This window comes from Anabas testudineus, chromosome 13, assembly GCF_900324465.2.
Source record: "Anabas testudineus chromosome 13, fAnaTes1.2, whole genome shotgun sequence".
Taxonomy (NCBI): domain Eukaryota; kingdom Metazoa; phylum Chordata; class Actinopteri; order Anabantiformes; family Anabantidae; genus Anabas; species Anabas testudineus.
Window position 1 is genome coordinate 23,118,264 of NC_046622.1, and position 144,179 is coordinate 23,262,442.

The following is a 144,179-nucleotide window of genomic DNA, read 5'->3' on the forward strand; positions in this document are numbered from 1 at the left end:
AGTGTGTTCATTTTACTAGAAAACAAGTGCTTTTGTACCTTCCTCTGTTAGTAATCTGTTAGTGATGTGGTGCAACTGACTACACAGCCTCAGTTTATTCATAGCCATTTATTTGTATTGGTATTTGCCTGATTGCCTCTGTTGAAGTACAGCGTCTGCCTTACGGACAAAAAGTCAAGGTACATAAGTTTTATTCACATAGCACAATGCAGGGGGACTGTGGAGATACTGATTTCCAGGTGGATGGATGATCAATATACAAATCAACTGTGGTTCATTAGCAGACGGTTGATTTCAGAAGTTGACAGGCTGAAGTCTTGCTGAGTCACTGGATAATGATAATGGTTGCGCTGGTTTGCCATGAGCTTTACCACTGTGTGATTCAGACTCAGTAAAATACCACTGTAAAGATCAGACAGGCTAAGTGGCGGGTGCAGTACATTTATTACTACAGAAACTATTAAATAAAATAAAATGTGTGATTGTGAGCTGTCTTTTGAATGCTTGATTGCTGACATATGTAGGGGAACATGACTTTAGTTCATTTTCAACAACCTGTGGAAGCCTTTAATTCTACCAAAGAAATAATTAACAAGTTAGACCCTCTGTTATATGGTTAAATTATTTTAATGCTCCGTACCTACAACAGAGTAGTTAGGAAAAGGACTTCAATGGCCACGTAATTGAGGAATTCACAGATAACTGTAATTTGGTAATAATAAATGACAGCAGAGGGTATACATTTAAAGTCAGTACATACATACATAGACTTGTTGAAAGATCCTCAATCTGATGAGTTAAAGGATTTGATGGTAACTATACAGTGAGATGGAGCTCTGTAAATGTGTGTGTGTGTGTGTGTTCTGATTTTTCAGCTGTTCAGCATCTGTCACTATTCCTGCTTTGTCTCTGCTGTTAAGTCCAGACCTTTTCTCTGTAAGTACCTCACTTCTGCCACCAGGTGCCCTTGTTTTACTTCCTGGTTCTCCTTGATCACCTGCACACCTGCCCCTTCCTTCCTGTCCTGCATCTCTTCAGTTCTCCTGTCAGTTTTCTCACTTACCGGCTAACACCTGATTCCATATTGAGATTCTGCAATTTTACTTTTATTTCAAATCCTGAAACAGCAAAGCAGTCTGATGTAATAAGAACATATCTTTCTCTTCATCCCCATCGGGAGCCTGTATGAATGATGACTCTGTCTTTTCAGTGGGCTTTTGACAGGTTTAGCTCTGAATAAGTGAGGTTAACCTAATTAGAAGCAGATTAGCTTTGTATCATAAGTCACCATTGTGACTCAGCCTGTTTAAAAGTCAGCTTCATAAATGGGACAGCTGCGTCTGGGTTTCCTGAAACTATTAAAGGTAAGAACAAGTAAGTAAATACACAGAAACATACCATGGTCCTGTAGAAAGAATGCCTAATCAGCCTGTTAATTCAACAGTATTCACTCACAAAAATGGAGACATATTCAGGCTGTGTTTCTGCAGAAACAAACTCCTGACAAACGTTAAAAAAAATGTGGTTGCAGTCAGGAAAGACCACCACTGATCATGCAGTAATGCACCTACAAGCTGTTTGTCAACCACAAATAGCATCAGAAGGAGAAGCAGCATAATGAGAAGTGTGCTGCCTGGTAACTAAACGTCTGTCATATCCGTCATACTGGAGTAGAACAGTAAGTCTGTAGTCATCCTGCGTCCTGTCCAGTGAGAAGTAGCCTAAAGGTCCTGTGTTCAAAAAGAGTTTGTTCGCTTCAGGGTGTTTGGCTCAGTTGATCCTGAACGGGACTGGTTTGCAAACAAAATAAAAAGTTGTCTGTCAGTCGAAAAGCACTAAGTGGTGCTTGCGTGCAGCCGGGTTGATCATAGGCCAGACTCTTAATAGTCAAACCTAAAGATGCACAGGACTGAGTCAATTTCTCAAATGAGTAATACTGTGCTGCTGTGTTGAGCTAAAACCAAAGAAAGAAAAACGATCCACAACATTCTCTATAACATTGGAACAGGAAGACACGTACCCATCACAGATCTCTGATCCTTACTAAAATGTCAATCACTGCATCCAAAGAATTAATAAAAGTTTATTAATTAAAACAGGGCACAGCAGCCTCACGCTACTAGACCAGTCAAGGTCGGTAAGGTAGGTAACGCTTCACTCGTCCATAACAAGGACCAGGTCGACATCCTCTGTAATATGAGCAATCTGATGACATTATCAGTTTTGCAGGTAGAAGCAAAAAGATATTTTATAGTAAATAAGCTGAAATTCTGTGAAGTGGTCCTTTAAAAGAATGACATTTTGGTCTTGGAGGATGTTTATGGATGCATAAAATGACACAGGCGGGTGTCAACTATCAGACAGAATAGTGTATATATTAAGATAATATCCCTTTAACATCTCATCAGTCATTGTAGGAAACATTGCAAATGAGCAGGAAGAGCTGCTTTATAGTCACGTGTGTTCCTAAAACATGAGAAAGTGCTTTGATTCAATTAGATTAGAACTTTAAAACACATTCCTTTATCAGATTCTGTTTTGATGACGTGAAGCCCGATATTGTGATGATTTTAATAATAATGTTCGTGAGTAGCACTTGTAATTATATGTAAAATACACAAATTGAATGCATACAATTTCCCGTTTTGTTAGCTTTCGAATGCTAATTAGGACTTTCACCTTTTTGCGCATGGTGCATTTCTAATAATAATTTCTATCTGACATACACGATGTGGTCCGGGCATATTTGTTGATGTGTTTTTTGTTTTTTTTTTTAACATTGACTTGCTTGTCTTTTGATGTCCCTGCGTGTCTGTCTCTTCATAAAGCTCACAGCAGCGGTTAGCTCTTAGCTAACAGCTCTTAGCTAACAGCTCTTAGCTAACAGCTCTTAGCTAACAGCTTCAGTGTGGAGCGCGAAGCCCCCAGCGCGAGCGTATGGGAAGCGAGTGTTTCCCGGCATTCCCGTGGCTGGGTGCACGCGGGGCAGCACCACCAGTAGAAGGAGCTCTCCGCTGTTAGCGAACGTACACAAACATGGCGATGTCACCGACAACCAGGATGCTGTCCTCTCTTCGCTGGTCCTTATATTTATTAGTCCTCGGAGTTGCTGGGATCAATTCGTCGACCCTTCGCGTCCACCCCGCGCAGCGCTACATGCTCACTCAAAACAGAGGGTTTTTTATTATAGACGCAAATGAGGATTTACCAGACCGAGGTGGAGCGGGCGCCGAGGCTCCGAGGCTGCCTCTGGCCGCTCGGAGTAACGCTGAAGGCGGGTCGGACTCCGGCGCTTACCCGCAGCACCGAAGCCGACGGAGCACGGCAGAATCGACCATGCCAAAGGTGTACGGCAAGGTAATGTAATGCGACACGGTGATACAGTTCACTCCAAAGCGGAACACTGCGCTTCACCCCCTGACTGATCCTAGCTGCCAAGGATGTCTTTAAGAAATTGCGCAAGCGTCACTGTTTTCTAATTCACACCATTTCTCGCTTCTTGCACCTTCCAGTGAAGTAGCGTTAGTCCTGACTGCGGTCACTGTTGCGTGGGGAGAAAGGCTGCAGAGCGCCCCGTCTAACCCGAGAGCAGCACGGCCAAAGAGCCGAGCACAGTCCGTCCACCTGGCTGCACTTCACCAAACATATGTTGACATAATGTCAGCTCCCAAAGCTGGTTTCTCTTTCAGTCTGATACTTTCAGTCTTTCTGGCACTTTCCAAAGTCGGTCTGCAAACTGATAGACTGTTTCTACTACAATTACAACTTCTCCGTGTTTCAAATCATGTCAAGTGCAAAACTTCATTCAAAAAACACTGAAATAAAGTAAATGCTTACTTAATTCCCTGCGCACGTATGGCAAACAGCCATGATGCTGATTACACTATACCCTGCCATACTTCATCTATATTCATCTTTATATATATGTTAATACTGAGTGATTGACGTAAGCCCTGTAATGAATGCTCAGCACTGTTTATGTGGGGAAATTTGCATTAAAAAGCAGCAAGGCGGAAACAGGTTCAAATGAAAAGAGGGGGGGGGGAAGTCATATGAAACTGGTTTCAGGATCCACGCAGCAACAATAAAAGTAGTGTGGGTGTTGGTGTCTGTTTGTGCCTGTAGTTGAGACACCTAGGATTGGCTTTGTAGACGAGAAGAAGTGAATGGAAACCAGCAAAGTGTTTCCCTCCATTACCTGGCGTAACCCTGCTGCTGCCTCACGCTTACTGCAGCTGACACCCACTGTCCAAACACAGCGAACAGGACAAATGGTCTCCAGAGAGTCAGATCGGGATCAGGTGTCATCACTTGTAAAAAGATGCAGGCCGGCAGAAAGGACGTTATTAAATGCTTAGCAAGTGTTTGTTCCACTGCTGTTGTCCCCGTTGGCTTGTACAGTATGGCTGGACTTGTTAGGAGGCTTGAGCAGGCGTTGTAATTACAGATAATGGCTCAGGCTGAGTGGGGGTACAGTCTGCATGCTTAATCATGCTTTTGTTGTCCGTATTTGTCAGTATCTGACCTGGAATGAGCCTTGGTTGTGGCTCACTTTGAAGTCCAAGTCGTATTTGCAGCTTTGAGGGGCTCTTACGCTGGATGGGATGTAACATCACATTTTGGTGGACCCTGGAATAGCCATCGCCAGGGCAACCAGTGGATGGCTTCATTAGCCAACTCTTGTTATCAGCTGCAGTCTTAGTCAGTGGATGTACTGTACTTTTTGTCCATGTTTGGGTGCTTTTTGAAAAGTCTCATGCTTTTAAGGCAACGGCTGCCCTCAATACACACAAACAGAGCTAGATATCAGCAGTGAAAACTTAAGTCTATGTTCATTTTTAATTCACACAGTTACAGGACCAGTTGATTTTGCATGAAGAGTTACTCTGAAACCTGTACATTTAAATTATTTTAAAATAATATTGTGGTTTTAACTGTGAACCAAGGATTTTTTTTTTGGCAAATGCAACATGATAGATTTACTTTATGTTTATATTACTACAGTACATGTTTAAAAACAGTTGAAAAAGAAAAATAAGCATGCATATTAATAAAAAACTAAATACACACAGCTACACGTGGACTTCCTGCAAATAATTCAGGACCTAAGTTAAGCACATTTATTTTATTTCATTTTGAATTTTTTAAAGAAAGAATTAAAACTCTTGCAGAGTGTGCAGAAAACTCTTTATCTGCTACAAGATAACCATATTCATCCAACCAGCCTGATTCATGACTGTATATAAACTGCCTATCACAATCGGTCTTAAAACGAGTTAGCATTTTGCATATTTATGGTTTTTATGAATGTTTTTTTTTTTTTATTTACCTGAAAACCGGTCTGTGGTTAACACCAGGTCAAAAGACTTTCATGTTTTATTGTGTGACTAGTTTGTCAGTAAATGTCCTACTCAGGATTTTTAAAAAACTTTTATGTGCCTAAAAAAGTGGCTAAAGTGGCTTAACGAGTCATCATGCCCGCTATCTATACCTTTTATATCATCTTTGAGAAAATGCCATGAACACTGCTAGATTAGGTCACGTTAGGACAAAAGGCTTCATAAAAAAGACATGCCTTTTATTTACGCAGGACAAAATGAGCCAAGGTGTAACCCACCTTTCCACTTTCAACAAGTAGAAAATGCCTGCCCATAACAATTAGGGGTTCTGAAATTGAGAAATGTCTATTCTCGTGTCGTGGTACTAGAAGACATAATTGTGACAAAAAACAAGGTATGAACAGAACCGTCAATTTGGAGAATGTTAAACCTTTTTCTTTTTCTGTTACCAATTTATTGGACCTATCAGAAATCCTCCTAAACTGTGAAATTTTTGCTATATTTACTTGATACAATAATTAAAGGTAGTACTGGGTGATCTAAAACAATATTTAATTGATCTAACGACTCAGTTTTTGTTAAAAATGATTCAGAATATGGGAACCTATCTCAAATGGAATCAACTTTAAACTGACAAATGATTTAAATGAACCAAGCACACTAAAAGGTTAAATTGTGTCAAGACACTAGAAAACCACAACAGTGTGGTTTGTTGCTAGGGTTGATCGCTGGTTCACTTGCTGCTTATTCCAGGGGCCAGGTTTGACTTTGCCAGTGCTGTACTGTGTAGTGCACTGTATACCAGTGCTTCAAAAAATGAGTTGCTCGTATTTTGACTTTTAGCTGGCTTGGGTTTTCCGCACAGTGTGCAATGCACAGCACCAGTCTGCTGAGTGTTGGGCCTCAAACAGACGCACATCTTTTTATCTCATTTATCTCCTGTCTTCTAGGAGTTGTGGCTGCAGAGCAGCTGCTTACTTTACAGGCACTTCCTATGATTGAGCACTTATTTTTCTTACAATTCTTTTTTAGAAACTTAAATACAAATAACAAAGCAACAAAATTTATACAAAATGTAAATCCTGAGCACATAAAAGGGAGACTAAAATAGCAATAACTGAAATCAACAAAGAGATTTAGTGCTCCTCAAAAGATCCAGGTCCTTTGTCAATTGCATATTTTTGGAGTAGTTCTTTCTTGAAGATGAAAAAGTTTGGAGATGTTTTCAAGAATCTTTTTTATGAATAAAGACTTTTCCCAATAATATAAAACAAACATTTTATCACCAAGCACAACACCAACGATTATGTCATTACATTAAGGTAAAATTTATTTCAAGAATTTCTTACTTAATCAATCTTGCAAGTCTTCCGAAAACATTTTGGAGTGGTAACTAGATAATAACAAATGGTCTGTTGTTTCTATTTTATTATTACAAGGAGTGCAAGTGTTATTATTGAATACTTTAGGAGGTATTAGATAATGAATATATTTTGTGCAAATGTTTTTAATAGTTGCTCTGTCAAACTTAGAAAAGACTGTATTTTATTAGAATGGTCAGGAAATAGTTCATAAGTAAAACGTCTAATAATTTTATTTGTGAATTTACCCTCCCTAAATGTAATATCATTGTACTGGAGAGGAGGCAGGGGGGGCATGAATGAGGGCAGGAGGTGAATTAATGAAGAGATTCCTGACCAACATAAAATGTGCTGTTGTAATAACTTTTAGAACTGTATCAAATTCTTTTTTAATAAACTGAGTATTATATTTTAAACAAAGGTTTAAACAAAGACAGAACATTTCCTGTGTTGTACAATAAGTGTAACCAGACGTTCTTCTCTACCCAACCTTCATAATTCAGGGATTGTTTTTTTGCGGGTAATATATCTAATATTCCAAATAGGCACCAAATGTGGCAAAAAGTGACAGTTTATCCGGGGTTTTGACATTACAAAATCACAATGTAACAAGAATTCTATACCACCCAGCTTTTGAAAAATTGCATTGGGTACACGGAACCAAAAGCTGTTGCTCTTAGACAGGAATATTTTTAGCCATGGCTTTTCTATGGCCAGACGCATTTGAGAAAACTTACACAATCTTAAACTTCTGGAATTGTGGTCTCATCAGCCAGTTGTGTGATGATGATTTGCTGGTCAAAAAACTTTAATTTGGCTAATCACAGTGTTTTATAAAATTACCAATAAATCTAACTAACTGAAAATGAGAGAAGAAATGGGGCGACCCTATTTAATGCCTCTTTTAATTTCAAATCTCGGCAGGGTGCAAACATGGAGGGCAATAAAGCTTTTAGTGTTGTATTAAAAGGATTTAACTATATTCCTAAAGTGTACTCCAAAAACAAAGCTATTAAGAGAAAGAAAAATAAATCCAAGTTCCAACATTTAAAAATCTTTATAAAAGTCCAAGAAAAGGATGAAACCATCATCTTCAATAAGGTTTTTGTATTCAAGGAGATCAAGAATGAGACTGATATTATGAATTGAGTAGCCTTTGATAAAGCCTGATTGTGTATCGCTAATAATTTGCCTAATACCAGTTTTAAGGGAATTTGCGAAAAATATGAGTTAATAAACTTCACTATCATTATTAAGTAAGGCTATAAGCCTGTGATTATCAAGATGTTTCGCCTTGGGAGTGTATGTAATTTGGTTGATTCTGCAAACGTATGGAATAAAAGAACCAAGGTGATCCAAGGTAAGGTGTGATAAAGCTTTATTGATTTCATCTATACTAATATCTTTCTCACAAATATTTTTAAAGTCTTGGCTTATTTAAGGACAGATTATTCATTACAAAATTAGTCATTGCAGAAGGAAGATGATTATAGTTTTTTATAAAACTGGTGAATTTCTTTGGGAATTAGTGAGTGGTTTGTACATTCATCACCATTAACTATTTCCTATTAAAAATAAGCAATACTCCTCCCCCTTTCTTCAATCCACTTGGCTTTAGATCTTATGTAGGCACCTTTGGCTTTCTTTATATACATTTCTTCCAGCTTTGGTTGTGAAGGTAAAAAACATTTAGTTTGTCATTATCTGACATGAGGGTTTATTGGCCAAATGCTTACTAAATGATATTGAAAATTTAGAATTTTTTATTTCAAAAACTCCCATTTTAAAGAGTAAGAAGATTTGTTCTGGCAGTTAGTACCCTTTGCAATAATTCTCTCAATTCATTTACAAAAGAATTGTAAGTAAAGCGTGTAAAGAGTATCTAATAGGTTTTAACTTGAGGTTTTTATGGTGGGTTGAAGCAGGTGATTTCAGATCAAGGCTGATTGAGCAATGATCTGTTAACGGTGCAGCAGAAATTAGGGAACTATGAAGATAATGGTGGATGTGCGAAGATATCAACCAAAAGTCTAATATTAATTCACAAGAGAGATCAGATTTAAAACCAGAACATTGCTGTTATTGTTAAGTTTAAACATCTCTATCAATTTATAAAATTCTCAGAACCGCAAAGGTCAACTAGAATACGGTTCTAATGATGTGAAGTAGATTTTGAAGGGTGCCTTCCTAACCATTCATCATAGCACTTAGTGGAAAATAATGTTTAAAAAAAATGTATTTCTTCAGTGATAATATAAATTCTGAATTATTTTTGGATATATTATTAAATCATTATATATTACCAATTGATCTATGCTCTGAAAAGAAAGGCCATACCTGCCATGTGAGATGTGCCATGGGAGAAAATCATATTGTCTGTGATCTCCAAATCTTCTCATCCTCTATCTCAAAGTGTGTTTTTTGCAGTACAATGTAGTGTGCTTTTCTATTCTTAGTATAAAAATGTGTCTTTTAGCTTTGTAACAACTCTTAGACCCCTAACATTAAGTGAAACAAAAGATACATCAATACTTAAGGTGAAACATATTTTATTATATAGAGTGCAATAAAGTTCGAATGAAGTGGATTATAACAAATATCTAAGGAAGTCCCATTTTTCAACCAACCTCCCTCCACAGTAGAACATAGTAGGAATAACTGTGACCATGCAAGCAGAATAAACCAGTTGTACAAAGTTTAACAGTGTCATTGCCTTCACACCACTATTGGACGATCGTTGGACCTTGGCAATAAGCCTGGTCACCGTTTGCATTCCTGGCATCTCTGTCAGCTTGGGGAAGATCTCCCAAAAAGCAGATCCCAAGGTCTTTACAAAGTGCTGAAATTTTGGAGAGTTTCCACGCAGCATCCCGGTGAATGCGCATGGTGAACTGGATGATGAAAACTTGATGGGTCCTGGGTTTTTGGTTTTTTTTTGTTTGTTTGTTTTTTTCGGGGCCCAGGAAGTTGACAGTGTTGATGATTTCCTCTATCCTCCATTGCCCCATTACTATATTGTAGCAATGTGGCATACGTATTGAGAAAATCTTAAAGGCTATTTGCAACTTCCTGTGGATCCTCTTTATCATTTTCTTTGACACCTTTAATATGCAGATTCCAACGGTGCCTATAGCGCATGACTTCCAGGGTGCACTGTTGAAGATCAGCATTGCTGATAATAAGAGAGGGCACCTATTTCTCTGAAGATGAGATTCTAGCCTTGCAAGTTAAACCACTGACCACTGACTTGGCAATGGCAGTGATCAACTCAGAGTTTTTGTAGTGAGATTGTTAACTGCAGCGATGCCATCCAAGGAGGTGTGTGGGTGCTTTTGGGGGGACTCGTGTCTTGTTTACCCTCTTCGTGGGGTTAGGGGTTATCATTGGTGTGAGTACTCATCTCTGTCATTTGCTTGGATTGCTAAAATAGTAACATGTGGTGTATACTGCCTCCGCTAACTTTGCCCTGTGTTTGTAGGGCTTAGGTTTAGAATATTACGACATGGACTATTTGTTCTTGTGATGTGATTGGCTGATTGCCCTCGTGACAGTTTAGCAAAGCTCTTTATTATCTAGATGCTTCCTGGAATTTTTTTGTTTGTGCTAGTATGGCTCCTATCACTTAGTCCTGTGTGCTTAATAACTATGTGCTTTCACTAGTGTAAATAAGTAACAAGAAACCTCACAGTGACAATGCAAAAATATGTAGTGCAAGTAATGTTTCTAATCTAAAACTGACACTGAAACTTCAACACAAACATCCACTGTCTAGCAGTGAGATTCTGGAAGACGGAGCTGTGATGTGCTTGCACCCACAGCATTAATAGTTATGTAACAAAACACATTTCATGATTAACATTATAACACATGTACATCACAAAACTATTATTATTTTTAAAGTTATGGTGAACTGTATATTCTCTAAATTATATTTAAAATTTAAAATTGTACACCTTTTTTATTGTGTCATGTATGTATCAAGACTGAGCAATCATGCTGTGGTAAAAGAGGAAGAGTTTTTAGAGGAAGTGATGAGTTTTCTGTTTCAATGTTTTGGAAAGTATAAAGGAACAGGGTCAGTGTAGTGTTCCAATAAACTCTACTCAGATCAGACTGCAGCACAATTTATGCCCAGTTTTTGCTGCTAATCCCAGAAGGGCTATTATTGCAGTTTGGAGAGCAATAAGAGTCAGGTTGATAAGTTTAGCGTGTAGCATTATTTATCCCTGAATCTTTCTTAGTTTATGATACAGGTGCTGTAAATTCAGTTGATTCAGAAAGTTTACCACCCTTCACTTTCTGCACATATCATTGCTTTAAATTAAAGAAAAATGCTAATTTTGCCTGTTGACAAAGTGAAAATGCATTAAAAGTAAACTGTAATCCCTTTTCAAAGGCCCCTTGTGGCAAACTCAACTGATAGGATTAAACGTGTGCCAAAATGAATGTAGATGCAATTTTCCTTTTAGCTCTGGTTTGTTCACCACCAGCTCCTCAGAGAGGTAAGCCAGAGTGCTGTTGTAAATTTGGCATTGGTTTTAATATATAGCTATGCCTCAGATTCATCGAATTCATAACAGCCTTGCAGTGCTAGATTCATGTAGTGTATGTATCAGATCTTTTCATACTGGGGTAATAGGAGCTAGGCTAAACAGAAACAGTTGCAAGCTACAAAAGCGCAACACTGAGCTGAAAGATGCTAAAAACACCATAAAGCTCAGGGCAACTGCAGAGTATGGTGGTTTGTGTCAGTGGATACAACACAGATCTTCCCAGACAACACTCTGTGTGAGTGATTTACATGTGTGCATTTGAGTGAATGCATACTGCATTTGAGCCAGTGTAAAGAACAACTGAATGACACTAAATAACCTGGAGAAGCAGCAGTGTTTACAGCAGCATCAATCTCGCACATGCTGCATCCTGCTTACACATTCCCTCTGACACACTCAGCCACACCTTTAAAATACAAACACCAACACAAAACATTATTATTCATTAAAAGCACCTACTGTGGGGTAACGCAACAGCACTCACAGCTACACTATGGAAGCTTCTTCAGTAGTATTTGTCTCTGAGTTTGTGCACCTGCTGTCGGGGTGTGTCAAACAGAGCTTTCTCGGCATGGAACAACTTTAGTCCCCTTCTCTTTCAGCCTCAACTTGAATAAAATATTTAACATTGTTTGTTGAGTGCCATCATTCTACACAGTAACAAGCATCACATTAAAGCTTTGTAAACATTCAGTTTGATCCACATCTTTTTAAGGTCTATTTTGCGGCAATTTTGTCTATTTCTTGTAAAGGCTTATCTACAGTTTCTTGATTATGAATCTATCCTGTAGCCAGAAATACTTTGGTTGCTAACAGCTCATTTTAACCTGCACATGCAAACTGGTGAGTGCTCGGCAAATGGTGAGAGTGCAGCCAGCTTTCATTGCCTGCCAGTGCTGCAGAGATGATGTCATTGTTTGCGACCGGCACCGTTGCTCTCCAAGCCTCAAAGTATTGTAATAGCATTGTCCAGAATTGACTTGATTGTGTTGGTGTTGCTTAAGCTGTTGATGATCCTCTGACATGACACATCTGACCTCCACTTGAGTGATTTGGATGACTAATGCAGATTGAAGTTTGCAGTATTACATCTAGCCCTGTGTCGTTAATAAGTATTTTATATGCTTTGTGAATACTAAACACCCCAAAAAGGTTTGGTGGGACTTGGCAATAGTCCCATACTCAATAATCAATACTCATTAATGAGACTTTTATAATGCATGGTGAATAATCTTTTTAAGTGTTGTCACAAAGGCAGCTGAAGCTCCTGCAGCTATACATGGCCAGGGGCTTTTTAATTCAGATCCAAGCAGACATAAGAAATGCAGCCAGTTTCTCAGTTGCATGTTGCATGCGTGCTTGTTACTGAAAAGACACTAAAGCCTACTTTAAAAGTAGAACATCTTGAATCAGACTATGAAGGAAGATTCTCTGCATAACTAGTTTGGCATTGTCAGGACCATTATTTGGAATGTCCTAAAAAAAGAATAAACCACTGGTGTACTAAGCAACATACACATAGTGGGTCGTCCAAGGAAAACAACAACAACAGCTGGTGACAGATGCATTAAGCTGTGAAGAAAACCCCCAAAACAACAATCAGTGACATTATCACAAGCCTTCTCAGAGCAGTGGTGACGGTATCACAATTTACCTTTAGAGACTTTCTGAGTATACAGTAAGTACAGTCTACAACATTTAAACCAGCAAAACCAGAAAGCATGGTTAACATTTCCCATACATTCTGCTGTTTGTTGCGTTGTGCTTTGTGGATTAACTGGCTTGTTGGGTTGCTTGTTGTGAATTTTCAGTTACCTGCTGTATTTTCACATGGGGCTCAATCTAACATTGCTCACTTTGTACTAGGGAACTGATAGGGTAATGTCTGTTAATGTCCAGAACGATGGACTGGGACATTTGCATATTCACACATTACAGCTCCCCTGGGTAATGTTTAGAGAAGTTCAGGGTTCCAGTGTATGTCTGAACACAGCTCAACAGGCAAAATTGTGGAAGAAAAAAGGATCTGCTTATGATCCTTATCTGTGAAGCATGTTACAGGCAGATTATATTTTTCACTGATCTTTATTGATGATAAAACTCATGATGACACTGGCAGCATTAATTCAGAAGTTTGCAGAAACATTTGGTCTGCTAATTTATTTAAACATGTTTGGGAGGAACTTCATCATGTAGCAATGATCTTAAAATTGTGAAGTCAACATAGGGCTTCATCAGAGACAAATAGTGGAAGGTTTTAGATTGACCAAGTGCATGACTAAACCTTAACCCAACTGAACATGCTCTTCACCTGCTGAGGAGCACATTTAAGTGAGAACCCAATAAAAGCTCTTTATTTGCTCTTCCTTTCATATTCATCTTTTGATGTTAAACCCAAATGTCTTCAGTGTACAGCGCATGAATCAGCCTTGTCATTAACAATACTTTTGAAGGGAACTGTACGTTGAAAAAAAAGCGTGTAAAGCTTTTTGTGGCTTTATACAGCTGGAGATGTGCAAAAATGTCCTCAAGTGTGTCCACTGGGACTGAAGACTACAAGTTTAAAAGAAGTGACAGTAGCAGGCTTAAGTAGCCTCCTCATCTGCTTGAGGCTATAGCCTTCAGACTAACATTACATACCCTCTGACCAGACTGTCAGAGGATATATTGAATTGTGTTTTTGATGGTATAGGTTTTTACACATAAAATTCTAGAACCTAGGTCAGCCACAGCTGCTATTTATTGTTAATGGAGAGCCAGCCTCGCAGCTTAGTACTCCCTACAGAGCAGTCCCAGCTATACTGGGGAATGGTAAGAAAGGCTCATCTTGATGGAAATATGGTCTGATGCAGTTTAGCTACAGCCAGGTGAAAACTAGTCAGGATCGCCTTGATTCCAGCGGAAACCAAGTTTACTAGCATGAAGGAGTTTTGAATTAAATACATGAAAAGCTGATCATTGTGTTTAACCCTTTGTCTAAGTTACCAGGAGAGAAAAAAACACTTCTCCACCATTGCTGGTGTGGCAGCTGGTGGCAGATACATCACAAAACAACTGAGGATGTACATAAAGCTCTGAACACAACATCCGTCCAGAACTATAGATTGACAACTGCTTTCTATCTTTATGTGTAAATGCCGTGGGTTTTAACAAAACCCAAGGTAGTTCTACTGCAAAATGTTCCTTGTCCAAAATGTCGTGAGAGTTTTCTAGAAAAGAGATTCATAGTAAGACTATTTATTAACTTTAATTTAATAAAAAAAAATATATAAAGAACACAGAATAACTCAATCATGGTGATCTATTCGTAAAAGAATTACTGTGTTATTGACTGTTTTTAGGATTTTTGTATTGTGTTAAATATTTGAGGAGGATGTTGCAGTGCAGATATAAACCTTACACCCCCCACACCACAGATGGTGATAAACTCATTGTTCCAGTCTGTCGACCGATCCATAGTAAAAAGGGACAAATACTTTCACTCTGAACATTGCAGCTGGTTTGCTGTTGGATATAAAAGGTTTGCACATGATGCTTCTTGGAGAGATAGAATGCCTGATGCATTTGCATATCAAAACTGTCTGTTTTCATCTGTCACTAGACTGCAGTTTGTCCTTCTTTGTGATGTGTTAACAAGTGTAGCATTAACAAAAGTGGACAAAGATAGTGTTTCTACATGCAAACAATGTTACTCACTGTATGAATACATAGTGCTTACAGGATTTCAGTCCTGTTTGATGTGGCGACATCTGTGGTTACCGTGGTAACAGCAAGTGCAGTTTCATGCTACAGCAGATGCATCCTTGAGCGGCTGCTTTGTCAGGACATGACCCCCTGCTAACGTAGGCAGTCTGAATCCCGAGCTGGAATGGCAGACATGGCTTGAGATGCAACTTGTGGACCCAGTGGACACATACGTACAAGCTGCAGAAGAGTTAAATCAAAGTCAAATCAAGCAACGTAAAGTAAATGTTATTTTAATATGTCCTTTCTACAGAGGTTATAACAAAGATGCTTTGTTGGATAAGATGAAAACACCAGCACCAAATATGGTGGCGATAACGTTTGCCATTTGATTCTCAAACATTGCCTGTGAACACAGCACTTTTCAGCAATGGATGGACTGCAGTTTGCTGCAACCTACCAACTAATTTTGTTTTTTGTTTTTAATCTCGACATCATTCTTTAGATTCTGCTGTGTTGGTCCTCAGAGCCGTTGGCACCTTTCTTGCCTGCTTGCATTGTGGCCAGTGAGGCCTAAAAGGCAGAGATTTACTTCTGCAACACCTTGGGCTGAGAGACAGCCCTGGCTTTTACTGAAGCGGCCCTGAGGGGGGAGGAGCAGTGAGAGGGGCTGATTACTAAACCAAGAGATGGGAAAGCATGTTGTGTATCAGTGAAGTTGGCTTCATTACAGTGCCTCATAGTCTTCCCTTTGTTGGCAGTTACACGAGGAAAAGGTTAAATTTGTGTCTTGCTGGCGACTCGCAGTCTGGTCTTGCAGGATGTTGGCTTTGCCGTTTTTGGGGGATGACACCAGAATTATGTTAAAGGAAAAATCTGTCCTTTAATAAATTTGATATTCAGTCTAGCCCCTAGTAATTTCCCCATTGTCACTCAGTCCTTAGCTAATCAATCCGTGTTGTTGCTGCTCTGGTTTAAGAATTTTTGAATCCTTTGTGGGTGGAGATATTATTTTTTCTTCCTCTTCAATATATGTGTCCTTGTGGGACGATTATTGGATTTTGGTGCAGGTAAATCTAAATGTTAACAAATCCTTGATGTTAACAACACAACAGACCCAGCTCTTCGTGCTGCCCTGCTGGCAGCTGTTAAATGTGGAAGTGTTTCACGATAAATATTTTATTAAACTCCAGTTCTATCAAAATGCCGGGGTTTTGGCTCTGGCATTGTTGTCAGTGTTGTGGTGGTAGAAGTTGCAAAGCAGAAATAGGTCGAGTGCCGTGTCTGATCATAGCCGACAATGGCAGCAAAGATATTTGTTTGCTCCGCTGTGTGAGGAGCCAATGCCAAAGTGCAGAAAGGAGGCCGTTCAGAGGCCTGCCCCTTGCGGAATCATCAATAAATCATAAGGCAGGAAAGCAGTGCAGAGATAACATGGTGAGGTAGTGACATTTTTTCATCAATATATGGACCCAATGGGACCTCAGTCTCCCACCCCCTCTCAGCCAGGCCACCTTTACTTACTACTTACTACTACCACTTAGGTAGTTTATTTTTGAAATATTTAATGTTAAGACCATGTAGTGTGATGATTAGGTTCTTTATGTAAAAGATACTTCTACTTGAGAAATCATGTTCTTTATGCATCACTATTATCTTTGTTACTGTCTACTTTCTTTTTTACATTAGCATTTACAGGTTTTTTTTCCCCCTCAGACCAACATTGACTACCACGACTGAAACCACTACACAGCTACGTCCACCTTTGAGATCTGTCTTTCCAAACCACAGCCTCCCCTATAACTTGCTGCCTGAATGTTTCTAGAGTCTCTTTTGTTTCTAGGGTCTCTTTTGACACCTGCAAATTATATCTCATATTTCTAAAGACTTCAATTTTGTGTAGGCTTTAGGAAAGTAACGCTGTGCCTATGTGGAAGATTGAGTGAACTGTCTTTCAGCTACTGCTCTGGTCCCTTTCTTCAGGGACAGTACAGGTCATCTGTTGTAAGGCAGGGACAGGGACAGGATGGAGTGTAGGTCAATCACGTGCCTAAGAGATCGAGCCACTGAACTGAACCATGTATCTGGAATAAATGACACCCCTACGAAAAATGACTAAACTGTAACACTATTTATCATTAGTAAATATCAGTGTACAAAACAAGCAGCCAGCTGCTTCTCAGTTTTAGCTAATTCCGATCGCTGCACTTACTTGTTAAAGTGACAAATGTTGTGGTGGCACGCTGTGTCAGCTGGCACTAATGAATATTAATTCTGTGAGTGAACTTGGTGATTGGATCATCAAATACCAAAAACTAAAGGACTCAACTGTAATAGTGAAATGCTGCACATGATACTGTATTTTAAGGTACTTGTGCTGACATTTTCAGTTCACATTGTTTATAACAAAAGTGTCCTGTTTGCACTAAACAATGTATATATGTATGTATGTATGTATGTATGTGTAATCAGAAAGACTGATTACAAGTAGTCTGTAACATATGCCCAATGGTGATATGTGTTGTACCTGAATATAGACCATATGCATACATACCATTGCATTACATATATTTGAGCAATTGTTCATATAAGCATACACATACTATATAAAATACATAATACATAAACAATGTGATGAGTCTGGTTTTATGAACAGGCTCTTTAGAATGAACTGATCTCAGGTCACAGCCTTGTGTGTTTGCATACTTGGCTGTCATGAAGCCTTGAAGGCTGTTACAGCAGTTTAGAGCGCTGCTGATCTTTATCTTTCTACAAAGTTTTAGTTTGACAGCAGGACCACTAAAGAAAGAAACTTTGTGTGTCTTGACATTCAAAAGTGAAAGAAGAAGCATGTCTGTCTTGGTCTGAATCATTGCACATTTCCAGGGCTTATGGCAGAGGTTTTACTGTAAAGGCACACGTCAGTGATGTTTTGTTAGGTTTTGTTAGGTTTTTCGCTCTCTATTACTTTGCAAAACTTAAAAGAGGTTATATGCAGTGTTTCCTGATTCTGCTTGCTTTTCCCTCTGACATTCAACCTTTCTTGTCCTGCAGGCCAGCCTTAATGACTCCCATAACCAGATGGTGGTCCACTGGGCTGGAGTGAAGAGCAATGTCATTGTAGCCTTAGCGCGAGACAGCGCCGGAGCCACCGGGCCCAAATCCAGCTCTGTAAGTACAGCTGAATAAATAAAGAAGAGATACAGGAAACCTATGTAGCTGCAAACTCACATATTCTTGATGGTATCTCAGGAGTCTTAATCTCACCCCTTCAATTTTAAGCGTTGTCACACAGTTGCCTCAATAAATAAGCAGTACAGTGGGAGGTGCATGTGTTTCCACTTGCTTAACATGTTTGTCCTGTTTGTGTTGATGCGATTGTTGAGTCACACATCAAGACATCTGCCAACCGAACACACATACAAACAAGCCCCAAGTTGTCATTGCACAAATCATGTCTCTTATATCTGTCTTCACTTCTCCATTAGGGCTGCATATGAAATAACAAAAGTCCTCAATGGTTTACTAAACTTTTCAGTACTGGTAGACAAATGTTCAGTTATCTGATAAACACATTTGTAATTTAGCCTGTTAATATTCTAATATTATTGTAATATCTAGAGTAAGTAGTCTGGTGGCATTTGTCATTACTAGCTGCTGCTTTGACATACTGTCTAAGTCACTGTAAATCATGTAATGAGAAAGATGTATGGGTTTTTAAATGATCATGGGCTACACAATAGGGGTTTATTACTTCTTTCTCTCTTCTTTGCGTACAGGTATATGTCTCCTATGATTACGGAACCTCTTTCATCCTCATCTCAGACAAGTTCCAGTTTTCAGAGGCCAAGTGGAAGAATGGCAGCAAGCAAATCATCTCCCAGTTCTACCACAGCCCTGCAGACAACAAGAGGGTAAGTCACAGTTTACTTCTTAGAGACAGAGGTGTGCAAGATGGTCCCCTGCCCTGGAGTGCAAAGTAAGTTTACTGTTCTCATGTAAAGATATCACTGAAGGTGAGGTTGTGAAAAGGTGTAGAGAAAAGACTAAACTGGAATAATCAGACCAGCTTAAGGATTATTACCTAATAACAGTGTCTATAGTATTATTCTTGTTCTGTGATCTCTCCCTCAAACAAACCAAACTTTAAAGTGCTCCAGGATGTACTGTTTCTGTGTCATGAGGTATAAGTGCAAGATTTTTTGTTAACATTTAAGTGCAGAGAAAGCCTTGGATAGTTCTGTTTTCAGCAGGTTTTTCAAAATTGGGAGTGAGGCTCCTGAGTGTGCAGAGGTGGGTAGGTCGTTCCACCATTGTGGAACTGCTGAGCTGAAAAGTTTAGCCTGAGATCTTTTGAGGTGAGGTGAGGGGACCACAAGACGCTAAACCCTGCATAGGTTTTAGAGAAGAACAAAGAGCAGGGCTATGCTGTGTCTCTGTAAAAAGTAAGAAAGTACCAGGAATGTGACTGTCAACAGTCTCACTGTGTGCATAGATACAAAATCTGAGGTTATTACACCTTTCAGAGTTGCAGAAAAACATAAACTCTGTTACTTTATAATTTTAATCTTTTAAAGTGTACTTCTGTATGTGTTTCTAAATGTATATGAAGCTAAATGTTGTAGGTTTTAGCACTAGTCTCAACCTACTAGTTCTTTTGGTCAGAGTCTTAAGTCAGAGCCAAGACTGACTTAAAATGCATCCAGTTACACGATAGCTTCATATGCATTTGTGTATACAACATTGTCACCAGCATGATGTAGATATACAACTCTGTCTTGATCATTAATCATTTATGTATGGATTAAATAACAGGAAGCCTAGCAATGATCAATTGCTGAACACCTCCCAGTGCTGGACAGTGCATCATTAACCTTAACTCTCTATTGTATTAGACAAATATGAAAACATCCATGCTCATGTTCCATATTTAAAATGTAAAAATATTAATATATATTAATAAGGCAACTGGGAATTGAAAGAAGAATATTGATAACATGTTCATTTTTGTATCTCCAAGTGAAGAGGAATTCCTGTTGCCACATAGCCTAATTTGTAGTGGGATGTTCCATCAGATTTATTATTTTCAGGCATTTCATTTAATGTCACTTTCAACTTTCATGTTGTTTTTGTACTACTTTCTATTAATTATGGGTTTTAAGTGATTTGCAAATAATTGACTTCCATTTTATTTACATTTTACACTGCATCCTGTCTTGTGTGGTCTGGTCCCTTTGAGTTGTGCATCAGCTGTAATGTAGTATGGTTGTGCACTGGCATGTAGGCATCGCTGGTACACATGGTGTGGAGATGTCGCCAACAATTGGCAATGCAGGCAGCTTATCTTTAAGACATAGACTTAAGGTCAGTCTTACCCTCAAAAAGAAAGTAGAATTGAAATTGCATCTCCAAACAGTTTCTATTACTGTTTTCTATAATTGGCTGTAAGTTTGTAGAAATAAATTTTATCCAGCAATCAAGTTCCAGTTCCAGCAAAAAGTAAATTAACAGAGGCCATCTTCAGTAAGTGATGTAGTCCCTCAGCATTGTACTGCAACACTGCCCTCAGAAATCACTGAAGTAAAAGGTGTTTTTAGCAAAAATATATTTGACTTGCTTTATGGCAAATTAAGTATTTTTGCATAAACCGATACCAGACTCTAAATGCATTTTTGGATTACGCTGTAATTGTGTCACATTGTGCAGCTGGCAAATGCAGCAACAAGAGGTACAACAGGTGCATCTTCATGACCACGCCTCTCCTAAGATGCTTTGCACGCCAGTGCTGTTGTAGACCACACAAGTTTATGGCTGCTGAGACATCAACTTTTGCTGCTGCTACATTTATAGGAATGTAGTAATACATTGCAGAAGGACACAATGACAGATTGAATGAAATCAAAGCAATGAAAGCAAAAGGGTTTAATGTCAGTAATATTCTCTCGATAACAGGCTAAAGGATATTATCCTTTGTCATTTCTTCTTTAGTATCATGTTACCATAATTCGGGAATACATGTTTTAAAAAATTACTGAAAAATCTACACTCTAAATTTCTCTATTCCCACTCCAAGAAATATGCTTAGTTATTACACTTAAATGTGTTTATTCTTCTTCAGTACCTTTTTGTAGACTCCACCAACAACTACCTTTGGAACACTTTTGACTTCTGTAAGACCGTCCAGGGCTTCTCCCTCCCCTTCAAACCAACAGACCTGCTGCTCCACAGCAAAAGATCCAACCTGGTACTCGGCTATGACAGCTCTCACCCATTCAAACAGGTAAAAACTACTATGCGTCTAATTTAAATCCATATAGTCTAGTCACTTTTTGTAAACAGAGGGCAATCAGTTCCATTAACTATAGCGTTAGACTAAATAAAAATGTATGTTAGAATAAGTTAATTCCCATCATATTCTTGTTTGCATTAACTTTATTTCCTTATGATATTTATTAATGATAAATGTGTCAATATAAAATCTGGTCTGGTCTTCTTGTGCTGCTGTGAGCATTTTCAGCCCTTGTCTGATTTAGTACTTGATGCGCAGTGCAAAGTAAACCAAGAGAAGAAACTGTTGGTTTTTGCATGTAAGCTTTTTTTTTTAGCTTCCTTTTCTTGATGTTAAGCACAATAGCATCAAATGGCTCTACAGTGTTGCATGTGCAAGAGCCAAAGTAAAGGAATGAGCTTGACCTACATTTTTACTGTGCACCACCCCCATGTTCTTCTTCTTCTTCTCTCCCCCTCCTCCTCCTCACTCCCTCTCTCCCCTACTGCCTCTGTAGCTGTGGAAATCAGATGACTTTGGGGAGACGTGGGTGTTGATCCAAGAGCATGTGAAGACCTACTTTTGGTAAGACAGCCACTGTCTTGGCTTCCGACAAGTACACTGTGCACTGAAGGGTGTATATACTGTAAGTGATAAATGTTTAAGCTCTGAGCTGCATTAAAGGGCAACTCACAGTTCAGGACTGTCTGGGAAATACCAGTCAAACCAGTGTGACCAGAAACACTGTTGAGCCTGGTGGTTCAAACAACAAGGGCAATATTGTTTACATAAGCATTAAAAATTAATACCGTGAGAAACTATTGTTGCACAGTCACTACAGTTTATTTACAAACTAAAAGTAAAAGTTTTATTACTGCAGTGTAAAAATACTCTATTCCAACAGTCTTACATTGCAAACTTTACTAAAGTGAAAGTACATAATTATTTGCATCATAATATATTTAAAGTACCAAAAGACAAAAAGACTCATTATGCAAAATGATGATGTACTGTGTAAAAAGCAGACTCTCTCCAGCTTCAGACTGTGAGAAGGCTCTTACAGCTGGATTCACATTAGGCAAACTGTCTCCTGGATAGTTTGCCTCCACCTTTGTACTTTACGCTCAGTAGCAGAATGTGGTATAGATGCAAAGTTTCGAGACAACGCAACAGCTGCTTACTCATGGTACAAGTTGTCCAGTTAGATGTAGAGGATGTAAATTAGTGCTTAACACAAAACACCCACAGAACTACATATTAGTGAGAGGCCTGATACTGCCCGCTAGTTTTTATCCTTATATGAGTGTGTGTGTTTATGATGTTTAACTACATCTAACAGAGGGCAAAGATATAAGGCAATGACATGAGGCAACATATCAGTCAGTCTTAATCAGCACTAGTTCTTTGTAGGCAGCTTGGTTATCATCACCCTTAGGGTGTTTATTAAATGTTTATTGGCCTGTGTCCTGCTCTGGCTGCTCGATGCTACATCTTGTCAGGCAGAAAGCACATTGACAGGCAGAGGATGAATGAACACTGTGACTGTGACATGACTTATGAATTCTACTCTAGTCTTTCCAGAGTACTGTAAATTATTTGGATCTATTTCTTATCAGATTTAGTCTCCAGATATGGTGTGAGACACCCAGTTACAGGCTCTGTGTCACGTTCTCACACTGTCCCAAAAGAATCTCATACCAAATAAGAGAAAGCCTTGAAGCAACTCCTTCATGAAAAAATGTAGTCATATAAGAAAAACAAGTCTTATGCATGTAGGACCAAGTCTAAACATTAGACTTAATTTCAAATCTCAGCACCAATATTTTTTTTACCATGTCCTGAGATTATATAAAGATTAAATGAAGGTTGTGGATGCAGTAATTCTCTCTTAATTTCTTTTTGCTTGCCTGACAAGAATTGCTCACTGGACCAGCTATTCCTTTGCTGTACTGGCTGTTTTATGTTGTGTTAGGAAAGTGCTGTTTTTCAAACTTGGCTATATTCCTTTTGCTTCTTTCTCCTTTCAATTCCCACTGGCGTTATTCTGTTTCTTCTTTTATTGTGCTGCTCAGACTCTTGGCATGTTACATAGTCCGAAGTTTGAACACCAGCACAAGCAAATGTGTTTACATTCATGCACCCACAGTGGTATGTCTAGTAACTGAATAGGTCTTTAATCAACCATACCCCCACCCCTATGTGCCAAGGGGTAGGTGATTAAATAGGTGATTTGAGTCAATTCTGTCAGTACAATAGGTTGTATGCAGTATGTATTTCAGTAACAAAGTAATTTGGTAATTTGCGTGCCCCAGATAATTGCCTGCCTTGCCTAATGTTTCAACGATGATGAAATTGCTTTCACACAGATTGCACAGAGCTGAAGGTTGTCCTTTCTGTGACTTTTTGATAAATCTAATCTAAATCTAAAAGTTAAGTTTTGCTTTTTGATGTCACTGATAATTAACTAAGATGATACATGCTTCACCTACCCACACTCACCTACACACGTCATATAATACAGTGAAATCTATCAACAGGAAGCAGTTCTGAGACTATCTGTCTTGATATCTGATAGCCAGGACATCCTTCTTCAAAAACAAAGCACAACAAAACATATTTAGGGCAAACTTTTTGGACTGAAACTCATGTTCAGATACTGTATCTCCTGTGTATGTGTAAGTGGTATAAAAAAAGACAAACTCATTTCAAAGGTGCAGGTGCAAAGACTGTAAACAGATTAAAATGTCCTAAGTGTTATTGTTTGCATATTAAATGTGGGAATTGCTGTAGGTTTAAATAATGTCAGTTGAAATTAAAAAAACTGAAGGCATTCCAGGGTCAGATGTAGCAAAATTGACTTAGATATAATTGTCATAAGTCAAGCGTAAAATAGATAAAATTAGCTAGTAAGCAGGCACAATTTCAGTCCCTGTAGGACACTGGAAGTGGTCAAAGGCAAACAGCTGTACATTCCTAAGTAAGTAAAGCAGTAAAGTTTAATTTGCTGCTAAGAACTGAAAGCAGTTTAACTATGTACTTTTAAGGCAAAAGGAGAAAAAGTGTCAATTGAAGAGTAAAGCTGATTAATATGCTACATTAAGAAGCTATGGAGTACTGTACCTGTGTTTTCTGCCTTTGTTTACCTGCAAATGTACCTGATGCTGATGTGATGAAATGTGTTGAAACTGAAACCAAAATTGCTACAGTCAAAGAACCGGCTCTTAAACAGGGACACTGGCTCCAGAACATAGATGCAGCAATAATCTCCTATTCATTAATGGGACATTGTAAATAACTCCAATCTATGTATGAAACAAAAGAAACTTAAAAAATGCAAACACAGCCTGATAACGTTGATAACGAAATGATAGGTAAACATCAACACTTTACTATAAATCCAATCTTATGATGCTCGTGCTCTCATGACTGAGACAGACTGAAAGGTAAAATCCTCTTTGTATACAGTAAGAAGTACAATTTGCTTTGTCATATGAATTACTGACAATGATACAAATCCCTGACAATTACTGACAATGATACAATTAACGTCATAAAATGGTATCTGATCTTCATCTAAATCAAGAGTATTAACAAATATAATATGTTTAAAATAATAGCACAAAGAATTATGTTCTCTTATGTCTTTACTAAGAACAACCATTAAAAACCTCATAGTGCTAAAAAGTATGTAAACCGTTGGAATAATGACGTCCAGAAAGCTCATTGGAGTCTTGTTGTTTAAATTTAGTTAGGATGTGTGGACTAGAGCTGTTTTGACTGACAAAAACACTGAAACGTTTTCAGTTTGCTTAGCACAAGTAGCACAAGATGCTTATGTTAGCTATGCCTTGCCAAAAGGAGATTTCAGACGATCTAAAATCAAGAATTGTTGATATACATAACCCTGAAAAGGGTTAGAAAGTGATTTTAAAGACTTAAGAAATTCACCAGTCTACAGTTAGGCAAACAATTTACAAATGGAGGCACTGTAACTGTGGATACTCTACTAAGAAGTGGGCGGCCAGTCGAAATCACTTCAAGAGCACGACAAACACTCTTTAATGAGGTAAAGAAGCAACTCTAAGTGACAACCAAAGATTTGAAGGCATCATTGGAACTGGCTAACATCTGTGTTAAGCAGGCATACTGAAAGCATTTTATTTGTAAAATGTAACGGGATTATTTTAAGAGGTCATGTTTGCTTACAATTTTAGATTTTCATGACTTTTTCAGGTCTGTTGCATATAGGATAAGTGTTTTTACTTTCAGATATTTCTCTCTATAATTTCTGTCATCGAATATCTGAACTCATGTGTTTGTTCTGTCAATGTAATAAAAGCTGAGCTGTTGGCAGCTCAGAAAATTGTGAAGTGGAATTATTCTGCAAAAGCATTCTAATTGAATCACAAACAGGACTGGCAGAAAATCAGAAACTGTCACAACAGTGCACAAATAGTGTTTAAAGAGCATTTAGAAGGGCCAGAGATTAATTCAAGGGATGGGACAGAGACAGATCGCGAATAGCCCTCCATGCACTCTCAGCCCAGACAGTGTCAATCAGTTGAACACAGACGTTTTGAAAGAATGCCACAGAGGCAGAGCCAAGCCAAGACACTGGTCTCTCTGTTTAGCTCTTGAGACTCTGGAGGAAAACACACTGATTTGGAAGGCAGACGATAAGACGCGGTGAACCTTCTTAATTCATTCTGTCTGACTCGCCTGTGCCATGGTTTCTGAACACCCTTGCTGTACACTTGTGGCCACAAATAGTTTGGCCATGCTATTTTTTAAGGTTGACACATAGATATTCTTGGTGTGAAAATGCTTCTCTCTGTCAGGCAGTGCTTGTACTGAAGTAACCAGGTTACAGTCGACTTTCTCGAGTAATCCGATTTCTTGTCATGTAAATAGGAAACCTGGTTACCATAATCGGGCTAGGGATTAGAGAAGCCTGATATCCCGAGGTAGATTTCTCCTAACTACAATTACTCTGCCATGTAAATGCGTAACTGGGTTTTTAATCAGGCTTTTTACAAGAGCATATGTGCAGGAAAAAGGATTCTGACACCTCTCAATCAACTGAGAAGTGTGTCTTATAAAAGGAGAGATTGTTACACGGAGTGAGCAACCTCTTTTTTTAAATTAAAGTCCATGACGAAGCCAAATAAAACCGAAACCAACAAAAAATGCCCCTTAGACATCTAAATAAGTAATATATTTCATGATGAATGTTTTTATGCAGACAGTTTGTGCTGTAAATATAATCACTGTGACTGTCTGTGTGTCTCTCTCACAGTACTGTCTGTCATCTCCGACACGTAAAAAGAAAAGTCAGTAAGCGTATTTTCTGTCTCTATAAAGCTGAAATCTGTGGACCAGACTTCCAAAATCCGCCCAGGGCAAAGGAGAAATCAGGTTACTCTTTTTCTGCATGTATACTCGGATTTCCAGTATTCAGGCTTTTGAGTGCATATAAACTTGAAACGTGGTTTCTCTCAGTAACCTGGTTACTTGAGTGAAACTTGAAAATGTTGAGTAAAGTTCTCCAGCTGGTGTGATTTTTTTATATGTAAAATCTAAAGGGAAACACACTGGATAGCAGGATATGCTCGATACCATTCCATGGCAAACTAGATATCGTTGCAGGGCAAAAGAAGGACACAACACTGTGATGTGATTGGCTGTAAGATGTGTATTGTATTTGTTGTAGTTTCTATGAATGTACATGACGTAGGGTTGGTACAACTACAACAATTGTTATTTCTCATGCATCCCAGTGCAACATAGAGCAGAACATGGTGAGAATGGGTAGCGGCATTACTGTGCAGTTTTTTTTTTTGTCACACATGAGATCTTTGAGAGGTCTTCTATGTTTTACAATCTCAGGAACTTTGTGCTGTTAACCATCTGTATGGTGGTGTCATTGGAGAATTGTCAGTGTGCCTCCCTCTGATTTTGGGTGGGGGATGGTCTTCAAGCTCCTGCACATTATTTAGCCTGTCAGGTCATGGGCAGACACTGTTTATTGCAAATCGGAGGGAGACTTCCGCAAATAATCATAGAAAGGCCAGACTATGATTTGTTTCTTGAATTGTTTGGATAGTTTGCAGACCTCAGGAAATAGGTCTACACTCTAGGATAAATGTCACTTATAAATATTTTTATCTGGGCATAATTAAAAGGCACAGTGTTGGCTAAAATGAACATGATGAGAATCTAGTCCTACTGAACTCTAATGTGATTGGTCTCAGCCTGCTGGTGCTGCAGCCCTGCTCTCTTCCACAGCTGGTTTCAACAGTACAGCATTGTGCTGCATAGGAGAGTGTGGACAGTGTGTCAATGTGAAAAAAATAATTTGGCCACACCTGTGAGTGACTCTAAATTCAGAATCTGTGGTTCAAATACTGAGGTTAACAAAATGTGCTCATCTCCAACCACGTATATTGGCAAATAACAAATTACTGTTTGTACCAGTACACACATTATAATGACAAACATTGTGAACAGCAGCATTTCAGCTATCATGAACATCAATTCTTTAGGTTGATTGATAATCCACAATCAGTGCCTGTAGATAGCCAAAGATTGTTTATGAGAGAAGACTCACCACGATGTAACACTGCTGCTCAGGCTCGTGAACTGGCTTAACTGTAGAGCAGTGGTCACTAATAGGTGGACTGCGGTCCAGGTCCAGACCCAGACTCTATCCCTTCTGGACCTAGAGCTGGAACTGACATATCATTGAGTTTTTAGTCAGTTTTGGTGAGATTACATTTTCTGACATTTTTCTACACTGCTACTAAGCAACAGTCAGGGAGATTCTACCTGTCTCTGATTGGCCAATACTTATTGCCTGCAGTTTAGGCATGAGGACCGAGATTGGCCAAGGTGAGAATGTCAGGCAATCACAGGCAGACTAGGGCAGGCCTTCACGGACAACGTGGAAAACCTGCATTCCGAGTAATGGGTGGAGGGGTTGTTTATATTCGTGCCTACTGGTGTTAGTTACTCATACTAGGATTTTGATATGCAGGAAAAAAAACTTGTTTGTATAAAATACATACAATCTATAAAAAGATCTATAAGTTGTGTTTATGTTAATTGTAATTTCAGGAAGAACTGACTGAATTTGATCTTTTGTCTCACTTCTGACACTTTCATCTTGCTCTCTTATCTCCCATCCTAGGGGTGTAGAACCCTATGACCCACCTACCACAGTGCTGGTCCAGAGACATGAGCCCCAGGGAGTCTCTACCATTATCAGCAGTACTGACTTCTTCCAGACTGAACAGAACCGCAAAGTAATCCTGGAGCAGGTGGACAGTTTTCAGGTCCAAGAAAAATACATGTTCGCCACCACGTCACGGGTAAGAAATGAACTTATTCTGTACTCAAACCCACTTTTTTTTTCTAGTGTATAAAATATTTGACCAAAAAAAGTGGTCAGACATTGTACAAAGAGGAGATAAAAAGATGTGATATATTGCTTAACAGTTTGGATTTCTAAGTCTTGTATCATTGTTGGGAGTCAGTAAGAACAGATAGACATTCAGTCAATATAGTCAGTATATTTATACTATACGCACTACCCCTAATCCATTGTCTAGATTAGGTAAAGAAATTCTAATTCTTATTGTAAATTGGTGAATTATGGCTCCAGGTCAGATGGTTGTACAGTAAATGTTATTGCCTTAAAGTTGAGGGTGAACATTTTGGGATAGATGATTATTTGTTTTCTGACTGAGACTGAGTTATGAAGATGAACACATCATTGTCCATGCACTCAATAGAGAGCTGGATCAACATGAATTATATACCTGCTAGAAATGTTTGGTAAAGAATGATGATTCCTCTTCATGTCCATATAAAGTAAATATGGCAATACAAATGTAAAATAATAAAGCTTGAAAGTAATTGTTGTAGCATTAGGAAGAGGTGTGTGGTTTGTCATTTACTCATTTACTTGGTTTGCTGTTCTCCTTGGTAGGTTCATGTGGTTAGTTTCCAAATCAAATGCCCAATAAGCAAGATTTGGTACTTACCAAATACACAACTAAAAATACACACTGGAAGAAAATCGTGTGTACTCACAGTAACTTCAAGACATGATGTTTGTGGTTCATATGTATTGTTAGAGTTTCAGTGGACAGAACTTTGGGATGGGATTATATAGAGCACTAACTAATTGCAGGCATGCCATTCACATTACCAAGTCAGTGATTCTAAATCTTTTATATTAAATTAAATATGTTAAATCAGGTAAAGGTTAAAAGTGTATTTAAACTGGACCTAGTATATAGAAATGTGATGTAGTATCTGAAACCATCCTTGTAGAAAAGTCTACATTGTAATACAACAAAGTTAGGCGATGGAGTGCGCAGCCGTTTACCTCTTAGTATGAAAGTAGAGCAGATCAGTCTTTGGCAGACAGTAATGTGAAGTGTTGTATGTGTATCATTGTTAGTTTTCTGTCTTTGTGTAGTAGAAGGCTCAGTTAGGCAGCAAACAGACAGACTGCAGAGCAGATGGTGAAAACGGTTTGGATCTCACTTCCTCCCTTGTTTCTCAGGCTGCCTCTGACAGATTTGCTTTCTTCGGCAACGCATGCTGGCTTTGGCTTGGATTGACGGCAGCCTGTAGCTGCAGTGATTTACAAACAGCTGACTGTAAAGAGCAGTTGGCTCAGAACTGATATGATAATTGATATCAGATGATTCTTCATCATAAGTTATTGTACCTACATCAAATCAGGAAGTTACCTGTTCCTGTGTCATACTGCCTGGACTCAAATAAAATGATCTGTATTGTTTGCAAATGTGTTGCCATCTGTTAATGTGGATGCATTATGCATTCAGTGCATTTTACAGTCAGACAGTAGTTGGTAATTGCTAGTAGCTCACATGGTGAAAACGTAAGAGTAAGGCTCATTCCTAGTAGGGGTATGTGGTCCAAAACTAATGTGATCCATATAGATAAAAGTAAACCTTAAAGAAGCTTGTCTGTGCTTTTAATTACTGTGCAGAATGTGAAGCAAGATGTTGCAAAAGAAGTATGTAGGTTTTGCCAGATACAGGACCACCTTGAAACACAAAATGTCTTGTTACTGCAACCTCCCTGTACCCAGTTATACCCTATTTATGAAATACATAAGCCTGGAGCTTTATGAGCAGTCTGGAGGTTTGGTGGATGGCCATCTGCCTCAACTGTTGGGAAAGTTAAGTGAGAAAAGAATAGCAAACAGACAAACGACTAACTTCGTGTTTTCTCTCACTACATCCATAAATCTCCTCCTCCCCTCTAGACCTCCTACCTGGCAGTTCCAACCTCAGAATCAGTTTACCGATATGTTCACAATCTCTCCTCTTCTGGCTGTCTTGAACACCGTTCCTTTTATTCTCCCACCACTGTCCCTGGGCCTTTTGGGAGAGGAATGGAACAGATATAGACTGACATGTCGCAAAGCATCAGCTCTATTAGTCATTTTCTTGCTAGCAAGAAGCTACTAACCCGCTACTGCTACTCATAGACCTATCTATAGCACAGTCACAGTCTAGAATTGCTGCTACCACCTTATATTAGAAATGGAGAGAGAAATGGAGATTCCCTCCTGACAAATTGTATGATCATACACTGGATCAGAGGAGCTCTACACTAGGACTGTCACAATATCGACTTTTGTTGGACCATATCTTGTCCCAGGAATTGACACTTGACTATTTTATGTCATTAGCTGGGGAGAATCAGGAAAGCAATCCAATGCCACCAAACCACACGCTGAAACACTGCTTACACTACGTCTTCACTTTCCTTTTTTATGTAAGGTCCCAGACAAACACTTACACTGCCCTCCAAAAGTAGCTTTACACTAAAAACATTTGGGTTTGACATTAAAAGATTAATATGAGCCTAAAGACAACATCTTAGTTTTTTCAAGTATTTACATCTGGATCCGATACACAACTTAGAAGATAACAACTTTAGTTTGAACCCACCCATTTTTCATATGAGCATAGGTATTGGAACATGTAGACTTAAAATAGATTAGAGTGAATAAGACAGTCAGTTTGGTGTCATCTTTCTTTTAAGTAGCAGACAAAATGTTTCCATAGGCTTCTTCCTTTATTTTGCTGCTGCCATCATGTGTTACATCATCAATTAATTTTACTGAACCTGTCCCAGAAGAAGCCATGCAGTCCAAGCCATGACATTACCTCCAATGTGTTTTACAGATGAGTTTCTATGTTTGGGAACACAAGCAGATGCTTTTTATCTCCAAACTTCAGTCAATCTTTCTCTAAAACCTTGAGGCTCTTTCTCTACATTTTGGCGAATTCCAGCCTGGCCTTCCTGTTCTTCTTGCTAATGAGTGGTTTGCATCTTCTGGTGTAGCTTCTGTACCGTTGTTCATAAAGTCTTCCATGAACAGTAGATTGTGATAGTGGTTTCTTTCTTCTCCGTCACATTCCAAATGTGTATGTTTTACTGGCTATGGCCAGTGTTTTTGAAATGGTTCTGATTCATTTTCCATCTTATCTCACAATTGCTTGTATTTCACCTATAGACAGCTCTCTGGTTTTCATGTTGGTTACAACTCTTAAATATAAATCTAGTCTGAACAGACAAAACCCAAATCTGGAACTGAGCGTAGACATTCAGTGCTATTTATTGTTTAAATAATCAATTTAATAGGGCAACAAAACTCACCTGCCAGTCACATGTTCCAATACTTCTGCTCACATGAAAATTGGGTTGGTTCAAACAAAAGGTGCTATCTTCTAAGTTGTTTATTGGATCCGTATGTAAATATTTGTAAGTGAAAGCTGAAATGTTGATCTTTTATTTCATATTCATATTTTTAAGTCGAACCCAAATGTTTTCAGTCTACAGCAAAATAAATACTTTTGAAGGGGAGTGTATTACAGGTATCAAACTCACTCAGTTCATTCAAATAGGTGTTTTTTGAGTCTTCTGTCAAAGTTACAGTGAATTGCATCATTGTTTGACTGTTGTCCGCACCCATTAATTATTTTTGTCACGTTTTAATAAGCTGTGGCATAAGCAACATATTTGAAGGACCACATACTGTATAATGTTACTCTGAAGGAGAAATGGGGAGATTCTCTATGGTTCAAGCTTTTTGATGAAAGCAGCTGATAAAGATGGTCAGCTACTCTTTGGACGCTCAAGCAGTCGTGTATTATGATTCTTGGACTGGCTTCAATCTTACAAGAAACTGAATCCATGACCATAATCATTAATAGTCATGTAATCACCAGTATGTGTTATATGTTACGACGCTCGACACTTTTAGTGTCATACAGTGTGAAAGCAGTGCCATTTCAATGACCTGTCAGGGTTTAGTGTAAATAACAAAAGAAGGGTAAAAATGCCATGATCTCTGTCTGAAAAAGAGTCTCAACTGAAACCCTAAGTGCACTTTATTCATTAAACCTACTTAAACACATACTATGACCTATCTGTTTACTTTCAGGGAACAACCAGTCACGGCCTTTATACAATCCCCACTTCTGACCAGATGGTTGGAGCTAACGGCAAACATTCACCATCAAGTTTCCCTCTATTGATAATAAACATTTACCACTCACCACTCATTACTTTATTAATTTAAACAGTTTTTGGCACCAAAGTAACTTTTTATGTTGCTCTCCTCTTAGACTTTCACTGGTTTTTGGTCATTATCCACCTAATACCTGTGTGTGCATCTCACTGTCCTGTTTATATGTTCTGCTCTGTCTATTAAGTGGAAAAAGGTTGATTCTTCTACTCTGATCTCTGTTGATTTTTACTCTCTTCTTTCTTTGGCTTGTAGTAATAGGATTAAAATAATGGAATATCACGTGCCTTTGGCAGTGCCAAGCTGCTTAAGCTAAGTAAAAGAGCCAGTAATTGAGACTTTTATCTAACAAATGGGATCATGAGGACTAGAGTGCAAATCAGACCTTAAAGACCCCATCCTCTGGTCCTATCGAGGAGACCCAGGGAAGATAACTGGCTTAGTAGATGTAGTGGGGATGTCGTCAAGGCCCATCCATTCTCTTCTCCCTTCTATCCCAATTATCTGATAGTCATTTTCCTTCTCATTTAGATCACAGATTTCCTGCAAACAAAGTTTGTGACTGACAAAGAGAAAACAGGAAGTGGAGATTGAAGAAGGAGCAATTCATCCCTATCAAAGGGCAGCATACTTTTTAGTGGCTTCTGAAGCTTTTGGTTATATGCGGTTCCTTAGAACAATTCAGTTTAGAAAATCCTGTTTGAGTAAATCGCTAAAGTCAGTAAACAGTACTGTGATTGAGATGAAAGAGAGTTGATCAAATTGCAGATGTGCACATTCTGGGTAATTTTAGTAATTATGTGCATTATGCATAATTCATTGTATTATTAAAAACTTTATCATTATTATAATAAATATGCATCACAAAATCTTATTTGCTGTACATAATTGAAGGAAATTGCTTTTACATACCTTTATAAAAATTTCTGCTTGTTTGAAGATGCCCTGACTTGATGCCTACTCCCAATTCTCACACCAAACCTTTGCCCCTGGGAAGTACAGAAATATCAGAGACAGAAGATGAAGTGTTCCAGTTGCCACAAGCACATTTTTAGATTCTCAGTCATTACGCAGTGCTGGAATTACTTCACTTCAGTGTTTTACTTTGAAACACTGGACGACTCATCTCATATCTAAGTATGGCTGTCCTGAATCTAATTGTCTAATTGTAGTTCTTCTTAAATTTACAATCATTGCATGTCAAACCTCAGGATGCATGAAAACATCTTTGTACCTATTTAGAACCCACTGGTCTGGTGTTTTGCTGCACAGCACAAATCTGCTATCATGCATTTGTGTTTTTTAAAGAATCCCACTTAAATGAAAAAGAACAGAAATACTTAACGTAAAACCATCCACATAAGTACCTGAGCTCCTCTTGAACAGAGAGATTGCAGGTATAAAAGAAATGGCATATTGGCTTTTTGCTTTATTATATGCCCATCTGACTAACAGCATTGCCTGAGGTGCGCTGGGCCAATGAGTCATAAATATGTATAGGCTGGGATAGAGCACAGAGGGAGCCTCATTGCCAAAACTGTAAAGCACGTAAAGGTCTGATAGAATTCAACCTACAGTAGCAGAGTGAAACAGGCAGAAGGCACTTTGGCTCTGAGGTCTGGCCTGTGACATTTTCAGCTTGTTTCAGAGTCACTTCAGGTTCCTTTTGTTATAATAAAATGGCAAAAGAGAGGCAACAGGGAACATGCAGTCTTCCTCTGGGCTAGTCATTAAGAAATGTCACCTTGTAGCTGTTTCCTGTGCAGCAGTGGAGGTCTCTCTTTTTGTCTATTTGGGTTAGAATAGAAGATTAAGAATGCACCTGAATGTTAGTATATGGTGACTTATGTAAATTTAGAAGAAAAAAAAAAAAAAGTGATTCAGCACAAATGCCAAACTATGTAGCTTGTTGTAGAAATTAGCCTTATTCATGCTATGGTCTTTTGACAGGCTGCTATGACATGTCATCATGTTACAGATAATATAGACAGAAGTAATTTTAATTTAGTTTGATTTAATCAAAGTAAACTGGAAATGTTTATAGACAATGGCACTGAGCTGTGGCACGGCACATCTGGCTGTAGATTAATCAACACTATGTACTGCTTTCAAACGCTTTCCCCCTTTTTACAGGGTCACTGAAAAAACATGAAACTGACAAAAGTAATAAATATACTAAAAATGAACTCATTCTAGAATTTGCGCCTGACCAGTTGGCAGCAAAGTCTTGTAGCTACTGAAAATTCACGCTTTTTTCTTCTGTTATATTTTGCTTAATCACTTATGAATATTGCTGTGGGAAGAAGAATCTATACTAGAGATGACCTCCTTTTATTACTACGAAGCAAACAGGAAGTATATTTTTCAGTTCAGTTCAATTTTAATTGTATAGCACCAAATCACAACAGAAGTTATCTCAATGCACCTTGCAGTGTGACATAATTCTTTTTATGTAAGCTGCAGAGGAGATGTCCTGGTCAAAGATAACTCAAGAGATTCATTACAGTATTACTTAAGGCCTGTAGTAACACAGTATGTAACAATATGATTAGCCATCATGTCTCTGAGATTTTTACAACCAAACATTATAACTTCTGTCTAGCCTGAATTTAGGAGTAGAAAATTAAAGGAAATCTAGGTCTTCTTCTATGAAGTTTGATTAATTGATTAGTTTCTTCTGGTTTCACAGCTATAGATAAATATAGCTGCATATCATAGCATAGCAATGGAAATGTCAAGTGTTTCCTAATAATATTGCCCAAGGGGGACATATATAGAGTGAAAACAATTGGCCCAAGCACAACACCCTGTGTAACTCCCTAACTAACGTTTGTGTGCATAGAGGACCCATCATTAACTTGCACATACTGGAATCTATCTGACAGCTAAGATTTAAACCAGCCTAAGAACCTGCACGTTATGTTGGGATTATGTTCTTGGATTTTCCAAGTGAATTCAATACTATCCAACCAATTATCTTTGAGAAAAACGGAGAGAAATGGGGTTGACACCCCACTTGTTTCCTGGACCACTGATTACCTGACAGAAAGGCCACAGTTGGTCAGGCTGGGGAAGTGCATCTCTAGTGAAGTCCTCAGCAGCACTGGGGCTCCACAGGGAACTGTTTTGGCTCCATTCCTGTACACACTGTACACAGCAAATAAAAAAAAAAAGGACAATTCTGAGTTTTGCTACATTCAGAAGTATTCTAATGAAACTGCAATTGTTGCAAGTATTAGGAATGAAAAGAAAATCCTTCATTGACTGGAGTCACAAAAGCCTCCTGCTGAACACTTCTAAAATGGACTTTAGTAGTAGTAGTAGTAGTAGTAGTAGTAGGAGTAGGAGTAGTAGTAGCAGCAAGGCAGTGGATTTTTAAAGGTCTAAATCCCCTCCTCATCCACTCAGCAGTTTTGCTGCAGACATTGAAGTGGTGCCAGCCTACAAATATTTAGGTGTGCACACACAATAAGTTGGACTGGTCACTTCACACAGATGTGCAGTCCCATAACCCTTAAACTTCTGATTATGTGCAACTGTGGTCACAGGAACATCAAGCTACTTGGAGATAGTCTTACAGCCTTTACCTTTAACATGTTTGTCTTGTTTTTCACCCTTTAAATAGATTATATTATTTAATATTTAAAGGTTTGATAGCTGATGCTGGAGTTGCACTAGTTCAGGTAATAAAATGTTGAAAGAATGCGGCAGAAAACCTTTTTTAATGTTTATTTTTCTGCAGCCTGAGTCACTTATCCAATCGTGACTTAGATGTGGAGTATACCCTCAGAAATATTTCTCCAGGGTTGGGATCGGATGACAGATCTCTCCTCCAATTCTGTCACACAGCAGTAGATCAGAGTAAATGTTCAGGCATCCACACACCAAACTGAGATATCCTCAAGTCTTTCACTCTGTCTGCTCTGCATGCTTGCCATTCATAAAAGATCAGAGCCGTTCTTCCTCCAGCAGCCATCCCTCTAATATATTTGTAATGACAGTGAGACTCTCTCTCTCTTTTACAGACACTCTCACACTTCTGTACCCCACTAGGAGTCTTTTCAAGTCTGAACGTTGAACATTTCCTGCCTAAGTCTGTCGCCCATCATGATACTGATACTTAGACAAAGAATCATCATCAGGGCACTCGAGATAACCCCATCTTTTCTCTACATGTCATGTACAACCTCACAGTTCTGTGGAGAGCTCCCTACAGCTTTAATACATATGTGACCGAAGTTCCATCTATGTAGGAGGAACAACTTTTAGAGAGTCTTAAGACGCTTAATCAAAAACTTTAGATCTCTGAAAATTTTTGATCATTGAGACTTGTGCTAGTCTTTTAAGTTTTCGTCCTTCTAAGTTTAAATTTGAATGTGGATTCCAACTTGGAACCTTGAAACAAAAATCACATTCATTGCAGATCGTCTTCTTATCCAAATGGTTTGATGTAAACCATTAATTGTTAAATGAACTGAGCTATCTCTTTGTCCTTTGCCTCTTCAGAAACTGTTTGGCAGCCATGAACCATCATCTGTTCAGCTCTGGGTCTCCTACAACCGCCAGCCAATGAAAGCTGCCCAGTTTAGGACCCGCCATCCGATCACAGTGAGTCCACATTTTATATGTTGAGTAATGATTTGGAAATCATAAATGTATATAAGCTGCTGTAATTGATGCTGGAGATGCCCTGCATAATTAACACTAGCAGCAGCAAAGGTATCCAGGTGGAGGCTGGAGTATTTTATGGTACCACCCTGTACGAGCCAGCCAGACAGTTACCAGATGATTTAAGAAAACTCAAGGCAAAACAGCTTACAAAGTCTTTTTAAACTGTGTTCATTGTGTCCTCAGGTTTATCAGATAGTAGATCAGTGACCTAAAGACAACTTACTCTCTTTTTCTCAACAGGACTTCTACATAGCTGATGCATCTGAGGACCAAGTGTTTGTGTGTGTGAACCACCTGAACAACATCACACACCTCTACATCTCAGACACACAGGGCCTGTCCTTCTCTCTGTCACTGGAGAACGTGCTATATTACAATCCTGAGGGCTCTGGCAGCAATACACTCATCAGGTACTGTACTACACACACATATGGACAAAAATTACTTGACATTTCTCAGAAACCTGTTAGGCTTATTGGTGGCAAAGGTTTAGCGAGAACAATATCACTAGAAGTGAGTAACCCAAATCTATGCCTGGGACAAAATCAATTCAATTCAATTCAGTTTATTTGTATAACGCCAATTCACAACAGAAGTTATCTCAAGGCACTTTACAGTGCAAGGTTTAAGACCTTATAGAGTATAATTGTAGAAAAAATTACATAGAAAATCCAACAATCCCATTTGAGCAAGCTTTAGGCAACAGTGGAGAGGAAAAACTCTCTTTAGAGGAAGAAACCTCCAGCAGAACCAGGCTCATAGTAGGTGGCCATCTGTCTCGACCGGTTAGGGTGAGTAGAAAGAGGAGAGAGAAAAGAACAGCAGGCAACAAAAACAACAACAAGCAGCAAGAACATTGGCAAGGTCAACTGGATTCTGGAGATACCAGCTCCAGGCTGAGGATACCTGCAGAAATTATGTGCAGGACAAAGGCTGCAAACACTTGCTAATCTACTACTATAAGGTCTGAAGTGCGGCTGGATGAAAGGAGAGAGCAATACATGGACCAATGCTGCCTTCTGCCAAAATCCAACAAAAACTGAAAACCTGAAACTGAACTGAAACACAAAATGATATGTAGATGTCTAAATCAGTTACAGCGTTTATTTTATTTATTAACAGTCTTTTCTGTCCCTGTACAGCTAAAATCTGTGAACCAGACATCCTAAATAACCCAAAGGTTGAGGAGAAATCACATTATTAATCTGCTGCACGTAAATTGTAAATTGTGGAAGATTCACTAGGCAGGTCGATTATCGTATTCTGATTTATTTGTTCAATAATAGCCTTATTATCAAAGTAGTAACATGACTCTTTTCAATACAAAGGAGTAGGATTCCAACACAGAGTGTTAGATGTCTGAGCTTCACACACTGCCTCAACATACAGTATATAGACCCTACACTGCTCTGGCTTTAAATCAAGATGTCAGGTGTCATGATTTTCCCACATCTAGCTATTACAAATGTTAAAATTGAAATAATGGTAAACACTGAGCCAGGAGGAAAGACAGCTGCATGTAATTTCTTGTGGGTGGAGAAAGGCAACCTCACAGTAGGCTAGAGAAAAAAGGTATTTTGAGGCAGCACAACACATTAGTCAGGTAAAATCCAGACTTGATATATGGTCTCCAGGATATATATCTCTACTGCTGAGGAAGAAGCACAAGGCTGCACTGAGGTAGGGCCAGGAGATTGGTGAGAATAGGAAGCCAATGGAAGCGAAGAGCATCTGACAAAAACCAAGTGAATATGAGAACGAGTTTGGAAAAACAGGCAAAGTGGGGAAAAAGGCAGCAGCAATGAAAGTAGAGTCAAGAAAGCAGCAGGAGATAGATAGGCCTGTCTTAGCAGTGGAAGAATGCTACAGAGAGTGAGAAAGAGGGTATACTGCAATGTAAATCTTAGTATAGTAGTAATATCCAACAGGGAACTAGAAGCTCCAAACTCAACAGGTAGATACAACATGTAGACATGCATACAGATATGTAGAACTAATTTCAACTTAACAATATTAGTGACTATTTTTACAATCACTTGCTGACAACACTTGACAAACCTAGACTGAAATGAACAAATCACCCACCATTTCAGCAAGTTATTTAATTAGTATTTGCCTGAAGCCTAAAACCCAGTAATGTAAGCTGACACCACTTTACCACAAAGAGCACACGCCTCACCTCATCTCATCTTGTCTGGTCAGTACACCTGGCACCTTACCGATATCCTATAATATGCACGTCACACATGGCACGATGGACGCCAAGCGATAATTGGTTAGGTTTGAGGTAAGCAGCAAACAAGTTGTTTCACAGTGATCACCTAATGTGACTCAGTCACTAAACATTGTACAGTCTGGCAGAAGTTGCTCTGTTGTCAGCAAATATGTTTCCACAACAAATTAGCAGACTCTGCCTACTTATGAAGGCCAATGCATGTGATGTAGTTTGAAGGTTGAGGGAAAAAAAGCCTGTGTTGGAATTGTTTTACTAAGCTGGATTTTGAAGGTCAAGAATCATCTTTGATTCTTAATTGTTCTGGTTATTTTGCATCTTGTGCCTCTACTGAGGCACAGGATGCTACTGAGCATCCAGCATCCGGTGTGGACCTACCTACAGTACAAGTGAAGCACTACCTGCAGCCTTGCCTGTAATTTAGTTGTTCACATAGCAACTAACAGTTTCAACACTGATGATACAAAGGCAAACACAGATGAGCACACAAAAGACAACAAATCTGTAAGGGATACTCCCTGATCATGTAGGGCATCTGTTTTTCAGGTACTTTGCCAATGAGCCTTTTGCAGACCTGCACCGCGTGGAAGGCCTGCGAGGCGTCTACATCGCCACACTCGTCAATGGCTCATTCAGCGAGGAAAACATGCGATCTGTCATCACCTTCGACAAAGGAGGGACATGGGAGCTGCTTCAGCCACCTGCTGCAGACAGCCTGGGAGGAACTGTGGACTGCCAGGTATGCAGTCAAAGCAGTGGTGTCTTCAAGGAAGCTAGTTGTGAATGTAACACTAGAGATTATTTCACAAATTCTTTCAGACATCACTAAGTCTTTAAACCACTATACTTTGTTATTTGTTAAATTGGACACCTCACCATCTATAGCTCACAATAATGTGAAACGTTTCAGGGACTATAGGAACAGGAATAAACAATACTTTTGCAATCATCCAGAATAGTGTTTCGACTTCTGAGTAGGTTGCAGCATCAACTCTTACATATTTTAAATACAACTACGTGGGCAATAAAAATAATGAAATACAGGTTCAAGCAAATGAACAAATCACAGATGTCAGTTTTTTGAACTGTTATGGAAATGGGATTGATATTTATACTGCCAAACAGCCTCTGTACTCTAGGACTGGTACAATGGTGATTCTCTTTTCCTCACCTTCAGCTCAATAAGGGTTGCTCTCTCCACCTGGCCCAGCGGTGGAGTCAACTGTTTAACATCCAGCTGAGGAGGATGACCATTTTATCCAAAGACTCTGCGCCCGGAGTCATCATGGCCACAGGTAACACAATACACAGCAATGTCACTAATAAGAGAATCAAGAAATCCCTCCAGATTAATGTGATGGTGTCAGATTAGTTCAGATCTTCAGTTCAGGATCAAGGACAGCTCAGCATCAGCACTGAATACTATCATATCAGAACTATTCTATTCTATATATTTGAAATAATAATCTAAAGGCCCAAGCTGTATTTTTTTCACTCTATGTATTGACAAGAAAAAAAAGCTAACACCTTTCATTAAAGGAGTTATTATGAGCATCTAAAAGTCAAGCTAGACGGGTGTCATCTATTGGAGGATGGTCTCACTGACAGAGCTGAAGTCAGGCAAGCTTGTGTTATTTTCTTCCTCTAAATTTGTTCTAAACAGGAAACAAGCTTTCAAGTCTACTTCTGTTCAATCAGCATTTCTGTCTTTATGCATTCTGCTTCCTGTATAGTGCAAAAAACAGGAAATGCTCTCACCTTGTGATATAACCGCAAGGAACTTTAAATTGAATGTGTCACTGTTTGGAAGAAGGTGTACTTCAACGAGAAAATGTTGCATGTTCTGTTTTTCTGTTCTGCTGCTAAAGCAGAGGTTCCAACTGTGGTCTGAAATTATACTATTACTATTTGCAGTTCACAGCTGGTGGAAAGCATTGATTTGTCCATACTCTTCAGTGTCTAAGAGACTGCTTCACATGCACTCAGCCAATCCCTCGAATTAAATTCTTATTAGATAATGGCCATGGAGAGAGAGAGGAGAGGACTGGCACACACCATTGCAATTCTCTTCGTTATCACTCTCAGACAGATGGGCTAATTATTGCTGTAGCACCCAGCAGGCACTCAACTGGTCAAACACCATCATAAGTACATGCAGGCTTATGCATACTCACACTACACTGACATGTTTACATACACACCAAGATGAATAGACTGTATTGCTCCATACATTTGACTTGTGAATCAGTTACAGATGGTTATTGAGAGAAGGAGTAAGAGACAGGAAACCACATGAATGTCGAGATAAAACATATGAGAACGTCAAAGTATGAGAACATCAAACAAACAGTTGATGTATAAATATGTAAACAGAAGACATCAGACAGAATATATAGTAATAGTTGGTATTGTTTCAAAAAATATTTGAATACTCATAGGGCAACCGTGGATCATTTCACCCGATTCCAGACCACATGTCGGAGTGTCCCTGGACAAGACATTGAACCCTGGAAACTTGGCGCATCAAGGGGGTAGCCTGTCCACAAAGAATTTCCCCAAGGGGATTAATAAAATAAAATAAAAAATAATAATAACTAGCCTTACTCCTTACATGTTGAGCCAAGATGAAAAAATTAGATTAGATTATTTTCTGAATGCCCTAACTGTTCCAAACTGTCTATACAGTACGATGTTGAAGTGCTACTGTAAAACTTAAATTTAATCTTATTACACTTGCTGCCATACACAAAAACAGTACATAATTTTTTTCATTTTAGATTTCTTTTTACTATTATTACCCTAATGGTCATCTGATTTCCAATAACAATGCTCCTCCACTCATCCATCCTCCACTCATAAAATTCTGGAAGCGACACTTCCTCCTACTGAGACACTTTGGCATGAGATTCCACAGAATTGTGTTTAAAGACACTGAATTTTGGAAGAACATATTTGCTGTCAGCACATACACAGTAACAGCAGGTTTGTGCCAGTTTCTTGTCTAAACAATGGTAGATGTGTCTATTGTCTCCCAACTGAGGCTGGTTGTGTGATGATAGTTAATGAAAGTCATTAGCCCATTTGTCTCAGAAACGCAGCGTAATTTATTTTAGAAGTGTTATTACAACCCTTTACAGAGACACAACAACCGTGTTACAGTCATTTTAATCTACGCGTCTTAAGTAATTTACCTTGAAATGAGATTTGATAAACAGGCTAAATGTCTGCAGATGTAAGCAGGTGTGTGTCCACTCTGAAGTGTCAAAGGCAGACACAGCAGACACACTCCATATTTATTGGTTACATATTAACCTTCCACGTGGTTACTGTCTTTTTCCTAAAGAATTTGAAATTTGGGTTTGTTCAAGCTGATACAGCTTTACATTGTCACTGTCATTTGATGTTTCTTTGTGAAGTGCCTGAACAGCTAACTCCTGGTGATCTACCTTTTAAAATATCTATGTACAGTACTGTCAAGGCAAAGTATTTTCTAATAGATACAAAGGCCACATGCATAAATAGATAATATGGTTTGAGTTCTTGAGTTACTCAATTTCCACGTATTTGTATCTGTCAAATCATGAAATCCCTCTTTGTCTGTCTGATGCAGGATCTGTAGGCAGGAACTTGGCCAACAAACCCAATGTGTATGTATCCAGCAGTGCTGGAGCGCGGTGGAGAGAGGTCAGTGCAAAAACTGAAATCTCACTAACAGTTTCTCTATAAAATGTTGCAATCAATTCCATTTCAGTGCAGACAAATTAAATCAAGCATGACAGAGGTATCTGCTCTCCAGTGACTAGATTGACTTATTTTCATATACATTTTAATTTTAGGACTCATCAGGTCATATTTTTTGTTTAGATTGTACGCACTATATGTGAGAGTTCTGGCAGCCTCGCCCAAATCACTATTAACAAATGACCAGTCCTATAATTTCTTGAAAAATGATCTGCCCCCAAATGAAAGATGTAATTGTCTAATACTTTAACACAATACAATTTCTTAGTAAAAGTTGAAACTGGAAGGTTGAAACATAAATGTATCTCTTCAGTCTAATTGTGTCCTTCAGGCCTTTCTATATAATCAAACCCACTTTTCTGCCTTTGCTGACTCAGGTCAGGTCACAGATAAAAATGTTTTCATCTGTTATCCTCATCCTCAGTATATTGTGATTATTTACTATCCATTTTTCCTGTAATCCAGGCCCTAGCAGGCCCTTATTTCTACACATGGGGTGACCATGGTGGTATCCTGATGGCTATAGCACAAGGAGGCCCCACCACACACCTCAAGTAAGTCTGAATGACCTGTAAATATTCTCACAATGAAGAAGTTTAGGAGCAAAATTTAAACACAGTCGTATGTCAAAGCATCCCGATAAAAAAACTCCACAAATTCAGTTATTATGAACTTAGGAGGATCTTCTTTCTAGCCTGGTTTTCAACTTGAGGAAGTCTGGGAAGTGAAACACAAAACCGGCACCCGCCCTAGTGTATGTGTTCATTAGCCAGCAGGAGCAGACTGTATGAATGTAAAGCAACTTGTTACACAAAGCTGTGCATCTCTGTGCCAACAGCAGCACTGTAAGCTAATTATATTTATGTTCAGGTGATACATTTATGTGAAAACAGCTGACCATGGCAAGTTCTTTCACCCTGGTTACTCAGTAACCCTGTTTTGCTTTGATGCACACAAATCTCATTAGAACTGTTAAATAGTTTCTTTTATTGGTCCTAAATTAAAGAAAAGATAAAGATTTGCTACATCTATGCAACATGAAAACAAGTGACATCTCAAAAAACTGCTCATTGTTGATCATATCTCTGTCAGGTTCAGCACCAATGAAGGTGAGACTTGGAACGACTTTACATTCTCAGACAGAGAAGTGTACGTCTACCAGCTGCTGACGGAGCCTGGAGAGAAGAGCACTGTTTTCACCATCTTCGGCTCCTACGCCGACCAGAAACACAGCTGGCTCATCCTGCAGGTCAACACCTCTGATGTTCTAGGTAGGTTGGAGAGTATGATCTTATGTTAGAGATCCACTCTTAACAACAACAGCTATGATCAGTAGCAAAATAAGAAGAAAAGATGCAGTGTTAGGTTAAAGAGAGTAACATGAACTAGTGTTCCTAGTTGCTACGTAACCTGCTAATCACGCAGCAGCTCGACCTAACAGAGCCTCAAACTAGCTATTTGTTCAGATTCGCTGGGATAACCATTCAGAGTTAGATGTCTTTACAACAATAAAGAAAGTAAATTGTGAAATGTAAAATATCCTTTAAGAAGGCATCGTTAGCATAAGTCCTGTACCAGTTTAGTAGAGTAAAAAAGGAGTGAAATCATTACTGTGCAGAAATCCGTTACTTTGTTAAAATTGGGAAAGCATCAGACAATAGTTTTTCTCTCGTTCTTTCCTCAGGTGTGCCGTGTTCTGAGGCTGACTATAAGCGCTGGTCTCCATCAGATGAGCATGGCAACGAGTGTCTGTTGGGCAGAGAGATAACGTTTAAGAGAAGAGCTCCTCACGCTACATGCTTTAACGGAGAAGACTTTGACCGGCCCATCACTGTCTCCAACTGCTCCTGCACACGCCAGGACTATGAATGGTTAGGGAGCCTCACATGCACAAAGCATTGAGATTCGTCATATCACTCCCCATTTCATCTGTGTTATTGTTGTGTGTTCGTACATACAATTAAAGAAAGGTTCGGCTCAGGTTAGATTCTATGGATTTCACAAAGAAACACTGCATTTTTGCAAACAAAGGCCTCCGGACATTGCCAAAATGAGGCAAATTCTCTCACCACCATAGTAGCTAAGAAGAAATAAGAGCTTCTGGAGTGCGCATCACAAATCATAATGGCCTGTTTTGAAAAGTCTCGCCTTTTATCAGAATGCATTAACTGGCTCTGTTTTCCTTTTTTTCTTGGCCTTCCTCCTTCCAGTGACTATGGCTTCAAACTGAGTGAGGACCTGTCTCTGCAGGTGTGTGTGCCTGACCCTGAGTTTTTAGGTGACCTCTATGCTCCTCCAGTTCCCTGTCCTGTCGGTACCAGCTACCGCCGCAGCAAAGGGTAAGCTGCTATCATCTGACTTACTTACTGAACAGTAACAAGGTGCAAACCTGGATTTGTTTTAGTGGTTTATTAACACAATATCTGCTAAACTGTCACAATGAGACTGGTTGGTTTACTTTGGGGATTTTAATTTTCTGATTTTTAATAAATCATCCCAAAAAATTCTGAAAACATTTCCACTCTGTCATTACACTAATGTGCAAGTTGCACATAATTTTGTCTAAAAAGTGAAGCAGTCTAAATACTTACTATACAGTACTGTGGTACAGTGGTGACTACACTGTCACTTCATGTATTTGGTGAGAGCACCACCAAGTGTCCAACATAGAAAAAAAAAATCTGTTTGTCCTACAGCTACAGGAAGGTACCGGGGGACAGCTGTAATGGAGGAGATGTGGAGTCCAGGCTAAATGGAGAGATGTTGCCGTGTCCTGTCGGAGGTAACTGGTATTAATTGGAATTATGCCAGTACCTTTCACACAAACAGTATCTTGGTATGCAATTTGAAAGTGTCTCATCAGTCATGTCTTCTTTATTTTTGCAGAGAGTAATGAGTTCATCCTGTATGCGGTGAGAAATGCCATCCATCGGTACGACCTGGCCACAGGCACAGACCAGGCCCTTCCTCTGGCCGGCCTCAGGGAGGCTGTGGCTCTGGACTTTGACTACGACAGGAACTGCCTGTACTGGGCTGATATCTCACTGGACACCATACAGGTTCGGAGATCAGAACAGATCTTTGGCTCAGATTTTGATTATAGTCCAAGCACAATGTGAACTCAGGAGGAGCTTTTTTATTACACACAGTTTGGCTAGAATTTCGTCCTCCTTAACTGGATCTTTTGCTCACTTGAGAAACAAACAAAGCTGTTAGACATTATGCACCATACTCCTCTTATTTGTGTTTTCGTATTTCTCCCAGTATTCCACGTGTTGACTGTCTCCCTCTTTCCTTGCAGCGTCTCTGTCTGAACGGCAGTACAGGTCAGGAGGTTGTAGTGAGAAAAGACCTCCAGAATGTGGAGGCCCTGACCTTTGACCCTATCAGTAAACTGCTCTACTGGGTTGATGCTGGAGCACAGAAGATTGAGGTATAGTGTAGTGTATGTGTGTGGTTCATGAATGTGCATGACACTGTTCAAAGATGGGAAGAACATAGGCCTCAGGACACAACCAGCCTAGTGACATTTACTGCTGAAGCCACATCTGAGTTGTTTATTATAAACATGACTTAATTAAGGCAGACTTTACATGCTGTTAAAATGATCCGGTACATTGTCATCTAAATATTGTAGTTGTTTTGAACACATAAAAACTGTTAAAATCTGGCTGTCCACTCTAAAATATCTTAACTCTCATCCAGCTAACTCTATAAAAGCCTGAAGTTTTTTCTTTCATTTTTTTCGGTTTTAAATAAGAAATAAGATTTTTGATCTGCAGTTTATTACACGAACCTAGAATTGGGGGATTTTGTGCTGCTGCCCAAATGTTATCAGAATTCTAAAACTTACCATGACCAGACGGGTAAAAAGTATAACAAAGTTTCATTGTTGTTATGTTTGAAGGTTTCTAATCCTGATGGAGACTTGCGCCACACCCTGCTTAACTCTTCTATCTTGGAACATCCCAGAGCTCTGGTTTTACTTCCTGGAGAGAGGTAAATCACACGCGCGCGCACACACACACACACACACACACAAACACAGATTTATAATTCTATTGTTTGTGCCAATATGTCATTTATTTAAGAAGGTGACATAAAAATAATAGTTCATAATAATTAGGTCATAAATTTTATCGATCCTTCATCAATTTTACCTTCCTACATTTGGTTGTTATTGGGTGAGTACATACAGTAGATATGAATGTTATTAAACTTCCCTGCTTTCACTTGGTCCATACATTGCGATGACAAGATATTTCAAGCTATTCAAATTAGAATTTTATAACAGAAAGAATAAAAACGGACCCTTTTTATAGTCCAATCAACAAATTTAGATATATAATCAAACATGTCCTCACTCACGTGTGCACTAAGACATAAACATAACAACGATAGACAGGCTAATAGCATTTATTAGACAGAATTTAGTGAAAGTTCCAGTTAAATCTTCCCACAGTCTCATGTTCTGGACTGACTGGGGGGATCGAGCAGCTGGTGTTTATCGGAGTTACATGGATGGAACCAATGTGTCTTGCATCGTGTCGGAGGGTGTCCGCTGGCCCAACGGGATCACAGCTGATGACAACTGGCTTTATTGGACAGAGGCCTACAGCGACCGCATAGAGAGGGCTGACTTTAATGGGGCCCGAAGGAGCGTGCTCATGGAGGGGCTGCCCCACCCATATGCCATCGCTGTCTTCAAGGTGAGCCTGTGTGTCCCCTTTATGTACATTTCAAAAATGCCTGTCTTTAGACTTTCCTACACTGCTTAATTACTTTGTGTGCTTTTCAGAATGATTTATACTGGGATGACTGGTCCAAAATGGGAATATTCAAAGCTCCAAAAGCTGGTTCCCAGAGCAATGAGCTGATTGTTGGCAGACTAACTGGAGTCATGGACCTCAAGATCTTCTATAAAGGGAAGAATCGAGGTGAGGAATCAAGATCGAGGTCAAAAGCTTAGCTCAAAAGCTTAGCTGAAATGTTAGGAGTTCAATCCGAGAAAAATGTAATTGTAAGTGCAGTAATTGGGTCCAAATCAGAGTTCAGTTTAAGTTGGTTTTAATGAAGATAGCAAGGTTGATATCACTACCTCAACAGTGCCGCGTCGGTATCTAAACTGAGGGTTTTTGTCACTCAGGCCATAATGCCTGTGCCGACCAGCCCTGCAGCCTGTTGTGCCTGCCTCGGCCTGGCCACCGACACACCTGCGTCTGCCCTGATGGTGCTCCTACTGTAACCATGCCAAATGGTGAGGTGCAGTGCCAGTGTCCCACCGGCTACCAGCTCCGAAACAACACCTGCGTCAAGACTGGTAAGCTAACAGAGCAGGACTTTTCAGCATAGTAGCGGTCGTCTGCTTGCAAGATGCCAGTTTGTCAGGTCCTTCATCTCAGGGTGAACTAGCACATTGATTAGTGGTTGCATGTGGTCTTTTATTTCTTCCAATCAGAGCACAGCTGCTTACCCAATCAGTATCGCTGCTCCAACGGCCGCTGCATTAGCAGCATCTGGAAGTGTGATAGCGACAACGATTGTGGAGACATGAGTGATGAACAGGAGTGTCGTAAGTATTCAGCCAGGCAGTGATGTCTGTTGGTAAATGAAACGTACACACAGTAATTCTTATTTTGTGTTCTTTCCACTACAAGCCACTGTGACGTGTGATCCATCCAACCAGTTCCACTGTGTGGCCTCAGGATCCTGCATCCCCCTGGCCTTCAAATGTGACCATGAAGATGACTGTGGAGACAACAGTGACGAAGAGCACTGTGGTAGGATGTGCTGTAACACAATATCAAAAATATTCTATTGTAGTACTTGTTTAGTCAGAAAATGTGCTGAATAGAAAAATGAATATATTGTTAAAGTGTTGTTGCTACATTTCTTAGAGTCTCACCAATGTGGCCCTGGGGAGTTCACATGTGCACGAGGTGTTTGCATTCGTGAGGTGTGGCGCTGCGATGGAGACAACGACTGCAGAGACTGGTCAGACGAGACCAACTGCACAGGTTACTGACCACACAATACATCCTAAATACACTATAGTATCGTTTTTATTTCCTTGTTGATATACACGTCCACTTCTTTGTATGTCATTTACAGTGGTAGGAAATTACAGAATATTTGCTCATCCAACCATGTCAAAGTGCACTGTCATCTTTGTAATTATTACTTTTATCACCTTCTCAAACCTGTTAATCTCTTTGTGTTTGTTCCTAGTGGGCCACCATACATGTGAGCCAAATAGCTTCCAGTGTCACACAGGTCACTGTATACCACAGCGTTGGACGTGTGATGGGGATGACGACTGTCAGGATGACTCGGATGAAGACCCTCAGTTCTGTGGTAGGTGGATAGCACACACAAGTTTACACACATGATCACTTTAGAAAGGACTCGGGCCGCTTTAGTTGTTCTACGGAAAGGTTTCACCAGTCTCAGGTCTCGTGCACTTTGAAGCAAGCTTTCATGAAGTTGCCTCTCAGTGTTTGACTGCATTTATTTTTCCTTCCACCCTCCTGAAGACAAGGGTGCTATTAACCAGACAGATCATGAGCAGTGTCTGGTGTTCACTACACAATGGAGCTAATAATTGGCAGTGTTCTTTAAATGCTGGTTGTTTAACTTCAAGCAGGCTGGAGTTTTTGGAGTTTGTGATGTATCTGTGTGTTTCCAGAGGGATCTCGTTGCAAAGGGTTCCTATGCTCCAATGATACTTGCCTGCCATCCACTGCCCATTGCAACGGCATCCGCGAGTGTCCAGACGGCGCTGATGAGAACAACTGTGGTGAGTGATCCCTTTTGTCTTGTTTAGTTTTATGAGATGTACAGCACTGCAGAGACATAAATCCTTCGGGTTTTTACATTTTGTGTTCTTACTTTCTTTCACAAGTCTGTGGTGTCCATTAAATAAACAATTAGCAGGAAACGTGAGTGTTTGTTTTTTTCATCCAAAGATCCCCTGTGTACTCGCTACATGGACTTTGTATGTAAGAACCGCGCCCAGTGTCTGTTTCAGTCTTTGGTTTGTGACGGGATCAAACACTGTGAAGACGGATCTGACGAGGACGCCCAATACGCTGGATGTGGTGAGAAATGATCACATGACTGTACTGTATGCCTTTGCTGATTACAGTAATCTCTTATCCTTTAGTGTGTGGTTGTGCAGTAGCACCTGATGGTTTTGCCATAAATCAAAAGTTTGATTTATGGGAATTAGATCAATGTGTGTTTGGGAAAATGTGTCTTAAGTTGTAGGTGCATGCAGCAAGTCTTCCTGTGATTCACTACCATACAGCGATGATCCAGATCTGCTGTTTTTCAGACTGTACCTTGATCAGTCAAACTATAAATCAACCAGTGACAATGTTTTGCAGATAAGAGCATCACTGACACTGATTCAAACACAGTCAGACAAAACAAGTATATTCAGGCAGTCAGCTGACCTCATTCTTTGGGAACATAATGTTGCTGAACCTAGACCTGACCAATTGCAGCAACCCCAGATCATAGTACTGCCCCAATCCCTTGAGTTCCCTTCGCATTGTGCTTGTAGAAGTGCTCTTAATTTTTCTATGACACACAGCCATGAGTTCTACTGTTCTTAGGCTTTCACCTATTTACTTAGTTCAGTCCAAAAAAAAGCCACTACGGCTTTTTTTTGGACAGGCAATGTACTGTGTGCACTTTCACTGTATTTCTCAATAATGCTATTTTGTCTATTATCCCACTACCAACCACACCTTTGGGATTTAGAGGTGCAGAACACTCACTGCTCAGTTAGGGGCGGATTGTGGGGTCTGAATGTGACATACGAGTCACAGAGCTGTGTCTTAATAAGACTTAAATCAAATTAAATATCTGAATATCACTTATATTGTCACCTAAAGATAATGGAGAAGAGATACAATGTGCTTGTGTGTGTTTTCTGTCAGCTACTCCATCTGAATTTGGCAAAGTGTGTGACGCCTACACCTTCCAGTGCGCCAACAGAGTTTGTGTAAGCCTGGAGTGGAAGTGTGACGGCATGGATGACTGTGGAGATTACTCCGATGAAGCCAACTGTGGTGAGGAGGACGAGTTACCTCACAATAGATAGGATCACATCCAGTGTACACATCACATCCAAGTGTTAACATAAACAGATACAGTTATGTTGCTCTCCTGCAGATTTTTTACTAAAGGTGGGGGGTAACAGTTAGGCAGAAGGAGCTGCAATATGTCATGCTAACTTGTGTTCTGTGTTGCAGCTGCTCCCACTGATGTTCCGGGCTGCTCTAGGTATTTCCAGTACGAGTGTAGAAATGGACGCTGTATTCCCACGTGGTGGAAGTGTGACGGCGAGAACGACTGTGGGGACTGGTCTGATGAGGCCCAGTGTACAGGTACACAGTCAATGTGCAATGAGGTCATTCAACTCTTAGCTTGTGTGTTATCATAAGAGACACGAAACCTTCTTGATAAATGATCACTCACTCGCATTTCCTGCCTTGTAGATGGTGTTACTCCTCACACTGTGCCCTCTGGTCCAGCCACCTGCTCCCCCAACCGTTTCCACTGTGGCTCTGGGGCTTGTATCATCAACACCTGGGTGTGTGACGGCTACGCGGACTGTCCTGATGGCAGCGATGAGTTTGGATGTCCCACAGGTGACACCCCTGCCTTGGTCATGAAATACTGGTCCATACATCATTTGCATGTTTTAATTAATGATTATTATTAAGTAAGAAGAACATTAACATATGAACAATTATATTTGTTTAACGGCAGTTAATGGCTCTGCAACACTTGGTCCAGTACCCACCCAGGCCTCACCTCCACCACCCTTTCCTGGTCGGTGCGCTTTTGGTCAGTTCCTGTGTCACCAACCCCCCCACTGCATTCCTGACTGGCAACGCTGTGACGGACAGGTCCACTGCCAAGACAACTCTGATGAAGCTGGCTGTCGTGAGTGTCCCCTGTCTTGCCATGTACATGTATTTGAACTAATAAATACAGATCGCGGAACTGTTGTTTCCTGTATTGAAAACATTCACAGCGATTGCATTTGTGGGTTTGATTTATACTGTACTCACATGAAGCATCTGCTGATGTAAATCATGCCTGACAAAAAGCAATCTCAGAAGACCCCTGATCAAAAGTGATTGACTGAGCAGCTTGAGCAGCTTTTTTGCTCATTGTTGTAGATAAAAAATCTATCATGGTATCCCTGACAGGATGATGTCAGGGTGGCTGTCTGCCAACTTAAGCTCAGTGGAAGCTGGATGAAGGAGCAGATAAACGTGAAAGTAAATCTAACAGAATAACATTAACCAAAGAAAAGTTACCTTATGGAGTGGCCTAGTCAAAAACCAGACCTAGAGCTGTTCACACCAGACATCCTAGGAATTTGTCTGACCTGAAGCAGTTCTGTGAAAAGGAAAAGTACAAAGTTCCTTTAAACATAATGGGTATTGTTGCCAAGGCTAATGGCTTTGTTCATAAAGACACAAAAGATTACAAGTGTTTGTATGTTTTTAGCTGATGCACATTGCGTTTGTCTGTACTGGCGACTTAGATGAAGATCAGATCACATTTTATGATCAGTTCAGGCAGAAAACCAGATGATTCCAACTGTTACAGTGTAGCATAACACTAGAAAAGCAATATAAACATGGTCTGTTTCTCACTACACCTCTTCTTCCTTTTGTTTCTCCAACCATGTCTGTTCAGCCACCCATGGGCCTCTCTCCTGTGTGAACGGGACTCGCTGTTCTGATGGTGAAGCTTGCGTGCTGGACAGTGAGAGGTGTGACGGCTTTCTGGACTGCTCTGACCACAGCGATGAGGACAACTGTACCGGTAGGTTCGCACTTGAGTTAAAGTCTGCTTAAATAAGTCTGCAATAAATACATTTCTGGACATAGCAGGTGGTGCAAAGTGTTTTTAGCCTTTAAAGAAACTAATTTAAACCAGTAAAAGAAAACTGCTTCACATTAAGAACAATGCCAGTCGTGCCAGTCAAGCTCCCCAAACAGCTGAAAGTTCCTGGTACTTTTGTTCCCAGGGGTAAAACCCAGAAACCTTCCCTTGAAAAGTCCTTTTACTACATTGTGATGAGCATTTCCATAGTAGGGACAAAGCCCCTGGGAAGATTAAACAAATTAACCCCCCATCTCCTAACTCTCTGCACTCCTGACACATCTCTACTGAGTGCATTCATATTCAAATGACAATTACAGCTATAATCCAAAGACTATTGTTTTATTGTAGCAAGCAAAATACATCACCCCATAGCTCAGTTAGGTTTTAAAATGCAAGTGTGAGATGCTAGGGGGTATCTGACCAATCAGAGCCACAATGCAAATCTCACCTTGATAGTTTCTAATGCTTTAGGAACCACTGCTAAACTGACCAGGGACTTTTTTGGAAGGTAAAACTATGACTTAAAACTAATTTTAGGTTTGTCTATTGTGAATGTATCTAGAGGAACTAAGTTCATAAATGTTCCTAGACCTGGGGAAAAACCCTTTTGGTAGAAAAAGGCCTACTGTAATTTCAAAGCAGTACAATATTGCCACCTGCTGGTTGTCAGTGTAAATTTTAGACATGGAACACAGTAAAACTGACCCAATCGAAACCTCTCTCTATCTTTCTCTCACTTGCAGTTGACACTTCGGCCTTTAAAGTCCAGAATCTCCAGTGGACACCAGACTTTTTGGGTGGCATCACTCTGACCTGGTCTCGTCCCAAGAACCTTCCGCTCAACTCGTGCTACTTCATTATCTACTACAGGTAGACACCTCTTTGCCATCAGTACCCAGTAATAAGAAATAATAATACATTAATTTATTTAGCACTTTTCTAAACATATGTTACAAAATGCTTCACATAAGAGACAAAAAACACATGTAGCCCAACAAGACCCACTTGAGCAAGCACTAGGAACAGTGGAGAAGAAAAACTCGCCTGCCACACAACCGGTCGAGGTTGGGGGGCATGTTTTAAAAGAGAGATTTTAAAGATTTTACTGAGTCAGCTGATCTTATTTCCTAAGGTACATATGCCTAAGGATATGTGGAATCACTGCTCTCCTGATAAATTGTTGTTCAGCCAGTAATATCACAGGTGTACCCCTCCCCTCCTCCCTGCCAAGAATAATATTCAATGCAGGACACAGGCACCACTGGATAAGGCTATTGATGCATCGATGTCTCATCTGTGAACTCTTTTGTCTTCAGACTTGTGGGCACGCAGCAATGGACCAGTATGGACACTCACAGCAACAAGACCAGCTACAAACTGACTGTGCTGAAACCAGATACAACCTATCACGTTAAGGTGCTCACACAGTGTCTCAACAAGCTGCACAAAACCAATGAGGTGATCGTGGTCAGGACGCCCGAGGGAGGTGAGCAACACAAGATCTGTGCACAGGAGGATTATTTACTGTAATTAGTGAGCCTAAAACCAACAATTGAAATTTAATGAACACTGTCATCATATTTGTCTGGAAAACTGTAATGTTGTGTAAAATGTAAATAAAACTTGATTGGAAATAGTACAAAAACAATATATCAGAAGTTGAAAGTGAGACATTTGAGTTATTTTGAAAAGTCTTTTCTCATTTGAAGTTTGATTTCAGCAGCATGTTTCAAAAAAAGTTGGGACAGACAGAAAAAAATGTAAATGTGTAATGTTAAAAAAAAAAGGCTCATGGCTGGGTATAAAAAAACATCTCAGAGAGGCTGAGTCTGTCAGTCGTACAGATTAGGAGTATGATCCATGTGTGTTCTATATGTGTGTGCTGCACAGTGCCTGACCCTCCCAGGAACCTGCAGCTGTCTTGCGATAACAGTGAGGATGGAAAGGTGGAGGTTTCCTGGAGTCCTCCAGACAAAGCACACGGCCTCGTCAGGGAGTACCTCGTGAGTGTCACATTTTCATGCAGATTAATTAGTAGGACAAGTGACCTGCTGTCTTCCTCATTATTGCTGTGCAGGTTGGATGGAGAATTATTAGAATTTTATAGTTTAATATTTATTTTGCACTCTCAGACTGTTCATCTAGTTATTGTTAATCCTTTAACAAAGCCTTACTAGTTTGGTTATTATTCTATATATCATGTTGAATTTCACACTGTTGTTTAGGTAGAAAAAAAAAGTATGTGAAGCTTTTTGCAATTTCATGGGTTTTCGGCATTAATATGTCATAAAACATGATCTGATCTTGATCTAAGTCAAGAGTATTAACAAATATAATGTACCTAAAATAATAACACAAAAAAATCTGATCTTTCATGTCTTTGTTGAGAACAACCATAAAAACCTCATAGTACCATGTATTAGGATACCCGGAAGAAAATAGGTTTGGAGATGTGGACTAGAGCTACTGTCACTGACAAATACCACTCAGAGTGGGCGTCAAGTCCAGTCTAAATGACCCCAAGAGCACAACAAATACTCATTAATGAGGTAAAGAAACAACCCTAAGTGACAGCCAAAGATATCACTGGAACTGACTAACATCTGTGTTCATGAGTCTATAGAAGGTAAAACATTGAACTCACAGGTTGTCTATGGCAGGACACCAAGAAGGAAGCTGCTGCTTATTAAAAAGAACATTGCTGCACGCACATACTTTCTCTTTCCACTGTAATTTGCACACAGCTGTTCTGTCCCACTCTGAGAAAATTTTAGATTGGGGTTAGGCATTTAGTAATGTGAGTTAAGGGAGGGGCTCTGGAGAATCTATGTCGGGATGTCCTTACAACCATATAAAGACCAGTTTGTGTCTTTTCCATACCAGGTTGAGTACAGTGAGCGTGGACATCTTGATTGGATGTCACAGAGATGCACCACAAACAGAACAGAGGTGAAGGAGCTACAACCAGACACCCTGTACAGCTTCAGGGTAAGACACACACAGGTCCTTTTGCGTCAGTGGTGATTGTAGTATTGTGTATGGTGTGTGTAAATGTTGATGTTGCTGTGATGTGATGTTTCCCAGGTGGCAGCAGTAACCAGTCGAGGTGTGGGAAACTGGTCCGAGGTAAAATCCATCACTCCTAAGAAAGGTAAGAAGTTCTACCCACAGCATCACATACTCTAGTGCAAAAAGCTCTCCAACACTGCCACCTACTGGTTGGTTAGCATTTTTATACATTCTGCAGTTGGTTCTAACTTGCATTGTATATTTTTATTAATTTAAAAAGTTGTTACATGTTTTACAAGTAAACTCCGTGATAGAAACTCTGAAAGGCTTTTATTGTGAAACTCTTTGAGCTAAACTTGAAGTTCAACTCCAGTCCTGTTCTCTGCTGCAGCTCTGCCTCCTCCATCTGTGAAGGTCGCCAATGTCACCACCAACTCCATGAACATTTCCTGCAGCTTAAAGTCTTCTTATGATGTAGGAGTGCCTCTTTAATTCACCCCTCAACTTTGCCATACAGTGTTCATGTTCTGCCTGTAACTGTGTCTCTCATGTTTCTTCAAGGTGAAACAGTACATTGTGATCCTGTCCTGGCAGTTTGACACTCACGCTAAGGAGAACCACAACTACACTGTAGTTGTAGAACCACACAGAGCGACATTCCTAAAAGGTACTGTACTGTCTCTTAGCGATGTTCCTTTGTCTGGGTACAGTATTTGTTTGCTCTTAATTCAAGTAATACAGTTCTCTTTATCTGGAACTTCCATTTGATGTGTGTTGTCTGTTTCCAGCTACAAACCTGACAGCAGGAACAGTGTATGAAGTGGCTGTGTGGGCTCACACTAGTGTAGGAGACAGTCCCACCACCCTGTTCTATCATCAGACCTCTGGCACCCAGCCAGACCGACCCCTTCTCAAAGCCAAGGCTCTTAACCAAACAGCTGTGGACTGCAGCTGGACCATCAGTGGATCCCCAGCACAGGTACAATAGCTGCATATACTGCAAGTACATCATAATCAAAGAAAAAACATACTATGTGTTGTGTACAGTATATATGCAGATCAGGTGTGCTTGTTTCTCTGGTGGGAAACACTGAGCTGCAGTCTGTTCACAGCTGGTTAAATGCCTTTAGTAACGTGGACACAATTGGGGTCAACATCTGTTAGGTGGAAGACTACAAATTGAAAATGAAAATAAATAAACCTGGTGGTGTGGAGTTAAAAAGGACACTTACCCCACATCTCAAGGCTACATTAGCCAATACTAATTTGACGGTCTCTAACTAAACAGTGAGGTCAAGTTACACTAATGTAGACACCAGATTATGACAAGAATGAAAAATAGACTAAAACGACAACACTTCATTCTGAAAAATGAATGAAAAAGAAGAAGATTCTCTGGTCTAATGAGAGAGAATTGAACTCTGTGGGAAAGAGTTTTCAGTCACCATTGTTTGTAGTACACGGAGCCAGTCTTGATAAGCTTGTCTGGTCTCTTCCTGTGCATTCAGCCTCCTCTACAGATAGAGGCCAGTTCCAGTTCAGTTTATTGTGAAAGTGACCCCCCCTCCAAAGGTATTAGTATTACTGTCCACTCCCTGGATATTTACCAGTCAGGATGAGAGATGCCTTAAAGGACCACACACTTACTAAAGGTACTTTTACTGAACTGCTGTGCTGAGTACAGACTTTTGATGATTTGTTGTATGCCCGTGTGTCTAGGTGTATGGTGTGTTTTATGCCACCTCCTTCCTGGATCTGTATCGAAGTCCGAAGAGTGTGAACACCACTTCTCTCAGTCTCACAGTCACAGTGGACAGTGATGAACAGTATCTCTTCCTGGTGAGCCTTCTGGTTTTTACTGATCATTTTATTGCGCTTAAAAACACCTGATCAAAAGTGTCCTGTCTTAATAAGTTGTGCAAATAAGTGACTGTGTGTGTGTGTGTGTGTGTCTTTAGGTGCGTGTAGTCTCTCCCTTCCAGGGACCTCCCTCTGACTATGGTGTAGTCAAAATGATTCCCAATGAGAGGCTGCCGCCTAGAAACCTCCATCGTGTGCGAGTAGAAAAAACACAGGCCACGCTCAAGTGGCAGCCGCCCTACGACACCCCAAACGCACCTCTGGTACGACACTGCCACTTGATAAATATGTGATGATAAGCATCAGGAACGTAATCGGGAGAATCAGTTATGATAGCTGAATGGAATGATTTGATTATTTGCTCGTCAGGATCAGTTATGCAATTGCTGACATGAAACCGCTGCACTGACAGTTCCCCTAATCTAGTAACTGGATTTTTTGGAGAAACCTGTCGGGTCTTAGATCTAACAGACTTCAACCTGTGTATTTGGAAATATGTTTATTCTTCTAGCAACAGTTGTACATCACTTTTTATTTCAGTCTCATTTAATTTAAATAATAAAACGTTCCCAGCAATGCACATGGATAGTCTCTGTGGATCATCTTCATCCAGCTCTGTCATCTGCCAGGATGATGGTGTTATGTTGTATTTTGATGATACACAAAATACACAGACATAATCTAGTTTAATGTGTGTTTGTGCGTTTATGTGTGTCCGTAGACTTATGTGATCCATGTGCGGGATATGATCCGTAAGCAGGAGCAGGACTACAAGCTGATCACACAGAACAACACAGTAGAGTACCTGCTGAAAGGCCTGGAGCCCGGAGGACGATACAGTGTCTCAGTCCGCCTGCGCAACATGAGCAAGGATGCTAGCTTCACTCTGAGCACAGGTTACACAAACACACACACATACACTAGAAATTCATGATATACTGTATTGTAAAAATTTAAATACATTTCTAAAAGCATTTACTGAACGTTTTTTTTTTTTTTTTCATCGTTAAATAGTTTTAGTTTTCACAGTTAAAGTCAATCAAGATAAATAGAAATACTTCTTGAATGTGGCCCTAGTTACAAAATCTGTTTGACCATGTATAAAGTTACTTGTGGTGGGTAAATTGATCACGTTCCCTTCAAGATGTATAGTGCCGCTTGAAAGTTTGTGAATCCTTTTATATGTTCTCTCATCTCTCATTCATCGTCATAGGAGGAATTTTAGCCTGTTCCTCTCTGCAGAGATCCTGCCACAGCATTTCTGTAGGAATAAGGTCAAAACGTCTGACTGTGCAGTTCTAAAACATTACATTTCTTCTGCTTTTGCCATTGTTTGGTAGACCTGCATATTTAGACCTAAATTATGATACTGCCACTACCACTTTACACATGGGGTACAGCACTGTAAACCGTGTAATGTTTGGTCACCGCCAAACACAACGCTTCTCATTGAAACCAAAATGTTCGACTTTGGTCTCATCCGTCCACAGAATATTCTTCCAGTTCTGGCTTACCCACACTGGCTTAAGCAAACTGTATATGAGCAGCAGTGTTGAATGTTCCTTTGTACATGATCTGCCTGACATGCAAGTGGTGGAGTGAAGACTGTTTAGAAATGATATTGTAGCCCTTTCTAGCCTGCTGAGCAGCAACAACTCTTCTTCTAAGGACATTTTGTTGTGTAAGCCAAGAGCTAAAACTGGATCATTGTGCTACTGCAAGTAGATTGGTGGTAAAGTGTAATGTGTTTGTCTCATTTGGTTAATTGGGGTAGTGTTTATCTAGTTTGAGGATTTCTTTGAAAATCTGATCACATTTTAGATCATATTATGCAGGAATGGAGAGAATACTAAAGGCTTCACAAACTTTCTGTGCAGTACACATCTTTATAAAGTGTTTTCTCCTGTGCTGCAGTTCCACTTCCAGCTCCTGAGGCCCTGAAAATTTTAACAGAGAAAGACCATGTGATCCTCTTCTGGAAAAGTCTGGCAGTCAGAGAGAAGGGCTTCAATGAGAGCAGGGTGAGACACCATTGACCATTATTTTGCATTTTAAACGGATACATTTTTAGTTTTCCACTGTATTGAGATTCTTCTGCTCCACAGTCTATGCATAGCGGGTTATGGGTATTCGCTTTGCTAAATAAAAATGAATAATGTCATAATATTTTGAAACCAGATTTAATCATGGCGTACTGTAGCAGAAGCACAGTGTTATTGAAGATGTTCTGGATTTATGGCTGGTTTAACTGTGTTCTCATTAACCTTCACTGACTTTCTTGAAACACTGCTTACAGGGGTATGAAGTGCATATGTATGACAGTGTGACCAACCAGACCACCTACCTAGGAAACACCACAGAGACCTATTTCCGCATCGCCAGCCTCAAGGCTGGACACAACTACACTTTCTCTGTGCAGGCCCGTTGCCTGCTCAGCAGTCAGTTGTGTGGGGAGCCTGCTCTGTTGCTCTACAACCAGCTGACAGCAGGTACTGGAGCGTACACACGCTAAAACCTGCACCATGCATACTGTACATGGAAAACACAAACCTCCTTCTTACATGAATTCTGTAAATGTTTCCTTGCACTTGCCCAGGAGCCAGTGATGCCTCCCGTGGTGAGGGCCACACAGGGGACATGGCAGCAGTTGTGGTCCCCGTCCTTTTTCTGCTGTTGCTCGGAGTGTGTGGCAGCTTGGTGGCGCTCTACCTTCGACACCGCCGTCTGCAGAACAATTTCACAGCCTTTGCAAACTCCCACTACAACTCTCGCCTGGGCTCTGCCATCTTCTCCTCTGGAGATGAACTGGGTAACAAAGACTTTTTCTTTTTACCTGTTTATAGAATTGAAGAGAAATTGAGAATTGAGAAAACACTTCTTTTTTAAAAATAGTTTTGAAGAAACTAAAGCTAACAGTTAATATGTCTGCTAAGTTAATTCCTGCAAAGGTAGAATCTGATTTAGCTTCTGGATCTGTCCCATAGATCTCTATTGTTGTGCGAAAACTTAAAGACACACTTACAAACATGCACCAGTTTTTTTGTAACGCTGAAGGCAACTCTAGCTGGAAATAATGTTGACCAAGATCTAGGTTGTGGGAAAAATCTAAATAATGAGCTGAAAGACTTAAAAAGTGAAGAAGCTAAAGAGAACTATAGAGTTGTGTGTTTATTTCATCCATTTTTAATATAAAATAACTCCTGTAACAAAAACATCTCCTCCTTTCTGTCCTCTTCCTCTCCAGGTGATGATGATGAAGATGCTCCCATGATCAGTGGCTTCTCAGATGACGTTCCCATGGTCATCGCATAGCATCACATCCCTCCCATTACCAATCTTTTCTCTCTTCCCTTCTGCCCTTCTGCTCCCTCTCCCCTTTCCTCCCCATCACTCCCATTAATGGCTCGGTACGATGGAGTGAAGAGAAAGCGGATGGACACTGAGCCGCCATCCCAAATCTGGTGATGGGCAGCCACCCCGATTAAAAGGAAACGTGAACGTATGAAGAGAGACAGAGATATTTTTCAAATATATGATGCACTTTTTTGGATGCGCAATAACTTATATTTTTACATATATATATACATATATATATATATATATATATATGGGTCAGAAAAGGACTGGGAGTAGGGGGTGGACACTGAAGCAAACTGTGAAGGATTTGAGTTTGTGGAGAGCACCAGGGAAATAGACCCTATTAGTAATGCAAACTCACTATCCATAGGCGGGTCACTGCTTAAAATAAGCATCCAGAGACTGGAGTATAGAATGCAAAAAAACACACACATAAAATATATAGACATGCTGTATACAAATGGTACAAATAACAAACCATCAGAGTAGTAATAGTTACATATTGTGCTGATAGTACAGTGTGTACTATAGCATCATATGCAACACTGGTTCCCAGTGCGAGAGAGTTAACTGTAGATCATGTTTCATTGTTTAGAGCGTCTGAATGTTTAGTGTCTTTGATCACCAGTTTGGAAACTATTGATTCTTACAAACGTATTAACAAAGTCTTTAACACTTCAGCTCAACCAAACAGATCAGTGACTGGGCTGACCAGTTGCACCATGTGGTGTCCCCACAGACACTTTTATTTTCCACCACCAGCTCACTGTTGGATGTCTTTATGTAGATACATGAACCATGGCAGGAGAAAATTTGTGGCTTTGAGGGGAAAAGAGTCACACGCAGCATTGCGATCATCATTGTTTGTAAATATTGGCTTTTAATATGTCCTTTTTCCTTGTAATGCTGCACCATATCATTCTGTAAAATGTGTGTGTGTGTTTTTTTTTAATCATTCAGGATTATAAAGTTTTCCCCCAGCGTTTTGCCATAGCTGTAGTCATATAGGAAGTGTGTTTGGTGTTCTCAGGGAACTGTGTCGGCACACACACCAGTGCAGCAACACCATCACCCCTATGGCTTAGGCGGTACTGTCCATCTGGTCTTTGAAGAGGTACTGGATCAGATGTTGTGGAATGACTGGGAGATGATGAGAATATCCAAAATCAAAGAGGTCAGAAGTTGTGTGCTGTTTCCTGCCATTCTGTGTTTGATACCAGTTTCAATGTAGTTTAATTCTGTCAGACTATAAACCCTGTTGTGAAAATCACTCTGCGTCTGCGAATTTCGGCCCATGTATCATCACCTGTGCCGGCACAGGGCGTGCTGGGACGGCACTGGTGACTGCCATTTATTTCCTTGTTTACTTCCTTATGAACACTGTCCTGAACAACATCAAAACTGCACATTGGCGATTTCGCTGGCATAAACAGAGGCTGTGCAGGACGGTGTTTAGATACACTGGGACAGCAGTCAGCAGCACCATCCCAACGCACTGACACACGTGTGGTGGCACACTAGAGGACGTTACATCAAGTGATATTTACAACATTTATAAAACACCATCAGGTGAAACAAAACTAGCTTAAAACCTCAAACACTGAGCAGCAGGGAAAAGGAGACAAATGATGACCTTCTTGGCTTTTAAAGAAGAGTCAGCTTCAGGTTTACACAAAGATTTAAAGGGTTAATTCTGCCCAAAAACATACCTTTGTTCATCTTGAGTAGTATCTAGTTGCACAAGCTGGTTTTATTTGCCCAGGTTTTCAGACATCAGTTGATTACATTTCAGAAGCTATGTTTCTTTCCAGAGGCGACTTCATGGATAATTCAGGCCTGACTATGTTACAGCTGAAAGCTTTCATGACCTGTCACACCACAGAGTGGTACAGCATCATGAATGTCCTCATCCTTGTAAAAATGGGTATTACTAGAAACTTGCAGGGACAGTGTGCAGACAGATCAGATTTTTGCTCAATAAATGTACAACCTGCTCATTTACTGCTGAAGAAAAAAGAGTGGACAGGCTGCCAGTACCTGTAGCAGCACTAGCTAATGGGATAACAGTTCTATTTCAGGAATTGTATTTCATACAGCTCTTTATGGAACTTTTCTTTGTATTGTCTTCTGCTAGAAATGACCACTGATGTGATCAAACTGTAATGGAGCGTTTTTCTTCATTTTGTCAGTGAACTGATGACTCAAAACCTGAACCAATAACTCCAAAACTAACTTGATGGCCAGATAATGAAAGCTCTTGTTATTTACTTGGTACCAGTTGAGAGGAGATAGTAACCTGTGAAGATATTATCTCTGTCTCAGAATGAACAGACTCTCACTGTTGCACGTACTTAAATATCAACACAAAAAAAAAAATTAGTCTATAAACTGAGATTTATGTTTTGCTCCTTGGCTTGAGCCATTTGAACTGATGGTGTTCTGCTCTCTGTTGACCTTGTTGTTTTTCTTTTTTTTTTTTTTGTCGACATGTCTTCATGAATGTATTTTATATTTGTATTTGTTTGTTAAGGATCATTATGCTACTATCACCACCTGTGAAATCAATGCACAAACTGTTTTTTTTTCCTGGTTTGATTTCGCCCCTTGCTACAGTGTAGAACAGCCATTCTGTCCGTCAACTGCGGACAATACTGTTAAACTGGATTCTGCAGGCACATTTCCTCAAACGCCAAAATTATTTGCAGAGAGCAGCAAACCTTGTCTTTCAGGTAAAGATATTAACTGCATCATATTATTCCCTAATTCATTAAACAGTGTCTGCACTGACATTTGCAGTTTCCTCAAGACTAGCTTGATTTCACGCAGCTCTTCATGATAAACTTTATTCTTTATGTTTCTTGGCCTTAAAAACAGATTTTTCTGGCATTGATGCCGTTTTATTTGCTCTGTGGAGTTTCTGTTATGCCACATAATGCCTTATTAGAACACATTGGGTTTCTAAGTAATGTAATGTTTGTATGATAGAACACAAGTGTGCATGTATGCATACACTCACATACACACACTTCCCATACACAAAGCTAAGGAGTCCTGAGAATAGGTTCCTGTTTGGGCATTTGGTTAATTTTGTCAAATCACTGCTTCTCTCTGTGTCAGCTGCTGTAGCTGGCCACTTAGTCTGTTTTTAGTCAGGTTTTACACATGTACAAAGTATACTTATTTGTTTTTATGTGACTGTTTGCTCCCCATTTATCTTAATGTTGAATCTTGTCAAATAATTTGCTTCAAAATGTTATTTGGCACAGAGTTTAATCCTGTTGGACTTGGCCATGTTTTAAAGTGTTGATGTCTTGCTTGCTTATGTTGAAGGTTGCAAGAAAAAATTGATGTTTGGAAAAGCAGTTTGAGGTGTTTTAAAAGACCACTTATACTGAAATAAACCTGCAAAAAATGAAACCTGCATACTTTCATTGATTTTATCTGAGACATCAGGCATATAAATATATGAACATTCCTCCAAAAGCGAACATTTCTGTGTGGTGGCCCCTGCTGTGAGCTTTTTAGCAATGTTTTGTCAGCTCGTGTCACCTGACTGAGGTTTTGAGTTCCTGTTGGCCGCAAGTGGGCTCCGTGACTAATTCTTGCTCTCTCCTCCTGCAGGACTCCATGAACCAAGTTGCAGCTTTAGTTCTTTTCATTTGTCTTTTTTTTTGGATCTTATATCACGTTCATGATCACACACACTCCTCACATTACTGATCCCACTGCAATCCACACCTCTTAACCTTTGGTCTTTGGTTTTACTAATTGCAGTTCTGTTTAGTAAATTAGTATCTGGTCTCTGTCATTCTGTCATGGCCTAGAGCCAGGTTGTGACAAGTGGGGGCTCATTTGGGATTTGAACCAAGGTCACAGTGCTCATTTTAAACCTGTGGTCAGACAAAGATAGAGCTGTTTGGCCAAGGTCATATACTGTTCGGAGGAAGAAGGCTGAGGACTCACACACAACTGTGATGTTTGTTTCTAGAAACTTGAGGCACAGCCATATTTATAGCCAGTGAACAATGGTTGCAAGTTGGTACCTGAAAAATCTTCTGATGAGTTCATCAAACCCACCTTAGTGTCGTCTCAACATGTGTTTCGAAGGATGAAACTCAAAACGATCAAACAAATTTACTTGCTCACTGCCACAAATGTGATTTAATTTGATTTCTGACATGTGAATAAAGCAAAAACCGGACTTGTAAGTGTACCAGTTGTCACAATCTTTAAATGACACCATAGTGAAGGACATTTAATGCAAATATACTGCTAAAACTGCTATACCCAAGCTCCCACAAAATAATATACCACAGTATATATACCGCATATAATACTCTCTGCTCTTCCTGGAGGATTGGAGCTGTGTCTTGTAGCTGGGAAATGATGGAGACAGCTGAAGTCTGATGAATTGTCGTAGGACATCTAAAGTAAGCGAGAAGCAAGCTAGGCTTCTGGTCTGTCTTCAAAAAGATGAGGATCATCATTGGCCAATATCTTCCCCCAGCTCCAGCTCTTTTCATATTGAGAAGAGGTGCACCAGCATTATGTTGTAAAGTAATAGAGTGCCACTTCATCTGAATGAAACACTGTCAACTATACAGTGGTTTAACAATTTTTTAAGTAATAGTGCATCAGCTGCAGTCAAATTAGAACTAGCCATTTTGTTAGTGCTTTTTGTTATATTGAGTCACAATTAACAAGGTCAAGTAAAAAAAAACTCTCCAATTGATTGATTTAACACCACACAGTAACACCGTCATCTACTGCAGCTGACCAAACAACAATTTCCCCAAGCAGATCAATAAGGTATGTCATTATTTCTAGTTCTTGAAGACATTTCACCTTCCATCTAGAAGGCTTCATCAGATCAGAGAAGCAAAGTATCCGCTCATCCGAAGCACATACTGTACAAGCTCAACTGTGAAGCATGGTGAAGGTAGTGCCAGGCCATGGCAAAGAGTTGAAAGTAAAATGAGGTTTGTACGGCAACACCATCTCACTTTTTTTAAAAATGATAGCATTTGGTTTAAGCCAAGTTTCACATAAATGAAATCACTTCCAGACTTCACTGGGGAGCTAGCGGTTGGATAGTGTAGTGGTAAGATCGCTGCCCTTCAGGTAGGAGGCTGTGGTCTACCTCCAGTAGGGGTCCTTAGGCAGGACCTCCTCACGCTTACTCTGCCTTTGACTTGTACTTCGTAAGTCACTTTGAAGTGTCTGCTAAATGTAAGAATCAGCTCATTTGTTGGTGAGGTTTGGTAAACAGTGATCTGATATTTGTAACTCGAGGAATCTTGATAATGCTCAGTTATGTTCAGTAAGAGGAAATGTGTGGAGCCACTATTAGAAGCTGCATTCGACGAAACTGGAAATCCTGCATTTCTAGCAGTAATGTTTGGCAGCCAGTGCATTCTGGGATACAATTGTTAGCTTTGGAATTTTCAGCTTCAGTGGATTTTATCAGGTGTTTTGTGAAACACTTCACCACACGTAATAATTCATGACTTTCTCTGTGATTCAGCGAACTTGTGAGTAGACCTGGATATCTGATTAAGGGTCTGCATTGTGACTATTCCCTTTCATAGACATATTAAATAAAGTGGATCCCGAAACTGCACGTCCTATAAACCTAACTCTCTAATCACCTGCTAAGTTAAGAATGACTTTTCAAGTGTTATAGTTTGACAGTGTAGCACTCTCCTACAGAAGGCTGCAGTATAGAGGCCAGATGGGATACTGAGCAGTGCTGCAGCACAAACGTGTTGAGATGGACAAAACATCTTGTCAGTAAAGCAAGGATCCGATTTGATCCATTAAATTATGCCTGAAACTGTCAGTTAAGAAATACTCAACATCAGAAAACAACATTTTACAGTTGTGTCTGTGTCAGCTCTGAAAAAACTAGCAGCTGGAGTTATGAGCTACTCAAAGCAAAAAAGCACTGTTTAGCTGTTCAGGTGATGATATGTGTGAGAGTCAGACAGACACAGTCCCTGTGAAACTAGAGTTCTAGCTCATTCTGTCAGGACGGACAGAAATATCAGACTCTTTAAGAAAGAGTTAGATTTTAATCTAGTGTCATCTAGTGGCCTTTCAAAGAACTGCAGTGATGTTGAGCATCAGCTCAAAAATGAGATTCATGAAATAAAAAATAATAAGTAAAGTCGCCCTTTGTATCTAAGCAGAAGAAAGGAATAATGCCAACGAGACGTGTGTCCACGTAATGAGAAAAGTGAATGTGTCATGCAGTATCGTTAATGACCTGCTGATGAAAGGGGCAAGTACGTGTCAGTGCAAGTTTCCTTTGACCCCACAGAGGTGTTGCATTACTGCAGGATACAGATTGAGCAGTGTGTCTAAAGAGACCCCCTGCGGTTTCAACCAATATCACCCCCTGTGATGCGATCGCAGCGACTGAAGAATTGAGCCATGGAGGGAGGAGCGAAACCTCCCTTATTGGCAGTGAGGAGGGAAGAGGGATAGGTTTCTGTAGCTGAAGATATAGATGTGCATCCCGACTCCAACTCCCCAGCTACTTGCTCCTAAGAGCAGAATTTGTTTGATGTGTGTGTGGTGGGTGTATCACACACGTCTTCCTTTAATCTCTGTCAGAATGCTAGACCTTCCCAGAGAGTCTGCCTGTCAATATGAGCTCACAGTGGTGTCTCACTTACATGTGTGTGTTTCTCTGTGTGGAGATATTCTCACCCCCCCCCACCCCAAAACATTGCCCCTATCCTCTCCTCCTCTCCATTCTCGGAACAAGGCCTCCACTGGACATAAAGGACACATTTGTTCTCAACCTTGTGCCATTGTTCTGCCAATGTTCTACTGTTAATATCCGTTGCAAATCTGCTTACTTTCAGATTCCATCAATAAGGGGTGGGGCGGGGGACAAAGACACGACTATATGGCCCATTCAAGGCACAGAGAAAGGATGCAAACAGAGATTGTCAGTGTGTTTGTTGACTCTAGCAGGGTGCTGACAATGGCAGCAGTGTGAAGCAGCCTGGTGATTGATCAGCCTGATGTTGTGCTGTGTGGGATGGATGGCACACACAGAATTAAACAAAGGTTGAGAGGAAGTGGCATGGTTTAGCTGAGGGATTTAGAGAGGATGAATATAGCTGAAAGGATGCGGTGGGTCTACATGTCCTTCCTGTAATCCATAGATTATTTCAGCATGTGTGATGGTTAAGGCTGACGGGAAAAAAAAAAAAAACACAGCCACCTACAGTGGATTCCTTTTCAGCAAGTCTCCCACAAAATTACAATCTGCAGGCTCTGTGGGAGCTCGTGGGCTGTGTTTCACACACATTTTTTAAAGACCGAGCTGATCGTTGGTTAAAATGTTCATAAATATATAAGCAGGGTAGAAAATGGATAGTGGGAAAAAGAGCAGTTATGTAATTTCATACATGATACTAGTTTACCCGCTAGTTTACATGTGACTCATCCACTGGCCAGCAGCAAGGAATTTGAATTACAATGCTGCGTTGCTAGTTTGTACTTACATTTAGTCATTTGGCAGACGCTTTTATCCAAAATGACATACAAGTCACATTCACGCACACAATGAGCAACTGTGTCGGTGTCTTTCTCAAATCTTTGAAAATCTTCACAGATGAATTTTGTATTTGATAAGAATAGAAACATAATTCTCTTCACTGATCAACTTAATTGTATTTTGTAAATGAAAGCAAATTTAGAGGCTGATCCTGCAGCACACTGAAAAAAACATAGTGCAGAGTATTTAGCCTTGATATATCTTAAGTATCTGAAAGCGAGATTAGGATCAAAGGGAAGTTCTTAATGGGAAGGTGCAGGTGAACGAGACATCAAACAGGTCAGGCCTTGGCGCTGAGTCAGGCTCTAAAATGAGCATTTACAGGAAGTTTCATCACCACTGAGGACAAAGGCGGTCTGTTATCCACCTTTTAAGGTGTAGAGGCTAAGCACACGGCATGAGGACACTCGATCAATATTAAATATAGATTAGAACCACTTAAACACTGCATGAAATGCTATAAGCAGATACTTCAAAATGCACTGCAAGTATCGAAAACATTAACACTGGGACATGAAAAAGGTCTTTGAATGGAGGAACTGGCCTGCGTTTTCTGACAAAGGCTCTTTACTCGACCGCCAGAAGTGGTAAATGTGATCATATTTGCTAATGTCGCCCCACTTGCTGTGGATGCTTTAAGAACAATGGATCCAGTCGTGTGAGCTCTCATTGTGTCTGGTGTCTGTGTAATAAGGGAAGTTCTCCCCGGTGATGAACCCTCATCCATTTAATTTTAGACACTCTTTGTGCCTCCCGGGTAATCTCCTGTGGTTAATGAAAACATAACATGCTGTTAGAGATCCCCATCATCTCCCGGTCAGTGCTGCCAGCCTGCTCCCCCCCCCCTCCATGCTGTTCCACCTCTCTGTCTCCCCTCATTTCCAGAGCTCCTCCCTTGATAGCATACTTGAATATCAGTCAAACGCAGTCTGCTCCCTGTCTCTATGTCCTCTGGGCTTCTTCCATTTTTCCCACTGCTCATCAGCCTCCATTCTCTCATCTTTCTCTCAGCCTACAGTATTCTGCACACATCCACAGTTTGTCCTCCATTTGCACCTGCATCCACACATCTCTTGGCATCTGTCTACTTTCTCCATAATGTCAATACCTGTGCTTTTCCCTTCCCTCGTCCCCTCACCATCAGTCGCTCTCTCTCTTCTCTTATCACCCCCCTGCCTTCCCCCCTTCTCCTGTTTTTTTTTCCTTTTCTGTTTACTGATGCAGTGGCTCATTCAATTTTCCCTGACAGCCCAGTCTGAGGAAGGGAGACTGCCTAGTCCCTCTGAATGCAGCCCGGGAGACATGAAGCCCTGCCAGCTTTCATTGTCATTACTGCGCTATGGTCAAACAGGCAGACACACACATACACACACACAGACGCACACACACACACACACACAAGGAGATAGAAAACCAATAGCAACCATTTGCTTACTTTACTTCACATGATACATGTTATATGGTGCAAAAAAAAAAGCCAAGTTTGGAAGTTCTACATGCAACATTTTAACTTTATAGTTTTAAACAAAATAATTGTCATGGTACATGTTCATGGTAGAGAATCTACTCTACAGCACAAAGTCAGACTACACTTTAGCACTATAGCATTTAAATTTCAAGGTATCTTACTAACTGTCTTTTACCCCTTCTCATCCTCTTTTGTTCTCACCACTGGTTTCACTGGTCTCAGACAAGTCTCCGCAGACACATCATACTCGAGATGATGTGATTTAGTTTTGAGGCTTATGGGATACAGATGAAAGGATACAGATGGAAGTCTTCTGTTGGCTTTTTCCGCTGACGGTGGAATTAGCACTCTGTGGCTTTGCTTCGTACCCCACACTTTATTTACTGTTGCTGGCTTTGATAGCATATAACTTAAGATTGCCACCTCACAAAGAGCCTGAGAGACACAGTGAAGAGGCTGAAGAGAGGGCACTAAACTGAACAACTGATTGCAAGAGCCCTTGCACTGTAATAATTCAAGAAAAGGGGAATTATTATTAACTAAAATAATATACAGGAGTACCACAGGGCTCATGACCTGGTACATTTTTTTTCTCTGACCGGATGTAAGATCTGTTGATATAAGCCTCTGCTATTGGAAAGACAGAATATCAACTTTGTGGTGGTAGTTTTAGGCAATAATGTTACTGTTCCACACCAGGTAAAGACAAAAAGCTTGTAGATCATTGTAGATAATCAATCATTTGATAGATTTCTACATTGTACTGAGTTTTTTATTTTATTTTATTTTTATTTTTTTGTGGCATTTTAAGCCTTTATTTCATAGTTTGTCAGTAAAGAGGCAGACAGGGAACATGGAGAAAGAGAAAGTATGTGACATGCAACAAAAGTCCCCAGCCATTTATGTGGCATGCACACTAACCATTAGTTCCCATGGCCACCAGTCTTGGCAGCAGCCACTGCCAGACTCAAGTCCTCCAGCAGACACTGGAGAACGTAAGGGAGATGGGCCAGGTTCCAAGTGAAAGTAGAAGCAAGGAGTCATCAGAAAACAGCACCAATCACTTCTGATTTACTTTGCCTTTGCATATCCTGTCGATCCATGAAATGACTTGCTCTTGGCCATGGTTGTCACTATCAGATTCTCCTGAATTAACTGTTTTCACACTTAGGAGAATGTGATCAGTTTCCAGCTTCAGGAGAGAGTTTCCTGCACAATGGATTAAGCTCCTTGCAGTTTCTTTGCTGAAAAGCGGGATTCAACACCTTATTTAGTGTGGTAGCTCTGGTTATCACTCATTCCTTTTCTGCTAGGTGACATCTTCCTGTTTTAGAAAAAATTCACTTGTGACTGAAGCCTGGCAGAGGAATACGGAATATGCCTTCATTATCAATTTGTGCCTTGAGGCCATCATGTAGCACATGCTCCTGAATTCAGGAGCAACTTTAGACGCCAGTAGATGGGCACTAGGTTGTGGTCTTCTCTGGTATGAATAATCAATAGTGGATGTGTAAACCTCATTCACCTCATTTACCTAGCTGAATCAGTTGTTTCTTCAATTTTACTACAACTACAGAAACTCACCAATATAAGTAAAGACATAAAACCTTCCTCCTGTTCTCTACCTACTTCTACTTCTTTGAGCACAACATTTGTTTCCGAGAGACTGTGATCAGCCTTGGTTTGTTCCTGGCTTTCCTGTTTTTGGTTATGCTTCAAACCGGTTTGCTGTGTACATGGTTCCTTCTTTCCCTTCTTCACTTTTACAATGCTACATCTTTTCAAAAGTTCCAAAATATTCTATCTAAACTATCTATTGTACAGAAACAAATGGATAGATCAGATCTAGACCAGTATGTGAAATCTGGTTTGTTCCTCTTTTTACCTGCTGATGGCCATTGCTTTACCCTAAATTGAGATGATTATTTATGTGTTCCTTTCATCTCCACTTGGCTATTGTAATTACTTTTCACTTGCCATATCAAGACCTCCTTGGATGATTTAAATGTGGTCCAAAGTTGTAACGCTTTTGACAAAGGTCTCAATTGACAGCTATTTTGGTTTCTTTACACTGGCTTCAGAAAATCTGAATCGATTTACTGCTTCTAAAGGCAGGAAATAAATAAACTATTCCTTCTTAAAAACAGAGGAGGTGCTGAGGAAGATAGGATCAAAGGATACAATATCACTGGAGGGTCCAGAAATATATTTTGGGAATTTGTCATTTAACACGCTCGGGAACAGATAGAGTGACTTCTTGACATTATATCAGTTACATCATATCAAACACAAACAAGATTTAAGTCAAGGTCAACTTGCAGTAACAGCTTTTCACAGAGCTGTCTGCTCTACGTAGGATATTCTAAAATTGTCCAGTAAATATGTTCAAACCTAACAATAAGTGATTTTACCAAAGTTTAATTGCATCAACTGTTGTCTGTGTGCTTCTGGAAAGGTTTTTTTTTTGCTTTACCAGTGTACAGTAATCTGACAAACGGACAAAGAGCTGTGGGTGGGAAAGAAGTTATGGGATAAAAGAAGCAGAGGAACAGAGAGAGAGAAAGAGAGAGAGAGAGAAAGCAACATCAAGGGTGAGGCAGAGAGGGTCAGAGAGGTAGACATTTGGAGTGATGGGAGGTGAGTGGAGCAGGCTGGTTGGGGGTTAGTGCAGTGGAGTCAAGCTGCCGTCTGGGCTAATGTACCTGCTCTATGATTGGCTGAGATTGCTGGCCTGCATACCTGATACCCAGCTCTCTTGTAATCGCCCCTTTCCTGTAGCTAGGCTCGTACAACGCTCCTTTCTGCTTTTATCTCAACCTGCTCCATTCTCGGCTCAGATCAAGTTGCTAAAAGAAAAACACCGCCTGCTACCAACTCTCCATTTCAATGCCCCCTTGCAGTCCCTCTCACACACACATTGCTGCAGCCACCCTCCTTTCCTTCCACTGCCACCCCTTCTATCTCTGTTTTGATGGGAAGAACTTGTTTCTTTCCCATTCTTCCTGGTCTTTCACGTTGAAAGTCTCCACTTTAAAATAAAATACACCTTGAAATTTGCTGTGATTTGGTCAATTTTCAAGCAATTTTTCCCATTTTCCAGCAGTGATGGTTTGCTTAGTTCTTCTTCTTTTCCATTTGGCTATTCCCACTCAGGGGTTACCACAGCGAATCATCTGCCTCTATTTAACCCTATCCTCTGCATCCTTTTCTTCCCCTACCAACTAACTTCATGCCCTCTCTCACTACATCCATAAATCTCCTCTTTGGTCTTCCTCTAGACCTCCTGCCTGGCAGCTCCAACCTCAGAATCAGTTTACTGATATGTTCCCAATCTCTCCTCTGAACATGTCTAAACCACTTTAATCTGTCCTCTCTGACTTTATCTCCAACACATCTGACATAGACTGTACCTCTGATTGACTCATTCCTGATCCTATCCGTCCTGGTCACTCCCAAAGAGAACCTCAACATCTTAAACTCTGTTACCTCCAGCTCTGCTACATCCAGCCCCGTCTTTTCCTTAGTGCCACTGTCTCTAAGCAGCACAGCATCGCTAGTCTCATCACTGTCTTTAACAACTTTCATGCTTGAACACATCTTTTTACCTCCTCACTTCTCCATTCCTTGGGCTTCCTCACACTCTCCAAGATCTTGTTAAACAAACTAGTCAGAAACTCTGCCACCTCTCCTAGACACTTCCATACCTGTCCCGATGACAGGTATATCATTGGGACCAGCTGCCTTTCCACTCTTCATCCTCTTCAATGCCCTCCTGACTTGACTCCAACAGTCTCCTCTTCTACTCTTCGTTCACTTTTTTGTTCTCATTCATCAACTCTTCAAAGCACTCATACTCCTGGCACCTTAGTACACTTCCATCCCTGTCTTTAATCACCTTAACCTGCGGCACATCCTTCCCATCTCTCTCTTTGCCTTGCCAACCTGTACAAATTCAACTCTCCCTCCTTACTGTCCAACCAAGTCTTAATATGCCCTTTGTTTGGCCTGAGCCACCTCAACCTTCCCCTTACGCTGCATTTCCCTGTCTGGGTGGTCAGGAGGTCCTTACCGATGACTGGACAACTACAGCTAATATAATCAGGGAGGTAGGTAGAAGGTTACTCTGATGTAATCAGGGAAGTGGAAAGTTGACAAGGAGACTTGGTGGTGGAATGAGGAAGTCTAGCTGTGTATAAGGAGGAAGAGGTCAGCTAAGAAGAAGTGGGACACTGAGAGACACCGAAGAGAGTAGACAGGAGCAGACTAGTCAATAGGTAGTGTCTTTTTCATGGTGTGTAAGCAGTGTAGACCCTTTCATAACCAAAAATGGCTTCCACACCATGAAGAGACACTACCTATTGACTAGTCTGAGTACAGACCTGTACAACACAGGTGATGCATTAGCCTCTGACCAGTAAGCACTTGCAGTTTACTGGTTGAAAATCAGCTGAATTTTAAAAATTGTTTTTGATTAGACTTGAATGTAGAAATGTAGCTGACCTGTTTATTTGTAACAAAAACTTGATGTGTACACATAAAGACTACATAGTAAGCTACAGTATCTACAGTAGAAGACATTGTTGAAAGTGAAGATGTTTTAGATGTGAAACTGTTCTCAGAGACATTTTGCACATAATGGGTTTAATATATACTAATATAAACATTCTATAAATACTTTATATGTTTTCATAAACTGTACCAATGGATAGTTCTCATGTCATCAGAAACACAGTGGTGGACATCTAAGTGTGACTATATTTGATTTTCCTGACCATATGTATTGACCTCCATCTCATGGAACACTGCTGAAGGAGAGAGAGGTTTGGTTAATGTTGCTGATCATTTAACACAGCAGTAGCGTCTGGATTCTCCTCTGACATGTAGACACAGAGAACCATGTGCAATTTTGAGTCACCAATTAACCCGTACTTTGGACAGTGGTAGAAAGCTGGAGAACCTGGAGAAAACCCACAGTAACACAGAACATGCAAACACACACAAAAAGGCATCTAGCTGATCAGTGGATTCTATCCCATGTCTTTCCTGATGTGAGGTGACGGTGCTAACCACTAAACCCATAATCTCTCCATATTTGAGTTAAGTTTGCCTTAGAAGCCATTGTAGTGTTTTTGACTGTACATTACGTTTGTTGTGCTGCAGTTTGACAAGCAGCTCAGGTCAACTTCACTCTGGAGAATGTTTTTCTTCAAGGTCCTCTCTGTATTTAAGTACCTTTATCCCTCCTTCAATTTTGACCTGTCTCTCTGTTACTGCCACTGAGAAGCACAAACATGATGCTGGCACTATGCTCTATCATAGGTGTGGTATTAGCCAGGTAATGTGTAGAGTCTGCCCTTTAAGCCATAGAGTTTATATTTTGTCTCATTAGATCAGAGAATATTTTGTTCACCCTCCCAGGGTCCTTTAAATTCCCTAAAGTAAACTTCAAGCTGGCTGTCTGTGGCAAGAAAAAGAATGTGAACCATTTAAATAATAACCTCAACAAAGCTGATTGGAGTCAGGTGTTAGCATAAGTTTAGAAAAAATAGCTTGGAGTTGTGGACTTGAGCTTCTTTGACTGACAAGAACCAACTTTTTAGTTTGCTCCACACAAGAACAATGTGCTTATGTGAGCCATGCCTCGTCAAAAGGAGCTTTCAGAGGATCTACAATAAATAATTGTTAATTTAAATAAAACTGGAAAGTGTTACAAAGTGATGTCACAGACTATAGAAACTCACTAGTCTACATTTAGGTAAACAACCTACAAATGGAGACACTTTGGGACTGTGGCTAAGAAGTGGGCGGCCAGTCAAAATTACCCCAAGAGCAAAATGAACACTCATTAATGAGGTAAAGAAGCTACCAAGAGTGACAGGCAAAGATTTGAAGGCATCATTGAAACAGGCTAACATCTGTGTTCATGAGTCTACAGTAGGTAAAACATTGAACTAGCAGGTTGTCTATAACAGGACACCAAGAAGGAAGCTGCTTAGTATAAAGAACATTGCTGCACACCTGAACTTTGCCAAAGAGCACATTGACACTGCAGTATTGACAAAATGTTTTGTGGACTGATGAAATTCTATTGAACTATTTAGAAAGAACCTACAACACTACATCTGGCATCAAAATGTCACTGTATATCATCATGAAAACATAATTCCAATCGTAAAGTATGGTGGAAGGTGCTGCATCACGGCCTGGCCAGCTTGCAGTGAATGGGGGGAGGATAAATTTGGTTTTTTTTGTGTATCAAAAAAATCTTGCTTGAATAAAGACTAATGTACATCAGCTGAATCTCTGTAGAAGTTGGGTGATGTAACAGGACAATGACCAGAAACACCAAAGCAAGTCCAGACAGAACGTCTTCAGAAAAAGTTGGAGCGTCAGAGCCCAGACCTCAACCCAATAGAGATGCTATGGCATGATTTTAAGAGAGCCACACACGAGAGCAGTTCTGTCTGGAAGAATTCCTCCTGAACGATGTGCAGGTCTGATCCACAGCTACAGGAAGCACCTGGTTGAGGTTATTGCTGCCGAGGGGGGTCAACCAGTAATTGATTCCAAGGGTACACATACTTTTTCCACTAGTACTATGAGGTTTTTATGGTTGTTCTCAATAAAGACATGAAAGATCATAATTTTTTTGTGTTATTATTTTAGGCACATTATAATTGTTAATACTCTTGACTTAGATGAAGATCAGATCATGTTTTAAGAGAATGTAGAAAACCATGAAATTCCAAAAGGTTCACATACTTTTTCTTGCCACATGTAACCATTACACCCTAAAGGCCTGATTTACAGAGTGCTGCTGAGATGGCCCTCTGGCAGGTCGACTTCTAAGTGACTATTAGGTTCAACATTTTATCGTGGAGGTCTACGAAGAACTCCTTTTATGTGGCAATGTAAGTCATTTTCTCTAAGGTAGACCCCCTTCATTCTACACACATCCTAAGAAATTAAAGCAAACAGGATGCACCTGACCACAATGTGACTTGTTTTTGCACAGGGTTGAGGGTGATATTGGTGAATATATAAACAAAGTAATGTTATGTACCTGTTTATTTGTAAACCTTTATTTGATGGTAGATGTGAAACTTTTTTGTCATATATTCTAAGAAATTCTGATTATAATGTGCCCAATATATACTACTATACACATGCTACAACTACAACGAATAATTGACATTTCATCCATATGAGAAACACAGACTTGTCACTTACTCTGAGATGCCATTCCTGCCTTCCTGATCACATTTGGGGTATCACAGGGTTCAATCCTGGATTTACTGCTTTTCTCAGTACACATTCAATCACACCCATGAGTCCACCTAAAATAATTAATAACACCTAATCACAACTATTGTGGTGAGGCCTCCACGGGCTCTTCAGAGGTTTTGAGGTGCTATGTCATACTGTAAAACTACTTCTGCCATGACAGACATTTATTATTCATACAGCCACAAGGGGGGGGCATATCAAGAAACAGTAAACATCGATGTTGGAGGAAATGATCAAAACTCTTCTTTTTCTGTTAAGAGCTGTCTCCTGTATTTGGTATTCTATCCTACGCTGTCCTATCTTGTGTTGTCCTACATTGTCCTGATCTGTCCTGCCTCTTCCTGTGTGACGGAGAGCGTTACAGGGGCCAGGTGTTGCTGTGTGGATTCTCAGTGTCACAGTGCACAGTGGGAGGACAAAGACAGTATTGAGGAGGCAGGCATGGAGCAGGGAGCAGCACAGGATACTCTTACAGACGGGCCAGTGTTTGTGCCAAGTCCTCCCTTCATACACACAACAAACACTGTGTTCAGTTTCTCCCCACTCCCAGCTTTGTCCTGTCTGGCTCTCTTTCTTTCCCTCCCATTCCATATCCCTCCTCTCCTTCTTTATTTTGTTTAGAGCAGGTTGGCTTGCATTGGATTCAGCATCTAGGGTGTAGATGAGAGACCCAGATAGAACAGGGTGTAAGAACAGACTTAGGCATTTGAGACTGTTCCCTCTCCTCCAGGACACAAAGAGGTGGAGGGTGGAATAAACTTGAAAGACATTAGTTGAGTTGCACTTCAAATTGAATGACAAAGAGGTATTTTATTTTGAAGATGATGGCTTTTACTCTCTCTCTCTTCTCTTTGGCCTAAAGATGGAAGTCAGATTTTCTTGCTTTTTCGTGACCTTGTGAGTTCTTTTCTGTTCCGTTTTCAATAAAAACATCAGTTGCCTCATTTGTCAAGTGTGTGCAGGAACTGCCTGTAGGAACAGAACAGATGTATTTATCAAAGTTGTGCGCTGATGCACAGTTGTAAATAGAGTGGGTTGGTGGCTTCTTAACCAACAGAGATCTGGTTCAGTTATCATTCACAAACCAGTGCATTTGACCACAGAACCATTATGTTTCTCTGGACAGTTCCATTGTGACAGCATTTAATCCCAGGTCGGTATTACAGCGTCAGCTCCAATACCTGCTAATGTTGAAAACAGTTAATAGACCACGAGGTGAGGGAGAGGAATGTTCCATCATTTATGAGGTGAATACATTATTAGTTTAATCATAGAAAATAATTTGCCAAACATGAGAAACTGTGCTGAATACATTTAGTACATCATTTCCATAAATAAGAATGGCCCCCTGTGGTAAACCAGTCTGAAATATTCTTTGTGAGTTATTCATTATACACTATCTATTGTGATAAAATAAAAGGTGGATAAAACCTCCCTCACCGCAGCTGCTCAATAAGGGGATAACAAAACCGGCCGATGTGGAATTCATGTGTCTAAGCTTCTTTAAAACTGAGCGGAAACTATTGGACCATTTTACAACTAACTACAGTACAACTATAAACTATATTACAAAAAGTAAGGATAAGAAATCACTAAACCACAGTCCTGTAACATTCAATTATCAGAGGCAATGAAAGAGCAAATCAGGGAAGCTGCCAGTCTAGTCGAGTGCACTGGAAATACATTTCTGAGTGGATACACTGTACACTAACTGAGTTTATCAAGTTAGTGTTGTTCTGAGTTTATCCGGTTCTTCCCAATAAAGGCTGATAAGATCACAGACATCAGTCCCACCTACAAATGAACTCATTGGCTGAGTTACGGTACGACACGAGACCTCTGAATCAGTGGACCAAATATAAAAAGTGGGTGGGTGATTCAGGGCTCTGGAATTAGGCCATGGTTACATTTCAAATGAAGCATTTGCACAGTGAAATTCCTCCACACCATTCACTCAAGCTCTGCTTCATGACCATCCACTCAACCTGCTGAACACATACTGCTCTAATGATGACAGTTAGGAAGTGTGCATTACCCAGGACACCTGCCCTGACAATGCTGTGCCATGCATACAAACAAATAATGGGGGTGTCGCATAACAAGCTATGGACCAGAGCAGGCGGACTGTATACATGTCTTCCCCTGACTGTCTCTGATGGTTATATGGCTTTAGGATGTAAATGGAGAAAGATTGCATGATAATAACAACCTCACCCAGTGGCTCCTAGAGACAAAAACTCTCTCAGCCTTCACAAATTATGGTGTCATGAGAAAACAGACAGTGCTGCACAGTATCTGCTCACTCTATAACTGTAAATAAAGCATTTAATTAGCCTGCCAGGCTGTCTGCAACACCTGCAAGTCTCACACATTTCCTCTTCCCCTTTTAGTCTTTTGCTCCTTTGCTTCAGTTTTTTAACTCAGTAATGAACAGTGCTCTGGGGTTGAAGCCTGCACATGCTCATAATGGTTGAAATGTTCAATGGGAAACCTTTAACTCTTATAATTTGAAATGACTATTCTAACAAATATTACTAGATAATATTATATTATTATTGGTATGCTAACTAACTTATATGCATAAGACCCATATCCACTTCCACAATTGAGCATTAATGGATGTAGATTTACCCCTGAACCTCACTTTGTGGACTGTTAAAAAAAAAAAAAAAAGTATAGCATCAAGTCAATTAAACTTCTGGAATATTGATCTGGTCAGTTAAGTAGCAGAGGGAAATGAAAATGAAATGAAATGAAACAGGTGCACCAGTAGGGCAACAAATCATCTAAGAGTCAATCTAAGAGTGTGATTGATGTTTTGGTCTGATAATCCAAAGGTAATATCTTTAACAAAGATACAAAAAAATACCAGGCACATATTATAAAGAAAACATAGCTGATAGAAAATACTATGGATTAAATAAAAACATGGATGTTTATTATTATTATTATTATTATTATTATTATTATTATTATTATTATTATTATTATTATTATTATTATTATTATTATGTTGCTGTTGTTGTTTTCAGCTAACATTACTACTAATTTGTTTTGCAATCCTTTACCCTTTTGAAACAACGGCTAATGTTTGCGGATGATGCTGTAGATATACTGTAGATGTTCCATAAATAACAGCAGTTTCCTGCTATGATCATTTACATCATTAACAATGTCGACACTATATTTCTGATCAGTGTGATGTTTTACACTTTAGATTTTCTTTCAAATACAAGAACATTTCTAAGTGGCCCCAAACATTTCAATGGTACTGTAAAATATAGCACTAAGAATTCTCTACAGACAGTGCATAGACACTTTGCAAAGCTGCTTTATAGAGTGATAAAATCCAAATGTGTGTAAAGCCTTAATGGCAGGAAAGAGCACAGGTTGGCAGAGCCTCAGGACTTCTTGGGTGGCACCTTCATTTGAGAGGCAGATTATCTGGAGGAAACTTGCATGGCAGTATCACAAGTCTGTCTTTTGTGCTGTTTGTGGATACTATTTAAAATACTGTCCCTTTTATAATATAGCTGACAAAAGATAATGATGATTTCCTTCTTGTATAAATGACTGCATACATACACACAGTCAACAGGGTGAGTTACAGTATCTGTGGAATAGATGGTTCCGCTAAAGCTGAATAGATGTTGCTTGCAGCAAATTTTGCAGACAATGAGTGTGGGTTAATACAGCTGAATGTGGGTGAAAGTGAGTGAGGTAAGACACACAGGGTGTGTGTTAGATATTTGTGTGTCTGTGTGTGTATCTGTGTGTGTGTGTGTAGGTGGGGGGCACATGTTCTTCTGCGTTTGTGTCTATTATCATTGCACGTGTACTGTGTGTGGAAGTGGGTGTCAGTGTGTGTCTGAGATAATTAACCATCCACAGAAGCGTGTCATTCCTCTATTGTGTATCAGCGCTGACCGCAGGGGTCTTGAGGAGGAGCGGAAATGCTGATTTAGTCTCACATTATCCATGGGCTCCTCTTTTTTTTCCTCACTTTTTCTCTTTTGATTAGACCAGCATCCTCCTCTGGGGTTAGGTGCCTCCATTTTGAAATACCTGCAAAATGTTACCTTCTTACTACCTGACTGGTACGCTTGGAGACCTACAGACAAAAACATACAGTATACACACACACAATCATCCTGAACCTGCTGTATCTACCACCCATCAACTCTTCCACCAGTGGACTGCAGTCCAGCTGGCTCAATGCTTGGTGGCCTTTCCCAGAGGAATTCTTAGTCTTTTTTTTCTTGTAAATATTCCATGCCGCTTTGTGCCCCCAGATTTCACACTGCAACATTAACACGAGCTGACACACTGGATTAAAGGCAGATAGCTGGAATGCCCGGGTCCTTTGTGCAGCATGGACCTCAGCCAAGAGCCTTTGCTCTAAGGCCAAAAAAGACCTGGGAAAGAGAGCCCTTCTTGGAAATAAACACAAGACTGGCCAAGAGGGTGGAATGTACCTGATGGAATAAAATCTTCACTGGCTTATCCTGGTCTGGCCCGGCTTGTTCGGTCTATCCAGATGTATCTGAAAGTATATCAAGTCAAAACTGTGGGGAATGTATGACTTCTTGAAACACCTGAAGCCTGATTAGGATATGATTATTCTTATTACTGTGAGTGATCACTGGCCACTAATGTACAGCTGAGCACCAGTAGTGTCCACTGTTGCAACAAAGCAGAAAGCCCCCAGGTGAAAATAGTGAATGTTTGTGCACATTACCTGTACAAAATTTAATGGAGGCACAAGTTGAGAGCTAAGTGAACTAACCCAATAATGTCTCTTATATATTCCTCTCAGGTTTCTAAACAGTGGTCCCATAAGCTATTGATTATACTAGACAAGTAAAGCCCTGGTCAGACCAGAAAATGGAGTCCTGCAATCTGTGCACCTCTTTGAAACAGATGGTGCTGGAAGCTTTGTGAACAACCCATCTCCTAAAAGCAGCTGTGCACTGTGCAATGTGAAACTTTCTCAGGTTAAAGATGAATAAATGTGTTAAGGGACAGGACAAATGACTTGTGCAGATGTATCATGCAAAACTAGGGTTGTTGTATTCTTGTATGTAGACTTTCGATGTAGTTCACGATTTAGGAGTTACTTAACATTGGTAAAATCTCACTGAAGTCTGCAGATGCCTTAAGACCTACATTCCTATGAATGTAATTTATGTTTTTGCGGATGCACAGGGTGGAATATGTTTCATTCACACCCATAAAAATGTTTAACACACAGTATTGTAACGAACGCATTGCAATGTAGTTGTACAGAAACATCATCTTGAGGAGACTGGGCTTATGGGGACATTGCCCCTACTGTAAAGACTGTCTAGCTAACCAAAACAGCTCTGCCAGGTAGTTAGGGAACTTGTGTTTTAGTTACAAACTTCCAGCAGAGGATCACGCATGACCTGCTCTTGTTTGCATCGTTACACTCCAACACAGTATGGGGTCCTGTGGACTAGTCTACAGTCGTTCCACCATCATGGAACCACTGAGATGAAAAGTTTAGCCTGGGAAGATTTGAGGTGAGGTGAGGGAACCACAAGACATTGTTTGCTTTCATAGCTCAGTGGATGGGAGGGATTGTAGACCAGGTTGAGGGAGTTCAGGTAAGCTGGTGCTGTTGAGCTGCCCACTTTGTAGGCAAGGTTCAGAGCTTTGAACCTGATGCAGCAGCTACATGAAGCCAGCGTAGAGATCGGCTGTTAAAAAATGAGACATGCTGCTGCATTGTGGATCATCTGGAGGGGTTTGATGGTGCAGATGGTAACCCTGTCAGTGAGACCTTGCAGTAGTCCAGACGAGATATGATCAGAACCTGCACAATGAGTTGTGTTACACAATCTGAAATCTGATCTTTCTGATGCTGAAAAGGGCAAATCTGCATGCCCTTGAGACAGAGGAGATGTGGTCAGTAAAACTCAGTTGATCATCAATGATCATCTTCAAGTTTCTGGCAGACTTAGTTGGGACAATTACCAGACAATTGATGCTGATGTGTTGTATTGAAGGTCTGGCTGGAAAGACGAAAACTTCTGTTTCAAAGAATTTGACTTGAAGATGCCTTTCTCTCTGAGAGACATGCAGAGATGCATGATGAGACAGTGGAGTCATCCAGCGGGACAAAAAGAGCTGTGTCGTCAGCACAACCATGATAGGAAAAGCCATGTAACTGGATAATGGAACCTTGGGATGTTGTATATAACTACTTCAATGTTTAATTCCACCTGCCAATTCTATTCACATAGATGGGTGTTTAATAGTAATGAAAATATGATGGGAGGGGAGGGAGAGCTGGTGAGTGACACTGGCCTGTTGAAGGTCTCCATGGTGATGGAGCAGTCTGGTCACACCTCATTATGGCGAGCCGAGTGTTTGTATTGGCCAGTCAGTTCCGGAATGTGTTCTCTCCATGCTAATAGCCTTCAGATACCATGGCTATTTGCACTCAGCAATGTCACCCAGCTCGTCCTGACACACACGCTGGCAGTTTTATGGCTTCAGATATTTCCCCCCTGAGATCTGTCTGAATAGATAACATAATCATTCCTGATTATGTTATCTAAGTACTGCTGGCTGGTACAACTGCTGGTATTAATTCCACTAAGCTCTCCCCTGGTTTATGTGGGGTTAATTTAGTCTCATGCATCCTGCAAGTCACATATGGTTGTGAGTATTTCTTTATAGTGATTATGATAGACTATGACATTTGTTTTTGTATTTAAAAATAATGTTGGAATCTTGGCCTCACATTTGATCTTGACCTAACCTTTAATCAACATTTTAAAGACCTTACTAACACTGTTTTGGTAACTTCTATAAAGCACAGGAAGGCAGCATATTGGTGCTGTAAAGCCTCCATGAGGGGCAGTGTAAAAGAGGCTAATGAAACGACCCCCAAAACAAGAATGGTTTTATAGGTGAAGGCCACTGACATTTTTTCCCTCATCTTCTTTTCTGACTGTTTTTCACTAGTTTGGCATTTGGCTAGGGTCAGTGTCACTACTGGTAGTATGAGGTGATCCTTGCACCCTACAGAGGTAGCACTGGCAGTCTAAATCCTCCAGCATGGCACATCATTGCCACATCATATGTGCGATTGACAGTATCTTTGCTGTGTCTCCCAGCACAATGTCAGGGGCATGGAGAAGAACAACAACTCTACCAACAAATCCAGGAGAGTGGCCTGAGGGCCCAGCTAGTAGCCAGGCATTGTGGTGCTCGATTGGCTTTTGACATAGAACACAAGATTTGGCAGATCTGCCACTGGCGTCCTGTGCTTTGCACAGATGAGGCAGGTTCGCCATGAGCACATGTGACAAACATGAAACGGTCTGGAGAAGCCGTGGAGAACGTTTTGCTGCCTTTAACATTGTGGTTTAGTGGTGGGTCAGTGATGGTCTGGGCATATACATGAAGGGACGCACAGACCTCTACAAGCTAGACAATGGCACCCTAAGTGCCATTAGGTTTTAGGAGGAAAACCTTGGACACACAGTCAGACCCTATGCTGCTACAGTGGACCTTGGGTTTCTTTTGGTGCATGAAAATGCCGGCCTTATGTGGTGAGAGTATGCTGGCAGTTCCTGGAGGAGGAAGGAATTGATACCATTGACTGACCCCCATGCTCGCCTCACCTAAATCCAATAGAACACATGTGGAACATTATGTTTTGGTCCATAATTGCACCTCAGTCTGCCTGGGAGCTTGGTGATGCCCTTGTCCAGGTCTGAAAGGAGATACAGAAACTGGGTACCATTTTGAGTTGCAGCAATGAAATTTAAGGAAAATGGACTAACCTGCTGCATAGTTTTTTAAGTTAGATTTTTGGTGTGTCTTTGAATTCTGCCCTCTGTAGGTTGATAATTTTAATTTCCATCAAGTGATGTGGCATCCTTTCATTCCAAACACGTCACTTAGTCCATGTCAGTATAAATATCTAGCATGATGTTTTTTCACAGATTGACACTATGATCAAATAAATCTGAATTTATACATCATTTTAAAATATTGATTATATTTCCTAATGTATTTTTTTTTGTATTTATGTACTTATACTTAGTGCTCAAGGTAAACATGTCTTGGGGCAGCAGTAGCTCAGGTGAATCAGATAGGGTCCTAGATAAGACTTTATTCATCCCCTAAAGGGAAAATTCATGTCACAGCAGAAGAGTTAAACTATAGTATATATATATATATATATAATATAGTACAAATACTGAGTAGATCAATATCGTAATAGTAGAATACAGTTAGAGTGGTGAGACACAGCAAATAACAAAGTTTGTAGGAAGCAACAAGAGCACTGAATTGACAGGTGCCTTTAAGTTGTGAAATTTAGGAGACCAGTCTGAGATTATTCAGGTTACGTTCATTTGCTGAAATCGATGGAGATGGAAGAGTCAGATGGCAGTAGTGCCTTGTTTGTCTGTTCATCAGCAATTCAGCCATGTCCAGACTGGTCCACCATCAGCACAGGTGATTTTTCTCAGCAGCTTTTCTCACATTTGTCTCCTGCTCCGCACCTCAACATCCTCGGCTCCTGGTGGATTTCTTTCTTTTTCTTGAGATCAGACCTGTGTTCTGTGGGTCTAATAACAGGTTATTTGTTGCCATATACAGATAATGCTGTATCCATGGTAACATGTGGCTCCTGACAATGTCACCAAAAGTCTTGTCACAAAAGTAAGTTCGCTACTGCCCATCACCTCAGAAAAGCCCAAAACATGAGCTGGACGAAGACGACAACAAGTCAAGCCAACTAACAGGAACAACACACAAAGAGAGAAGCTGCTGGAACTGGCATTCAACATTCTACATGGTGATAAATTGTATACTGATGGTATTTGTTCACTGGTATAATCATATTAAACTTTAAATGTAGTAACAGCTACCATGTGTGATAATTGATTACTTCATATAAAGGTATGTAGATAGAAGCAGCTAATGTTTATTTCTACTTGAATAATCACTTACAGCTAATTAATGGTCAGTTGACAAAAACAAATTAGTTCATTCATTACTTTTACCTGTTTCCCAGGGGATCATGACAACAGGGGCCATGCATCAGAAACTGATGCTGTGTATAGTGACTTGACTCAATCCTCTTCTTGAGCTTCACAGGGATCTAGTTTTCCCTGGCAACTGCAAAGTCTGGTCCAGGCTCACTAATCTGCACAGACTAAGGCTGCTTCACTTTAGAAAGTATCAGTGAGCCTTCTTGCAAAAGGAACTCGACTTGGCTCAGCGTGGCAGCTGAGTGGAGAGAGTGGAGGCAAACTGAGGGTAGAGATGAGATGAGATAAGACCTGAGGAGGAGAGCACAAACGAAGCAATAAAGAAAAGCACAAAATGGAGAGAGAGAGAAACAAGCGAAGTGAATTTAGGAGGAGGAACTGCTCGCTTGTATTTGAATTAAATTCAGTTTAAAAACTGGAAATCTACAGCTCCAGGGAAGAGGATACCTGCAGAAAGGTACAGAGAGAGGGAGACAGAGAGGAAGAAGCAGAACTACAGGAGATAGAAAACACAAAGTTAATGACATGCAATGGTCACATATAAGTGATGTGCAACACCAGTGACATACACTGTAATCAGTTAGCTTGCACACAATCCACCAATAAGCCACAGTAAAAGCTTGTGGTGGTTGTAATGTGATAGACAGTGATCAAATATCATTTTCTCATGTTTTAATCTACTAATTTATAATCTTTTAATTTATATCTATAGGTTTAGTTGATATTTTAACTTTCAGCAGTCTTTATTATGCTGATTTTAAATGTGATAAATATTTAAAAATATATTATAATATATAATATATTTGTATACTATGATATAAAATAAAATATCTAAATGAATATGTACATATATTAACCACTCCCACTAACAACAGCAACTCCATCTGCGAAGATCTTCATCACAGACATAATTAATTGTTTACACACATCATACATATACACTTTAGGTAATTTCTTGCAGGACAGAAATACACATAGCAAAGTTGGCAGGAGATTGTTGTGTAAGAGTCTGTTGCGAGGTGGAATGCTCAGCCTTCATGTGACGCTGGTTTACTGTATTTAAGAAACATTATTTAAAAAACATTTACACCTAGTTACTTGAATAACTCTATGTCAATGTGATATATCTTTGAACTTGGAATGATTTGACTGAATTAGTATATTTTGAGTCAGTTCAATACAATTCAATACAGCAGCTCTACTATGAATTCTACTGTTACAAGGTTAAAATTTCTCAGTTTTTAAGTTAAACCTGTCAGAAAAGGGATAATTCTACTATGGGTGGTTGAGTTGTATAGGAGTGCATTATATTAAGAGGTGGTTCTAATGTTTTGGTGCACTCCTGTATGACTCTGCCACCCATTGTGAATCAACGGTAATCTGTTCTGTAAATAGTAAAGTGGCCAATAAATGTATATGATTCTATTAGTACAGCAGCGTCTGATTCAGCAGCTTCATATATTATTGTAGCTGTTCGAAGTGCTTTCCCAGCCACTGACTGCTAATGCTAATCATTGATACCAAAAAGAAACAAAAATGGAGGCATTGCAACGAAAATGTAATAAGTTTTAATGACATTTTGACTAAAACTAAAAGAAGATGACAATGATTAAAAAGAAATTGAAAATGACTGTTAAATTCAACACTGAGACATTGGAACAACATAAAAACTCTTTAATATAATGGATAAGTTCAGCTATGGTAGGTCTGGTAGGAAGAAAACAGCCTGCTATGTTTGGGGAGAACACCCCTGTTTTATTTCACTCCTGTCATAATACTATTATACTATATTGGTTCAATGCAGTGGTGGAAAGTAACTAAGTGCATTTACTTAAGTACAATGTTGTGATTTTGACTAATTCATGTGTTTAATCACTATAGTTACTCATCAAAATAAGAATATTAATAAAAAAAAAACTTTATTATAATTATTATTAATATAAGACATTATTGACATCTGGTATGAAGTTTTTAAGCAACTGAGTAGCATGTCAATTCATTTGCAATTATAATTATTAGATAACATATAATATATTATCAAAACAATGTATGAGGTGTTAAAATAAAATATTATATCAGATGTTATTCTACAGTGTATATTATTGTATATTGGTTAGTATGAAAAACCTTTGAAAATCCCTATGTTAGATAAGTGGCTGTTGTCTGAGGAGAAAGTCCCTGTGGGTTTCCACCCGTCTGTACGGACTGACACCCTGTGGTTCTACTTATTTAGATGTGGGTGTGTTGAAAAGGCACAGACATGATAAAGAAGATTTTAAAAAAAGACTACGAAGCACCTACAGGAAACACTGTTTATGTAGTTACACACAATTGGATATAAATAGTTTGTAATATGAGGTCTTAAGTGATTTGGTTATGGTGGAATTACCCTCCCTCCATGATACACACGTGCTGAACACACAAATTCACACATATGCACACACACACACGCACGCATGCTGATTTTATCAGGCAGCGTGGTTCATCCAAGCGTTAAACAACCCCAACACCTCTCTGGAAAGAAAACAATCAGTGTCTGCAACCAAGCGCAGACGACTGCTGCAGAGCAGCTGGCAGCTGGCAGCTGGCTACAGTTGTCTGCTTGGCAACAGTGTTACTGAGACTCAAACACACACACACACACACACACACACAAATCTAAACAGTGAAACACACACACACACACAAAAAAAAGAGGTAGGAAAAGTATTTCTCTGTATGTTTACATTGAATTGTTAAAATTAGGTGCATCCTGTGCCAAAGTGATCTTGAAAAACTAGTCCATGCATTTGTTACGTCCAGACTGGACTATTGTAATTCACTATTAATAGTTTGTCCCAATAACTCATTAAAAGCCTCCAGTTAATCCAAAATGCTGCAGCCAGAGTTCCGACTGGAATTAGTAAGAGAGATCATATTTCTTCTATGTTAGCTTCTCTTCATTGGCTCCCTGTAAAATCCAGAACAGAGTTTTAAACACTTCTCCTCACAATGAATCACTTAATAATCGAGCTCCATCTCATCTTAAAGAAAAGGGTTGAAAAGCTCAATATAAGTACAGACCATTTACCATTTAGAATGAGAAGCAGAGCCTTTAGCTATCAAGCTCCTCTCCTTCCTGTGGAACCAGCTCCCAGTTCAGGTTTCGGGACAGACACCCTCTCTGCATTTAAGACTTACAACTTTCCTTTTTTCTAAAGCTCATAGTTAGAGATGGATCAGGTGACTCTGAACCATCTCTTAGTTATGCTGCTATGCTGCTACACTGAGATCTCTTCTATTCTCTCCACTTTGCACTCATATGCCACCCTTGCATTTCATGAACTCGTGTCTTCTCTCTCTACTTCCCCTCTGTCTCCATCTCTTTGTCTCGTATCTTTACTGGATCCCCAGTCCTCCAATCTGTTTGTTTCCTATGTGCAGTTTTGTCTGCAAATATATGTACTGTCATGCCACATTTTCATTTTCTGATATTAAATCCTATAAAAGCCATTTTTTCTATTTTTCTTGGGTTTCTAATTAGCAGAGTTCTGATTAATTAATTAATTAATAAAAAGTTTTATTCCCATGCATATATTAATTAACAAAAGAAAAAGGAAAAAGTGCTGCAAAGTGAACGAGACCACACTTTATATTACCAACACATATTTAATTTAGTAAAGGTTTTTGTGTGTGTGTGTGTGTGTGTGTGTGTGTGCGTGCACTGGAATCTTGAAAACAGAGCCCTTAGATATTGTGTGACTTAAGCTTCACTCAACATGAGCTGGATTACTTCTACCAAACCAGCAGCAGTGTTTTTGTTTCAATTGTTCACTAATAGAGCGCCTTTCTTTCATTATTATCAGTCATACTGTGTACTAGGTCTGAGGGTTACCGTTGAGATCAGTACCTAAACATTTAATTGAAATATTTTTTTTGGCAGATAATTCTTTTATCTGAATATACAACATGCTTTAGTTTTCTGTCAGTTGGTTCATGGGAACTGAAATGGCCACTGAAGGAGATTCCAGGAACAATTTTGGAACCAAGGCTTCATTGATTTGAACGTGGAGTTACACTTCATCATTGGGATGGGCTGGGATCAGTGTCTTGGTGGTCCAGCTCTAATTTAGCTTCAAAAAGACCTGATATTTTAACAAATCCATGTCATAGGTTTACCAGTTCTTCAGCAGCAAATAACTCCCACAAAAGGAGGGACCCACCTCCGAACTAGACTCTTAGGATGATGTTCTAATTGTTCTTCAGTGGGCCTTACTTTTCTTAAGACCGATCTACCACTGATGCATGAACACAGACACTTTCTGTAGTTTATTGTCATCACTCCATAAAACAAATTCCACAATTCTTCAACTCAATTTTATCCACATTGTTATTGTAAATTCAAGTTAACTTTTTGTGCAGTCGACGATAGAGTGCAGCGCAGTTTAAGAACATTAATATAACATCTTCTCTTGAATATTGTTCATTATATAATCTGCACTGATACTTCCTGCCTTCATCAGATCCTCCTGCTAGTCTTTGGATTCTCCTTGGAGAAATGTAGATTTTTTCTTCAGGTATACTTCTCTTAACCATTGCCTTTTTGGAGTAATGAAATCATTTCTTCCCCTAGCTAGACAACTCCTTTGTCTTTGACCTGTTTTCTATTCAGCTGTAACTGCACCTGTGAGATTTGTAGTGTCTATCTTTGTAGAGCTTTGTCTTTGTAGAGCTCCCAAAAGCTTAACTATGTTAATCTTTTGTTTTAGTATGTTATTCAAAAACAGCAATATTAGGTATGGGTTGAAAAATTATTATATGACCATGTTACTCAACTCTGTGAAAGCAAATTTTTGCCACCAGAAAGAAAAAAATCACGATTAAGAAAATATAATTTAAAAAAATTAAAACAAAACCGTGAGATAAAAAAGGAAAATTACAAGATTGAATGTCTACATTTGAACTTAATTAAAAAGTAAAACAATTTAGTTCAGTCAGAGTTTTGATATTTATTCAAAATTTTGACATTTTATTTTCTATTATTTTGAATTTAGAATTTTTTTTTTATCACCACGACAAACTTCTTCTGTATTTTTTATTGTAGTGCCTGAAATGAGCTTCCAAACACAGGTCATATAAATGTAATTTATAAAAAAAAAAATCTAGATGTTCAGACAATGTAAAGCAGCCCTAAAATGGATTTGAAGTCCTTAAACAGTCACAGAAAACCACTGAACCCTGAACATCACATTGCTAGAATCAGCTTAGAATCTGCCCTTGAAACTAGATTTCCTACTCATTTCTACATGTGACTTCACCACCATCAATCCATCCATCCATCCATCCATCCATCCATCCATCCATCCATCCATCCATCCATCCATCCATTTTCTTAACTGCTTGTTCACTTAAGGGTCATGGGAGTGCTGGAGCCAATCCCAGCTGTCATTGGGTGAGAGGCAGGTACACCCTGTACAGGTCGCCAGTCCATCACAGGGCTGACATCTAGAGACAGACAAACATTCACACCTACCTTCTCTCTGTGAGGCGACAGTTCAAACCACTGCACCACCGTGTTGCCCATGTAACTCAACCTTGGGCAATAAAATATGAGGATTCTTTCAAAATTAAATAATTATCTGAGACATATTAATAGACTGGAGTTCACTACAACATCAGGTACTGCTTTAAGAAAAGAACTTGAAAAATTCCCCCTATGAACAATTATATTGTCACACAGAATAATATGGTTGAAAAGGAGGAATTCAGGCTAATTGTTAGAACAAAACTTGTCATGCCTCTAAAATGATGATGCTCAGACAACGCCGACATTTCAGACGTGGGATAATTACCTTGATGCCTCAACTTAAACGAGAACAACCTAGAGTTTCTAGGTAAAACCTCAGTAACATTTTCTTCTTTCACATTTCACCTTTAATTTTGGTAGTTTGGACTTAAGGAAGAAAAAGCATTTTGGGGCTACCTGGTTGAGAGTTCATTTATATTGTAGTAGCCTGTCATGGCTGTGTGTGGCTGCACTGTTTAATAGGAGAGTCTGAATACGGCCCTCCCTCAAAGATATAATAGCTTTAATTTGCCCCTTGAGAACAGCTAAGGTGGCCTAAAATGCAGCTGCAGGGCCACAGGAGTGCCAGACCCCCTTCAGAAGAAATAAAGAAGAAATCTAAATAAAGGACAGAGAGAAATCTATTAAAGAAAGTGTGTTTAAGCCTTTCTGAATATGTGTACTTGTATTTCTAAGGACCGAAGAGAGATTCAAAAATGAACGGAATAGTCCTACAACATAATAATAGACATATTAAAGGCTCTGTTTTAAAATCCCGCAGAAATCCAAACATAGTATATGCAGTGATGCAGAGACAAATCAACTCCTAGAACTCCTTAATAGGAACACTCCTATGAAGACAGCGACGTCCACATTCTGGCCATGCCACAAATTGAAAGCGTAAATAGGCCATCCCACCAAATGATACTGCTGCTTAATGCCATCCTGACATCCCTCCTAGACTGTTTAACAACCATTCACGCCCTCACACATCGGCCGAGTGGGTCAACATGCCACATGTGACCTCAGTGACCCTCAAGGTGTTTATGAGTTCGCAGACATAAAACCCTGGGCTCCCCAGAAGTCAGTCAGAGCGGAAACAGTACCACTCCTCTTCTCTCCTGCTCAGTGAGATGACTGTGGAATCAGTCTTCCAATAATGAGTGTTTCCTGTTACAAGTGTGACTTACTATAAATTGTACCTTACCTTTACCATCTGTGACTATGTAGACACTTCATTTTTAAGGACTCTAATGTCAATCCATTGAGAATCCATTGGAGATCAATAAAGTATATCCTTATCCTTACTATTATTATCAAGTACAAAATTAATGTACTATTTAAAAACATAACCAGAAATACAAATAAAAAAAGGAATAAATAAGATTGAACTGAGTAAATGTAAATTGCTCCTTCCCCGCTGATGTACATTCACATCTATCATTGTCCACTGTGGAGTGTTGTAATGTCTGAGGAGACTTCAAAGTCATGGACTAGATCTCCTGGTTCATATTTTAAGTTTCATGTTAATCTCCAACACAAGTTCTTGAATTGTCAAATGTAATTTTAAATTTAATACATAAACATTCTTTGAGACTTTGACATGAAATGGCTTCTACCAAGTCTTATGCATCAGCGTTGGATTTATATTGAAAGACCTGCTGTTGTCTCCAAGAAGGCTGAAGAGGTCGTACTAGTGTGTTTAAGATCCTTTATAGCACACTCTCTTTACAAAGACCTTTGAGGTAAAAAATGCAATTTTCATCTCTCTGTTTCTCTCCATCTCTTATTTTCACACTCTGGCTCACAACAGCCAGGTCAGAGGCCGGGCAGGGTCGGCCGGTAATAAGCCAGCAGGCTGATACAGAGGAACACTGGGAGAGGAAATTACAGATGCTATCAGCCAAGTTGAAGAACATGGGTTTTTTTCTGCTCTCTCCCTCCTTCACCCTCACTCCTTCGTTCCTGTGATTCTCTTATTCTCCGTTCTTTCTTCTACCACGGGCTGCTGCACAAATGGCAGTCAGCAAGGTATGCACCTTTCCATTCACTGCAGCCAGCAGGGGGTCCCTCACATGCTGTTCATGGGGACTAGAACTACCCCCTTCCATCTTTACTATAAAGAGCATTTGAAAAGGACAAATTCAACTTTAAATTAAAGTTTCTGCCAAAAGTAGTAGATGAACCATTTTTACTGATAGACTTCAATTTGTTTGTGCAATTTCATAAGAAATCACTAATAGCTACTTGTAGTCTTGGACATCATCAGTACTTTAACGCGTAGCTTTAGTTTTGACCTTGCACACACCACATCATACGTTCTTCTATCTGTGATGTATAGCTCCCATAAGCAGCTCCTGTATAGTTGTATAGTTTCAGTTGCACTAAATCCTCCCCTCAGACAATACTGCTGTGCTTGGCTAATGTATTGTCCAACCTGTGGGAACCAGCTTCCTATATTAAGAAACTGAGAAGAGAGAGAGAGAGAGAGAGAGAGAAATGCATGCTCCTTCCCCTACATAATAGCATTCTTAGAGTAAGAGAGCAATGAAAGACAGTGGGAGAAAGTTGCCCACTCTTCACACTTCAGTGGTCCTCACCCTCCTCCCCCCCTCGCTCCTCCTCTTCTTCTTCCTCCCCCTACCCTTTCTTCCTTCCCCTCCAGCACACACACTTCTTTCTTAAGGGATTCTTTTGAAATGGGACAAGGGAAGGGGTGAGATCAAAGGAGGCCAATTGCCACACGCAGCATTCCCATCCCTGACTTTCTTTCTGCATGTGTATACACCACACACACACACACACACACACACACACACACACACACACACACACACACACACACACACACACACACACACACCTTTTCTGCACGTCCAGCTTCCAAAGGTTAACTTCTATGATGTTAAGCACATTCTACCATCATTACACAGTTTACCAATCAATTGCAGTACTGTGACAAAAAGAGATTTCCATTTAAATTCTGCACCTCACTCTAAGAACAGAAGGCTTGGAACACACACTGGTTTGTGCACACACACACACACACACACACACGCTTTAGTGACCTGGGAACAATGTTAAAAAGATCTGCAGCAAATGAAACACCGCCTCGATCAAGGCGGTCACTCCCCACTCCCAGCTGTGCCGAGCTCGGCCCTTCTGTGTGGACTGAGACAAGGTCAGAGCTCAGACGCCAAACATCAACACTGTACATATTGTACATTCACATAAAGCTCCATTTATGGACTGGCTGACTGATATCAGCAATCTAAACATGCTTTCTGTGTCTTATTAGTTGAATTCAGGTCTACTTCTACTCAAGGTCAAATGAAAGTGAACCCACATTTTCCTGGAGCCTGTTAACTTTAGCTCAGGGTTTAACATGAGAATATGTAAGAAATGATTTGAATCCAGCTCATAAATTGTGAATATGTCTGTAAAATTGGTCTGAAGTCAAGGAAAGTACAGGATGTCATTTACTACTAGAGCCTGTCTTCTGTTTTAGATTCTTCTTTTTGTTGGCCCGTGCACACAGCACCACTCCCACTTTGGACACTCTCAAATCAACCCGGTTGTTTCATTTAAACAGTGTAAGTGCAGACAGTAAAAAATCTCTTTATATAATACTGAAATCCAAGCACCTCCTCATTACATCCACAGTAAAACTGTAAACTGTTCCTCGTCCATCACCAACCAAGTGCCCTCAAAATGCTAACAACTAAACATAACTTTACAAACAAACTGTTCAGCATAATATCACAGCTTCCAAAATGATTCCTAACTGTATATTTGTCTTCGACCTTTGCCCTCCATTAAAATGTTAAATACTGCACGATCATATTTGTATTCACTTATTCATTCATACATATTCATATTTACTATACTGAGTGCAGCCTTAGGGTCAGTTAGAAAGTTATTATGAGGTGGTGGGTAAGAAAAGGGCAAGGGTTATGCATGTTTTGTTTTGTTTTCACTAAAGGGGGGGTGGGTCCTCATTCCCTTGTGAGCATTATTCAAAAAAGAAGAGGAACAAAGAAAAAGTAGTGAACTTTTATCATTTACTGGGGGTATTTTGATGTTTAATAGTGCTCTGGTTGGCACACATGAACAGCAGATCAACCTCTGGTTGTGTGACTTTGGTTTGATTAGAATGAACAGTTCGACATTTGCTCTCAAACATAATGTGATGCTACAGCACTGACCTGAGTGGATGTTCACACACTAAAACAAGTTTAATATGGTTAAATATGCTTATTTGAGGATTAAAACAATGTATACAAGCGCAGCTTTAAATGCAGGCAAAAGTTACTGTTTGATCTCAAACCCAAACTTGACTGATCTTTTAAGGGGAAAAGGATGTTGTTACAGAAGATGAGCCAGACCTCACCAACATCACCTTCATCCACCAAATTCACAAATCACATCCCAGTTTAACACGGGAAGTAAACATTCAGCAACAAACTCCTATTTAGATTGGTACATTTCTAGTGTCCTCCATCCACTTCCCCATTTCCAGCACCTTGGTATTTTTTATTCACATTCACATGTCACCACTACATCCCATCAAAATGATTAAGGTGACTAAAATAAACACAAAAATGTAAACTTTTCACCTCTTTTCATCTCATACTATATTTACCCAACATACTATTTTTTCATAGCCCTAACTAAACTTTGAGCATGATTGATTGGCTGCATCACCTTTCATTTAACTTAATTTTTTCTATTATTGGGACATACAGACACCTTTGCCTACTACAGAAACAAGACCATATTGTGCTTTCTGTCATTGGTGCTGGAACTGCTGTAGAAACAGTCCTGTTTTTTGTGACTAGAGTCTAAAGTAAGGACTGGCTGTACACGCTGCTCTGTCAAGCCTTCTCTCTCCCTGCTCCAATATGCTCTTCTACCATTGGCTACGCTCTGCACAGCCTTACAGGTATTAGTTATTATCACACTTTAATAAATAAGAAGCTGTAAAACCTAATAATTCATCAGAAATCGTAGAAATTCTCTGATTGGTTAGAAAGGCAAGTCTTGCTTCACTACGAGGAAGCTTTGTGAGTTTGACTCAACGGGAGGCATCAACTGCACCTCAGCAGTTTTGGAACATACCTTATCTTCACAAAGAAACTTACAACCTACAACTTTAAGTCATGCCAAACTGTGTAAGATGTACAGTATAAATACAGTTCATACTCTAACTACCAAAGTGCAAATTTCTTAACTCTTAATGTTTCCTGTTTTTTTTTTTTTTACAGTAGGTAAACCATATGCACATATGCTTGCAAAGAAACTGCACATTAATCTTCACACTAATCCACTGTAAAACTTCACAATCAATCATGAAACGTGATCATTAAAAATCTCCTGCTAAGCACAGATGAATCAGGGCAGTGTATTATCAGGGATTGACTGAAAATGCATTTCAAATCCATAATGACGGCTATTAATCATGCCAACATCTGCTCTTTGTAGTAATCAGAAGTAAATATGGGAAGTGAAAACAACGCTGTGTTGATGATGGGATAGAATAGAACAGCCCTTTTATACAGCTGTGCAGATTTCATGCAACCGGGGCTGGACAGTTATTTGAAATGAAAAGATAGAAAATAAGAATTAATACTGAGTAAGAGCAGCTGTTTCTATTCTAATTCAATTGTTCTACCAGATATCACAGGCAATGATGCCATAAGCTGAAAAGTTAGAGTTTCTCTTACAAAACGATAACAAACATCAGACACATCACACTTCACTCAAAGTGTGATGGCCAGTGGAGATGATGTTAACATGCAGGAAGAGCCATGTCAGCTGTCTAGACGTTCTGACAAACAGAAAACCGTGAGCTACGGCGGCGTAGTTAGAGGAAGGCAGACAGATTAAACCATCTTTGAAGTCTGCCATAGAACGCCCTTCCTCTGCTCTTTAAGCTAATAAGCTTAAATCTTCCAGCAGCCAAAGCTGCTCCTCCACAAAAAAAAAAAAAAAAAAAAAAAAAAACCTTTTAATCCCAGCTTTGATGATACATTATGTGGTGCTGGAAAGAACATTCAAAGTTCCCCCTGAAACTTAAAAGTGACATGGACCCCATCAGGCTGTTCTGGATGGAGGAACCAGCAGAAGAAACATCCTCATGACAATGGCATTGGCAGCTGGAGGGTGGGGGAAGCAAAGAAGATGGGATTGTACGAGGGTAGAGTGAGGGTGGGGGCATTTTTCCATTCTTCGTTTCGTTGTCATATAATCACTTGTAATTCTAGCCAGCCCCAATTCCTCAGATATGATGGCAGCAAACAGCACGCAAACACAAGCATAAACTCAACATGACCCTGCTTTTTTGTGTGTGTAGCACTCGGAGGCTCAGCGAGCTGAGATTGGAAGAGAGGCAGCGTGGGGGCTGAGGTGGTATGGAGAATGGGAGGGGGTGGGGGGGTTTTAGAGTGTGAGATAGAAAAATGGGGAAAGGAGTGTGTGAGGGTGAAAAAAGGGAAAGATCACAGTGGGAGGGGAATAAAGCGGGAAGAGGGTGAGAAAGGAGAGAGAGAGGGGAGGAGAGACGCGGGAGGCAAGACGAGGCGGAGGCGAGGCCACGGAGTTCATATTCGACTGTCATTTCTGCAGCGGGGAGAGAGACACAGAAAGAGAGAGAGAGAAAACAAAAGTAGCGCAAAGATCTGCTTTCTGGTTTCTATGGCAACTGCAGGCTATTATCCTCAACCGTTATTTATTATGATGGGAACTGACTTCAGGGAGGGAGGAAGAGACACACACACACACATAGAGCGAGAGAGAGGGAGAGAGGGAGGACGGACAGAGAGATGAGGCCTCCTGTGTACCTTTGGGAGCAAAAAGTGATCTGTGAAGTCAGATGAAGGTAATGGGGTTTAGTTCCCTCTCCTCAAATCACAAGACAACACCAGGATCCAACTGATAATTCACATAGTGTATGATGCAGCAATATCATTCAGCATCCTGAAAATGTACCTACAGTGTTACCATAAAATCGGTTTTGTTTCCTCACCGGGGTGACAACATTTGAAGTTCATAGTGTTTCAGCTTCCTTTAGTAAGTGCGCACTCTTTTCAGCTCTTTGCACCACATGTCCTCACCGGCTGAAAAGAACTTGGATGGATCTGAAAACATGAGAGCACCAATGTCTTGAAGTGCTTCATGATATATCTATATATGTAATTTAAATAAATACAAATGTGCCAGTTTAGCCTCAGTGTTTGAATTAGGGCCAAAGAAACAGGTAAGACAGGTTAACTAATGTGCATGTGTAAAATAAATTGAGTCTAATTTAGTCAGCCTACTTTAATGAAGTTTTCCACTTTCCACTTTTCACTGATGACTTTTGATCAAGTTTTTCCTGTGTTCCTGACGGCTATTGGTATAACTCAATTTCACTAGAGATGAACAGATGCTTGAGACTGGGTTCAGACAGATTATCAATCACAGCGAACATTTTTTTCACCATTCACAAACTCAGGTTGCTGCGTGGTAACACTTGGACAGCAGATGGGTCATTTTCACAAGCCTGCCATTTTCCTCCGATGCCACGCTCGGGGTGGGACGTTTATCAAAAGCACAATGTCGTTTTGCTGTGTTCTAGGTCACTGCTTCCTGAAAGATCACCAACTAAGAAGCTGGCAGGTGGTGAAATCTGTAAAAAAAACACTCAAGTTTCAGGTCTGACTTTATCTAACCTAGAGATTTTGACTTCCATGAACTCATATTTCATGTGAGTGTCGTATGAAAACAACTCGTACATTGTGATTCTGTTAACTCAGTCGAAGTTGAAGTGACTCAAATCAGTGTGTTGTAACTACTTTGAATGAGCTAAGATTGCTCTTTTATAAATACAAACATAATTTCTACCAGCCTTCAAAGGTTTGTTGTGCTATCATGTGTTGCACCAAACCCAGAGTTACTCATTATTCCAGGAGACTCAGACATCTTAAGCCAGAACAGTTCAGCCCTTTCGTTATCACGGATTTCATCACTTTAATTTTGATTAGACAACGACGACTATAAATAGACAATAAATGTTTCCCATCAAGTACGTTTTTTACCTTATAAGAAATTCTGGGGAATTTGAAATGCAAATGAAGAAACTATGCTTCTAGCAACTTTGTTGAGTGAACAGTCATTTTCACCTCATAAAACAGTTTATGCAAGTAAGTAAAGTAAAACCATTTTGTGAAAATATTAGATAGTCCTGTAATATAGACTCACAAAAACTAAGAGGGGACCTTTAGTACTACTGTTACTTGATTAAATGCATGTCCACAAGATAAAAATCCTAATGTAATTGTTTAAAAAACATTACTTGATGAGTTGTTTTTGCATAATAATGGTTTTTGTTGCATGAGCTTCATTTTGTGAGAAATTTAGACGCAATGTTCTGCACTGATTGATTTACAGGGAAATTTAGCTTATGTAAACAATATCATTATCTCAGTTTCCTTCTACCTTGAAGGCAGGATTTTAAGTCTTGTGTTGATGATACTAGTAATTACCTATGTGGTAAATTACAATGCATTCAATTCTAGTGCAAAAGGGTAAGTCCCCCCAGGATTTTAGTTCTACTCTATTTCAGCAGAAGTGAGTTAAAGGTACAGATTTAGGTTCATAATTAATGATCTAAGATTGTAAAATTAAATCATAGGTAAAAGATCACCTTCTGTTAAGACAGCGTCTAGGTGGAAATCAGACCTTAGTAGAAGACAGATACTCTGAATTGCTCATATGTAGTTTTTAGTTTTTGGATTTTAGTAATAACAATACAAGAAAACATTTGTGAACATGGAAACCAATCTCAGTAATCATCAAATGAACAAGGTTTAACATTTTGTACTCATTTCACAAACATCCGTGCTTTGAACCTGTCATCTGGACATTAAGAATATGATTAGTTTATTAATTTGCATGAATTTATTTCATAGTATTAATGTAATGAAAACATCCATAATATTAAAAGTAATCAAAATATGTATTCATGTAAAATGATAAAACTGTCTGAAAATGCAGGTGTGGGGAGAGATTCTTTGCTGATTAACAAAATGCCTCGGAGCTCAAATATTTAAAGAAAACTTTATGAGAGGAGAGAATGTAACCTTGAAAACAGGAAATGTTTCTGAGCATAAATAGGATGAAATCTCCTGAAAGGCAAAAGGATGCGTGTGTTTATTTACATTCAAGCCCACAGATTCAAATTCACAATAAACTCATTCTCATTTTATAAAAATAACAATAAACACAAACCTGTAGCATTGTATTTGTACAAATATTAAACCAGATTTAGGAGTAATATTCCAGCCCTGAATTGTCTGAAGGAATTTCATTTATAGTGTTTTGTATCGTATTGTTGTCTGTTGCTGCTCTATATCAAACCACAATAAAACAAAAACTAAAATTCCAATTTCAAACCTAAATATATCACCAGCAGCCTTAAAAATGCATCACTGGCAGCAAAAAGGAACTTTAAATCTGTTGCTGCGTGCAATCGCAAAGCTTATTTGCCAAAAGTGATGTGCAGAAATAAATATGTACAAAAGGATTTCAATCATATCCTTCGTCGTGCCCTCTATTATTTACTCTCCCTCACCCGCCTGTCTCTTCCTCCCTGCCTCGCTCTGTCTCTCCCTCGTTCTCTCTCTCAGCTCTGTCCTCCGATGGCTTTTGGCCTACTTTCGGCTGCTGAGAACTCCAGCGCGTGTGAGCCAAAATCTCAGCGTGGATTTACAGGCAGAGTGAAGGAGAGTCAGACAGATAGAGAGGGAGGATTTGAGATTGTTTTTGGTCTTTTGACAGATTTGATTATGGAAACTTGCATCTTATTCTATTTATACTTGTCAGATAGAAATTCAATTAAATGTTCATCTGTTTGTCAGTTCTCATTAAACAGCTTTTAAGGTGAAACCAAATTATGTAAATCCCATAACTGAACAAAATAGAGAGTACTCAGGTGCTGTATGAGATTCTTAAATTCTATCTATTATTATTGTAACTGAAAAGCATATTTCATGACATCCTGTGATGGTGCCCACACACAGAGGAAGCTCATGAAAGGTTTGTAAAATCATGATGAAGGTGAGACAATACCAATACTCTGCACACATCATTATCTGCACAGTCACATTTGAATTCATGTAGCACTTACAGTTCTTGTGCCTCAGAACATTTCACAATGCTGTTGAAATTACTGCATCTGTGTTATTTACATTTACGTGCAAACTTACCTTGTAACTCTCAGCACACAGAAAACAAGATCATTTATGTTTGTTAATTGATTCTGGGCATCATTTTAACATTTTAAAAATAAGAATTCAAATATTAATTGAACCCAAAACACAACACAAGTTCCATGTGTAATGTCCTGCGATACAAACCAGGGTTGTTACTTTCAGAAGATTACAAAATTGCCATTAACTCTAACAGTAACTCTTGCTTTTCATATTATTATTTAGTTTTCTACAAACTTTATGAAGTTTGGTAATTAATTATTTAATCCTGTCTAATACAGAAAACACAGAGTTCAGCTTGTAAAGTCGATGTATAGTCATAGAAAATCTGCTGTAGCAGGCTCTAATAATCCATGACACATGTTGTCAAATGTAAATGATGCTGCTGGGTTGAAACAAGCTCTTCAGCTTCTTCTTTGGCAGAGGACATCTTGTGTTTTAAGGAAGGGACCTGACTATGTTGTTGTCTCATTGTTAGAAAATCTCTGTGTGCGTTGTGTGTTTTGCTGAAGCAGCTCTGTACGTCCACAACTCTGTAACCACCCCTGTCCAAAGCTAAATCCAAAACAGCCTGAATCAATTCCAGGCAGGAACTCCTGGGGTGTTGGAAGTCATTCTTGGAAATGTGGTGAATCACTGAGATAGAAGAGGCAGGGTGAGGTTAAATGTCCACCACAAAACTTGATACCTAAACACTTTAGAACCAATTTGCACGGACTGATGAGAATTTGCCTCTATAGCCCGTGATCACTCAACTTAAGTGATAAGACTCTCTTTATGTAGACAAGTAATAAAGTGGATACTAGGCCATGTCATACATGGAGCATGACATAGGATAATGTCTAATATATGTAAGCAGAAAAGATATAATATGTGTATGTGTGTTGTCACATTGAATAATGTAGGACGGTCCCGGAATGGGAGTCAATTCAGACTCAGCACATTTAACCAATGCACCGACTCCATGGGGATGTAGGTGGGGGATGTGTTATTCATTCCTCTGCATAGTTTCTGTCAGTTCTGCTCACCTGCAGAGCAGCCCTCCCCCAACCCCATACAAACAGGCTGACATGTCGCCTGCCGAACCGCTGATAAACCCTCAGTCATAGTGGACAGGAGCAGAACAGGTTGGACCAGCGTCTGCTTGAGCAGTAATCTGGCTGACTTCATCAGACTCCTCTGCACCAGAGCATCTAAAGGACACAGGTAGCACTGCCGTCTTCTTCACACCGGCCAGTGTTTCCAACGACAGTCACATGTCAAAATTATTCTGTTAAATATTTAATACACATATTTAGGTTTTCTGGCTCAGTATCCACCTAAAACCTCGACCCAATCCGGCCCATGTACTGCATGACTGCCTGATGCTTTGTCGACATCTGGGCTAATTGTCGCACACAGAAAGAAATATGCTGGCTGTCAGGAAACGCTGGAAGACAGCAGTCAGTATCAGTCCAGATGTGAAGTACATGGGCCAGATCCAGGTGTATATCATACTGGATAATAAAAACGATTTGCTAAATAGTCAACTGTCACATTTTTATTACTCTATAAACGTACTGTGCGGTAAAATGACAAGAAAAGACATTTTAAATACAGGTTTTATTAGCATTTAACAGACAACGACATGATACAAGGTCTTTAGCTCGATGTCAGTGTGGGTGTTTCAGTCCAGCCATTTCAGACACGCAGAATTTCCTGCAGATCACAAAAATGTGCATATATACATATATATACATGTATGTGCAGCTGAAGCTTGCTTCAGTGTGGCTGTCCTCTGCGTCTCGTGTTCTCCAACGTGTCCTGACCTGGTTTTACAGAAGAGAACATCAAAACTCTTCTCGCAACAAACCTGACAGCACGTTAGCAGATCACCACTGTTGTACTACTCTTACTACTATTATTTCCTTTTGTAGAAATAAGTGGGAACAAATGGAAAACAAACAGTATCAACATGCATCACTGGTCGTGCTCGCAGTGGTTAACAGGTAGCTGACGTGTGCTGGTGCAGCAGCAGCAGCAGCTGGAAAAGGAACAGGGCTACGAGTTGTGGAAATAGAGACTGTATCCTCTGTGCATTTTTTTATTTTTATTTTGTGTATCTCTAACCTCTTGTCATTGTTTGTCCTGTCCTGTATCCTGCATCCCGAGCTTTCATCTTTGCTGTCCAGCAGCAGCAGCAGTTCTAAGTCTGTATTGAATTATGGATTTTTTTGGATCATTTTGTTTTAACGGTTCTTAGCATGTCAGGTTTGTAATTGCTTCAGAGAATATAGCAGGTTTTTCTGTTTAACATGACTTAACTAATAATAATGTCTTAACAGATTTGCTAGAGCTGATTCTGACAAAAGATTTATGACACGTAAAATATAAAAAAAAATCAATTATACTTAAAGCTGATTGTTGGCAGACAACAGCACTGTACTGCTCCCACATCACTGCTCCATTTTTCATTAAGTATCCACCAGTAGTGTCATCGTCAAATAGGATCTCATCACTAATAGAACCACCACACAAAATATTTCATCTGATTTAGAAAAAAAAAGTCCACAAATCTTCTAGTCACATAAATACAGCATCATAATCTGTGCAGAATATGAGCAGCATAATATTAAACACACTAGATGGCCACTTTTATTTGAATGACATAAAATACTGACAAGATGCACGTCACTGTTAGACAGATAAAATACAGAACAGTGGATCTGCGAGTGTTAGAAGGAAACACAATGAAGTGGTGGAAGACGGAAGTGGATGATCATTTTCCTGAAGTTGTTGGCAGGTCACAGTGGGTCGCGGACTCAACGACGTCCTGCTAAAACACGAGCAGAAAACAAGTTCTGCAGCCATTCTGCAACATTTGGTTTGAGGTGCAGTTTGTGTGTTTCAGCTTAGGAACACAGTAACTCTACACACTCAACAAACAGTTCATAGAATATGCAGTAATTAGTTGTATGTACAGAAAGGAAATAAAAATAAAAATAAGCAAATTAAAATACAAAATGGATCCATAGTGTTCCCAGTGGTTCTTAAATATATAATTTGATGCACATACAGAAGTCACACAGCTTAAACAAGGACACGGATCAGCTGCAAACACTGAGCTACAGCATAAAGTAAGTCTGGATAAAAATAGAGAATCTTTACCGACATACTGGATAAAAATAGCTGCAAAAAAATGAGGAGACCAGAATGTTGCAATGAAACAAATACAAATATTACACTTAAGTGAACTGAATTTGGTCACATGTAATATTCTAGTATTTAATTATATGTAATGTTTAAAGTGCTTTTTACCCTTAAGATTTTTTAAATGCTGTACATCTGTTGTTTTATTTAATTCTACTAAATACTGTGGAAATTAATCTGCATTTTTTCACTTACAAAGTCATCTCTAATTAAATCTGTAATTGTCATTCTTGAGTATGTGCCTGTTTCCTCAGTGAATCAATAATTAGTTTTGTCTACATAATTTCAGAGAATTGTGAAAAAGGCTAAAGGTCTGATTTCTCTCAATCCAAACTGACACCGATAGTTTGAGTATTTGTTTTTCTTGTGCAACAAAATTAAAGCTACCCAGTTTAAGAAGTTTCAGTTTTATATTTCCAGCTCAAAGACAGACAAACAACGAAAATTTATAAAAAATAAAAGCAGGTTATCATCAAAATTTTCCTAATTTTACAAAGATTCTGCTGTTGCATGGCACTCCAAGACACAGAGCACATCTGTAAATGATTTCAAGTCGTCTTCAACAACCCAAATAGTCAAAAGTCTCAATTTCAGTGAGATGTTTCTTTGTGGCACGCCCATCATCATCATCATCATCAAACATGGTAGTGATTCAGGCCTTGACAGTCTTCATCAGATCACACTCACGCACACAGGCATTGAGGCTGAGGCAGAAAATCATCCATCTTTATAAACATCTTTAAGCTCTTTTCCTTCAAACAAAAAATGAGGGAAAAGCTGCTTTTTGGGCTGATGTGACAGCAAAGTGTTAAATGTTGATTCAGCAGGGGGATTTCCAGCCTGTCTTTAAATCCTGACCTGGCATGACCTGGTGCAGGACAGCACTGACACCGAGACCTTCTGCTGCGTGGGGAAGGAGAGAAGGGAGGCTCTGCCTAGGCCTCGGCTTATCAATACACTTGTTTCAATAACTGCATGATTTAATGAGAATAGGTACAGTATTAAATTCACGAGTGTGTATGCTGTAACACCACTGGTGTCATTAGTCTCTGTGAGACTAATGAAAGTGTAGTCTGGTTAATCTGCTGCAGTGATGTGACTACACACAATCAACAGGCTCCTCTTACACTGGCGTTAGCCAGAGTTGGGAGGAACGTGCACGTTTTTATACACAGATGTAGACAAATCATGCTGAAAATGGACTTGTTCACCCCACCAGCACATTTATCCTTGGATTGCAGGCGAAACTGAGTACAGTTTGGCAGCTGATTCACAGACTGAGTAAAAAAATCAACAAGACAAAACAATGAAAGCACTGAATCTACCCGAATCCTGAATCAAGAAGTCACCCAAGCTACAGCACTGAGAAGCTCAGTTTCAGCAATTTCAGCTATGTGGTGAGGAAATAGGCCCCAGGTGTGCAACTATTCCACAAATGACCTCCACGGTTTTCCAGCTGCCACAGACAGTGGACGTTACCCAGTGCGCAAGGGGCCAGGTGGAGCTGCAGTCTTCATTCACTGAGAGAAAGGGATGAAGGGATGGGGAGGCACACTGCAGTGTGAAGAACAGACACACACAAGCAACCGCACACACACCAGATCTGATTATTAACGAGCGCGTTCGTCCTGCCTGCAGCCGAGAGCAGCCTGTGCTCTGAAGGGAGTGGCAGAAAAAAAAAAGACAAAAAAACTGCAGAACAGTGACTGTAAACTCGAAACAGGAACTGCAGCCGCTGCTCATTACCAGCTGTCGACTTGCTCGGTGCCTTCTCCCAGTATTTTGATTGTTCTTTCTCTCAATAATAATAATTTTGATGGAAAAATCGAGCATTTTCTCAGCGTGCTTTGGGTGTAACCCTGCAGCAACATAGAGTAATGGCCCCTCCACCTGAGCTGCCCTGTTGAACACGTTTCAGTCATCCACTGGGTTTCCACTGCTGCCTGCTGCCATTCTTGTGCTGCAGATGCAGGAATAGCCAATGTTTAGAGACCTAAAACTGCATTTCCTATAAAACACGGTGACTAAAACTGAAACCTAAAATGATCTCTCGGGCCTATTAACGCATGACGAGGTGCTATTCCAGGTTCTACTGACTGGCACACATGGTTTGAGCGAAGGAATCAACACAAACATTCTCACCCTATCTGTTTGAAATGTCAGGTCACATCACAGTTTAGCTCACTTGCTTCCCTGATGCAAATCGCATCATCCACATCCTGTCAGGACCAGACGACACTGACCGGCCCACGTCCTTTTTGTTTAAAAAAAAAATCAATCAACATCTGGGTGATAAAGCAGATTATCACAGTATATGTCTGTCTATCCTTCATGTCTGCCTCAGCCATGAGGACACAGTGTGCCGGCGTGTGTGTGTGCGCGTGTGTGTGTGTGTGGAGCAGGCGAACAATAGAGAGAAAGCCTGCAGCCCGGTTGCGAGCTTACTGTCTAGGCGCTAACTTGCTCCAGGTTAGTATTTGTTCACCGAGCTGGACGAATAAAAGGCAAAGGGATGGTAGGAAAACAGACAGCGAGCGAGAAGGAGTGCACAGAGGCGTTACATAAGAGAACCACCACAACGGCAGATTAGCAGCACGGAGTCGGGGATTCCAGTTCAAATCCATATTAGTTTGTTAACAAGAGGATAAAACATATCTGGGAACGCACATGATGAGAGTTACTACGTTGAGACGCAACAAAGCTTGAACATATGAGCGCGTGACATCCATGTTGGGGTGACAGAAACATTTAGTGCTGCCCATGATCGACAGGTGTCGACAGGTGTGTAGCTGCATACCAGTCAGAGCCCGCGCCGACCCCGGTCAATGTATTTAAATCTTAGCTTAACACAGTAAAACATAGCATCTTATTAATATAAGATAATAAATTCTGTGGCTGTACGTGAAGCTTCATCTGTAACCACGAACACAGTCCACTGTCCACTGCAGTCTTATGCTGTGGACGAGAGCAGGTAGAGACGGCACATTAAGCACATTAGAATTCAGTAAGGAACTGATCAGATTTACGTTGGCTGTATTTTAAACTGACCATTCAATTATGACTGGATCAAGCCAGATACCGATCCTCAGATGGGCTTTTGAAATGTGCCCCATTAAAATCAGGTATTAGCTATGTGTCAATGGGCCTAAGTCAAATATCGATGAATCACTGCTGCTGCTCTGTTCCTCATGTGGATCTCAGGAGAATAAAGGAGTGAAAACACGCTGCAGGATGTGAGAGATGATGTATAACTAACACATGAACAACCAGTCGTGGGAGAGAAGTCTTTAAGTCTTTTAGAAAAAATGGACATATGCCCTGAAGAGTGACCGTGTGCTACTTCGTAATAACAGTTTGGTCGGTGACGATAGCAAAGACAGTTGAGTGGGATCTGTGTCGCGATCGATGAAGTGTGATCGAAGTGTGCTGCCAGTCTGGTCGCAGCTCGACGCCAGGGACTCAAATCAGCATATTCGGAAGCACTTGAAGCTATGTGGACCACTGAAGCCTGCCGTGGTGAAAAAGGTGTTGCAGGCCATCTTCACTAGCCTTTGTGCTCGTGGGAGCTTTAACATCATCGCGGAGGTCATCACTGAGGTCAAGCACATAATGTACAGAGCTGTAATCATCACGCTCTCGACATCACTCTGTGCTGCTCTCAAGTCACAGGACATACACTCTTTACTGTTCACATGGGTATGAGGAGCCATCTAATGCTATCGCCTTAGCATTAGCATTATCATAAGCTACTGATGCTAACTGGCTATTTAGCCTTAGTCTTTACCATATGGGTTATATGATAGGTTAGCAGATTATCATATGCTCAATCTACTAGCCAGTCCCTGTGCTTCTGGATTACTGAACGACTAGATTTGTGTATTTAATACTTACCAGTGTTAATGTTAACTCTCAGAGGTACAGGTCATTTAAGACAGAATTGAGGCCATGTGTCCATTGAAAAGCAGAATAAAAGATCATCGATGTGTTTTCATTTATGTGTGAAATTTGATCAAAAAGCTACATGAGTACCTCAGGAATGAGCAAACATGCTGCAGTACAATAAAGGTGAATGGCTTAATTGGGGCAAATATCAAAGATAAATAATTAGTGTGCATGTCACGTCAGGTCCCTGTACTGTTAGATCAGATGTTAGATTCCTGTCAGCCCTCTGGAAGCCTCCTCTCATCCTGCCTGAACTTTGTCACGTGACTCTGAAAACAGATTTCAAGCCTCTATATCCCCGTCCTCCTAACCCCAGAGAATATCACCAGCATGTACAAGTGTCTATCTACAGGATCTGCTTGACCCACATTTTATTGTGTGCACAGTGCAGCAGAGGGACACAACAAAAGCCCCGGCGACATGCAACATACAGCATGGGTGTGAGCCGAAGTGAAAAGTGTGGCACAGGGAGTGAACGCCTTAGTTCACTGCGCCACGGCCCTCCTCCACCTCATTTGATTGCTATTGTGTTGGTCAGGAACATGCAGGAAGACTGTGCCGGCCGTGCGTCCCTCCCAGCTCCCAAGAGCCTAACCCGTGGACATGAAAGCACAACGTCACAAGTTAGGGTCTCAGGGACGGAGAGAGACACGTCTTCACACGGACTCCTCTGCCTGACACATCTGCATTTCTGTATATCGATTGCTCCTTTTGTTCATTAAAACGACTCTTGCATGTTCCTAAACTCGATGGTTCCAACGCTCTGAACTCATCTTTAAGCCAAATGAGCACTTAGAGCGATTAAGCGTCCCCGTCATGGAGAACAAACTCTGTCACAGCTACACATCAGCTATGTATACACTTCTAATAACATACAACTCCAGCATGGACATTTCAACCTTCACTAACCTCTTGTGTATTCTTGAACATACAAGTGCAAGCCTCAGCCAGACACAACACTGGCCAGCCTCCCCCTCGACACTCTCTTTCTCCCTCGCCCCCTCCCCCACTTCAGCTGAACAACATAGCATTTTGAAAAATGCCTCCTGCCATCAGGTACAGAGCCTGCTGCTGCGCAGTTTGGGGGTGGGGTGGGGTGGTGGGGCGGGGGTGCAAAATCAGCAGATGATTTCTAATTATTGCTGCGGCTGTACAAGACAATAGCCCTGCATTGACTACAGCATCAAAATTTTGGAAGTGGGACTGCACACAACGTCAAACAATCCAACGCACATGATGACTTGCATGCTTGTCTGACTGTCACATCTTGCTCTGGTAATAAAACCCTTCAATGGATGCTCAAGCATTAGTAGCGCACGTTCTCTGGATACACCAGAGAAGCTGCACTGAAAAAAAGAAAAAGAAAAGGCGAGCCGTGTAACACAGGTCTACGGCTCCTTCGCGCTGCCTTGAATCTTAGGAGCCAGACTGGGAGCTGAGAGGGAAGTGGAGAGGAAGAGTATTTGTTGGTACCTGCTCACCCTCCCTTTTGGATCCAGGATGCCTTCTCGTTTGTTGTTCTTTCTAGCTTGCTGCCTGCTTGGGAAGGGGAAGGAAACGGAACAAAGAGAGAAATGGAAAGCTCAGATTTTAAACTTACAGCATGCCAACAAGACTCCAGTTATGTTCATGCCACGAGGAAGGGGCTGCTCCTTCTGTTCAAAGTCAGGCGAAAATAAACGGCAGGAGGAGCGATGGACTGAGACAAGAAAGAGAGGCATGAGGATGGGTGGTACAACCGAGCCGGAATGAACCATGTGCACAGTCCCTCTCCCTTATTCTCATTGCTTTCTCTCTCTTTAAAGCACATGCACACATGCAGAGCGAGAGCGTGGAGTCTAGGGAGGAGAGTTACGCGCAAAAGAGAGAGAGAGAGAGAGAGAGTCAGTGAGGCGATACCTCTTCCCAGAAAACAAAACGCTGAAAGGAAAATGATACCTATAGGTTGGATAGATCAGGTAGGTGAGTGAGTGAGAGACATACAGTGAAAGAAAGAGAGAAAGATAGAGAGAAAGAGAGGGAGGGAAAATAAAGGGGTAGGCATCGAGCCATAGAATCAGTGCTTGCAGCCACAGGGCCACAGTGCCAGTGAAGCATGCCAGTGTGCTGCCTCACCGAAGGGATGAGAGGAGCCAGGGGTGGGGGCTAGGGGGTGTGTATGCACCCCCATACACACACACACACACACACACACACACACACACACACACACACACACACACACACACACATGCTTGGAATGCACACAGAACGGTTACACATTCATTTGCCTTTCCTTGTACCATCGAATTAGCCCAGACTTACACACATGCAAACCTGCAGGTCCGGGGCAGGTTGGTGAGAGGAGGGGAAAAAAAAGCATGTGCACGCACCAACACACACACACACACACACACACACATACAAATCCAAGTTAAAGGACAAAACGAATGCCTGCTGATCTCTTGTCTCGCACCACTCTCTCTCTCGCTCCCTCTTCCTCGCCCTTTTTCCTTTGCAATGTTTTCTCTCATTCAATCACATGCAGAGCTAGAAATGAGGAAAGGTAGAACCCCCACAACACACACCCCACATACTTTTTCCTTACCGTGTTGATAGGCAGGAAGGAAAAAAATTAAAAAGGGAGAAAAGTGGGTAGAGAAATATCATCCATTAATTTGCCTCACAGCTGCAATCACTTACAGCCGGAGGCCCATTTTTCCTCTGTATCAGATGAGAGAGTGAGAGGTGAGATGGTGGTGGGTGGTTGGGAGGGGGTAGAGGGAGGGAGAAAGTAGTCCTCCTTTCCTTGATTTTTCCACCTTGCCGCTGTCCTTTTTCCACCCATAAAACAAATCCTCTGCTCTCTTCTGCTTGCATGCACAAAAAGCAAAAATCCCCTCTTCAAGCTTTTTCTTTCTCTCTTTTTTTCTTTCTTTCTTTCTGTACCTCACATGGGCCGACATCACTCACACTGTCCCTTCAGAAAGACAAGGCGAGACAGACACAGAGAGAGAGAGTGAGAGAGAGAGAGGGAGAGAGAGGGAACGAGAGTGAGAGAGAAGGGGCCATAGAAACGTTGCTACATGATGTGCTTTGGCTTATAGAGGCTACATTTAATCTCCACTGGCTCCCCCAGGCTTTGGTATGGAGAGAGAGAGAGTGAGAGAGAGGGGAGAGATGATGGGGGGAGGGACAGATGGAGTGGAAAAGGAGAGCGACGACATACAACTGTAGGCTCAAATCAGCGACGGGGCTCACAGAGACTGGTAAGTGGAAAGAGAAAAAAAAGAGAAAAGAAAAATCCCCGAGACCACAGTGCCCTCTTGCTTTTCTTTCGCTCCCTCCCTCCTTGACTGACTGATCGACCGACTGTGTCTGCACCCCGGCTAATCTCCAATCCTCTTTTGACTGCAGGCAGACGCGATGCATTGTGTGCTGTTTTTTTATCTCTATACAGCTGCTGTTGCTGGAGAACAGCGTGCATCTGGATCTACAGCACGCGCCTGTGTGTGTGTGTGTGTAGATGCACAGATGCTAATAATTTTAAAAACTCCTCGTTGAGAAGAAAAGGCGAAAAGTCCTCCGCACTGTCCATCACTTGTTGTCAGACTGTTATAAATGCTGAAACGCTTCGACCTTCATCAAGCAGAAAGCAAAACAAGTTACTATTATTCATTTAAAATTGTAATATTGCTTATTAACCTCATGCATGCTGCAGGTGCCAGTGGTGAGTCGAACACACACAATCTCTGATTAGCTGCATTTTAAACAAATCATTCAAATCAAAGTGTCACTCTTTCGATTAGTGTCTGGTGATGGAGGTTTGAGGGCCCGAGACGGTTAAAAAGTGAGGACCAGTGATGAACAGTCTGATGTCTTCAGTGAGGTGCTAATATTAGTCTGCTTTTGACGGCGAGAGCCTGCAGCAGGCGGATGAAGGCTCACGCAGGCCTGCACACACTGAAGCATGTATGCACACATATGAACATGGAGAAATAAGTCCAGAAATACAGCAGCTATACATCGAAAATACATATGAGGGTTTTTACGGCTATTAAATAGAACTACTTGAATTTATTTTAAGCCAAATCAACATCCACATGAGGAATGATAAACTTTGCATTCAGTTAAATGGCAGCTCATAGCCACTGATTTATTGATCCCATTTTGCTCTCTTTAAGTATGTGTTACGTGCTGTTAATGGCCAGGAATCAGCTCCAGTGAGCCAAGTAGTACATCAAGAGAGACCCAGAACTGTCACGATAACCCACGCAACTGAGAAAACAGCAGCAGGATTGCAAATAAGCACACAGCACCGTGTGTGTGTGTCTGTAAAGACTGGGCAGGGCAGGGTGATGATCAGGACATGCTCACTGGTTGGCTGAAGCAGCAGCGCAGTTGTCCCGAATGATTGATTGGCAGCTGTTACATCTGACGAAGGGGAAGGCATGACAGAGGTCAGAGGGGTCAATGATATAGAAATAGTGATGGTGGAAAAAAAGGTTGATGAAGTTTCTGTGATTATTTCTGCAACAATCATCATTATTAGTAAAATCCCGCTGCAGTGAGTAAGCACCTTTCCAAGGGAGAGCTGGTCAGTGAAGTCAAACAGGTTTAGAATAGGAACGGATAAAAATGTTGCTGATGTTAAGAAAGCTACGATGAGCTAAAATAAGACACAATCGTTTGTCTTAGAATTAACATTCAGACAAGTTCATTAATTTGATATCTGTTCACAAACTCGGCTTAAGTAAAAAACATGAAACATGTTTCCCATCTCTGTTTGTATGTTAAGAACAGACACAGCAGATAACTTATGGTAATTATTCCAAGATGGCCTGAAACAACTATCAAAAACGTATGCAAAGATGCAAGGCACGTTTGGTTTCGTGCTTCGGTCGTGGCCTTGTTACCAGTTTTTTTCTAGCCATGGACCAGCTAGCTATCAGCCTGCTTTCCAATCTGCTCATTCCCAGTGGGCGCTCCTGATCCTGAGTCATCAAACTTCCTGGCAGCTTCTGCCTGGCCCAACACCTCTGCTCCACAGAAAAAAGAAAAAGAAATGTGGTCTGGGTGTGGTGAGTGTAAGGACAGTCAAAGTCAAATAGTTTGACAAAATGCTGGATACTTTACAACTGTGCGAAGTCAGCCATGACGCCTTCTGCAGTTTGTGTTTACAGGCCTCCATGCTGTTTCCTATCCCCCCCACACTATATGAGTACATTTCTGCACCATTAGTTGACCTCTTTGCCCAAAATCTCTGGTTCCCAGCTGCTGCCTATCTCTTCAGCCCTCAGGCCATCACCCTGAAGTTTCTGTCTCTACCTTTTGCCAGTCTCTAGGAAGCACATCTGAAATGGTCTCTTTAGATGAACTCAACCCTCCTCCGTGGGTCTGCACCCTATAAAAGGTTTTCTAACATAAACATTGACCAAGCTCTATATATTATCCTCCCTTTGGTGTCCAAATATCAATTGTGTTATTTGTGAAGTTTGTTGCATTATAAAACAATATAAAATCTAGGTCAGTATGCATGTTGTCCCTGTGCTTGCATGGGTTCCTGACGGGTACTCCATTTTCATCTCACAATCCAAAAACATGCAGTTAAGTTAATGACCCTAAAGGTGTTGATTCTTATCCCCAATGACAGCAAACCCTTGTGGTTTGAACAATGAATAAATGAATAAATAAATGAACTGTAGGGTCACTGCACCTGATAAGCAAAAAATCCAATATAAGGGAGTTTTAGCAACAGTTGGGTTAACTAAAGGATGGTATCAGCCCAAATCTAATAGGCCACATGACAGACAGCACCATCTCTAGTCACCAACTCACCATACCTTTAAACTGACCTTTGAACAAGCCTCAGAACTAAATTGTATCTGCTTTGGCTACCATGCCATGCCTAGCTCCACTGGCTTCACTGCAGTCTCTGAATGCCACAATGTGTGCTCATTAGCATGGCTGTTGTCCCTACTTACCTAACTCCCTACTTATCAAGCTAGTGTAACTAGTAGTTACCACTTACATTATATCTCCTTCACTTACTGCACCTTAAAAACATTCTTGAATCCTATCATCATCCATGCAAAGAGCAGGAACTTGGCAGAATGATCCAGCCTTCCACGTGCATTACATCAGCTCAGGTTAAACAAGCCAGTATGTGCACCACCTTCACCATATCACTTCATAAAAATATTAAAAACAATCTGCCTATTAGTCATCTCCACTGATGAGATGACCTCCTCTTCCTTACCAACCAAAGTTTAAGCCTCAAGTTCATTAACTCTAGCCCCCAAACCATCCATCCTAGGTCCCCTACTTTTTGCTCTCCAGCCACTGGGGCATCACCCTGACATTTTCAACATAAAATACAGTGATCATGCTTTTTATTAGGATTAAAAAGTTTCAGTAAGTAGTTTAATGATACTCAGTAAAAATACAGTCACACAGACTGGTGGTAACAATAGTGCTACATCCAAAAAATGCTACATTGGGAACAGCTTTCAGTAGCTCCAGTCTTGTCTGGAATATGCCACCTTTGGCAAACCCAAGGCACTCATGACGAAAGATTTTTGTGTGCATGCAATTACAAAAAATAAACTCACTTTAGGATACACATGAATGAAAACAGTTGTTTCATAAATCACCAAATCACAGCTTCCACAGCTGGACACTTCACACTGTTGACCAACAGGGGGCAGTCTTTTGCTCTTATTACCTCAGCCACATAGACATACATGCACACACACATTGAAAGATAGGGAGCCAGGTGACTGCCAGGCCTCGGTGAAATCTCAGTATACAGTACCACCTGAAGCCTAATACAGTCATGCTTCTGCTGCACTGGTACTGTTAAAAGCTATGCATCCAGCAAAGGTAGTACCCCTCATGTCTGCTGGCAGATTTACACCAAAAACTGAATCCTCATACAATTTTTTTTATAATGGAGAGAGTAGAACGAATGGTCTTTGGTAGTGACATGTCAGTTGGTAATAGAGGGAAGATGAAGAGGAAAGACGATGAGCAGCAGCTGCCATGTTTTTGGTTTTTCTGTAATAGTTCATTTCCAGTAGAGTTCCTTTTCCTTCCGTAGTGTCACAATATTTCACATGTCATATGTTTTGACAGCAGTAGTTTCCATGCAGTCTGCATCTGCCGATTGGAAATATTATGACAATAATTGTTCACAGTGACAACTGATTTTACTGCTTGTAAATGGATTTGGGTGCTGTTGTCTGCGGCTCTTGTTCTGATATCAAAACTTTTTTTTGCTTTTGTGTCTAATACCCTTTACAGCCACTGTCTGTCACCACAGGAACAATAAGACTGAAGCAGCCGGACGTCTTCTGTGAGGCCAGTGACATTAATGAGGTCATCACACAGTGAATAATAAAATGTCATCTCAGAGTGGAAATGAACTGATGCTTCCAACATGCTGTCACGTCTCAGTGATATCAGCACTGCAGCAACGCAGTGTTTTCTGATCTCTACCTGAACACACACATACAGACACACACACACACCAATGTTGATGAAATCAAATCAGCCAAAGGAGAATATCCATTGCACACACATAAACACACATACAAAAATAAATACTAACATATTGGGCATTTTAGCATAACAATACATCAACAAGCACAGTTGTCTACTTCTATTACAGACAAAAATTAATCAGCAGTAATTTTCATAATAAATTCATTGTTACAGTGAACCTTCAGGCAAAGAAATGGAGTAAATAGCTTCACAAATAAAGTAAATACTTAAGCTTTTCTCTGATTCTGTGTTAGAAAATAAAATATCTGCTGGTCTGGGGCTGTTGGCGGGCAAAACAAGTTGCTGCATGTGATGACAACCAGCTCAAGCAAGCGTCTATTCTTTTCTGCTAATTTATAGACTCAAAAATTAAAGAAAAAAAAAAACCCAAGCAAATACAAGTACATCGATAGTGAAAGCAAACATTTGTTGCAGCCTTAAACTAATAAAAAAAACATCTCCAGAGGCAAATTTTATAAAATTTGAGTAAAGTATTTGTATTTTAAAATAATACTGGAAAAAAGGTTATATTTAATACCTGTAAAAATGTATGAGCATCCACATTGTACTTAATGATCTAAAACGCTGGCATGAAGCATTCAAAAGAGCTTCTTTTTTTTTTTTTTACTTTTTTGTACCAATCAATTGTGCAGAGTGCCATGCATACCTCAGGGAAAGCTAGAAGGTTGTACAGTTATCTCCTGGGGTATAATTCTCAACTATACAACCTACTACCTCAACCTGGGAGCAAGCAGACCTGGACACCGAGACCTCATCAATCAGGAAGTTTGTGAATTAAAAAGACAGAAACACAGAGGGATGGTTCAAAAATCAGTAAGGAAGCCATTTGTAGTGTAGAAAAATGGTGAACTTTAAAAGTTGATGTGGTAAACTTGCTTGTGCTCAAAACAATCAGAGATATTTAAGAGCTTTGTGTCTTAGAAACACTCTCTATACACAAAGCAGATAAAGACATCTTACTCCAAAGCTTATCCGCACTCTTCCTGTCACAGGTTCAACTGTTAACATGTGGAAGTTAATGGCTGTTCTTGAGAAAACGAGCTTTACGACTGTCAGTTATATGCATTCTCTAATTGGGCCGATGTCTTCCTCATTAACACCAGAAAGTCCAGCCACTAGCTAATTGCTGACTGATGTATAGCCACGTCCCCTTGTGAGCTTTTTGCAAACAAACAATTACGATACATACATGGAAGTGGTTGCTAGCATTAGATTTGCCTTTTCAATAAAGTCCTTGCTGCACCTTAAACACCTCAGAGTTTAATAACTTTTGATCAAGAACTGTGAGGACTTTGACAAGGACCCCTGTAACTCAACCTTGGCCATGTGTGAAGAGATTTCTTAGACGTGTTCTGTTGGTTTCAGAGTTTTACTGGGAAGCCCAAACAGAAAGATTTTTTTGGCAATGAGCAGAATAAAGCTGGTACAGTAGCTGTGACACACAAACGGTTAATGCAGTCGGTAGGAGGTAGTGAGTAGCCCGTGCTGTATTTGGCTGATGTTGCTCGGGTTGTAAGAGCTGCACAGACGCAGACCTGTAGATACAAGCTTGTGGCGTCAGTTAACACAAGTTCGGATCTACGGGTTCGGGGCTGCGAGCAGATGACTTCATACATCCATCAGCACAATGAGTCAGAAGAATTAAGCCTCTTTAAGCACTAAAACCTTTTATAGTTCAAGTCTTTCTGTGTGTGTGTGTGTGTGTGTGTGTGTACAACAAGTCTCACCAAGGATAATACTGCCAGAGACCAAGTTGGATTAAAAGCTTTAAAACATCACGACTACTTATTTCGGTAAATAAGATGTAATTAATTAAAAGCGGTGATGATGATGCATTGGGACTGGCAGTTGAAAAGTTCAGATTTAGCTATTATAAGGTGAAGAAAGTCCTAACATGGCCTATAATAAATCAAATGCCAGAAAAGTTATTATTGCCATTTTAGCAAGAACAAAAAAAAATCTATATTATACACATTTATTGAACTAATTAAACTAATCAAGTCAATCAACAGAAGCACAGTTGTTGCCTTTGCAGACAAAATTCTAGCAACAACTCCACTAATTTGCTGAGTACTTCGTATTATACTTGATGATTTGCTTACAGATTTATCACCATGCCGACACTTATATTACTCTATTTCCTCAAGACCATTGTTTCAGTGATTAACAGGCATGAAAATTCAAGTGGCATTTTAAGAGGCACGTGGCTGCGAGCAAATTAAGCAGTATCAAATGTTCAAAATAAATTGCTCTCAGGAAGCTGTGTGTAGGAGGTTTACTTCATGACTTTGTAAAGACATAAAGATGGCTGAGTGTACAGTAAATGCTACAGGGATTCTGTTCACTGCCTTTAAATAATTTTATAGTAAATGACCCTAAACGCGTTGTGTGCTCAGTAATGATCTTTAGTGTGGGTTAGTAAAATGTTATAAGTTAAATTAAAGATTAAAATTAATTCATTTTAATGGTTTGTCTTTTTTATAAAGCAAATTGACTGTGTGTAAAACCACAGCACCAAACCCTAATATTATTATATCTGATTATATGATTACATAAACCTATTAAGATACAATAATGATAAAAAAACACACTGTGTTTATTATATTACTGCAAATAATAGTAAGAAAAAAGCATTAGACTGAGAACTGCATACACTCCTTGTCGTTATAAAAAGAATAGAGTAACTTTGTAAATGTGAGTTTTTAAACAGTCACACCCTTTATATTACATGTCTGTCACTGTAGGTAAGAGCTGCCACTCATTTTTAAAACCAAACTTTTAAAGCAGAAAAACTTCAAATCTTTAAGGTGTTTCAGCCCAATCATGTTCATACTCCACAAAGCATGCAACAAAGTAAAACTTATAAAATCCAGAGACACATTTGAAGCAATCAAGCGGTGAAATTTCAACTTTCACAGTCCATCTCAAGTTCTCTTTCTCCTTCTCCTCCCTCTGCCTGAATTTAAATGAGATGTCTGACTTTGAAGCTGTTGCCAAGTTGCTTAAAGTATGTCAGTGGGTCTTTGCCAGTGAGCTGAAAGACACTTTGAGATTGGCCGAACAAAGAGGTCAGCGGGATCTGCCGCGCCCTGCAAACCCAAGCCGCCACTGCTGCAACAGCATGTGTGTGTGCGAGGAACACTTAGAAAGCACAGACAAAACTAAGACCAGCTAAAGGCCACCACCTGCATTGTTCAGCGCCGAACAGCGCCAGCAGCCAAACCCAGTGGCGCTAACCGCCCCGCTCGCCCAAATCTACCCAGCAACAGAGGTGATGTAGTAGTGGATGTGTGTGTAGAAGGGAGGAGTTGGACAGAGTTGAAGAAGTGAGAGGTGAGGAAGTGGCATGCCGTTAGCACTTCATAATAACATGCAGTGTAAACATATAGCCCCGGCCAGCCAACAGGTAGAGTACAGTTCAACACAGGTATGAAATACAGTAGAGAGCAACAGGCTACCGCATGCTGAATAAAACAAAGCAAAGGGAAGAAGTTGAAAAGGAAGCGAATCGTGGAGCACACTGGTAGTATGATGACTTACCCATTTGCCTTTCTGTTTAGCTTCCAAGTGTTTCTTTTCTCTAGTCTGCAGGGCCTACGGTGCTTGGCAGAAGGTATAGACAGTCATGTCCACTGTGGCCCATCAAAAAAAAAAAAAAAAAAAAAAAAAAAAAAAAGCTCAAACATGTAACTACAGTAACACAACCACCCCGAAAGGCAGCTCGAGGAGAGGGTGGAGGAAAGAGTGAGACAAAAGAAAAAAAAAGCAAAGGCAAGAGAAACTGTTGAGGGGGAAGAGAAACAGGGGAAGAGGTAAACAATAGCAGAAAATCAGGCTAGTTTTTGGTGTTTTTACAATTTCGCTTTACTGTACGCTGCTCGTATTAAGAACTATTAAGCGAGAGCTAATGTTTTAGTCTCTGCTTCCCTGCACTACAAGCAAATGACATGCAAGAGCCAAAATCCCAGCCCGGAAAATAAAAAAAAAATTGGCTTGATATTTCTCTCTCTCTCTCTCTGCAAACTTGACTCTCTCACCAGCACGGCTGAACACAGCTACAACAGAAAAGGGAAAAGGAATTGTGGAAATTCAGCGAAGGGAAAATGCAGCCATGAAGCCGTCCTCCTGTCACCCCTAAACCTCTCCCCTTCCCTTCTCCTCCTTTCCCTTTTTGCACCCCTCCATCCTCCCCTCTCCCCAAATACAATAGGGACAGTCCAGGTATAGCTACTACTCACTCGGTCCTTCTCTTCCCAAAACGCCCCTCTTACTCCGACACATAAACACTTGGGTACACACACACACACATACATGCGCACACACACACACGCACACACTTGTATACTCGTCTCCCGGTGCGTCCCACACAGCCAGAAGCAGACTGGCTTGCACGTACACACTCATGCAACAGAAGTGTGTGCAGGGGCGCGCACGTAGACACACACACACAGACACACACACACACACACACACACACACACACACACATTTCTTGGAAAGCTTCCCTGCACCAAAAACAAATACCAATCTTTAGTTAGCCTCAGCTGTGAATAGAAAAGAAGGAGTCATTTTGGGACTTGGCTCTGGTTTACCGACCATTTCTCCATATGCCTGCCTTTCACAGCTCAGGAGCGGCTCCAGATTTTACTGTATCATAATACTGTCAAGGCTCTCCTCTGTCACTGATATCTGTTGATAACATCTAGCTCCAGTAATGGGACCGTGAGAATGGCCGACATTTCTGCAAACCAGAATTGCTGGATTTGCTCGTTGTATTAACAGGTACGATTGCGTCGTTCTTCGAATTCTGGTGACAGCACATGAACCCTGTTCCCTTGCAGGACATAAGTGGGTGTCTAGCAAATCAATACAAAGCGTGAGAGGCAGTCTTGATGGAAGCTGTGGGAGCAAAGATACACACATGCTGCTGTAGCACTGGAACTTTACCCTGTTTTCCCAAATTAGTGAAATTGAAAGGAAGGGCTTATTGCAAAACTCAAATCAAACTTCAGTGTATAACATGAGCTGTCTCATAGTTGCTATCATTCACACAAAGCTAAACTCACTAAAATAAAAGGAGCTCTTTTCCTCTCTCATCTCTGTGCTATTATTTGGTACGAAGCATCAAAGACTGGCTGCTTGGCAGAGGCATGCTGCGTGCTCACTTCATAGGAATTCTGGGTATTGAACTGTGAAGACAACTAATTTCTATTTCCCAAAACTAAAATGTACAGTATCTAGTCTTCTGGGTAATTGCAGTATGTGTCTTATTGTGGTAATGGGCAGAAACCAAACACTCAGCTGCATTCTTACTCTTATTTTGACTACACCAAATCTTTACCAAACCACAGCCATATCTGGTTGGTCCACATCTTGGCATCCTTATGCGATTCTGCAAACAACTGTGCTGTATTATCATGCATCATAACTCCACTGGAAACAGATTTTCTGTAACACAGTGACAATTCTAAAAAAAAGGTATAAAACCCAAACAACTCTTGCTCTGTAGGTTTTGTCTTGCTGCTTTTGTTTTGAACCTATTGAGTTTAATGCACAAATTACAATATTAGAGCAGGTGCAATGGCAAATAGGTACTGTACAAACAACGTCAAGAAAAAAATATCAAGAAAAAGTGCATGCACACTAGAGAGTAGATACTAAAAGGGGACACAGTAGGACCAGTCAATAGCCGGTTAAAAGTATGACTACACCAAACACATACCTGCATGAAATACAATATGCTTGTTGGGTTCAGGTCAGATTTGGCCACCACACTCTTGGATTCAGGTTAGGTTCAGACAAAATTATGCGGCCTGATCCACATTCTACTGCACACTGAATAGATACTTATATTTATTAAGTACAGCTGTAACATTTTTGTAACATTTTTCATCTGGTAACATTTGGCATAGCCAATACAGGTGTGACCACAAACTTCTCTAATGATTCTATATTGTGCTGGTGGTCAGGGGTAAAAAAAACTACCTCAGTAGTATTCAGATTGTACTGAAATGTAAGTACTAGTAAAAGAAAGCATGGAACCCATGACAACCAGTATTGCTGGTATCAACCTGGATTAAAGGCAGGTATATATAAATATATATATAAATATAATAAATTCTGCAGAGATACTGCACTGAACTCAGTCTCCCTCCTCGTTAACAGAGAATTATCTGTGAGGGTTTTGGCCCCTGAACCAGACCTGTAATAATATGCAGCACTTTTTGTCACGCCCCTTGTTGCTGTCACACATTCTCAAACAAACTGATTAAGAATATTCTGAACTTAGTTCCATACCAGCTCATTCAACCCTCTGTCTATTAGTACACACAGAAACAAGCTAGTATATGAGTCTTAAGTGTTCGAACACTGAAATGTATTTCTGTTCACTCTGAATGAATCCTAATGCTGAGGAATTCAGAAAATGGGCACAAAATAGAAAAAGAGAGCCTGTTGTATCAGGGTGTGTTTTGAATTAGTGATTTTTTAACTCCCAAACATTTAAAAAAGAACCACAAGTTTGGAACTGGACCACAGAACTTGGTGCATGCCATAAACTCTAAGTGATAATGGGGTAAACATCGAACGCTTGGATATACATTACAGTCATTTATCACTCAGGACATGTTTAACAATCTATTTTGAGTAATCCAATAGGCACTTTCTTTCCATTTTGATATTTAAAGAGCAAGTTGTTGAATGCTAAACAGAACATACTAGACAAACTTTACCAGTATTTCGGCCGAGAGTGAGGAGGCACTAAATCTTTGTACCTGGGCAAACTTTTCCCTCAGGAGTTTCCAAGCCGATTGACTCCAGTTTAGGGCCACCAATCAAGTCTCTAAGTAATCCAAATCCAACACAACACAAATATACAATCACCAAACCCGGAAAACGACTCTGAACAAGGGGCAAAAGGTAATCTCTCATTTGAAAAGGTTTGTGATATAACAATCTCTTGGTTTTTCTTTCTTTCTGCATTATTCACTGGCCCTGGCCTTGAGGTATTGATTTCAGTTTTACCTCTAGCACACAGATAACTAGCACAACATTTTCTTCATTCAATAATGCCTTAAACTTCAAGTAAATCCAAAATAATCTTGCTGTAATTAAATTCTACAGTTTCAAGCCTTCAGTCTGAGTTGGGGGTTCATAAGATGTGTTTGCTGCAGTCTTTTTAATCCCTTCAAATTGCTTCTCCTACAGAAATGAAAGTTCTATGGTGTTATTTCATAGATCATGGGTTCTGATGCACTTAATGAACCCAAGTTTGAGTTTTACTAGTTTGGGCTACAACTTCAGCTGGCTGCACTGACTGCAGTAGCTCTGTGCAGATTGAGTGTGTTCTACTTTCAATAGTTGAAACATCAAGAATTATTATTTGAGCTGCTGTGTCGTCCTCCTACTTTAAGACTTCAGGATTAATCCTCATTCAACTTTTCATTTAAATTGCTAATTATAAACCAAATACAATGCAAATAAGGACTCCAACATGTGCTGTTTTGTATATTTTGTTGGAGTTTACTACTACTTCATGCACCACAAAGCTCGTCTTTTAGTTTCCTCAGGCACAGAATATCACCCCTCTCCAAAATTCAGAGTCTGTACCTTTTCCATCTTGTCTCCTCTCTTTTTTCTCTTCTCCCTCCATCTGATATTCCACTCACGCACAACTGCGGCAGGCCTCCTCCAATCGCTGGCATTAATGCACACCTCAGACCCCCCAGACACACTGTCTGGTCTCCTACAATGCATCTCAACTCAAAAACTTTCCCAGACACATTTGGCCTTCTCTCTATCGCTTACCTCTCCCTCCCTCTTCAGCCCCTTTTCTTTCATTCGGTCTCCCCATGGCTCTTCAATGTCCAGTTTCATTTGCTCTGCCTCTTTCTTTCTCAAACTCTCTAAATTTCCCCTTTCTTTCTTTCTATTCAGCTACGGCCTGTCTGCCAAAAGTATCTCCTAATCTTCCCCCAGTCCATTTGACATAAAATGACGGCCCTGCAACTCACTAGTCCTTCCAACACTGGAGAGTTGAGCTACACTCCACCTCATTTGTTTTTTTTTAAGTTTCAGTTTTGAGATTCCTAAGTAGATTCAGTCTCTAATTCAGATAATAAAAAAATGCTTTGTAGTTGTATGTTTCTATATATGGACATTTTTTTCGTTGATGATTTTCTTTTTCTTACAATTTACTACATTTTTATTTTCCTCATTTTCAGTGTGCATCATTTTTCATACTTTGCACAAACTCGAGCATCAATAGTTACCAGCTTTTGTATCTGCCTCTGGATGAACAACTTTCCTAGCTATTTTGCTCCGATATTTAAGAAAAATCCTATTATACAAGGCAGTAATGTGACTTCTTCAAATAATTAAATTACAAAATGCTGCAATGCTAATTATGACAAATGACAATATAATGGTAATGAAAGTCAGTTATGACAACCCTGTCTCCTAAAAATGAAATTCTCATGCAACTAAACTGCAACCAGAGCACCATATTTTATTCAATGAATGAAGCACTACATTTATAAAAAGAAAGTGCATGTGACGTGGACTGTCAATTCAGAAACACAGATTCAACAAAAGAAAAGATTGGTTAGGATTGTAGTTAGCAAACAAATGAGCTTCGAACATTATAAGGAATCTTTTGCTGCTGTGACAAGAAAACACTCAATGTTTTTTACAGATGATCACATAACTAAGCAATAAAAGCAGAAGGGCACTTGTGGGACCAGCAAAGAATGAATTTGTCATTTGTTTACCTAATTTTTGATGGGATGCCAAGCTCCTTAACATTCTTTCACTAAAAGATGACTAATTTATTACATGGTCACTAATTCATTCTTTGTAAGTCATCTCACAAAAAAGAAAAGACCCTGTGCCAAAATGGCTAATCAGCATCTGTTGGCTTAGACTGGTAGTCTCCCCCCTGACAATGCTTTCCTCATAAGGGTTTTAAAATGTACCTGTGATTTTGTATGTCTCTGGTCTTCGGAATCTTTCTGTTGTTCTGGGAAAAGACAAAACTGAAAAGATTGAATTCAGTGTACTGGGAGGCATAATGGGAAAGTGGAATGAGATAGTACTCCTGATTAACCCAAGGCACACTCAATTCCGTTCCTTCCAAGCTTTCCACTTTTATGGCCAGAAAATTAATGCCACTGGTATTTACTGGTATGCGGCAAGTATGTAGTGGATGCAATGCATCCAGCACTGATGCTAAACACTGGCACTAGATATAAATTGGGTGGCATGTAATTGTCCAAAGATCTTAGCAATAATAGGTACTTATTTGGGCAAGGTATTTGTACATCTGCTTATTAACTTATGTCCCAAAATTAACTATATTTTCACTGCTTTGCTACATTATATTAGTTTTGTTCTATCACATCCAGATTTGTAAATTTGAATCTGTCTCCGAGCTCTTTTCATTGATTTGTATTCAGAGCTCAGTTGGATAAGGTGTTATCACATACTAATTTGCATCAATCAGGATTTGGGGATATTTATGTAGATGTAATTATCTGTAAGGCTGTTTGTCCAATGAAGCAGATTACCTGAATGCTAAACTCTTTAGTCTTTATGTGCCAATAATAAAAGGTCTTGTAGAAAAACAATACTTCTCCGAAATAAGTGGAAATATATATATATATATTTTGTCAGTTTCTGCACTTTTCATTGAAACTATTGAAAAAATCGGAATTTATACTTAGTTAGGTGTAATGTAATAATCAAGTGCTCCCATTGACATTCACTATGATTTATCCCTACCCTCTGCTATAACCTGTATTCTGATACCCTACGAATGTCATAGCGAGACTGTCCTCCTGTAAGATACGAATGCATACTTGTTTGTACCAGCAGCTTAAAATAACCATCAGAGACATAGTGCAGTTAGAAAATTTCTAGTAGTTGTAGTAAATACAGTATGACACAGTCTGCAGGATAAGGTTGGGCAAAAGGTTGAGACAACCAAGATCAGGAGTTTACTGCAGGAAAGTGGAGTTGCATGACCCATTTTCTTCTGTTACTGTCACTATGAGGACCAAATATATATTGTGTAACGTTAAGGAAGCAGTTGCATTAAGTCAAACCATGTTGTGCCTAAATCTAACCAATTTTTCACTGTTGTTGAACCCAACCAAACTAATATTTTTAAACAGTTGTATCCCAGTATTTTAGACAGTTTAGAGTGAGAAAGTGTCTTATGCTAGCTTCAATTTTGCTGCCAAAGATGCCAAACCAATTTCAGGTGCCTGCTGTCATGTGGGCGCTCTTTCAACAAATGCTTCTACAGGTCATATGAGAGGGTAGGGACAAATGACAACTTTGGACTTGTTGGGTGGGCCTATGGTGTTTTAAATTACTTCATTAAGATTAGAGTAGCTTTGCCCTAGTAATTACAAGCTGACAAAAACAAGTTGTTTTGAAGCAGGAAACAACAAGCAGTCTTAACATAGTTGCTATGTCGAGTAGGCATTGCTTAACCAAAAATAAATAAATAAAAAAGAAAGAGGGGCACAGTCCTAACATAATAAAAATAATGAATACTATATTCCTTATATTAAAGATGGATGATGACATTGTGATATCTGTGCTAACGCAAAGGTCATTATGACCCTTACATATTCACGAACAGATTAGTGCAATCCTAGTGTTTTATTTGCTTTGTTGGCTTTTGTTTCCTTCACACACCCATGGTCTTCTTTTCCAAACTCCCTCCTTTTCTCCTTCATTACAATCTTGTTGTCCTCTGTTTTCTCCTTCCTCTCTTCATCTTCCTGCATGTCCCACCTCCTTCCACCACCACTGTACCACGGCCACCACCACCACCACCACTGCCACCCCTCCCATTCTGTGTTTGTGTCCTCAACTGACCCTGCTTGGCCTGAATCACTGTTGGTGCCCCTTTGGATCAGGCACAGCTGGTGCTGCCGCAGAAAACTGTCGGCTGTCTGCTTTCGCTTTTTACTTCCCTGGCTCTTGAGAGATCTTATTTGCTCTACCTTTCAGGAAAAGTGAAAAAAATTACAAAATAAACACAAACGTCGTAGGACGATATAAACTGTGGATGCCAAGAAGGGGGAAATTTGTGAATCTCCCAGTACAGTCAGATGTCAGGTCAATAGAGATAAGGGAGTGAAGAGTGTGTGTTTGCAGCTCTTCGGATAGCGATGACTTACTTGCCAGTTCCAGATAAGCTCAGTAAAAGCAAAAGAGCAAAATCAAAACCTGCTGTGCTGAGCAGGGAGCAAGAAAGGGTAATTGAATTAGGTAGAATCTATGACAGCGTTGTACATACAATTGGTTCACAATTGAGATTGTAGTGTTTGACAAAATCTTTAAAGCCATTAAAATAAATTAACTTATTTGGTTCTAAACACATTGAACATGCCAGGTTCTTGCTGAAAATGTGTGTGTATATTAACTTTGTAATACTGAATAGTGGATTTTATGCTTTTTTGTGGTCAGTTTGATAATTCACTGAAGCCACCAAACAGAAGTGACCTCAGATTTTAATATCACTAATTTCTAAATTAAATACAATATTTAGTTTTACTGCATACATCATTTTCTGTGAGCCAGCAGGGGTGTTTACGGGCTGAACATCACCGATCGACAGAAAAGGGGTGGCAAATGAATGGAAAAGCAGCAGGATAGACAGGATTGAATACTGCAGATGCTTTTAGATAGCAGAGATTATAGCTGAAAAACTGAAAAAACAACTTTGAAGGAGGGTGTTGGTGAGTCAGGACTTACGAGTTATGATGTTAAGTACCCGTTAAGAAGTCTGTGAATGAACCAATGGTCCAATGTCATTGAGAGCAGAGAACTGCCTATTTTACATGACTTTGAAATCAAATTTTATACACATGAAGATTTATTTAATTATTTAAATTTGGCTAGGTGTAACATACTCAGAGCAGATATTATTATTTACTGCTTTACACCTACTTTTGTAGAAGTCGAAAATTCACCATAAAAATGGATGCAGGTCACAGAAGGCATTGAAACCTCTCTTTTTATTACATGTAAAAATTGAAATTATGTTTACAGTGCTTCAATGCTGCCATACTGTGATTATTGAGGCGATCAAAGGAGCAATGGCATATAATGAGGTTACTAGTGTTTTGCAACAGTGCATGGGGATTCACGATACACTGAGCTCACTATTACAGTGCTTAAAATAGAGATCAAGGCCTTCACAGCCTAAACTGGATAGGTCTAGTTTAAATTTGAACTAATCCACAATAGCCCCCAAAAGAAAAATAAGAAAATGACAAATAAAAAGGTAAAGGGGAAATTAAAATAATTTTGTGAATGACAACAGCATTGCAATTGTTATATAAACGCCACTGTCAATTTCTAGTAATACCAGTTAAAGAAAAAGATAAACAGCTAAACTTGAGGCAAGTTCTAGCTTTTATGGAGTTATTATATTTTAGGCATATATGCTGATGAAACTGCTGTTTAGATTTGTGTGATATTTGACACCATATTATTTTACTGTATGCCATGGTCACTGAGAATGAGGCATTGCTCAGCATTTTGTAATCAGACAATATAAACATTTACATTTACATTCAGTCATTTGGCAAACGTTTTTATCCAAAGCGACTTACAAATGAGGGAATAGACAAAGGCAGGGTAAGCATAAGGTGGTCTTGGCGTAGGACAACTACTGGAGGTAGTGGGATGTCATTGATTTTGTCCATAAGAGCAAACTAAATTCTATAGCAGTACATTTACAGAAATAAATAGCTTACAATGTAAATTAACTGCTTTAATCAAAAAATGCAAAATATGGAGTGACCAACAAATGTATTATTTGTATACTGTATATTCATTTTCTAACTCTCTCCACATAAACTGAAAAGTTTCTCCTTCGATCCAATAAAGCCCTGCAGTATCTAAAGGCAGCAGGACACATTTGTTGACAAATGTGCGGGATCTGACTTAAAATGTGCTGCACGAGAGCTCAGTGTCATTACACATGACTGAATAAACCTGACTAAACAAAAAACAGAATAACCACATACATACAGTGTCAAGAAAAAGTATGTGAACCTCTTTGATCTGATCTTCATCTAAGTCAAGACTATTAACAAATATAATATGCTAACCTGGTTACTTGAGCGCATGTAAACGCATTGCTAGCTGTTTTGTAAATCTTGGTACATTTTGAATATTTTATATAATAATGGTATTTTTCTGTCCTCTGTTTTCTTCATTCCTCCTTCTCTCTTTTTATTTTCATTTTTCAGTCCCTCCTGAAGGACAGCCACTGTGAGCTGATGATTTCTGATGTTGCCAACACCCAGCTCTATTCCCACAACTCATGCACTGTCTGGGTTCTGCTGCACAGTTATGGGGTGAATACAAGAGAGAAAATATGTGCTGCTGTTCAGCATTGATTTAAGACAATATTAATTTATTGCTTTGCAGCCTAGAAGGTTTCTAGGCCTTTACAGCCTAGAAGGCTGTAAAGGCACCTTACGTACCAAAAACTAATTCAAAAACCAGATGTAGCTGTGGATTAGCTTTAGGGTTACACACCAGATTACAATAGTATTTTAAATCAATCTTCTGATTGAAAATAGAATAAACACCATGAACAAAAAGTGGCAATGGCATTCATCAGAAAATACAATGTGACATATGCAGTACAAGTATGCTGACAAAATTCTAGAGACCCAGTAGCCAAAGAGTCTGACATTGACCGAGAGACAGAAACACAAAGAGAAATCTCTGATCATCAGCAAGGAGAAATAACCCACTCTGTGGAAATATTTTGGCCTTGAAATAACCCACAGAGTGGGTGCCTTTAAGAAGCAAACACAAAATTAAAGGAGGCAATACTTGCATTCAAGATGGTGGCTGCTTTTCCTATCTGTACCAATGTTTTGTAGGACATGTACTACATCCTCTATAGACTTAATAATGTATATGAAGGGTTTCTGCTGCCAGGAGTGCCAAAGGTAGTCTCTTGTCATTGAGTGCCTACAGCCTCCTCCTATTACCAGACAATAACATTAATACCTTGCATAGTTCATGCACATCTGGAGTATTTAAAAGATCCACTATAGGGGATAAGCAGGCCTTATCATTCCTGGCTCAAAATCTAATTTCCTCTTGGTGAACTTATGTTCCAAGAAGAAAATGAAAATTTTGTATTTTGCTGAACTTTTGTGCAACATGACCGAAAGTCATGGTGACACTTGAGATAAGAATTCATTTCTGACAATGTGTAAAACCAATCTGTGCAGGTTATGCAAGGTTGTCATGGTAACCAGGTGCTTATACCTAAGGTTTTTCAAATCCTTGTTTTCTAGAATTTTAGCAGATAGAAACTATGGTGTGGCTATAATGTAATAAAGAACTGGGCTGAGATAGATCAGCCACATACGATAAGACATTTCAAATTCTTCACACACTCGACATGGTTATTGCATATGCATGTAGTTTGCATACATATGCAAATACATATACATGTGATTTTGTACAAGAGTCGATCAGATATAGCTTGGTATGGGCTGGTTTAAAGCTTGATCAGCTATGACCGGCCAGTCTGAAATATTCTGTGATGACCACATTCACAAAAACGACCACTTCCTATGCAACCTGCAGAAGGCAGCAGGGGACTTGCATTTCTAAACTGAACTAGTTTTCGCTCATTTACTGTGGGCCTACTATCTCATCTGTGCACACTGCATAAACTGTGGTGTTGTCAGTTTTGGAACGTTAACTACATCGTTAAGAACTCAAATTCCAACATTAGGAAAGGTGTAGAAAGAAAAGCTTTCAATGATCTGGCTGCTTAAATAATTTGCACTACAGCCTACCACGTGGTTTTTGGGAAAGATTTCTGGCATGCGACAAATTCTTCTCTGTGTGAAGACAAAGAAGTTGTTAAACAGTTAACAGTTTATTATCAATTGTCGGCTCCCTTATAATGAGCACAGTGTCTGTGCATGGTCCCCTTAGTGTTTTGAAATTAGGGATTCTTTATTCACAATGTAATAGAGCTAAATGCAGCGAGAGATCTGATTTAATTATTGCCAAAAAGCCCACCCTGCAGATCTAAATAGCAGAGAGAGTCGGGATTGGCTAGGATGCTGTTATTACAGCAAAGGGGATGGCCTTTGCTAATGAAATCAAAGGAGAAGGATGGGGAAGAAAAAACAACACATGGATGGCTTATTTATTTCTTTGCATCCTGTTGCTGCATAAGATTTTGCAGGTTATGGTGAGGTCCAGTGCCTTAGAATATAACGATGTGAATAGGTTGCATGAGGACACTGAGTAATTTATGCTGCTGGATCGCAAATGGAGACAGCCAGTCGGAGGACGCCTGGCCCAGAGAAGAAACATGCCAAGAATTTCAGAAGATGCCTCAGCAGCAGCTCCAGTATAAGCAGAGTGGAAAGCAGCATTGCTTATAGAAAAATTGGAAGCTATAAGAAACCAAAATAGTAATACTTTCTGGTGGGAAGGGAACAGAAGACAGAAATGGAGAGGAAGAGAGACATACATTGAAAGAGGAGGGCAAACTGTAAATGTGGTGGAGCAGGCAGGCAGAGGAAGAGAGGGTATAATATTAAGAGGAAAGGAAAAAAGGAATGACAGAGGAGAGACAGGCAAGACGAAAAAGGGGGAGCAATGGAGGTGAGGACTCCCCGAGAAATGTACCAGAGCTGCAGGAGGCTTACAGCACCTCGCTGATCTATAGTAGTATATTTGAATATCTGTAGTCAGAGTAATTCTAGAAAAAGTATTCCATAAAGGTGAAAACATTTTATTTTTATTTTCATATTCATTTTCTGGTAGTGTGCAGCACAAAGAGCTAACCATAGGTTCAATGAGCCAAGACACAACCAGTCAGACAACAATAAGTCTTCTAAAATAAACTTCAGACTTGTCAAATTTATTTGGAAGATAAAACAAAGGATAATGGTAAAATCTGTTGTAAACATCCATCAGTGTTTATGGCTCTTTTTTCTGTACAAGATTATCAGCAACATCATTAGTGCACCCACTTCTGGTTTACCATCTGGCTTTCAATGTAAATCCTGGAAGCAGAGTGCCCTTGTAGTGATGTGGAAAGGTTAAGATAGGCATGTAGGACATCATTTATTAGAAAAGACTTTGCAAAAAGTCATACATTTAATGTATGTTGGTCTTTTATTATGAAGAGTAAACACAATCTTTTCATTAAGCCTAAGGGCCATAACACAACAAGCCAAAGGTCAGCCAATGTCGAGCCAGCAATAAGTCAGTGAGTGTCTGTCGGCCCGGTTGTTGCACCTTCGGCACCAGTCAGACCACCATCGGTGGCTTTTCAGCCAATTCAGCATGTATACTCATCGCTGGACCCATCAGTGATGTTCAGATTAGCAAATCATTGTACAAAAAGACAAATGAGCCTCAGTGCTAACTGTAATTCTTATCAGACATTTTGTTTAGAAGTAGCTAGAAACTGAGAAAACAAGAGGCAAATGCTGCAAATGACATGTGCTGCTTTGTTCATGGCTTGTATATCTGCAGTCCTAGGTCTTCTCCTGCTTTTCCGTTTTGTTTGAAGAATACAGACCTGCCACCTGCTGCTATAGACAGTTATGAAAGTGACGTGAAGCGGTGAAACAGTCAGTCCAAGTTACCACTAGTCCTTGGATGTTGGCTTGGTGTGTCACAGACCTGGACCTAACACAGGAGTTTTTTAGAATGATTTGCTATTGGCAGACTCTTACTAGGATACATTTTGTTGAGTTCTAGTGACAACCTGGCTAACATAAGGAGCCAGAGGTTAATTTGTATCGTTGCCAAACCTATAGTAATAACATGCTGTTGTGGACTTCCATTAGATAGACAGCTTACATCTAGTAAAACAAAACCATTGCGCATCCATAGCTTTGCCCTGATATTTTCTCCGTGGGCATACAAGCTCTAAAATGAACATTTGTTAAAATGAAATAGCAATCAACAAAGTTATGTCTTGCCTTTTTTTTTCTGAAGTAGACAAGATTGACAGAAATATGCAGACTTTTTAATAAAAGGTAAGTTTTAGGTCTTTATACTGTAAAAGCAACACAAATTATCACTGGAGAGCAACTGTATAGTACATGCTCCACAACTGTGAATCATTTATCATGCAAAGTACTTAAGTCCTCTGGTTTAGTTGGCCATAGGGGAACATTGTGATGCACTTTATTTCATAGACAGATGATAACAGCGAGGGTAGAACAGACAGGAAGGAGGAGGAGGGGGCACAGTGCTGTCTATGGCTTCCTCAAGCTCTTTAAGCCCTCAAGAAGAAAAATGATTTCTTCCTCTGAACCTGCTGTAGCACTCCGGCACAGACAATACCATGGAGAGGTATCTGGAAAGGAAAGCTTGAGGAAGAATGCCCCCATGCGTTGCTGAAGACATTAACTTCCTTAAATAGAATGATATGTTAACATGGAAGGAATATTGTAGCTATCCACTCAGTACTTAGCACATGAGAACCACTGACAAATGAATGATGGTAAAGGTCAACACAGCACTGACGACAAGTATATGTGAGTGATACCGATGAACTGAGAAGAAGCTGATATCTAAAGATACAATTCGAAAGTGAAAAAATAAATGTGCTCCTTCAGGTTTAGGTTTAGCACTTTTGGGAAGAATAGATCTACCCACATTATCATTATTCTTTTAGGAACTTTGATTGGCTCTGGTGTGACAGCCCCAAGCTTTGTGCATCTTTTATCCTCCACAACAACTTATTGTTTTTACTACGGTTCATACTGTAAACATAGCTTAATTTACTGAAATGACATCCAGACAGGATTTACTTTTCCTACATATATGTTCAATTAATACTCCATGACTAACATTCCTTTTATTGTTTCCCAGTTATAACTTGGTGTTTTAATGGTTTTGCAGTCAAATCCATATACAGTATAGAACATGCTATATGCCAAAAGATCTTCAGTGCATGCAACGTGAAAACAAACTTTATGTCAGCACAAATAAAGTTCCCTATATTTCACAATCGGTGTGTAATGCAGGAATTTTAAAGTGAGAATCTAAAAGAAAATAATAAATATGACAATAAAATGTCCTAACTCATTGTCAAATCATTCAGTCTTATCTTTCCATCTGTATAATTAAATGGCTTACAAGGTATCATTAGTATTCAACTAACTCTTTCTACAGCCACTGTAGAAAGATTAACATCACCAATCTTAAACTTTTTAAGTTGCTGTAATGTAATGTAATGTAATATCTTAAATTATGTGTCACTGAATTGAGTTTGGCCAATACAACATGCTTCCACACATTCTGCCTTTCAAATATCCTCCTGTATATCTATTCTCTAAGAATGCTGACCTTTATCAGTCATGTGGGTGAGCGTTAGTTCTTCAGCTTTTCACTGTGGAACTAAAGGCAGCTATTTGTTAGGGCAAATATGAATATTTCAACTTCAAGAGTTGTTTTTTGAAATACCATATTTGTCACATACCTGAATTAATGTCAAGTTTCGAGAAATTTTATTGTCAGTTTTATATTTTAAATTGAATTTGGTTCAGGTCTTAGTTCAACAGCGCAGCATCAAGGTGGTTGACGTGTCTGATAAGTAATCAGGTGCATATTAGATAGAATATGTACACAGGACATGCCGACTTGTACACAATAAAGAGGCATTTGTCATACCAGACGAAGGTGCTTAGGATGGATAGAGAGAGATTATATGAAATTGCTGTCTTTACACCACTTCACTAGCTACCTTCTTTCTGTCTCAAGAAGTCCTTATTCTTGTTGATGTTGAGCTTCACAGACATTGTGTTAAAGTAGTTGAAGGGGAATCTGGCATTGCAGTTATGGGGAGGAGCAGCATATTTACTGTATTGAAATTTCTTTGAAATGACATGTCTAAGAATAATAAACACATAATAATCAAGAAGACATGCTCACTATCCTATCTCTACAGATAAGTTATGGAGCATATTTCTACTAAAGATACTTTTAAAAACTTGGGTACTATAGCTTTATGTATACTTTAGATGCCAGAATAGTAAACAGCAAGTTTACATATATGCTGTATTTAGATCTGCAATTATATTACTATTATAATAACTACTACTAACCACTTGGGAATTGTGGTTGGACAGCTGCAGGACAGCGCAATCAGCACTACTACAGGGTTTTGGTGTCTTGTCCAAGGACACCTCAACAGGTAACTAGGACGAACTGGGAATCCACCTACTAACTCTGGAGATGACTGCTCTACCACCTGAGCTACTAAAGTTTTTGTCAGATGTGAGATAAGTATACTATTTATATCCCAAGTCTATCCCATGTTTACTTAAGTGATGTTTTATTTCTTTTCCAGTATCATTTTTATTTTAAAACATCCAATAAAGAACATAATCGTGTTATTATATCTAATACTTTAAGGCAAGAATGTTTTTTCTTAAGTACAGTATGTATGATCAAAAGATTAAGTGTGGGTAAAAAAATACATAGACTTCTGCATACTTCAGCCAAATATACATATTAAAAGAGGTTGTACTAATAAAAAAAATTTTGCAAGGGTGGGCAGCCCAGTAATGATGATTTCAGATTGGGAAGTCCTCCTCTCTCATATGGTAAATGTAATAGGTCAGGATGAAGCCTTTTTAAAAATCCAGATGGATTTTTCAGTAAGTAAATTTGTAAATTGTTAATAAGTAATATGCCAAAACTATAACTAAAGTAAGAGATACTAAAAAACAACAAAACGATTTGGCTAGCATTTTTATTATATTAACATGTCCAAACATTAAATGTGGACATTTTACTAGTTTGGTAAGTAACAGATAAAAAGTTCCAAGTGTCTACTGCTGGCTTTTTAAATTGTACACCATTTATTCTAGTGGACACCATTGAAAACCACAAATTGCAGTTTCCCTCATTTTTGTCAGTTGTCAGCAGGTTTTACTGACTGTGAGCTGTCAGGCTGGACGGTGACTGGACTGGAAGGCCTTAATGTTAATCATTATTTAGTTTAAGTCTACAGACCAGTCCTGCATATCTTTGTGAAACCAGACTCCAATTGGAAAGATGTGTGGGGTAGTTGAACTGAAGGAAGAAAGCCATTGATTTTCATGTTTTTATAAGCCACTATTCAAAATAATGAATATTTTACTTCCAAGGTTGAACTCCTACATGTTGGTGGATCATGTTCGAACTGTCAAGGATGACTGCAATGCAAGTGTCAGTCCACGTCAAAAGGCAGGAGAGTTTGAGATTTGAAGAAAAGCCGGAGAGAATTACAGCCATTCAGTACGGGAACAGTAATTGCTTTACCTTGTGTGTATCAAAGGCCTTCAGTCTGCTGCAACTTCTCAACGTCTTGCATGATTTCTTCAGTGTACACAAACCATTGTGGTTAGGGGCCCCCAAAAAGACACCGCACGTGAAACCCACAGTTTGTACTTGGGACAAAAGAGGTTTTGGATGGTTAAGAAAGGATATGATTTTTACTGTGACTCCTTTCAGAACTAAAACTCCTTTAAGCTTTCTAAAAACACTTGGCCTTCAGTCGCTGGACATGCACCAGCTCGCTATTCTCTTGGGTCTATTGGTTTGATCAATTCTCTCAATTCAACCTGCAATCCTGCACAAACCTTCACTCAAAGCATGTGATCAAAGCCTGCTCAGCTGCCACCCAGTGCCAATGACCCTAGAAAAATAAAGACTTTCTGGTCTTAATTTTATTTCTGCTGTATATGAGGCAACCAGGTATGTTATTAAAAATTCAGATAGTTCACACGAGGTGATTTAGATTTAACCGCTGGATCAATTTCTTCAGGGGAGGTGTGGTCATTAGAATGGTTTTAAGCTTGTCGGCAGGTAATTTTCCATTCCCACCCCAGTAGTAATTACAACTTCAATTCGTACTTTTTTTGTATGTGCACTCGCTCGTCGTACTGTAATTTAAATCTAGTTCAGAGCAAATGTGTTGCATTTTAAAGTGAGCTTTTTGTTCCTCTGCAAAAAGCTGCTTGTTTCCCTCTTTTTTTTAAATACATCAGCTCTGTTTCAAACAATGATTTGTGAGAAATAAATCAAAAATGGTTTTGTCAATATGATAGAAACATGCCAACACAAATATGTACAATAGGTCTAATTGAAAAATATGATGACATAAAACAATTACACTTCCTTGATATCTGTTTTTTTCCCCTTATATTTACATTTTTTAAAAAATAATGAATTAGCTAATAGCAGTTCATGTTTGCAATGTACACATGAATGACCTGACACCTATCACTTGATTACTTCAAGTGATAGGTGTATAAAGTGTATAATGTATAAAACTTTAATTTGTCTGAAGTTCTCTAATTTGTCTCTAAGTTCTGAAGCCTTTCATTTGTGATTTTTAATGTTTTTAAATGACTAAACTTCCATTTAACTAAAGGTTCCTCCAAAGGTACTGGAGAAGAGGACTGAATCGAATTTGGTTTTGCTTTACAACACTTTTTGTAGCAGGTTGTAGCACTTTTTGTGAGTGGGTCACTTGTGAGTGAGCAGATGTACTGAAACCTGTGACTGACAGGTGTTTATTGCTACCCAGGTGTATCCAGCTCTGTATGTATGACTAATCTTGGTTATGGTCTTGGGTTTTTACCTGTCTTCTTGGTACACCAAGCACAAATGAATTGACCCTGCCATTCCCATAAATTGGGAGGGACTATTTTCAGGAACAGTGATTTCTTTCAGCTACCTGTAGGACACATACCTGAGAACACTAATCACATTGAGCTGCCACCACTTTGGTAAACCTGTGACTATTTTTAACTAGTCACTAAGTTCTCTGTCAAATGTTATGTTATGTTTAGACATGGAACCAGATTACTACAAGTTCCTTTTTACTATTCCTGACATATAAAGGCTACTTTTAGGCCAAATTCTGCAATGTGATAGTTATGTGCACATTGATTGAAACAGAAAAACCTTCCATTCCTATATTTTCCACTGTCCTACTCTGGTCAGGAGGTGGTTTTGTTATGCTAACTGTACTCTAGCAAACAATGAAATGACTGACAATCTCATAAGCATGGTCCCATAGCTCAGTCACTAGTGACATTACCCAAAGCAAACACAAATGATTAAAAGGTTAATAGTAGGGTCATTATTATATAAGTGGGTTATAACGAGCCAACGTTGCATTTAGCTTGGGTTTTCCAGCATCACAAAGCTGGCTCACTTGAAACCTGGTTAAATCATCCCAGTAATGATTAACCTGCTCCAGGCCAAGTTAAGCCGCTAATGTTCTCCAGAGCAGGTTAACTTAAAGGGTCAAATCAACTCATTTTTAGATTCATCTTTATTTACTATTTACTATTTTAAACTGGTCATACTGCATCTGAGCCCTCCTTCTTACCTCAGCCCTGACGGGCAAATGCCCACTGAATAATAGAGCAGGACATTTTAGTCTGAATATCTCGGTGCTTGTGCAAATAAGTGCTTCAGGACTGACCCTTGAAGATCATTCAACAGCAATAATATCTGTAGATGCATAATGCAGGGACTGTTATATTAAAGTAGATAGAATGAGGACAAGACACAGTTCGAATTCTGTATATTTAGACTTACAAGAACAACTGCAATATTTTTAGCTGTGATGAAAAAAGCTCCAAGCCCATTATCTGGTGTCTAAATATAACTAAAAATAAGCAGTCCTTTTAAGACTTCATCCATTTTATATCACAAGAGAGCTAAATGAACTTTGCTGACTTTCTATTCTTTAAGAAGAAATATCAGTGCAGGTCAGTCGTCTGTGTTCTCTGGGCCCCTGTCCCTTTAAAGACAATGACCTGATCAGCAAGGCAGTTTGGCTGGAGATCACAGTGTTATTTCTAGCACTCTCCTCATTTATTTCAGTACTGTTTTAAAAGACCTACAGCAGGCTGGATGCCTGGGTGCCATGCTGATAAAGCAAAGAGGGAGAATCTGTGCACTTTACCCAGGGCCCCTGATTGAGTAGGGGGGCACTATGGGGGGGGGGGGGGGGGGGGGGGGGCGTTCGGACAAGGGATCAGGGCTCTAAGCCAGGCGGATACACTCGAGTGGATAACATGTCTTTAATGCTACTGATGGACTGCCCAACTGGCGCCCTGGCTGGCTGGCACCAAGCCCAGCGTTCTTCCACTGGCTGATCGGCTGTACAGCTTAGATGACTGTTGTGAGACAGTGAGGGAAAGTCAGAGGTGAGAGACAGACCACAGACAGACAGACAGAAGCAACCTCAAACACACAGGGCACACGGAGCCCAAAGGAAAAGGCAGGCTATCTTTGATGGACAAACTGGGAAGAATGTAGTGAAGAATGTTATATTTTAAACCCAATTCAGACAAACTTTAAGCTGAGGTAAACTGATGCATGATGGAGACAGCATATAGAATAAAAAAAAGTCACAACACCAGATGTTTGACCCTGCCTTTGACTTTTTGACTCAGATGGACTGGTGATCTGTCCAGGGTGTAACCTGGTGTTTGGGTCCAGCAACCCCGCAAGATTCAAGTCTTATGACTGATAGAGAGATGGATGGATGCCCTTTTGAACACTTTTAAAATGGCATCACAGTGAAGCGGTGGGTATTTACACCAGAACTGGGTGGGCATTAATCAAAGGCCACACTTCACTATTTTCTCTTGCTGCTTTAAGTGAGCATGGAGGCAATGAGAAAATCAACCACTTTTGAACACAGAGAGTAAGCAAAAAAATATGTATATAGACAGAATGTGTGTAGCTGAAAATGTTATACTGCTCATATAAAGTCAGAGTGCAGTATCTGAATTAGACATTCATCTTCAGATACACATCTGTCACAGTTGAGTCAGACTAGTAAAATATGATCGTACCATGAGCAGTAAGTCATCTGTTTAGAGGACCCTGATGATTCTAAAGCGAGCAGCAATATCACTCTTCTGGCAGGTCTCGTGTCAAATGTGTCAGTCTCGAACTGAGTCTGAACAATAACAGAGAAAAACTGAAAGGAAAAAATGCAGATCGCAGAGTTTGGAAAGTCATGTATCTGCTGACTCACAGTAAACACTGCATCAGTAAGGTCTGCAACAACTGCAGCAGCATTTTTAACTTCATATTATTTTGATAGTGAAGATGTAACATGGAAAAGTTTGTCATGAGGGTTTTTTCATCGATGTTCTGATGTATCCTGCTGCTACAAGTGATAATGTAAGAGTTCTAATAATAATGTGGGTAAACATATAATTCTGATTGTCTGCTGAGAGAATATATACTGTATATGTATATATACAGAACACAGCTTTAGGCTTAATATTAGCCATTAGTTGCATTGCTGTATTATTAGCTTTGTTTTTTATAATTGTCATAAGTGTGGACTTATTGTTTCAATTGTTTTTTTAGCCATGAACAGTGTACTAAATTACTACACTATATTATTCATTATTACGAGTAACATCTTTGGAAATAATTCCTAATTAACACATGCAGCTGAACTGGGGCAATGTCAGCGTCCATTTGGCATCTTAATTATATCAATGTGACAAATATCAGTTATAATATTGTGGTTTTGTTTCTCTTCCTTTAGGACAATTTGTGAAACAACTTTCTAATTTTTAGCTAAATTAGAGTTTGAACCACTTCTTCTGGGTTTTTGGACAACTACCAACTGATCCATTGTCACCCCACCCACCCACCCATCAGATTTATATATTTATGGATTTTACTGAAAATCACTTCTTGTTGGGTCTTGAATGAAATGAGTTGAGGCTAAAATCCTAAACAAAAACCCAAAAGAGAATAATGATAATGTTGTACTTTATTGATCCCCTTGGGGAAATTGTAGTTGGACAGCTGCCAGACAGAACATATCGGCGCTACTACAGGGTTTTGGTGTCTTGTCCAAGGACACCTCGACAAGTAGCCAGGAGGAACCAGGAACTGAAACACTAAAAAAACGACTGCTCTACCAAATGAGCTACTGCCCCCCAATCATTAGCTAGGTAAAAAAGGAAGACATTCCACAGGGATTCAAATTGTTAGTTTTTTCTATATGAAGTATAGGAGAGCTCACCACGGACTCTTTTCTCCTCACAGTGTAAACAGAGCATATTTAGGAAATCTAAATGCTTCCATTCTGGTGACGGAAATACCCACAGACAGTAAAACAGATGAGCAGGAAACTCTATTTAAAATCTGAAGAATAAATATGCTGTACTGGATACACCTGTTTACTCTTACAGGATGGGCTGTTTACATTTGGAAAGGCTTTTAAAGAAGTCAGACTGTGTAAGATTATCAGATATTTCGTGGGGTATACATGCAAGATTATTTCTTAAGGTTTTAAGTGCAGAGAAAGATTTGGGAGAGTTCTGTTTTTGAAAATTGAGAGTGAGGCATCTGAGAGCGAAGTTCCATCATTGTGGAAAAAAATAATTATTCAGAGTTACCCGTTAATAAAAGTTTGCAAAGAATTAGTACATTTGAGATTTAAAGAATAGTATAAAGTCATACAAATTAAAATTAAAGAACATCATGACTTTATTTTAAAAAATCATAGTTCTTATTTTCAGTGAAAGTACAACTTGTCCTGAATGTTAGCATTAGACTTGTAGTGTGGTTCGGCTCTCAGGTGCCGGACACGTCCGACCTCTGTTGAACTTTCTCGTTGGCAGGAGCATCATTAGCTAGCACATGAGTAAGCTGCCCCAAAACAACTTCCTGCTGTAGTGTTCAGCCACATGATTCCACAGTGAATACAGAACGCTACAGTAATACAGTTTCATCATTTCATGTCACAGTGCGTTCATTTTGATAATTTAAAAACAACCCTTATATAAGGTTAGATAGCATATAACCATCTCATTAAATTGCAAGAGGCACCATCTAGTGGCTATACTGGGTACTACATCAAAGTACGGTACATTGCGATATAGATTAAGATTTTAGCATTGATCAATCTACAAATTATTAATCATTAGGATTCCTAGTCTAAACCTAACCAAAGCTTATCTTTTTTGTGAACTTTTGACGGTTATGGAGGGCATTGGGAAAATGATGTCATCCTGCTGATGCAAAAAGCTCTATCCCAACAAGCCCCCTTGAGAATTTCCATAAGAAATCAGAGACTTTCATACAACATTGAAAGATGTTGAAAAAAAAAAAAAAAAGAAATGCAGAGAAGGGAAGGAGAGAGAAAGAAAAAAAGCACTTTAAAGACATGCAAATCCAGCTGTCTGGGGTGAGCAGCATTAACCAGCGTTAGTAGGATAGCTGCCTCTATTTTTAGTGTTTGCATGTCTGTGTGTGTGTATGTGTGTGTGTGTGTGTGTCTGTCTATCTCTGCCGAGGTGTGTGATGACTTCCTTAAGCCTGGGCTTTCATGTTCTAGTGAGACAGTCTGGGTGTCGAGATATGTCGGCAGAAATATTCTGCTTAATTGAGACACTTCACAAATGAAGCTGTCAAGCACAGTCTTCAAACAGAATACACAACAGCAGTTAAAAGAAAGTTTCTAGGACAGCAGAGCAAGGGAGTGTCTTTTCTTCTAAACAAGTACAGTGCATTAAATTATTGCAGGCTGGTTTCAGGACATCTTTAGAGTTGCTAACGATATTTTTTTTTAAAAACTGATAAGAGACACAAGAGAACCACACCAACCACCTCATCAGGCCAATAAAATCAAGTGTCAAAACCAATAAATGTAGATGGTTTTCACATGATGTAATGCAGCATCTGGCAGCCATACTGACCTTGTCAGCACCTTAAACCA

At 39.9% G+C, this 144,179-nt stretch overlaps 1 protein-coding gene and 1 long non-coding RNA gene across 2 annotated transcripts; one reads left to right on the forward strand and one right to left on the reverse strand.

Moving 5' to 3' along the window:
* Positions 1-2,995: 2,995 nt before the first annotated feature.
* On the forward strand, positions 2,996-64,980 carry sorl1 (sortilin-related receptor, L(DLR class) A repeats containing). The gene is made up of 48 exons (XM_026341394.1): positions 2,996-3,357; positions 17,992-18,108; positions 18,717-18,851; positions 21,056-21,217; positions 21,723-21,790; positions 28,392-28,572; positions 37,287-37,388; positions 37,692-37,861; positions 40,231-40,423; positions 40,862-40,979; positions 43,295-43,368; positions 43,891-43,979; positions 44,518-44,696; positions 45,110-45,296; positions 45,636-45,764; positions 46,122-46,207; positions 46,312-46,484; positions 46,727-46,858; positions 47,333-47,424; positions 47,888-48,134; positions 48,224-48,362; positions 48,572-48,745; positions 48,884-48,997; positions 49,083-49,205; positions 49,323-49,442; positions 49,654-49,779; positions 50,111-50,221; positions 50,391-50,522; positions 51,369-51,500; positions 51,684-51,818; positions 51,930-52,082; positions 52,204-52,380; positions 53,146-53,274; positions 54,081-54,207; positions 54,654-54,823; positions 55,228-55,340; positions 56,221-56,325; positions 56,422-56,488; positions 56,738-56,820; positions 56,908-57,013; positions 57,135-57,325; positions 58,066-58,185; positions 58,305-58,469; positions 58,928-59,102; positions 60,121-60,227; positions 60,503-60,695; positions 60,803-61,015; positions 61,451-64,980. The coding sequence occupies exons 1-48, from the start codon at positions 3,037-3,039 to the stop codon at positions 61,516-61,518; spliced, it is 6,723 nt and encodes a 2,240-aa protein (XP_026197179.1). The 5' UTR covers positions 2,996-3,036; the 3' UTR covers positions 61,519-64,980.
* Positions 33,071-35,918, reverse strand: LOC113149337. The gene is made up of 3 exons (XR_003297572.1): positions 35,820-35,918; positions 33,693-33,769; positions 33,071-33,342 (listed from the first exon to the last, which is right to left on the reverse strand). It is a non-coding gene; the product is annotated as an uncharacterized LOC113149337 (long non-coding RNA).
* Positions 64,981-144,179: the final 79,199 nt, after the last annotated feature.

Coding starts and splice junctions, on each gene's coding strand:
- sorl1 (XM_026341394.1), top strand. CDS start 3,037: ATGGCGATGTCACCGACAACCAGGATGCTGTCCTCTCTTCGCTGGTCC. Junction 37,389..37,691: donor GGACCCGCCATCCGATCACA/GTGAGTCCACAT, acceptor TTTTCTCAACAG/GACTTCTACATAGCTGATGC. Junction 46,485..46,726: donor TCTCACTGGACACCATACAG/GTTCGGAGATCA, acceptor CTTTCCTTGCAG/CGTCTCTGTCTGAACGGCAG.